General features: G+C 44.5%; 6 protein-coding genes across 10 annotated transcripts in view; 3 read left to right on the top strand and 3 right to left on the bottom strand.

Moving 5' to 3' along the window:
• tm7sf3 (transmembrane 7 superfamily member 3) overlaps positions 1-12871 on the top strand; it is a 21846-nt gene extending 8975 nt beyond the window's left edge. Inside the window, exons 3-12 of one of the 2 annotated variants that reach the window (XM_069156533.1) lie at positions 861-1011; positions 1428-1548; positions 3040-3211; positions 3312-3489; positions 3792-3878; positions 5814-5894; positions 6019-6171; positions 6311-6411; positions 10826-10940; positions 12536-12871. In XM_069156533.1, coding sequence (XP_069012634.1) covers positions 861-1011; positions 1428-1548; positions 3040-3211; positions 3312-3489; positions 3792-3878; positions 5814-5894; positions 6019-6171; positions 6311-6411; positions 10826-10930 — 1149 coding nt within the window. In that variant the 3' untranslated portion in view covers positions 10931-10940; positions 12536-12871. Of the gene's footprint in view, positions 1-860; positions 1012-1427; positions 1549-3039; positions 3212-3311; positions 3490-3791; positions 3879-5813; positions 5895-6018; positions 6172-6310; positions 6412-6823; positions 6987-7069; positions 8262-10825; positions 10941-12535 lie in introns of those variants that run through there. The other variant, XM_069156531.1, reaches the window with a different exon arrangement.
• Positions 3486-5431, bottom strand: LOC138202499 (uncharacterized). The gene is made up of 2 exons (XM_069156534.1): positions 4902-5431; positions 3486-4558 (listed from the first exon to the last, which is right to left on the bottom strand). The coding sequence occupies exons 1-2, from the start codon at positions 5341-5343 to the stop codon at positions 4098-4100; spliced, it is 903 nt and encodes a 300-aa protein (XP_069012635.1). The 5' UTR covers positions 5344-5431; the 3' UTR covers positions 3486-4097.
• A 3269-nt stretch (positions 12872-16140) lies between the features above and the next one.
• On the bottom strand, positions 16141-42448 carry gas2l3 (growth arrest-specific 2 like 3). 2 transcript variants are annotated; one of them, XM_069156530.1, is made up of 9 exons: positions 42342-42448; positions 30041-30096; positions 23487-23673; positions 22352-22470; positions 21396-21537; positions 20068-20131; positions 19846-19987; positions 18461-18565; positions 16141-18175 (listed from the first exon to the last, which is right to left on the bottom strand). In XM_069156530.1, the coding sequence occupies exons 2-9, from the start codon at positions 30062-30064 to the stop codon at positions 16799-16801; spliced, it is 2160 nt and encodes a 719-aa protein (XP_069012631.1). In that variant the 5' UTR covers positions 30065-30096; positions 42342-42448; the 3' UTR covers positions 16141-16798. The 2 variants fall into 2 exon arrangements, with proteins under 2 accessions (XP_069012631.1, XP_069012630.1); XM_069156529.1 differs by lacking the exon at positions 42342-42448 and adding an exon at positions 32654-32782.
• Positions 42449-50440: 7992 nt separating this feature from the next.
• arid2 (AT-rich interactive domain 2) lies at positions 50441-87353 on the top strand. Of its 2 annotated transcripts, XM_069156528.1 has the most exons (22): positions 50441-50612; positions 52469-52654; positions 52778-52871; positions 53905-54002; positions 63913-64046; positions 69804-70022; positions 70512-70579; positions 72100-72169; positions 72655-72905; positions 74747-74843; positions 74955-75164; positions 75428-75592; positions 76840-76918; positions 77047-77181; positions 77486-77691; positions 79111-81509; positions 83606-83748; positions 83832-83970; positions 84534-84619; positions 84788-84911; positions 85391-85482; positions 85669-87353. In XM_069156528.1, exons 2-22 carry the CDS (start codon positions 52563-52565, stop codon positions 85778-85780), a joined length of 5013 nt encoding a protein of 1670 aa, XP_069012629.1. In that variant the 5' UTR covers positions 50441-50612; positions 52469-52562; the 3' UTR covers positions 85781-87353. The 2 variants fall into 2 exon arrangements, with proteins under 2 accessions (XP_069012629.1, XP_069012628.1); XM_069156527.1 differs by lacking the exon at positions 50441-50612 and having other exon boundaries at positions 51920-52654.
• A 3662-nt stretch (positions 87354-91015) lies between these two features.
• scaf11 (SR-related CTD-associated factor 11) lies at positions 91016-106938 on the top strand. Of its 2 annotated transcripts, none has more exons than XM_069156526.1 (15): positions 91016-91190; positions 94076-94122; positions 94299-94444; positions 95150-95227; positions 95561-95640; positions 95769-95848; positions 95930-95967; positions 96065-96135; positions 97594-97719; positions 98274-98374; positions 99823-102174; positions 102718-103043; positions 103185-103358; positions 103461-103580; positions 104307-106938. In XM_069156526.1, exons 2-15 carry the CDS (start codon positions 94104-94106, stop codon positions 104400-104402), a joined length of 3807 nt encoding a protein of 1268 aa, XP_069012627.1. In that variant the 5' UTR covers positions 91016-91190; positions 94076-94103; the 3' UTR covers positions 104403-106938. The 2 variants fall into 2 exon arrangements, with proteins under 2 accessions (XP_069012627.1, XP_069012626.1); XM_069156525.1 differs by having other exon boundaries at positions 95144-95227.
• A 707-nt stretch (positions 106939-107645) lies between these two features.
• Positions 107646-119136, bottom strand: slc38a2 (solute carrier family 38 member 2). Its single transcript, XM_069156524.1, has 16 exons — positions 118790-119136; positions 117440-117578; positions 117242-117323; positions 117022-117137; positions 115257-115330; positions 115073-115165; positions 114644-114719; positions 112946-113028; positions 112627-112685; positions 112051-112215; positions 111862-111941; positions 111665-111765; positions 110557-110681; positions 110325-110469; positions 110132-110229; positions 107646-109754 (listed from the first exon to the last, which is right to left on the bottom strand). The coding sequence occupies exons 2-16, from the start codon at positions 117568-117570 to the stop codon at positions 109638-109640; spliced, it is 1545 nt and encodes a 514-aa protein (XP_069012625.1). The 5' UTR covers positions 117571-117578; positions 118790-119136; the 3' UTR covers positions 107646-109637.
• Between the last annotated feature and the right edge of the window lie 23618 nt (positions 119137-142754).

Genomic DNA, 142754 nt, shown 5'->3' with positions numbered 1-142754 from the left:
ACGCTCTCAACATGCTCAACACGCTCTCAACACGCTCTCAACATGCTCTCAACACGCTCTCAACACGCTCTCAGCACGCTCTCAACACGCTCTCAACACGCTCTCAGCACGCTCTCAACACGCTCTCAACATGCTCAACACGCTCTCAACATGCTCAGCACGCTCTCAACACGCTCTCAACACGCTCTCAACGCTCTCAACACGCTCTCGACACGCTCAGCACAGGCCTTCGTGCACAAACACGCTATTATTGACATCGTAGCTGTTTTCAAAACAAATCACACATATAAACCTTTATTTAATTTTTTTTTATTTTAAATGGTCAGGAATTTTCTAGAACAGCCGGGCACATCGGTTTTTAACAAACGTTCCACAAAAAGAAGTAAATAGTGGATTTGTTTGGGACTCGTTTATCTAGAGCCGCCTGAGGACTTGTGTTTCCTGACGGTAATCGCTGGTCATCAAAATAACACATTTAGAAGTTGTTGTTTTTCCGAAAAAATCCCAACTGTGTGACACATTTGCTTTAATTCAGTGTGTGTGGATCTATGAATATCCAAATAATCCCCACCTCCGTCTCTACTGCTGGCCTGCAGCTCCAGTTAGCAGCTTCATAATATGGAAAGCTCCGCCCCCACGTTGACGGGATTGGTTCTCTAAGTGACGGATGAAACCCCGGCTGTCTGAATCCGTGCTTTTAGACCGTCATGGCAGCTCCAGAACAGAAATGCTCAGCCTCGGCAATGACTGCTCGGTTCCCTCTCGATATGTTTCGCAGCATGCAGTTTATCACACTGTAAATGTGCTTTTTTTGTTTCTTATTTCTGTGCGTAACGAATATCTGTTTGTGTTGGGTTTAGTTCCCGGGCGTGGGTACGTTCCTGACGGCGGTGGACTCGGGGCTCCTGTCGGCTCTCGAGCCGGACCAGACGTCCCTCACCTTGTTCCTGTCTTCTCCTGACGGCGGCGCAGTGGCAGCCACCGGCGTCATCCTCGCTTTCTCCAGCACCGGTAACTCTTGACGCTTCTCTCCTCCTCCGGAGGTTCACGTGAAGCCGTGACGAAACACGTCCGTGTGATTCTCTTTCGTCTTGTTGCACTTAACTTGCATGAAAAGTGTGAAACAAGGAAATTGCAGTCTATCGTTCTTGAGAACTGCTTCTGCAAAACCAAAGCGCGGTCACTTTCATCACAGACGGGAAAAAAAAGGTGTCAGTTGTCAGACTTGAGGACCGTCACGCAGACCGTGAGGAAGGACGTGCACTGATTGTCTGGAGGCTCGTGTGTCTTTCTAGTGTCTTTTAACGAGTCATCCCGACATGGCAGAAAGACACTAAACCTCAAAGCTGTTGTTTTTTTTATTGTCTTCTGTTGGCTTAATATGTGTGATAGAGCTTCTGGAGATGGTGAATGTTGTTCTGTTTCAGACCCGGTCCCCGGAGCCTGCAACACAGAGTTCAACCTGGACATCGACCCGAACATCTACATCCACTACAACCTCTACGAGACCACGATCCGCTTTGCACCGGCAAACTTAGGATACGAGAGGTAACACACACACACACACACACACACACACACACACACACACACACACAGGGCATCTGTGTGTACCGTGTTATGTCTGTGATACAAAGCTGTCCTGGATCAACTCAACCTCGTTCGCTTGCGCAGTCATTTCCTGCCAACTCTGCAGGAAACATTTTATCTGAAGAAGCAAAGGTCTCATCCTGTTTGCTCGTCGCCCTCCGTTGTTAATCTCGGCTGCACTTGCGGTCAGGCTGCAAGAAATATCTGCAGCGGGATTGTTTGATTGCGGTCACGTGCGCATAAAACCCACTGCCCACGAATTACACCAATTTTCAAGCCACCAGTTGTCGGGCGGTGTCACGTTTTGTTTTGGGTTTATTGTTGGTGGGTGCGTGTAACGTGGAAAAATGAGTTTTCAGCTCGTTACCAACGGTCGTTTGAAGTGGAAATACTGCTGGCGTTGTTTTAACCGTCTGCGGCTGCTGCTCGCTTCGCTTCAGGTGACGCGTTAGAAACTTTCGTTTAACACGTCTGACTGGAGTTTTTTCTTAAACTGTCCATCTGATGAAGATTTCCTGGAACCTTTCAAAGATCCGAGTCTTACCTGCGTCACACCTGCAGCACTTCCTCCGTACAGGTTCTCACCAGGTTTTGAACCGTTATCAGTCTGAAAACGTCACAAAATGAATAGTGTTGATTCAATACTACATACAATACAGTATTGTGCTGTAAATTTATAGTCACAAAATAGACTTTGTAGTGAATAAGCATTCAGGAAATCGAGATGGTTTTGTGGACCAGCGGTCCCAAAAACGTGTTTGACTGGTGCAGATGTTGTTTAAGCAACTTCACTCATTAAGGTTTAAGGTCCACTTCACTGTGTCCTTAATTTTGTTCATGTTTAGGTGTTCAGAAGTGCATTAAATACTCAAAACCTGCTTCGAGGGAGGTTCTTGTGTGCAGATGCAACGCAGTTTATGTCCCACAATGCAATGCAGAAAGGAATAGGGCAATTAAAACAAATTGTGGACGTCGGTGTTGCAGGAAGATTTTAAATTCACTATCTTGGGTGAAATTTGCTTTCTCACTTTACACTTTTTTTTTTTGTCTTTGGTCTTCTAAATGGACTCTGAGTCTCGTGTGAATCACATTTAAAACCAGACAACGAGAAGGATTTTCCCCTTTTCTAAATTATTTAACCTAAAACTTTATTGAAATCCTGTTAATGTAAAACCCAGAGGTCTTCCATGCAGAGGAAAGACCCGCTGTTCATCGTTATTTACTTCAGTGTTTGTGTGGAGGCACGAAGTAAACTAAGGCCGTGTTTTCCCAAATATGCACGTGTGAGTTTCACCAGTAAACTATTACGTTTCCAGAGATTGTTTATTGTCAACCGAGTTCAAAAAACAAAAAAAACAAAGCCGAGTTGCAAAATGAGTGTTTCATTCATGAGAGACGATCATCCAAAGCTGAAGTGAAGAAAAGGCCGTTTGTTTTGTTGTCCATCAGAGGCAGACCTCCTCCCGCCTGCGACCAGTCGACGGGAACCAACACGCGCTGGCGGCTGCAGTACGACGTCTACCAGTACTTCCTGCCCGAGAACGACCTGTCGGAGAGAAGCCTGTTCAGCGGCGTGCGGGCCGTGGCCGACACCCGGGGCACGACGGAGAACGGCAGGCTGGTAGGCAGCGCCGACACGACGCAGTTCAAACGCTCACGTTGATCCGTTTCGCGTCTCGGCTCGCCGCGAACGTCCGACTTGTCCCGCTGTCTCCGAGCAGGTCATGACGCTGCTGTCGTCGGACGTGAGCGCGGCGGCGTTCAACTCCATCCCCGGTCAGGGCGTCATCTACTCGGTCGTCGTCAGAGACCCGCTGTTGAACACCTCGGCCTCCTACGTGCCCGTCCACACCTACGCCTGCAGCTTCACCTCCACGCTGGACAGCTGTCAAACACTCGGTGAGACCGCCCGAAGCCCAGACGGCCCCGAACGCGTCTCGCTGCTCGTCGGGATGTCGAATCTGTAACGAGTATTCACGTTGTCGTCGTTCGTGCCGAAGCTCGGCGAATCGCTGCCGTCAAAGACCACGGGAAGCCATGAAGCACCGGATCTTTGAAACGTGACGGATTCAGTGAAAACAAACTTTAACTTCTTAATGTGTCGACTTTAATCCAACTAAGAAAATTAGGAAAGTTAAAAAAACAAAAAAAACAAAAACACTTTTAACTTGGTTTTGACTGCAGTTAATCATTTATTTCAGGAAAGATATCGACAAAAGTCTTTTTCACCATCACCGGTTTGGCCGGCCTGTTCGTCTGCTTCTTCGGACATCGATTCTTCAAATGTGGTGAGTACTTTCACCTCCAATTTTACGGGTCATTGCTCCTTTATTCGAGTACTTTTATTTCATTGACGTAGTGTAAATCAAGACATCTCAGGGCACTTTGTGGTAAAGTCTGTGTGACATTTATAAAGAGGCACCGCACAACCCAACGAGTCCCAGACGAGCGACAGGGACGGGAAGGAAATCCTCCGCTCGCCCCGACGGCTGCGAGGTCCGCGGCCGTCAGGACGAGCGGAGGACGGAGAGGGTGAAGAACATCATGGAGAGGAAAACGAAAAACATCTGCGCAGAGGGAACCGACTGCGGCGCCGGCGTCGGGTTGTAGCACGGGCAGGGGGGCGCCGGAGGGCGCGGCGCGGGGGACATGGACGATGCCAGGGAGGTCACGGACTGCATCATCAGTCCAAAAAGTCTTTCCTCGTGAGCGTGCTGCGCCCGCTGCATCTCCAGCTGCAGCTGGTGGTCCCGGTCGGTGCCGACGGCTCGGCTGAAGGCCTCCAGGGTCGTCTCCAGCCTCGACTTCTTGCGTCTGCTCTGAACACAAGATGTCTGCTTCCTCTTGGCGGATGATGGGTTGTGGGGAGGAGGAGGAGGAGGAGGAGGAGAGGAGGAGGAGGATGTTGAAGGCGATGGCAACGGTGCCAAGGAGGGGGACGGAGCTACCGAGTCATACCCGGTGGTCTCTACAAACACAGCAGTAACAACACGTCACAGACAGATCTCATTGTTAGACGTGTCTCAGTCCTCCTGTTCAGAGGACACCTGGACATCAACCACCGGACGAGACACCTCCCGCGTGGTCGCCTGACGCAGAGCCGTTACGTAGACATGCACCGCGTGTTCACGCACATTAAAACGCGCACATTTCTCCACGCGACAACAAAACGACAACAACAACAACAACAACAACAGACCTGTTACATGTCGGCAGCCACGGATGCTAAAGCTAAAGCTAACTTGTAAACAAGCACGTTCATGTGCGTTTTTAGAAAGAAACCGGCCCGTTACTTCCGGCTCGGTACGTACCGTCCTTCTCTCCGCCGTTGCCCCGCGTCTCCGCCGGCCTGGGGCTCAGGGCGGAGTCGGAAAGACCGTCAATTGTGGAGCTCAACATGGGCTCTCCGTAGCAGTCCAACTCGTAGTCCACTCCGTCGTCTTCTCCGGGACAGAAAGAGGGACGGTCCTTCAGCACGCTGTCCATTTCCTTGTAAAAGGGGAAGCTCGCCCGGTCCTGTCCCGGCTTGTTGTCGGAGCCCTTCGCCTTCCTGAACTCCGTCTTCAGGTGTTTGATTTTCCGCTGGCACTGCAGCCACGACCGGCTGTAGCCGTGAGCGTCCATCTGCCGGGAGATCTGCTCGTAGATGGTCCGGTTCCTGTAGGTGTCCTCCAGCTTCCGCTGGATGGACTCATCGGCCCAGATTGCTATCAGGCAGCGGGTTTCCTGAACGCCCCATCCGCGACGGTCCATTTCTTGTCCCGCTCGACGCAGCGTCCTCTTCACCTGGTGTTGTTGTTTTGATCCTGAAGCTAACGGCGCCAACGTGAACTTCCGCTCGGGCCGACGACGTCAGCTGATCAGGCGGGTCCTCCCGCGCGTGCCCAGAGGCGCGTTACGCCTCCACTTCTGAAGCAACGTGACCGCAAGTGTGGTTTTTACTGACAAACTTTAGATCCGATCTGGCCAGCACCGATAAGTCCGGATTGATAATGCGTCAGCATGTCACATCACAACATGCCATGTGGAAAATGTTCTTGTTCCAACTGATCAAATCTGACAGGGTGACGGAGTCAGAGGGTGAAACGAGGTGTCTGCCTCCCAGAAGTCTTTCCTCCAGCCAGCAGCTGGACGGTCACACATCAGAGCTGTGAGGAGTGAACCGTCGTCCTCAGCTGACCTTCTCCCCCCTTCTGTTGTCTCCGTGTCCTCCTGTCCTGCAGAGCTCTTCTGTATGGGGTTTAGCTTCGCAGCCTTTTTCTTCTTCGTCCTCATCGCGCGGACCACAAATCTGGAATATAACAGTGAGTCCGTTCAGTCTTTTCCAACAATCGAAGGCCTTTAATGAAAGACTTTTGTAAAATGTCTGTCTTCGGTGCCTCCACAGTGAAAGTCCTGCTGTCTGTGCGTCTGTGCGTCTCCCTGCAGTCTGTCTGGCCGTGTCGGTGGTGGTGGGCGTGGTGGGCGGCGTCGTCCTGGTGATGAGCTGGTGGCGCTTCGGTTCAGTCATGGCGTGCGTCATCGTGGTCGGCCTGATGCTCGGCTTCCTCCTGGCCTCCACCGTCCTCTTCACCCCACTAGGTCCGGAAACGTCCCACTGAGTTCCTCAGTAATGTCCAAGATATTCGGTTCTGGTCCAAAAAAAAAAAAAAAAAAGAAGATGCCTGAAAGGAAAGCCGACAGTCTCGTATGTTTTAATGCGTTGGTGGTCTTCCTCCAGGCGACCTCGACATGTTCCGGCATTCAGACGTGGTTTTCTGGGTGACGTTCTGCTGCATCATGATCATCGTTCCTCTCTTCTTCCTGCGTTGGCCCAGAGAGGTAACGGATTTACAGTCGCATCGTTAATCACACGCTGATCGACGGCAGGCCGAAAAATGTTTGAACTTGTAAAAAAAAAAAAACACAAAAAAAACAACAACATGCCTGTATTCGTAGAAAAATGCATCAATGCTTCAGAAGCTTTAAGATTCATGAATGATATGAATGCTGCTGATCTCTGTTCACCCTCCTTCTCTCTCTGAGCAGCCGGTTCCCAACAAGCAGAGGCTGTTCAACTTCTCCGGAGGAGAGAGAGGAATATGTTGCACTTAACGAACCTTTTATCACCTATTAATCTTTACACATAAAGTACCGCGTCGTTCATGACGGTCTAATGTGGATAAATAAATAAATAAATAAAGAAGTCCTGATGGGAGGAGCCTCGGTCGTCTGCTGACGTCTTGTGTTTCAGGGCAACATCATCACGTGCGGCGTCGTGGGCGCGTACGCCGTCGTCCTGGCGGTCAACGCCTACCTCTACACCAGCCTCTCCTACATCACGCTCAACATCCTCAAACGCTTCCTCAACGACAACTTCAACGCCATGTTCACCGACGTGCCGTTCCAGACCGCCGGTGAGTAGTCGTCTGCGCGGCAGCGCCGACGGACCGACGCGATCGGCCCCGTCCCAACGACCCGCTGTGCTTCCGTCCCGCAGACTACGCGATGATCTCGGTGTGGGCGGTGCTCGGCGTGGGCGGCATCGTGCTGCAGCTGCACCGCGAGCGCTCGCGGCCCTTCTTCCCGCCCAGCCCGTACCTCATGTGGCTGCAGGAGCGCGAGCGCCGCACGACCAACGTCCTGCACCCGAGCCACCACTTCCCCTCGCTGCCCAGCCGCCTCGCGGCCCGCCTGCAGCAGCTCGCCGCCCGGAGGCGGCCGGCCGGCGAGCACACGCCGCTGCTCCTGTGAAGACCGCGGCCGTCGGCCGGTCCGACGGCGGGACGCGCCAGCGGGTTGGCGTCTGAGGGAAACGAGCCCGGCGGCGCGAGGAAGTCGGAGCGACGTGGATGATGCGACTCCTCGTGACTCCGGTCGACGACTAAACAGACCTCCGAGGTGGAAGGTTCGAGGACGAACGCTGACTTCTCCTGACAACTGACGCCACTTTCAGGAAACACCGAAACGACATTTTAACACCCGCCGTCGTCTCTTTTAATGACGAAGATGAAGCCGTGCGTCGCCTCGGCTCATTTTACCGTTTGCACTAAAATGACAAACCACTGACAATTTACCAAGTGAGGCATCTCGTCCCCGGAGATCTTTTCTGTACTTCATCTCCAGTGTGCCGCTCCTGGTTTTAAACTACACACCGAGGCCAGACGATGAAACTTAAAGGACACCGAATCCTCTCGAATTCAGACGTCAGTTTGGTGTTCTTGTGTTTTCCACCGAGTCGTAACGTCGGACGTCCCGAGGACGTCGTTTAGGCCACAGATCTCTAATATTCGTCCTTCTCGGTGCAACTCGGCGCTTACTTGTGTTTTGTTTGATTGTGCTGAACTCGAGCAGTCCTGTCAGTCTTTTTGTACTTTGCACACTGGATGTTTTATATATAAAGTTCTCCTGCTGTACAGGTGCTGATTGATCATCTATTAATCTGTACAGGTGCTGATTGATCATCTATTAATCTGTTGAAACTTGAGTCGGCGTGTGCGTATTTTTATGTGCCAAGACTTTCCTCAGGGTTTCTCCTGCAGCCTTTAAGTCTTCAAAGTGTTATTTCTTTCTGATCTCATGACTTAAAAAAAACAAACAAAATCCTTAACAATATGAAGATGTGTTTGAAAAATGAGGTCACTTTGTAATCTTGTGTATTTTGATATTCAATAAACTCGTACAGTTAAAAACGACTCCTTTTTTTTTTTTTTTTTACTGCTGCTGTTTGTTGTTGAAAAACTTCAAAGGTTTTCCTTTTGTGTTTGAGTTGGAGAACTTCGTTGGTCCGATCGTATTTTCTTCATCCGATTTAAAGTCTCTTGTTTGAATGTCGCTGTGTTTGGTGTCTTTATGTTGGGGAGTTACTTCCTGCAAAGCGACCGCGGCTCATCTTCCTTCCTTCCGGCCAAGGGTGGATCAAAAAGCAGATTTTTGATGGAGCGATGAAACTTTCCTCGGAGAGGTTAAAGCCTCTTTAAATAAATTAAATACATTTATTTTTTATTTATTTATTTATTTAAATAAATTTAAATTAATAAAGTCTCGGCGGACGTTGCAGTGATCACGTTACTTGAGGTTGAAGTTTGGGGCCCATGTTTCAATATATTCTGAGCTGGTTTGTTTTCAATTGTTTTAATTACACTTTAAAATCAAAACTTAATACGAGCTGGTTGAGTGTAAAATGTTAATGTCGCTGCTTGTTGTACACAAACGCAAAACAGTGCTCGTTAGTTTGCAGTACTTCGATGTTGTGATTTGTTCACATCAGCGAGGAGCTCCCAGCCAACACTTTAAGTTCCACAAACGTTTATTCGAGGCTCATGTTGAGTTTACGTTGGGTTTCGCGCCATTACAAAACACCAGCAATCAGTTATGAAGACATCTGAACAGAGATAGTAATAATAATAGTAATAATAATAATAATAATAATAATCTGACCAATTAATGGCAGAGACTGTATGAGTCAGAGGCTGCTTCAAAGTTTGTCCAATCATAAGTCGCTGTGTTGAAACCGCTTTGGTGGGGCGTGGGGGTAATATAGGGGTGTGATCATATAATATAGGGGCGTGGTCATATAATATGGGGTGTGGTCATATAATATAGGGGTGTGATCATATAATATAGGGGCGTGGTCATATAATATGGGGTGTGGTCATATAATATAGGGGCGTGGTGGGAAATCGCGGGACTGAGGGGGAGATTGTCGCCGAAGCGTCGCATTAAAGCCGCAGACTGGCCGACAGCTGTTGGACTGAAATGTTTCCCTCCAGCTCATGTCTGCAGTTGACTGGATTTCCGGTTCTTCCGGTTCTTCCGGTTCTTCTCCTGCTGTTTGAGGTTCGAGCTCGAGGAGGATGTGAGTAACGTCACTGGAGCTAGTTCGGTGGTGGAATTTCACTTTTACATTTTATTTTTATAATTTCTGCCTCCTTGATACTGAAGTGACAGTTAAACTTGCTTTAGCTGGATAATAATAATAACATGCCGACTTTTTATAAGCCCAGTTTATACATCTCAAACCACAAAACTTCATGTCCTCGATTCAATTACGTTTGACCTTAAGCATCAACTTCCCGTGTCACGGCGAAACATCAAACTTTGCCGCATCGCCCCGGCGACGCCCTTTCACAAAATAGCGCAGGCTTCTCAATATATCATCATCAATGTCTAAAAACTATTCTGACCCGATTTGACGTCGATGTGATCGACCAGCTCGACGAAGCACGCGAAAGTATGAAATACGTCATTTTCTATTGCCAGCAGGGGGCGCTATGACCATGGCCAAATGTTACCATACAGGTGTCTTCAGGGCGGGACTTTTATCAAAGATGTAATGTTTGAGGAAGACAAACATTTCAAGTCGGTCCGACAAAATCTGTACGAGGAGTTCGTTAAAGTACAACGTGCGAATCGCCAAGAATGGCAACTAAATTCAAAATGGCAATTTGAGGGGCGCTAACGAGCCATTTGGCCACGACCGTAACGAGTTCATAATTTGGCAACCGGCAAAAAAACTACGAGTTAATGAAAAACAATAGTTTTATGGCTCAGCTGGCGGACGAACGTCTCCTCAGTCAGCGTTTCCGCACAATCTGTCAACCGTTTTCATCCAGGCGAAAATATTTCCAAAATAATTGTGTGGAAGTTTTCCACCAATATTCACTGAAAAAAAATGCCGAATGATGTTGGAAATCAGACGCTTTTCTTCCGGAGTCACCGCGAAGTTAATGTTTGTCGTTTTGTGTAAAACGACACGACGGCTATTCAAAAGATGGCCATGAAATCTGTTACAGATATTTCTGTTCCCCACCTTCAGGTCCAAATTTGAATTTACCAGTACTTTTGTTTTATGAACAAATACCGGATATGTCCGTGATGGGTCAAATCTTTCTCTCCTTGTTTGTGACTTATTCTGATGACGACTCCACCGTTTTCTTTTCTCTTTTTGACCTTAACTTCCTTGATTCAGACTTTTCATGTCAGGGTATCGGTCTTGAAGTCTACTTCTGCTTAACCAAAGCGGTCAAACCACAGACTAAAAATAAAAAGGTATCAGTTCTTGTGATGAAAACTTGAGGACGTGCACTGATTGTCTGGAGGCTCGTGTGTCTTTCTAGTGTCTTTTAACGAGTCATCCCGACATGGCAGAGAGACACTAAACCTCAAGGCTGGTTTCTTTTCTTTTTTTTTGTCTTCTGTTGGCTTAATATGTGTGATAGAGCTTCTGGAGATGATGAATGTTGTTCTGTTTCAGACCCGGTCCCCGGAGCCTGCAACACAGAGTTCAACCTGCACATCGACCCGAACATCCACTACAACCTCTACGAGACCACGATCCGCTTTGCACCGGCAAATTTAGGATACGAGAGGTAACACACACACACACACACACACACACACACACACACACACACACACACACACACACACACACATACACACACACACACACACACACACACACACACACACACACAGTAACCAATGTGGGAATTTAGCAAAAGCCAAAAGCTGCAGCCGCTCAGCCTCCAGTTATGTTTCATCCGAAGGTTATTGTGTTTGCTTGTAACATTCATTTTTTTAATCTAAAAAAAAAAAAAAAAAAAAAAAAAAAAAAATCCTCTTAAGAAAATAAAACATGCAGATTAATCATTTATTTCAGGAAAGATATCTACAAAAGTCTTTTTCACCATCACTGGCTCGGCCGGCCTGTTCGTCTGCTTCTTCAAATGTGCTGAGTACTTTGACCTCCAATTATGTGGCTTTGTTGGTGCATTTGCTCAATACACGATCATTCTTCTATTTTATATCATTACTATTAGTTTATGGTGGTAATAGTGTGAACATTGGCAATCTGTTTTATAAAATAAAATGTTGAACTGTTGTGGATGACTGTTGATAATGTGAGTGGGAAGAATTTACCAGCATGCAGGCAGAGATTTTTTATTTTTATTTATTTAGATCAGCCAAAAAAACTCAAAAACAAAGCACACAAAAGGACTCACTCCTCCATTTTCCTACAGAACCAAGAAAAAAAATTAAAAAAAATAAAAATCGAGACCTTTTTTTACTCTGTCACTTCCTGTCTGCAACCAATCAGGGAGCTTCTCTGGAATTAGAGCCACTTCCACATCAACCACCGCTGCTTCGTAGGTGATCAAATGTGCAAAATGCAAGAAAAACTGCCAAGTCAACATTCCCCTCTCTGGAGATGACTAATAACAACAAAACAATATCAGCAAACAAAGAAATCTTAAAGGGGAAAATTCACCTGATCACAATTATTTGAGCTGACCGCAGTCTTTCTGCATCATCGTTAGAAGCGTTTCGTCTTTTATAAAAAAAAAAAAAGAAAACGCAGGATGAATCAGGGAGTCAGACATGGTTTTCTGGGCGATCTTTGGCAGCATCGTCTTCATGTTTACGCTCTTCTCCACGACGTGGCCCAGAGGGGTGACAGGTCGGACACGTCAACTCGCTACAGCAACTTTAAAGCTCTTTACTTCGACGCCATCCGATTGGTTGGATCATGAACGACAGCGTGATCGGCAGACCGAATGGTCTGAAAGATGCTTTTATCACATAACGTAGTCACACAGCAGACGCATCAGCTGGAAGTCACTCGGTCGAAAAGAAGCACATAAACGGGCTCGAAGGATCAGTTGAACATTTTGGGGGGGAAAACCCTCAGTGATCCAAAGACGACTAGAATACAGACGCAGTGATTCAAGTCTCACATCTGCATGCCGAGGATCAAACTTTAGACCAGAGGCGCCTGAATTCTTTCCTGTGAAAGGCCAAAACTTTAAGAGAAGGTCTAACAGAAGTCTTGCTCTTCTTATTAGAAGTTTCTGTCCCATAAAAATTATTTTAAAGCTGAAAGTTACATTTTAGGGCTTTAACTCAAAAGCAAGTTCAAAAAAACGTTGAAGATTGTTTGTCACCGTGACGTCTTGTGTTTCAGGGTAACATCACCTGATGCGGCGTCGTGGGTGCTTACGCTGTTGTCCTGGCGGTCAACGCCTACATTTACACCGTCCTCTCCTCCATCACGCTCAACGTCCTCAAACGCCTCATCAACGACAACTTCAGCGACGTGTTCGTCGGCGTGCCGCTCCAAACGATCACTGTGGAAAAAGGTTCAGAACCAAACTTAAACTTTTAGTCTTTCCTCAACACATTGGACTACGTGATGATGACGATGTGGGCGAGGCTCTCCGTGGGCGTGGCTCTCAGTGGGCGTGGTTACCCGTGGGCGAGGCTCTTCGTGGGCGGGGCTCTCCGTGGGCGAGGCTCTCCGTGGGCGGGACTCTCCGTGGGCGTGGCTCTCCGTGAGCGAGGCTCTCCGTGGGCGGGACTCTCCGTGGGCGTGGCTCTCCGTGAGCGAGGCTCTCCGTGAGCGAGGCTCTCCGTGGGCGTGGCTCTCCGTGAGCGAGGCTCTCCGTGAGCGAGGCTCTCCGTGGGCGGGACTCTCCGTGGGCGGGACTCTCCGTGGGCGTGGCTCTCCGTGAGCGAGGCTCTCCGTGGGCGAGGCTCTCCATGGGCGAGGCTCTCCGTGGGCGAGCCTCTCCGTGGGCGTGGCTCTCCATGGGCGAGGCTCTCCATGGGCGTGGCTCTCCATGGGCGTGGTTCTCCATGGGCGTGGTTCTCTGTGGGCGGGGCTCTCCATGGGGTTGGCTCTCCGTGGGCGGCGGCGTCCTGCAGCTGCAGCACGAGCGCTCGCGGCCGTCCTTCCCGCCCGGCCCGTACCTCGCGAGCACCGCAAAAACAACGTCCTGCACCCGAGCCACCATCTGCCCCCGCTGCCCAAACGCATCCTGGACTGAGTGAAGCAGCTCACCATCCGGAGGGGGCCGGCCGGCGAGGACACACCTCTGATCCCGTGAACACACAAAAGAACGCAGTCGGTGTCGTGAGAAACCCTGGAGATCATTTCTTTACTTCATCTCCACCGTCCAGCTCCTTGTTCTTGTTTTACACCGCAGGAGATAAAACTTCAAATACACTGAATCCTCTCAAGTTCGGGGGCCGAAGTCACAAAGAGCTCCGAACTTTGCCTAAATTTGGAGTGATTTTAGGAAACTTGTCAGAGCAACTCTGAGCAAGGAAAGGACAGAAACCTTTATCTTAGTGAGGTGTGGTCGACCCCGTTGCTCGGGGTGACACACCGTTATAAAACATTTTCTCTCAGGGTCCCCACGGCCTCAATTTGTGATTTTATGTATTTTTGGATATTCCCAATTTTTTTTTACAATTAAACAAATCCATCCATTACTGCTGTTTGTTGCCCCACATTACACTTTAAAATACTCCCAATCAACGAAATGATTTGCAGCCGTAACCGTACTCGAAGGGGGCGGGGCTTAATCCGGAAGCAGGTGGGAACTGAAATTGATATGGGTTGAGCAGATATTGCTCAATTTATTTATTAGAAAACTAAATACAGAACAGCTTCATGGCAGTGTTTTGGATCACAATTGTAAGAGAACTATTTACAGAACTAGTTTTTTTTTTTTTTTTTTCATAAAAGTCGCTATATTTATTGTTATTCTTGAAGCCACAGTGACAAGAAATGTCAGGCTCGTCAATATCAAATAAAATAAAATATACTTTGTCTTTTGTTCAGTAAATAATGTATGTTTGTCTGTGTTTGTGTGCGTGTGTGGGGGGGGGGGGGGTGGGGGGGGCTCTGTAGTGCGAAGGGGCGGGGTTCTGCAGTACGAGGGGGCGGGGCTCTGCAGTACGAGGGGGCGGGGCTCTGTGTGTAGCTGGCCTGGATGTGTGCACACAACTAGTGTCTGTTAGAAGCCTTCATCAACACGGATACTTGTACTCCAAGTACCATTAAATATAAAAACATAAATGACTTGATTTAATAATCTCAATATTCTTTTCAATCAATTCAACAAAAACGCAGACAAAATCAAACTCTTTCTGTCATAAGAAACACTGAACTACTGAACAGGAAGTCGTGAATGAGCGAAGTGATTTTGGACGCAGCCTTTGAAAAACGCTGCTCTGTTAATTAAAGCTGTTGATTTTAAGATCCGCCGAGTGTCGTTAACGTTGTGATCTTACATACAACATAGTGTTGAACCGTCACAGCCGACCAGGACCAGCAGGGGGCAGCACAGCACAGCAGCTCATCTCTAAGGGATTTATTTAGGAGCTTGATGCATATTTTTCACGAGACCTCAGATGTTTTTTCTAAATTTGACCTCAGGTTGAAGATGTTATTCATGCAAATTCTATATAAAAGTCGTTTAATTAGTTAAGAGAATAAAGTTGAGAGACTGTTTATCTCTGTTACACCCAGGAAAATGGGCTCTTGTTATGATCATCTTGTTATGATCATGTATCCCAAAGATGTGATGATGTCATTCAGGGGAAAAAACTGATCCATCTCTGACTCACTGGTTGTTTTTTTTGTTGTTGTCTCAATGAAACTACAGCAGGAAATGTGTTTTGTTTTCTTTCCACTAAAGTTTATGAACCAGCAGGAGAAAAAGTTTGCATGAGTTTGGGGTTTTATGATGTCCGCAAGCTTTTGTTTCATCTTGGAAAACCTTTATATCGACAAAAGTAAATTGTTGAATTTTTCAAACGCTAAAGTCTTGTGAATTGTTGAACACCGGTATGTCTGAGACCAGGACCTGGATGGCCGAGACTCTTCCAAGTGTGATCTGAACTGAACTCGCTGGAGGTTCTTGAAGGCGTTTCACCTCCGATAAGCTCCAGTTCTGAAAAAGCCTTTCTTCAGAGGAAGAAGCCTTTTTGGGTTTGACGCGAGACGTCTTTAAGAAGTTGAAGAAAGTCCGTCAGATCCCAGTTTGATATTTATTCTGGCACATTTCTCGTATTATTCCTCAGCTGATAGAAGAATGACATCACCTCCCGAGAGGAGATCTGAAATAAACACAATCACCTGTGGGAACTTTCAATATTTAGCGTCCTCCACTCAGTTTGTTTGGTAGCAAGTAAACAGTATTTACACTAATTATTATTTCCCCTGTGGTTATGAGTGACGATGTTGAGCATTAGAATATTTGTTTTCACATTATCGTGTCCCTGTTTTGGGTTTAGTTTGGTATACAGACAAGAGTTTTAGGGACTTTGGAGCAACAACAAAAACAACACGACTGAGATGAGTTTAAAACCACTTGTCCATTTATTAATCAAAATGACAAAAGGTCACTGGAACGAGAGACACAATCGACAGAATCAACATTCAAATCGTGACAAACACAGAGGTTTCTGTAAAGTGCCAAACAAGAAAAATAATATACTGTATACACACACACACACATCACATTAGAAAACTAGATCTTTAATACACACGAAACAACCATTAGAAACCATATAAAACTCATCTATATATCGATTAACATGATGATGAGTGTTTCTGTTAGAGAAGACGAAGAGGCGTTTGATCAGTAGTTCATCTGAGACTCGGGTTTTTCTCTGAGAAACCAAAGTCATGAGTGCTTGTACACACTGTGCAATGTTGTTTTTGTTGTTTTAAAATCAGTAAAAATCCATTTAAACCCCCCCTCACCCCCAGCCCACCACCCCCGATCATCTAATACATTCTACTGCCGCTCAGAAAGAAGAAGTTTCTGAAGAAGGCACACGAGGACTCCTCCTCCCTCCGAGATATCATTTGTAAAAAAAAACCTAAAAAAAAAACTACACGTGTTACATCAGAACCGTCAACCAGCAGAAAGTTTGTTCTCACTGGGTGAAAAAAATAAAAAAAATCAGACGCCATGATCCGTTTTCTCCGTCACAACTTTGGTTACATGTCAGAGGAAGCTGCTTTTCCTCCAGGAAGAAAAAAAACCTACACGGGTTTCACTACGTCACGGCGGTTATTCGAACACGATTTGTTTTTTTTTTCCCCACAAAATTAAATCCTTTGTCGTTTAAAGACTCAGTTTGGACGAATCGTTGAGAAACAGGCTGTACACGTAACAGAAATATGTAAACGTTGTGCAAATCGTAGTGTTAATCCGACGCGTGGCCTCACCAGAGACCACAAAGACAAAAGCAAACAAAGCACGACTTCTTTGACCCTTTTGGATAAAAAAATAAAAAATTTAAAAAAAAAAATTTAAAAAATAAAAAAGTAAAAGATTATTAAATAACATACAAAAATCAAACAAAATAAAACTTGAATAAACGTGGTGAAACGGAGCTCCACCAAGTGCTGGTCTGTGAGGAGAAGCCGTTACGTCTTCTGCCTCCTCCGGCTGTTCATTTCAAAATAAGGGTCGTCACTCTTGGCTTTGCATTGTGGGATCTTCTTGGTGGCCCCGAGCTCCGGTTTCACCGCTCTGACGTCGGGGCCGGTTTTCTGCGGTGCCGCGGCCGGAGTCCCTTCAGGTTTCAGAGTGGACTTGGCGTTGCTCGGGTTCGCCGTGGCGGCTTGTTTCCGCCCCGCCCTCTGTCCTGCGGCTGGTGTTTTCTGATTGGCTCTGCTGGCGGCAGACGGGCCCGTGTTGCCCCCGGGGACCCGCCCGGGGACGACGGCGGTGCTTCGCGAAGGAGCGGCGGCGGCGGCGGCGGCCTTGCTCGGGGCCGACCCCTTGGGTTTGGCCGAGGTGTCTTTGCCCTTCGGCATCGAGCAGGCGGGCTTCGTCGGTGCCGGGGAGGCAGTCTGTGAGATGGCGGCGGGGCTCCGGGTCTGGAGCGCCGCCGTCGCAGCCGCTCTGGGAGTCGTCGTCCCCGCAGCTCTCGTGGCCGTCCTCGCTCGCCTGGCAGCCTCCAGACGAAGGCGCGAGGCGGGGGAGCCGGGGCGGCGCTGGGTGAGGCGGGAGCGCTGGCTGGCGCCCGACGGGGGCCGGGCCTCTTTGGGGCCCGGCGCCCGTACCGACGCGTCGACGGGGCGAGGCACGGCGGCGGTGGGGGAGGTGCACGGGCTGGAGGGTTTGGGGCATTTGGAGGACGGCTCGGGGCACACGGGGCTCCTCGGCTGAGCGGTGGCGCCGCGTGGTGACGGTCTGAGCTTCAGCTTGGGGGCGGGGCTTGGGTCTACGGGAGCAGTGGGCGGAGCTGCGGCTGGAGTCAGAGCTCTGCGTTGGCCACCCTGACACCCGGGGCTGGGAGACTGTCTGCAGGAGCCTCCCACCGGCGTGGAGGGCAGCGAGGACGAACCTTTGGTGGTGACGGGCAGGGGCAGCTGGGTGGGCTTCCTGGGGGAGGAGGGCGTCATCTGCGGGGTCTTCTTGGGTGCCGAGGCGGAGCCTTTCCTGGGCAGCGTGGGCGTGCAGGCGGGGGAGGCGGCGTACGACCGGCACGTCTGACCCGCGGCCGCCGGCTTGCCGGCCGGGCCCGACGAAGACGACGAGGTGGAGGAGGAGGAGGAAGAGGCTGAGGAGGAGATGAGGTCGTTGACGGCGGCGAGGGGGTCCATGTCAGGTGGAGGAGGTGGAGCTGCGTTGCCGTGGTGACCGCCCAGGCCCGGGGGCCCTTTCTGGAAGGCCAGGATCTTCTGCTCCAGCGTGGTGAACTGCAGCACTCGCAGCGGGTCGTACTTCATCAGGAACCCACGCAGAGTGTCCCAGCCGCCGCCCACACGCACCATCACGTGTTTACCATGCAGCATCTGAACAGAGTAAACAAACAATCACCATCACGTGTTTACCATGCAGCATCTGAACAGAGTAAACAAACAATCACCATCACGTGTTTACCATCTTTTAACGTCTGGTGTGAAACATCAACAGTAAAATATTTCCTTCAATTCCCCAAATAATCGCACATCCAGATGAGCGCGTGTGTCGTCACCCTCGGCAACGCAATTATGATGTAATCACCGGATGCGATCCACCACTATTGTATAAAGAGCTTACGTGCGTGTGTGTGTGTGTGTGTTTCTTTGTGCGCTCACCCTAATGAAGATGGTCTTGTCTCCGAGGCGGTAGCGTCCCTCAGACAGGTACTCGATAGAGAGTCTGTTGGAGCAGTTGCAGGGCGGCTCCTCCATGCCGTGTTCCTGCAGAACAACAGTGGACGTTTAACCAGCAGGAACATGAGATTCTACATGAAAACACATTATTCTATAAATTACATGCAGATAGAAAACACATGAAACACATTTGTAGCCTGGAAGTGTAATAACTTTGCTGAATAAAGAAGTACCGTCCTGCTGGTGCCCGACTTTTCCTAAAAGTGTCTTTACTGTGATTTAAAATGATTTTCATAGAAATGACACGATAAGAAAAAATAAAGTACATTTCGACCCATTGTGAACCGAGCACACAGAACTTCCTGCTTCTTTAAATCTCTGTAACTCTTCCTGTGGGTGATGTTGCATCTTGCTGCTCCAGTGCTGTTTGTAGCAGGTAGGCTAATGTGCTGATGGGTTTCCAAATACACATTATTAGATCAAATTAGGAACTCGGTAAATTTCAGATACATCAGGAGCTTCATTAAATGTCAAATCAAACTTGTTCTAATGTATATTTTGATGTTTAAAAGACCTCCAAACACAATAAATACGTTTATATCTGAAGTGGGTATTAAATCACGACTCGTCCAGTGGTTCGATGTCTGTTCCTGATCAGTGAGCGATCACGACGCGGAACTGAAGTCAGACTTGTTCTCGTTTCTCTCCGAAGAAGAGATGAACATGAGATGACGAAGGCGTGCTCGGCATGAACTAACCGATACCGACAGCGTTTCCTGCGAGCAGCTAAACATACGAGGGCAGAGAGTTAAATATGCTGCTTGTTTTTATCCAAACCGCCTTCCGCTTCAAAGAGCGCCGTTCATTTTTAGAGCAGCGTTTGTCCTCTGGGAGTGAAACAATCATCAGCAATGATTTACAAAGTGCTCAAACCGCAGTGCGGACGTGTGCGTGGATCTGCAGCCTGCAGGTCACGCATGAGAGCGAGTCACGGGGCGCCCGGCACGCCGGCACGCGGTCAGCTGCGATGTGTCACTTGCCCTGCGGGGGCGTCGGTGGAGCGGCAGGAGTCGCCGCCTGCCGCCATCTTGGCTCCGCTTCAACTGGGTCGCACATGCGCCGCCAACGTGATCAGCTGCGCTCCACCTCTGCCGCGGAGGCGGGCCGACGGGCGCACGCGAACTTATCTTGTGAACTCTCTGAAGTTCTCCGTTCGTTTTTTTTTTGGAGGATGCTGTTGGCATCATCATGGCGACTGAGGCCGGAAACTTGACTGGCTAAAAAAAAAAAAAAAAAAAAAGGGAGATTCTCCTGCCGCCCGTCTCTCTGGATGAAAACGGCGAGGTGCGAGCGTGCTGCTCACTCACCCCGGGCTGGTACAGGCCGCCGTGCTGGCAGCACACGCTGAAGGTTTTGACAGCCGGACGCGGCTCCTCCGTCATGAGCAGCGTCTCCTCCAGCTCGATCTCCTTCTCCAGCTTCACCAGCACCGGAGGCTCCACGCCGTACCTGAGAAACCCAGTGGAAAGTTAAACCGGTCTCCAGCGCTCTCCAAATGAATCACGCGCCCTCCGTGTTCCCAGACTCACTTGGAGACGATGCGTCCGATCTCCAGCAGACACAGACAGACCTGCCGGGGCTCCTTGTGCAGCACTGAGGCAGAAAAACACAACAATTAACAGCCCGAGTTTCACTTTGAATAATGTCAAGCGGCAGCTGCCACCTCGGCTCAGAGAGAAGAGGAGGGACGAAGAGCCACAAAGTCCAGCTGGTAAACCACAAAACGTGACATTGTGAGCGCAGAAGATGAAGTTAATGGGTCCCTGAGGGGACGCTGGATGATTCATGCAGAAGAGAACACGGGTTTCTGGGTTGGAGGGCCCAATTTTAAAACATGCATCCGGGAACAGGACGATCTACGTGCTCCGTCCTCGTACCTGCAGCAGCTGCTGTTCGGCCTTCTTTCTTAAAAAAATAAATAAATAATCGTCTAAATCCGCATTTTGGGGAGCCAGCATTAGTAATGAAGAGATCCCTCGTAGTACTCGGAGTGATTGCACTCCTCTGCAGATCCTATTATACCATTAAGACGCAGGGCTTAAAAACAGACTCCGCTCCTCAGATCTTCCTTCATTAGGAGCTTACAGCCGAGGTCGCGTCCGTTTCATCCCATTAACATCATCTACATGAAGCCCCACGTTAATCAACTACCAGTTAAGCTCAATACATGTGTTGAAGTGCTGCGTACAAAACTACACACACGTCTACATGTGTGTAAATATGAAGGATGCGCTTGGTGTTGCAGAGATCCGCCTCCTTCAGGACTCGACGGAGAAATAAGAGCTTTAAAGGAAAAAAGAAGAAAAAAAAAAAAAAAAGGAATTTTTGCTCATCGTGGGACGTTTCCCAAAGTTTTTAAATTTAAAAAACACACAGCTGCACTTTGACCTGCTGGATTAAAAGATTCACCAGCTAACATGAACGTCTTGGTTCAACTTTCTGCTCGCGTGGAGAAACCAGACCTCGACCTTTGCAGCAGTTACTGCCTCCATTAAACTGTGAATGTTTCCCCGGTTATTTGAGCGGCAAGATGTCAGGGACAACTTTGGCACCAGCTGTGGCGTTTTAATGATTTACTGTGTGCTCTTCTAGTAAATGAACAGCCCACATTCAGAGCTGCATCACCAGGAAACGGAGGCCAAAAAGAAAAAAAGAAAACTCAAAAGGTCACATCGAATCCAGCGAGACTGTCTCCGTTTTCGTAGAGCAGCCTGAGAATCAAAGATGGAGGGCAGGAAGAGAAGTCAATTTGAAAAAGTCTGTTTGAAAAATAAAATAGAGATAGAAAAAGGATGCGTTTTCTCCACAGCAGTAATAAAGCGGTCTCTAGTTTGACCGGTGTGTTGCGGCTCCTTACCGAGCCCCTCCGACTCGAACAGGTAGGTCTCCTCCACCCCGATGTGTCGACACCAGGCCAGGAAGTTGGCGGTGTTGTCGCGAGCGAAGAAGGAACCCGGAGAGGCGTCCCGCTTGCATGCGACCTTCCTCGTGGGGAACAGCTGTCAGGAAACCAAATAAGTGAGTTTAAAACCACTTACTAGATAATAAAACGGGTTTAAATGTAGCAGAGCATTAATTGAGGCGAGACTGTGGAGGTTTCCCAGCAGTGTTTGGTTCTGCAGTTTGACAATACTTCACGTCGGTGTTCCCTCACTTTCTGCTACGGAGCCATAGTGGTGGCCGTGGACTGTGTGAGGACACCATTTAGGTACTTGTAATTGTCAGTCTAAATACATTTATGCACTAAAAACAGTGGGTGTCACTACGCGAGTATTGAGGGTGTAATCGGCATTCAGAACACTGGATTTTAATAAAGATCATTTTGCACAAAAATAATAATAAAAGCTTGTATTGTCACAACAATACAAGCGTGTATTTTAAAAAGCAAGTTTCAGAAAACCGAGGAGGAGCGCTGCTCACACATTTACAATTTAAGTCACTTCACAGGTTTCCGGCCGATTGTTTCCTTTCTAAGAATTGAACATGTAAATCGGGCGACAAAAGGCAAATACAATAAGTAGTGTATTAAAACGTCGCCTTCATGAACTCGGTGAGACAGAAACCTGGAAAAGTTGTCAGACAAATGAACTTCAATACCCTGAAACCCTGTAGGCCATGTCAATGACATGTCCGTCACATTTTAGACCAACATGCAACAGTCTCGCCCAGGAAATCATGCAGTCGGCGGTCTGTCCATCCCGTGACCTGCACTTCTCTCTCCAAACCCCCCCACCCCTCCTACCCCCACACGTGTCGGCCTGAACGCTGCCCTGCGGACGACGGAGTTATTTCCATCGCTGCCGTCTGACTCACCTTGCCGAGGGCGGAGGGGCAGCTCTGGGCGATCTTGGTCTGCAGCACGCCGATCAGCTGGCAGAGCTTCACGCCGTTATTCAGCTCCTCCATGAAAAACTCCGCTCTCACCTCGTCTCCTGGAAAGACACGAAAGACGAAAATGGAACCGAACTCGATGCAAATTACTGAAGTTTGTGTTTTGCAGGAGTCCACTGTTGGGAGAAGATTTCTTTCAAGGTCTAAACCACGGGACCACGTTGTTTTATTCTTCAGCGGTTCTTTTCTCGTACGACGTTATAAAAACACTGAGGACGACAGAGGCCTCCTCCAGGATCTACAGCGCTCCCGCGACCTCTCGTTGTAAATCACCGCGCTGGGGAACTCCACAAAGGCCACGGAGACTAACTTGATTCACACTGGGACCAGAATCCACAACCCCATCACACTAAAGTGACAAAGATTGCTCCACAAAAGTTTATGTTTTCCGCCTGACAACGCCCCCCCCCCGCCCCCCCCTCACTCCCACCGGGGGCTTGAAACTTTACCCGCTGCACGCCACCTGTTTGAGCAGCGCAGAGCTCTTCATGACTGACAGCCTGAGCGGTCCAACAGCTTAAAAACACTCTGAAAACATGGGACACGGGTCACCGCGGTCACGGTACCAATAACTCCTGTTGAGTGTTCGGTACCTGCCCACATTCCTCAAGAGAGAAACTGAATGTGCGCTGCGAAAAATAGAAACGAATTCAGCCTTCAACAATCGAGCCAGTTTCCAGTCAGCTTCAGTTTCCTCACTGCTCCATTGTGTCACCGTTGGACAATAGATGTCCGTATAATGGCAGGGACGGATGAAATGAGGGATTTTGTTCCACTACCGGTTCTGTGGTTTGCCGAGGGCTGTTTGCAAATCGCAGCATCCAAATCCAATTAGACGGGAGACCCGTGTCAATTGTGCTCCAGTATTTTCCGAGCCCGGAGAGGGAAACCGGTAGCATGCAAACCGTCGAGTGTCGATTCACACTCGCAAAGGGTTGGACACATGGACAGTGTTGTCGAATACACTAATGGAATCGAAATAATCCCCCCCCAAAAAAAGATAGACGCAACACCGATCCCCCAACCAGCAAGACAAACCCACCACCGCAACGCTTACCCAGCATGCCGCTCAGCCAGATGGCCAGATCCTCCTGCATGGGCACCAGCGTGGCCTCGTGGCGCACGGCCAGCCACTGGTCGTACTGGAAGACGTCGGCGAGGCCGGGGCCGTGCCGCTGCACTAACGGGCTGCGAGGGGCCCGGGGGCTCAGCAGGGGGGCGTCGAACCTCTCGCCGAACCATACCTGGAGACGGGAGGAGGGACAGATGAGGGGGGGGGGTTAGACGCCACATTTAAATCAAACACAGTCAGAGGATCTTTGTGTCCGATTGCTTTCCAGGAGTTCTGGAGAATGAGAAGAAAAAAAAAGGAGCAAACGCAGAGAAGTCAGAGGATAACGACATTTGTACGGTCTGTATCTCATCCCTGAGGTTTAGAAACATAAACAGGATGGTAGAACAGATTAGTGTGCCTGACCGCCTTCTGAGACGTCGGCCTAACCTGATCCGAGTGCTGCCGTCTCTGATGGTTTAAAGCGGTGACTGTATGTAAAAGTGGACGAAGCTGCCGGGTCTGAAAGATGAAGCGGACCATGAAGGCCACGAAGTAGACGGACCCGTCGGACCACGTAAACCAGAACTCCTCGTTTAGTTGGTTTTTTTGCCATCTCTCTTTTTCTACAGATTACAAGATAAATACATCACGTTGATTCGTGAGCTTTAGAGCTATTTGTAGGTGGAGTTGGTTATTTTTGGACAAAGCTAGACGAGCCGTTTCTCATCGTTTGCAGTCTTGCCAAGTTTACCGGGTCCTGGCAGAGAGAAGAGCGTGGCATCACCTCACCGTTGGCGAGGAAACAAATAACCACCTTTCTCAAAGCATCTTCATACAGTATTGTCTAATTTTGGAGCTCCTTCAGTCACTGTTGTAGAGCGTTAAATCTGACGTTTTAAATACCGTGGTCTTCTTTCCGAAGCCTCCTTTCATGGTTTTAGTAAAAAAAAAACAACAACACTTGCATCTCATCTCTGCAGTGAGGCTGTGTGTGATCAGCACGTCGCAATCACCAGCCTGCGTCTGAAAACTGCGGACCGCACGAGTCCACGACCTCCAGTTTTTCTTCTGATGAATGAATATAGGTCAGAGGAGATATTCCACAGCATCATCGTTCCCTCTCGGCCCCGCGCTGTGGGAACATGAGGGGAACGTGTGTGACCATGCGGAGAGGACGTCACGGCGACACTTCACTTCCCAGCTCGGCTGGAAATCAACGCTTGGACACCGAAACTCAACCTGGTACCGGCGTGGCGTTTCAAATCCACGCGGCCTCGCCTTCACCTCGACTCATTTGTTTACTCCAATTTCATTTGAACATTTTTCCCGGTCAACTAAAAAGCCCCGCTGCATTTTCTTTTGCCTAAAAGCCGAAGCTGAAACCACGCTGACTGAACGCTGTTGCACTTGACTGCTTTAATGGGCGCTGGTTGAGTCTTTGGCTCGGCGCCCGCAGCGAGCCGCTCGGCCCGGCTCTTCACGCTGATGTCCCATCGTATCCGTCTCTCCTGTCACACGCTCCCTCCTCGTCTCCTCGTTCTGTCCTCAGCCCACGAGACGCACTGAATCTCTGAAGCAAAGGAGGGACGGAAAAAAACGATCCCCTGAATTCTCAGCGTGTTCGTGGTTTCACATCCACCGTGAACATTGATGAAACTATTAGAAAATGACGTGAAGGAATAAATAGGTACGAAGCTACGAGATTAACCTGAATTTAAAATAAGACGAGCTTTGATTGTCAGCGTTTTAAAGACCGTTAACAGCTTCTACTTCCCAAAAATTCAGGATTCATGTTTACAAAATGACTTTGTTGTTTTCTATTGAAGTTTATAATTGCAGCAGGAGGGGTCGTCGTAGAAACCAGCAGCAGATGTGCATCCATGATGACTCGTCCAGACATTACACAACTCCCTTCTGAATGACCCCACCCACCCTCCGCCCTCCCCCCTACTCCACCTTCCTCCCGTCCAGTTTGTTGACATCTGGTTAAGATACAGACTTTAATCTTCGTGTCCGTCACATGTCACCGAGTGACGGTGCAGCTTCGCGTCCGCTGGGCTGAAAAGGGTCATTGTGTTTTAAAATACAAGGCCGGGTCTTGTCGAGGGCTTTTAATTCTACACGTCGGCTCAGCCTGCAGACAGGAAACCTTCTGGCCAGTGGAACAAGAGAGGCGGTTATACACGACCGGACTGTGTGTGTGGATTTTGGCGAGTCGGTGTGATGACGCTTTAATGAAGCTCCGGGTCAGGAAGATACTGAGTGTTTATGGGATAATGCCCAACTGTATGGCTCTCTTTAAGGGACATTTAAAAGGGAAGTGGAGGTGTCGTGGTAGATAAACACGGTTATAAACAATTAGGAGAGTGAAAATTTGTCTAAATTCATTCGGACTGTGGAAAGCTGACCTTCAACCTTCGACCCCTTGTCTGTCAGCCTAATGAGGAGTCCAAAGAGAAAACTGGACTTTTTTTTTTTTTCCTAAAAGACGGGAAAACTGCTTTACAACTCTGTCGCATTGAAACTTCAAGGTTCTGCTGCAGTGATTTACATTAAAATTGGGAGATTCTCAAGAGACCAACTCAAAGCAGCAGAGGCCCAGATATCCCAACTTTTAACCCACAGTGTGAGGCACAACCCAGAAACACTAGATCCTGCATTTCCCACGATGCAGCTCTACATTGTCTTTAACTAGAGCGCCGATGCTTCTTTCAAACCCCATTCCTCTAGTTTGGGTCGCTTTTTTTTTTTTTTTCAACCTTTTTTTATAGCCTCGAGTTTGGACTTCGAACTCTGGAAAGCTTCTTCATTTCATTTCGCCGACTTCCCATAAAGCGTAAACAAAACCTCGTATGTGAAATTGGTGGAATGTCCCTTTAAGGTTGAGCTTCATGCAGTTTTGACCCGTTTTACTAAAGTTCTCTGTATAATCTGTTGGTCAGGAGAAACCGTCACCCTCCGAGGCCCTGCGGTTAGTTCAAGGTCAGGATTAGAGACGGGCAAACAAATGGTTTGAATACGCGTCAAAATGGACGTCTCTGCTTTGAGAATGTTTTTGTTTTTTTAGCACCGTGCTCGTCCCCGTCAAAGTGACCTTTGAAGCTAAAAGGGTGTTCAGGAGTGGGAACATGAGATCTGACTGGTGAACACGCATGAAAAAGTACAAGAACTTGACAAAAACACCTTTCAGAAGGTTATCACACATCGAAAGACACACACACACACACACACATTACGTAACACGGTTCAGAGAGGCCGGCTGCTCTGCGGGCTCAAAACAACAACAACAACATCATATGTTCGTTTCTCGACATCCAGCTCATTGGAAAATCGGGCGACATCGCGGAACGTTTAAAAGATGCCTGAACGGTGGAGATTATCCGAGCTCGCCACCTGACCGACTCGTGTTATAGACTGCTAACATGAGTATAGAGGTCATCTTTGTTCCTTACACCAACTCTGTCCTCATAAACTGCAGGAACGTAGTTTGGTAATCCAGCGAAGAAATGCAAAGCGCTGAGATTGTGACGAATCCTGCTGCTCTTAAATTGAGCCACTTACACTGAGGGCGAATTAACTCCAGGAAACAATAGTCAATAGCAGGAAGGTCAAAGAGGAGAGCTACACGCAGCAATATATATTTATCCGTTCATATTATGAAACCTATTTTCAACATCACACAGTAATGAGTCACGTTAATGAAGCCTGAAAACAACAAACCGGAACCAAAGAACTGACTGACGAACCAGATAAAACAGTGGAGACCTAAAAGTACTCTTCATGGAAAATGGCCCAATTTACGGTGTTTTATTGATCATATATAAATTATCATATGTAAATTACATGTACATGCGAGACACACTTTGCTGTCGTGGTAGAGCTGATACTGATAACATGACACTGTTAAATCGTCTAATCTAACGCATACGTAGCTGCTGATGGTATATTTCAAGTATAAATTATTGATCTGAAGAGTCACATAAATGGAGTAGAAAGTACAGTATTTCCCTCTGAAATGTACTGCAGTGGTATCAAATGGAAATACTGAAGTCAAGTACAAGTACCTCTAGTATTGTACTTAAGTACTTTACTTACTTTCCTACACAGGCTAAAAGTTACACTTTGCTCAAGTTAAAATGACAGCAGGATACTTTTCCTGCCCCACTTTTATTCAACTTCCCAAAGCCTGGTTGTTGACCTTTCACCTTTTCAGGATCCTAAGTACCGCGCAGCTGTGTGGTTTGACGGCTAGGCTGAACTAACAAGGGCATGCTGCTCTTTTGAAATGCCAAGATCTACTCGGGCTTTTTTTATTTGGTCATTTTCATCCTACGTTTGTAACACCGGGTGGAAACAGATGAGGTAACCGCGGTTTTAATGAGGAATGTCATGAAAGCTAACACGTGATCACAGATGTGCGAGCGCTGCAGAGATCATTTAGAAATCCAAATCTGGCTGAGGAGTATTGTCGTCCTCCGATTTCTCCGTTTTGCTCGTTCGTGTCGGTTCTTCTGTTGACTACAAACAAACTGTATTAAAGCCACCACACACCGTTTAGGGTGAATGTTTGGCGCAACAAATATGAAAGTCTGTACCAGCAACAGATCACCAAAACAAAAATATACAATAAATCACAAGCTTATCGTGAAATTAAATCGGTACTTTTAGTAGGTCAGTGTTTTGGTTCAGTCTCACGGCTCTCATCAGTGTTTCCAGCAACAATAAGCAGTTGTTTACAGCTTTTTAACAAATACAAATAAACTGCCTATCCAGCATTAAATAACAGATAACGTTAACAACTAGCTGGTGAACATATTGGACCTTTTAGCAGCTGAAGAAGCAGCTTTTCTTCCTGGTGGAGACCAAAACAGAGCTGAAAGGAGAGTAAATATTGCACTTATATGTGTGCATGTTGCCCTGTGAAGCACTTTGGGCTGCAGGCTTGTATGAAGGGTGCAAGACAAATAAAGTTGGAGTTGAGTTGACTGCGAGTTGCCCGAATTAAAATCAATAAAATACAGTTTTTACCAATCAAGCTGCTGCAGCTTTCATAGAGGTGGTGTGACTTTGTTTTACTATTTAATTAAGAGGAGGAGACGACACCGCCTCCACGACCCTGATCATTGATGCACATTCGTACGGACCGATATTTACACTCAGGGTTTTATATGTTGGGAAATCATTAAAAAAAATATATCTCTCACAAAGGAAACCTGCAGACGTGATATTTTACCGTGTTCCACTGCAGCGTTTATAGATGAGCGCTTATGGTGCTTCTACTCCCACGAGTGCATTCATCTTCAGCATGGCTGCACAGAGCAGTCGGACGGTGACCACTCATCCAATCTGACTGCTCTACATGCACTGGAGCTCCGGAAGTAGCTGCAGCATCACCGCAGTCTGATACGGATCAATATCCTCACAGGGTGCCTTTGATAACACGCAATACATCAGCCACTGTGCACCAGATTCCTCCTTCTGCTCTCTATGTTCCAACACAGGAAATATGTCCAAACCAGGACAGACCACGGGAGTATTTTATTACATTTGAATGGTATCTCTATTAAAGATGTAGATGTGCAAATCAGAGCTGTTGTTTTGTCTTTGGCAGTGATTTAAAAAAAAAAAAAAAAAAAAGGGCTAAAAAGAAGGATTAAGAAGAAATAATTTTACTTTATATGTAAACTACCCATGTTTTGAGGGAAATATGAGGCAGCCCACAGATCATGCACTTTGTGAAGCGATCTAAATACTGCCTGGGACAGACAAACTAAAGTAACGTGATCTGTGCGGTTAATCTGATGCGTCTGAAGCTGCAGGATCCAACCGCAGCTTGTCAACAACTCCGAGGAGTCTCTTCACAGCCTCGTCAACACATCAGCATCAGTCCGACAGGCTTCCTGCCACACGTTGTGCGCATAACACTGCGATGCATATTTTACCCGGTCCAAGACGGGTGGGGAAAGACGGGACTTTTCCAAAGCAGATGACGGAGAAAAACCCCTTCCTGAGGAGGTGCTGCCATGTGACACGTGTAACACGATCCGTTTGTTGTTTTGGGTTTTGGGACGGCTGACACTTCGTTGCTGGGAGGAGAAGGAGGGAAAAAAAAACAACTTCTGGTTCCACCCACTCCCCCGAAAAAATGTGGTGAAAATCCTCGGGGTCCAAACGGAGGAACGTCAGATATGCATAACGACAACAAGACGGCATGCCGCGACACAGGTGGGCTCGCCGCAGTTGTTGGGCGGGAGACGGATGTCTGCCGCTCCTAATGTAATCGGGATAACTCGGTCCGGCACACAGCGTTGGTGACTCACGGCTTGGACACTCAGACTGCTGCCGAGAGGCCGAAAGAGGGCGATATGGACTCAATGTCAAGTTCAGCCCTTCAGCGACGTAGAGAAACTTTGTGCAGATGTGTAGCTGCACTTTCTGAAGTCCAACATGTCAACAGAAAAAAAAAAAAAAAAAAAAGATATCGCTGCCCGTTTCGTACAATTCAACTTCAACCAATCACAGCACACCCCATCCTCTCTAGACGCTGACGAGCTTACCTGGATGCCAGCCTGGACAGCCATGACTGTGATCACAGATGATTCACTTCTTCATTCTGTGAAAAGATTAAAGAAAAACAGGTTAAAAACTGATGATCAAAATGTCAGCTGTAATTTCATGTTACATATCAAAGAGAGGGAACCACAAATCCCAGACAGTTGCACCTCTGTTCCTGAAAATTAAGGAATGTAAAAGGACTAGTTCACCATTTTGGCAAATTAATACAGAGTTACATGAAAAAAAAATACGTGCCACTCATGAGTTAAAGCTGTAAACATGCAGCTGGAGGTGATTAGAGTATCTTAGCGTTGTATAAAAGATTGAATGTAGAAGGAAACAGAACCGTCGTGTGCAGTAACTATTCTCTTGGGAAACAACAGAGACGGTGACGACCTGCAGTCAAATTATCAGACAAGCAGCAAGAAATGCTGCAAACAGGCGCTGCCTGGATGGATGAACTGTTGTTTGTCACGAAACGGTTCCAGCATTCAACTCCTTGAGACCACATATTCTTCTTTTTACATTTCTGTTTGTGCAAAAACTAAACTAATGGTAAAGAAGTTTATTAGCGAGCATTACAGATCCTGTTCGGCTGATTTCTGAACATTTGCAGTGGATTGCCACATTTCTCCCTGCTTACAGTATTTAAACTATTCCCACCAGTTTTATACACAACACACAGAAATGAGGGTGAGAGAGCAGCTCCCAAAACACACAGTAAAAAGATTCAAAGTAAATTAAGGTGAAACTCGTTATTTTATAACAAACACGGAGACTGCAATGGGCCCATTTTCTCAGCATGGCTTCATCTGTCAAGGAGCTTTTCAATCAATCCATTAGTTGTTTGGTTTATAAACTACAAACACCCATCAGTTTTTCAGACCCAGAGGTGACGCTGTCAAATGTTTTTTGCTTAATCAGCAGTCCAAAGCTCAAAACATTCACCTCGTGATTATATATCAAAAATTAAAAAAAAAATTAAAAAAAAACACAACAGATGGAACAAGCACATTTTTGCTTTGAACGTGACTCAATCAAATAATCAATTACCAAAAAAAGCTGCCCTTTCTTTTGATCAACCACTCGGCTTATCATTTCTGCTCCAGCAGACACCAGCTAGATTACATTAAGATATTAAGCATCGAAATGAAACCATTGATCCATTCATACTTAAATGAAATAAACCTTAATTTAGTGGATTCACAATGTTAGAAATTACCTTAGAAACCAAATGAAAATAGAGTTCAACTTATGAAATAAAACATTCTCATTTTCTTAGTCTTATTTCTCAGACATGTAAGCTACTTTTATCTAATATTAAAGAAATCATTATAAAACTTGAGGCCGATTCCCAAAATGCAGCGTCACTTTATCCAGACAGAACAAAGACATTATCAACCTTCGGCGGCTTTTTGATCGTCGGTCTGACAGAACGAGCTGTTTGATAGAAGATAACCGGGACTCTGAGCATTTTCTGACATTTAATTGATTAAATCAATACAATAACAGGCCGATTAAATAACAATGAAAATAACAAAGATGCAGCCTTTAATGCAATAAATTCTGTTTATTACTGGAGCATCCTGACCGGACAAGAGAAACACCGGTGAATGACCTGCAGGCTTAACTGGTTCCACACAGCGACTTCCACTGATTATTCACTCTTTTAGACTAATTTCAGACGAGTCGGCTTTTCTTTCTATTTTCACATCCTGCCTTCACAGAGTCGCTCACAAACAGCCTCCGCCATCAGCACAGAAATTTACAGCCTCCAGTCACAGTGTAATGAGTGCGTAATGAAACTCAAGCTCAAAAAACATTCATTTTTAAGGGTGTATTTTTTTCTCCCAATACAGCAGGGACAGTTAGTGTGAAGCTCAGACTTGTGATTTAATAGAAATGCAGGAGCATAACCGAGGCGAAAGAGGCACTCAGGATGCTGAGAACGGCCCTCTGGGTAAAACGCAGCGAGGAGGACTTTGTTGTTTTTACTGGGAACACAGTGAGTTTCAGTGAACCAAACTTTCTCACGAGGAAGTGATGGGGTTAGACGGAGCGCTGCTCTCTCCCCCTTCCCCACACAGGATGTGAAGGATTACCCCGAAACTCAACTGTCCCCGAGGGTGTGTGTTTGACAAAGACAGACAGTGGGTGGGGGGAGAAAGCAATCACGGCAACGTAGATCCTAATAACACTGATAATTTGGTCAACACAGCTGAGGCAATAGTCCTCCTCTAACCCCCTCCCCCTCATTCTCCTTGGAGACCAATATGAGCTCATGTCAATGTAGAAATCTGCAGCTAAAAGGATTTGTGAAACTTCTACGCTGCAGTATTTCTATGTTCTGGTGTTTTCCATTGAAGCAGTCGTGCCCAGAATATAGAAAAAGTGAAAAACTCCTGCAGCTTTCAAAAATGCCTCTATATCCACACACACACACGCACACGCACACGCACACATCTAAAATGATTACATCAGTTGTTCGCCAGAGGCCCGGCCAGGACTGCTGTGTCCAGTCATCCTACACCAGAACTGCAGATGCAAGTCAGCACCCAAGGACAGGAGGGGACGGGACGGTATGGGACCGAGAGGGTGACAACAAGGCGACTTACCTCAGGAGAAAATCACTACGGTAACGAGGGAGGACACTGCAGATCAGCCTCAAAAGCACATCCTCGTCAACACTGAGGCGAAACCCCGGCGCTAAACGCTCAGCGCTGTCCGGCCAGAGCGGCTCCTGCCTCTGTGGCTCCACGAGTGAGTGGGGAGGGAGAGGCAGCGAGAGGATGGCAGGGAGGGAGGGAGGGAGGGAGGGGAGAGATGGGGGGCTGCAAAAGGAGAGCCCTGACTAATGAAGTGCCTACGCTTCGCTAAGTCCTGATCTCCCCCCCCAACAATCCTGTCACAGCGGGACCCTCTCACAAAGCCCCCATTGTTTTGTTAGCTTGCCACCCTACAGACACACACACACACAACAATACACAATAATACACAATAGTACACTCCCCTTCATCTCCAAACCAGGATCTCTCCAACCAGGTTGCAAAGAAATGGAATAAAATAGGATGGAGAAGTTGCGGTGTGTATGGTTGTTTTTTTGGGGGGTGTTAACTCCACTTCCTTTTCAACCCTCACCCCCACCCCCAGGCTCGTCCCCACCCGCCTCCCGGACCAATGCTCAGTAGAGATTTAGAGGAGGGAGGCAGCAGAGTCGAAGCTTGTCGCTCTGCTGTCTTTGGGACGGTTTGCTGTCGTGCTGCAGGTGTCAACAAACATGACACTTGCATCCATGTGGAAAGTGTTGGAAAACAAATTGCCTCAAAGAGAGAAACTTCAAGACAGCAAAAGAGCAGAACACCAGATGTTGTGTGACTGAATCAGAGGCCCAGATGTTGGTTTCCTGCAGCTGTTTCGACCACCTTTGTTCTAATGACTCGACATTGTTGTTTGACTGAGATAAACCAGTCAAACAAGGAACGCTGACCTCCAGGACTGTCCATCCACCCATTGATTCTCTAATCGTGGAAAACAAATTCCAGTTTTTAGGATTTACTGGAAATGATATTCAAGGGAATACACTGTTGATTTGTAAAGGGAAGGACTACGAATCTTGATTTGTGGCCATGTATCCCAGTGAAGTCTTTTGAAGCGTTGTTTGGAAAAATGTCCTGAAGGGCTACAAAGCAGAACAACCAGAAACAGAAGACGGATGACATTTCGATTTGTAAAGAGGGGGTCAATCCAGAAAGACTCGCCGTCTTTTCGACAAGCAGCCGTTCAGGGAGGGTCACGCTCAACAAGGCGGGACAAAGGGCAAATCTCTGGACTCCAGTTGTGTGCATCTGGAGCCCCGGCAGAGCCCGAGAGCGTGACTTCCCACGGGGACCAAAGGCACCCACACACAGTGAAATGTCAAGCGCAGAGGAGGGCGAGAGAATCGCAGCCAAAAAAAAGGGGGGAGGCGAAGACAAAACCCGTTTTATTGTGGCAGTGAACTTGGGAGTGGCGCTGGAAAGGGCTCGACTTGGCGGACTACCACGCACATTCCCCAACGGTCATCAGGAGGAAACACGTCCAACAATGACAGTCTTATGCTGAAGTCCGTTCTCCTTACGAACTGTTTCCCACTGATTCAAAATATGTTTCCTGCAGCTCCTCCGTGGTTGGGCTTAATGCTCAGGTTGGATTATGGCGAGGCATAGCAGAGGTAACTGGTTGGGGTCGGCTTCATCGATCTCTGAAGATGACTGGTTTGGTTCAGGTTTAGATAAGTGGGACCGGCACCAGCTCCCTGCCATCCGTCTGTAATACGTCTGTCCATCCGTCTCCTTTCAGCTTGGCAGGTTTTAAGACTATGTTCTTACATTTCTTTGGGGCCAAATATGCAGCTGGGCCTCTTTGTGGATCAACTTCCTTTTTCAATGGTTGAGCTCATTAATATAAAGCATATGAGCAACCTAATATTGGCTTTTGTTTTGTGGGGGGCGATTGAAGACTTTCCAAGAATCCCAATTTTCCCATAACGTTGCTCATTCATTCGGTGTCGTTCAGGGTCATACGAGACAGATTCCCACAGCAGCATGAGGATTAAGTGGATAAATAAGAGCACCGAAACCTGGTACACAAAAGACCCTGGCCGGGTTTGGGTTGTCTAACCTGCATTTCTTGCTGCGAGTGAAATAAAAACTCTGTTGCAGGTTTTATTCCCTCAGGAAAACTGCTATTTCCAGACTGAATGGACTCTCCCACTTTAAGCATTAAATTCAGATGGCGTTTCCAGATGTCACATGACTTTTAATTTGAAGGGGGAGGGGAGGATCAATAAAAACAAAATGCCCCAACAAATTGGGCAACTTTCTCCATAAAGAGGTCTGTTTTTGTCCATGTAGTGCTCAACACCAAATCCTACCGAGAAAAAGGTGCTGAATAAATCAAAGGAGTCGTCATTGTCTGGGTACAAATGAGCAGTGTAATAGACTTGGGAGTTGATTAAAGGAAAGGGATCGAGCCCGAGCTTCCCCCGCTGCACGAACTAAACATAGAACACACCTCAGTCAGGACATTTCTCTGCATTTCTGTTTTTGTCGTGTGTGTGTGTGTGTGTGTGTGTGTGTGTGTGTGTGTGTGTGTGTGTGTGTGTGTGTGTGTGTGTGTGTTTGTTGCGGGTGGGGGTGAGACATCTGTCCCCATGTTCGCCCCGCAGGTTGCCTCGCTCTCGAGTCGCAGCCAGTAATCATTTAAGAGGATCAGCGCTATTCCAGACAGGAGAGCGCATCCACCTCCACGACGCTCCGTCACCACAACATAAACAGCACGTGGCGCAAGCGTGCAGCCTGCAGCGATCTGGCGGTGCATGCGAGCACCCGTGCATAAGTGCAAAAAAAAATAAAAGAAGAAGAAATGAGAACACATTATGTAATGAGTTAAAAGGAGAGCATTCAGGCGGCGACGGCCTTTTCATTTTCCGCTATATGGCATCGTGCGTCAGGGGGGATAAAAACGGAGTAAACAGGAGGAAATTACATGAAATCAAAGTCAGCCATGTGAAGCTTCAAAGTCCTCCAGGGGACGTCAAGGTGTTTTATGGATGTTCCCACAAAAACAAACGTTTTAACTTCATCTCGACGTGAGCACAATGAAACCGGGTGTTAGAGATCTCGTGTGCTCTGTACACCGAGTTTGAGCCTCGGGTTTCCAAAGACATTTTCAAATGGGAAAATATCACTAAATTACAATGTACTCCAGCTACTTTTACCTTTTAGCTTCCTATAATAACTAAAAAAAAGTGTCTTTGGCTACATTGTTCACCATTCATTAAAGCAGCTGTCACCAATGTGCTTCATCTGACAACAAACTGTCCGAACCCCCCTCTCCCTCCCCCAACACCATCCTAGGTCAGGTCAGAGGTGGGGATAATGATTTTATTCCTTTCTGAAGCAGATGATTTATCAAACATGCCCACTTAGCACAGCAACCTGCCAAAAAAAAAACATCGCAGCAAAAAGCTAATCGGGATCTTAATTTCCTCCTCAATTGTTCACACAATTACTCGGATACCTTTTTGTGTAACCGAGTCTTCAGGAAGACCCCGTCTGAACGCCGTCTCCGACTGTGGCCACATGTACAACCAGAAGTGGTGGCGTGTCATGTCATACTAGTTAGTTTGTTTCTAGCACAGCGTGGCCTTTAGGCACAACTTCATCCGCATCATACACGACTCCAGAAAGCTTCTCGTGCACACAATCTTATTTGGGGTTCCTGAAGTGAAAGCGATGGCCTATTTTTAGGCATTTCATTTGATAACTTGAGCAGACTGAATGGATGATTGATATCTTTGTGTTACCCAGTGAGAAGTGGCTGCGGGCCAGTGAACCTCCTGCGTCCTTCCCCTTCCCCGCAGTCCAGAGAGGTTCTGCTGGACTCAACTATCCCCCGGAGAATACTAACGCCTCCTCTATTAAACTCCTTCCTGCTGAGCCCTTTGTGTCTGGACTTAATTACCCTGTCGGAGGAGCATTTCATTTAGAGACCGGCTTCAGCCTTTTCATTACAGATGGGGCCCAGGAGGTGACAAGGAAGGAAATTCATTCAGTTGAAGAGAATGAAAAAAGTAAATATACGTCCACGGCCTTTATCCGAACGGAGCCTCACATCTTTAATAAACTTTACTTTCTAAAGCCATTTTGTCCCCACTGGGCCTGTACAAGCTTGTTCCTCGTGGTTTTCCATGGTAAACGACTATTCCCCTTTCGAGCAGGATTAAATCCATTCTTGGCATCGACCCTCCTGTCCTTATTGGAGTGGTCTTTCCTCGAAGGTGAGACAATGCGAGTAAAGCCATCTTAAAGGCTTGAAAGAGTGGAAGCCACCTGCCAATTCCATTTTGATTTTGTTGACACTAATCCACGGCTCACCACCAGGATTTCAAAAACCCCTCAGTGCTGACTCAGGATCAGGCTTCCTACCCGGCCGTCCACAAACTTGACCGGCGGAGGGAACGATGGAGGCTGATTCCAGATCAGTAAAAACAGGGAGCACTGGTTTACAGTAAACTGCATCATGCACACACGAGATTACCCCTGGAGTCAAACTGTCCAACAATCACAGGACACAATCAGCCATTTGTTTTTCAAGAGGACACCTTGCATACATGTCAAACATCTCTCGCCATCACATCAGCTTGGGATAATATATTAAATCCAGTAATTGATGATGTAAACGATGATGTGGGTTCATCAGTAGAAGGTTTTATTCTGGTAAAACAAATGGCACCGAAAACTTCTGGGTTTCTCACCGAGCTCCAAATTACATGAAGCAAACTGAACATCTCCGCCGACTTCATGAAGACGTTCCTCGCCACATTTCCAATCTTCAAACAGCCTCCAACTGAAAGGAAATACTCGGTCAAGAGAATATCTAAAACACTGACACCAATGTTTAACAGGAGCTATAATGGTCGACACCCCAATCCTTCTCTACAGTGAGGACCTAAAGGGAAAAATATGAATGAATGGACCGTGTGATTTAGTCAGATGACATCATCATATGAACGGTTTTGTTTGGCACATGCAGGCGCCTTCAGTTTGGAGCTCCCCACGTTGAGAACGTTACTTAACGGAGCCACTTTCTGACGGCGTCCCAGGATGCACCTGCTGCAAAGCTTGAACCGTCACTTCAAACAAACGTTTCCCTTTTTCTACCGTCGTCTCGCTCCTTTTTGAATTCTGTCCCTGCGTGATGTCAGCAGCCAGCTGGCCGAGTCAACCAGCAGCGCGGCGTCCTGCGAGCTGCAGCGGGCCTGGAGAGATGCCCACTCTGAGCCGTTTTTGCTGATCACACACACAAAAAGACCAACTAACTGCAGTGACATCATCGCTTTAGTCACAGCACAGGCTGCCCACTGGAAATACCTGATCACACTGCCAAGCAAACCTGACCGATGATCTTTCCTCAGCTGTCATTTTAACTGATGTTTTCATAATGAACATGCGTGTTTATTAAATGAATGAACTGGGACGTGACACTGTGAGCTAAATAGTACAACAGGAAGTAAACAACGGCTGCAGAAATCGGATTTCAAACACATCTGTCTGCCTGCCAGAAATACTGGGGTTATTTTAGTCATAATGAAAGTGTAGTCACTGGTGTAAAGACAGTTTGTGAAGTTCAGCTCCTCCTCGACTGTCAACATGTTACTTCATCGTATAAACCCTGTTTTCTTCACAGATGACACATCATGTGTAATCTTTTCGCAAATCAATCACACGAGGTAATTATGTTGAGCCGTGTCAGACCTCTGCCTTTAAATCAGACGTGCACACAAACAGCCCCATGTGACAGGTTTTTATCAGGGTCATTTCAGATAAACCCAAACAGCCAGTCCCTTTTAAACTCTCCACAGAGCGTTGGGGACGTGAAAGGTCGAGGGGCCATCGAGTTTAGCCTAATTAGCACCGTTTGTGAGTTGTATAATAATCCTGGTTAGGGTTTAAAAACTGGAGCACCTTTCACCTTAATCAGCCTCGGCAGCGCCGAGACATGAGGGGAGAAATCTGGGCTCCTTTTGATCCCCAGTGATCAGAAAAAAATAAGAGGAAACAAAGGGAACAGAAGAGTTGAAACAAAACTTAAACCTCAATTATTAAAGAGGTTATACAAACTGTCACACTGTTAATGCATCAGAATGGGCTGAATTTTACCAACCTCTAATGGACGGCATTAACTTACACGATAAAAGAAAGCACATTATTCAGTTATCTCTTCCATCAGATTATGTTCTTATAGTTTATTTTGGTATAAAAAAAAAAATCCTGATAGCATCAATTAAAAGCAATTCTAGTTAGGGATGTAGAAGTACAAAAGTGACACATTTTATTTACGAAGGCTTGCAGCTGAACCCTTTACATGACCTTTATTCATTAAAGCTGTGACCTGAACTCATCAATAGAAACTGATCGTCCACATGACAGATAAATTGAGTTGAGCTGGTTCAGTGACTGTTATGTGTTCAACCGCCAGTTTTAACAGGCAACCAAAGAAAAAAAATCAAATGAAAAATAAAGATACAACTTTTTTGAAATGCAAACCTCAGCTGACTGAACACACCTAACATTTTAGCGGTTTAAGAGAACTGTTGACAAAATCTGTAATATTTTTGATGCAGACAGTCTATTCTGTATTATCAGACATAAACCAAGTGATGCCGATTTACACCCCTCCCCCACACACACACACACAAATACTGCATAACAAATTTGAAAAACAAAACACCACATATGAATAACATATGACGTCAGCTCTAATGTGCAACTATTTACAGGATACACACACACACACGATGAGACAAAGGACGCTTAATGAGTTAGAAATGCACGTGGGCACATATGGGCTGCGCTGCTGCTTGTGGACACAATGGAGTTGATAATGAAATCTTGGATTACCCCTCATTTATTTAGGATTCAGCTCAGAGGAAAAGAATGGGAGGGGGTTCAGGGTAAGTGTGTGTGTGTGTGTGTGTGTGTGTGTGTGTGTGTGTGTGTGTGTGTGTGTGTGTCTTAACTTCTTTCGGGAGCCTTGGCGAGCCCGAAACGTTGAGGCCTGATGCCAAAGATCAAGCAGATGGTCATTATGAAGACAGTTGAAAATGAGGTTGCTGCTCGTGTGTGCACTCATTTATTAAGAGCTGCCCAATGACAGCTTTGTCTGATACACAGTGGTGCACTGTATTATTACTGATCTGGAAACAGACCGCTGGCCAGAGTGAAGGGCGATAACAATACAATGTCACCTTTGGTTTGACACATCAAGCTCGGGCTCAAAAACAAAACAAAAACACTCAAGTAGCTAATTTCGAAATGGATCATTTTAGTAAATTCTCTACCTGCCCAAAGTCAAGCAAAAAGCAGTTTAACCTAAATAAATGAATGTAACTACAAGATCTACAAAGAACTGTATTACATTCCTGCTTTGTTGTCCTACAACAAATATTCAGGTACTAAAAAAATATCCGGTTTTAATGGACTGACTTGTAACTTCAACTAGCATTCATAATTTTATGGCCACTGGGGGGCAGTGCACCAAGCTACTATAACACTACACACCGTTATCACCTTGTTTAGCACAATGTTGCATATTTAAAGGTCCAAAGCAACATCCAGATATTAGGAGTCATGTTTCATGCCAGCTGGTCAAAAAGCACAACGTCCAGTCTCCTTTTAGCTTTGTTTTGGTCTCCACTAGCATCTGGTGATGTCATGATCATGAAATTTTAGTTGGCGATTAATTTTCATGCAACTGATTGTGATTAACAATTTCACTGTCTTTTTCTGTTCGTTTTACTCTGACCGCCAGCTTTTTGCTGCAAATTTGAAAAATGACCAACAAGTTATCGGTCCTCAAACCAGACTTGGCTTTGCAACAAAATCATCAATGTTCATGTCAATAAAAACCCATCGAAACACAAATGAGAGGCTCAGCGCCTCAAGATAAACACAGTTGGTGGCGCCAATTCTTCACTCGTGCAATTAAAACGTTGCAAAAAAAAGGAGGCGCAACAAAATGACATTATCAAAAGAGCGCCAGTCAAACCTTAAACGGTAAAAAAAAAATGACATGTAAGTATGATATTTCTGTTCTGTTTCATTCAGCTGTTTTTTTTAATACCGCTGAATGAAAACAACTCTGACAATGACAAGAAATGATTGCTAACAGACTGTTATGTAATAATTGTGACAGGTCTAACTGAAGCAAGCACTAAAACCAATATTTACCTATTTATTTTTGCAGAGATGTGTTTTCTGGAAGTAACCAAATGGACAAGAAGGGGATAAAAACAACGCTTGTGACTCCAACCGTCTCTGGACAGTGATCACGTAATGCTTTTTAGAAAACAGTCCGAGTTCATCTGTAAGCCTTGACTTAATAATGCCAGAGAAAAGCCAGACTAACAACAGAAATCCATCTGGGCATATAGACTTTAACATGGTGCAAGAAGCACATTAACCTGATCACTGATTCTAATCCTGGTGCAATTTGTGCAGGTCAAGGGAGCAAGGTCTGACTACCCATCAGTATCAGCATATCATGCTATAAATCAGTGGATGTGGGGTTCATTAGATTTGGGGAGAATTGAACTTTGTAACTTAACATCATTAATTTCTAATGAAAACGTGACGATGAATAATGACCAATAACATGGCCGCTCTCATTTACTTCCCTCCTTTATAGTCATGAGTTACAGTTACATCACAGTTGAAGGTATAATCTGTTGACTTGCACAATAAATCACAGCAGAAAAATTAATCCACGGCCATAATCACAAGGTCAAGAGAGAAAATCTTGTTGTTTTGAGGACAAAAATAAACACTGCCAAAAAGTCATCAGCAGCATCTGAAGTGCAGCGAGAGGCCGGCCTCGGCCTTTCCCTGGTGGCGCCCTCTCTGCAGGAAGCACCTGTCGACCCCTTACTTCATACTTTTTCCTCAAACAGGAAAGCAGGACCGTCACATGTACAAGACTTCACAGTAAAAGTACCCCCCTCTTTATTGTCCTGCCAACAATAGATGCACCAGCGGGGTAAAAACATGCCAGTCAGTGCCTGCTTTGATCCAAAAACAGCAGCAGCATGAGAGAGCATCACCCCCCCCCCCCCCCCCCCCCCAAATCTAACCTGCTCTCCCAGGTGAACTCACCTTTCACCTGATCCTGTCGCCCACGGCAGCAAACGTACCATGCAGACGATGCCTCCCCGTTTAGATGTGCACTAATAAACTCCTGAGCCTCTCCTGCCCGTTTATTCCCACCTGCCAATCGGGGATTAAAGAGTGCAAGTTCTCGACTGGGAGCTGTTGTTTCACACTCAACGGGAGCACGCAGAGACCTGTCAAAGTCAATTACCACGACCTGCCTTTATACAACAGAGACCTGCACGGTACAGAGACGGGAAGGGCCGTGAACTCGTCATTTTAATTTGAATTATTGTGGTTCAGGTGAAGGGGAAGTTGAGTTTGAACATTCGCTAAAACCTAAAAAATAAATTCATACATAACTTCACTTTTGCTGCAAATATTACGTTTCTGAACACTTGTTGAGGTAGACCGGTCTCTACATTTTACAAGTCTTCCTGTTAAAACACACTCGGTCACACAATAGTAACGGAGTGTCCAGTGTTTTGCTCGGAACAGATTTCGCTGCTTCCACGAGGCTCCCTCATGGATTTTGAGGAGAAATAAGCAGGAAACTTACGGAGAAACTTTCCCCCTTTCAGGATGCAGTGAAATAAATGAACAGGTTTAAACTTACCGGTGACACAACAGGAGACGGTCTCTCTTCACGCTGAACGTCTGGTCCGTTTGTGCTGTTTTTTTTTTTTTTTTTCCTTGTGGAAATCTTGAGCTGTTCCTCCAGTTGTGGAGTTTCTCATGCTGCTGCTGCTGCTGCTGTTTGTGGGCAGCGCTGTTCGAACCAGCCAATCAGAGCGCTGGGTCCGCTGGGGGCGGGGTCTCAGCTCACCTGAGTGTCATTTTACCGGATGATGAAAGCCCCATTCACAATAATGAAATTCAAAGAGCCTTAAATACAGCTGGGAAATAATCGTGGTAGGACCGTTGAAGGAAACGATGACTTCTTTTTTCACGTTGCATTTGTACAGTTTTTTATTAGATTTGTGCAGTAGTTGAAGAAGCACAGCAGTAATTATAATAAATATTGAGGTGACGTAACCCGCTCCAATATTCAAATACGCTCAATACGCTCACAAGACCCCCCCCCCACACACCCTCCATTATTCATAAAATGTAAATACTTTTTGTAATTATAATCATAACTAAACTTAATAAAATGTCATAATTATTACCACTGGTTCTAATATTAGAGCGTACTACAGCTCTGCGTGTGGTTTATCCCGTAGTGTTGCTCTACCCCAGCAGAAACCACAGTTTGAAGCAGCCATGTCTAAGTAGGATTTTAGTTAAAGCCAATTTGAACTATTTTACATCCTGTTGGGTAGTTTATTATATAGACTATCTTCAGATTCTCTCTCTTCAAAAAAGTGAAATATCTCCTTTTGGCATAAAGACAGGAGTGATATCATACAGAAACCCTTAAGTAATTATTATGGTCAAATTTGTAGTTATGCACAGTACTTGATTGTATACACTTATCCATAATCCATTGCTGGACTCATGTACCATATTTCATGCTCTTCTTGGGGTTTTGGAAAGCTTGGGCCGCCTTAAACTACTCAAAAAACAGCTTCTCGACTCTTTATAACCGTTTTTGTCAGAATTACATACAAAGCAGATTCTGAACCGACATGTTTCAGAAAATCACTACAGAAAATAACACATAACCTCAGTTACAGCACAGGCTCTAACAAGGAGTCAGACCTCTCTGGGGTCTGATTGAGCCAAAACATACAAAGGTATGTTCATATCATGTCACTTTCTTTGTCTATTCCATTGCCTGTGTATGACTTGAAAATGAAAATAAACATATATTTATGGTATTTACCCATGCATGGCCCATATAACATGCATTTTGTCAGTTTTGAGACCATCATCAAATGCGTAAGGAATCTGTGGAAAACTCGGGGAGACACTAATCCAATTATTTATATATTTTAGTTTTAAAGTTCTTAAAATGTCAAAAAGGAACCCCCCCCCCACACTCTCCACCCCCCCCCCCCCCCCAAAAAATAATAATAATTGAACAGATTTTGTTTTGTTTTGTTTTTTTGACAAATTTTTCAATTATTGTAATCATTTTTGAACAGGTATCAACAGGATCTATGGGAACCAAAACATGGAGGAAGTGAAGTTAACAAAACACATCATGTAGATTTGTTCAACGAAGTGTCATCCAACTGAGAAAAAAAGACCAAAGCAAGTAAGAATCAACAAAGTTCTTTGAAAAAAAAAAAAAAAAGGTGAGTCATAAGTTACTGTGGACATCAGTGAAAGATAAAATGAAAATCTTCTCATTTGAATCTGTATTAGCTCAGCTATCAAAAGGGCTCATTGTTGTCAAGAGTCGCTAATAATGGAGGATTAAACCCCTGCCTGATAGAAATATAATCATGTTAACTGCTACAATGTCCGGATGTAAACACTCCCGACCCATCAGGTAAACAGGCTTAATATCTAACAATGAAGAGGATGAGTCCCTTTACATCCAACTATCTCTTCATGGGCTATTCAGGGCCGCCTGGTCTCGTGAGGGGGGAGGAGGACGGGTTTGTGTTGAGTTTCAGCCGCACCCTTGTCATTGGGGAGTGAAACCATGGCAGCCTCTTTACTACAAGCTTTTTTTTTGTTGTTATAAATACTTCAGGAAACAGCCATCTTCCAGCTGCCTCCCCAGTCAGACAGCTGACTCCTTTAAGCTCCCTGAAACTGGAGATTGTTCTGTTGTTCACTACAAAACACGCAGAGCAGCTTTTCAAATGATTCTGCTGCGTTTAGAAACAGAGGCATTGAGGATGATGGTGCGCCCGAGTTAAGTGAGCAGCTTTTGTTCTGAAAGCGCTGCATTCCACCTCTGTAACCTTGGTAACCAGAAAAAAAAAACACCTGCTTATCAGTATGTTAGATAAATGGTACTTTTTATGTTGGTCAAACATTTTGGTCCATACTGAAGTATTAAAAACGAATGGATGCATCGTTATGGATTTTTGTAAACATTCATAGTCCCATAAAATGAATTCTGACTTAATCAGCAAATTATCTGCATCCTCATCAGACTTTTCAGTCCGAGAAGGATGAATCTTAATGACCTTGAAGATCCCCTGACTTTTCCTCCAGCACCACCATTAGTAGGGCATTTGTGCTTCTTAATAAACTGTTCCCAAACAGCTGTTGGATGGATGAAATTATTAATGGTAAATAATCTTCATTTATATAGCACTTTACCACCTCCTTACTCACACCAGAGTTGCCATGCAAGGTGCTCACCTGCTATCACGAGCAACTTGGGGTTCAGTGTCTTGCCCAGGGACACTTTTGTATGTGGACAGAAGGACGTGGGGATCGAACCACCAACCCTATGATTAATAGGCAGCCCACTCAAACATGTGAGCCACAGCTGCCCCGTTAGCAGGTCAATAGTTTTAATTTAAATGACATTTTATCAGCCTCAGCTGTTGGCTACCATGTGGTTAGTGCTGATTAACAAATATTGGCGACTATGGTAAACATCACTCCATCAAGCGCTGCTGCTCCTACAGTCTCACGACCTGCTAGCATGGCCATTGATTATTTTTAAACTACCAAATGTGAACAGATTCTTGTTCAAAAACAAAATCAGAGAGGCAGATGACCAAAAGTTAACAATGCAAAGTGTTAATTTACACAGCTTCTCCGTCATTGTGGAGCAATGCACCTCTACAGATGTGTTTGTCAGCCTTTGAACAGGCCAATTCACTTCTGTTCCTAAACAATAAGACAGCAGCTGTCTACTGTCCATCAGGTTTCATATCAAAAACACATTGCCAAAGCATTACCAAGGAATTTATTTCATCTCAAATTAGACACTCATATCTATTGATTAATTTGGTATGTCAAAAAGAATGTGGTGATTGAGGTATGTGGTTGTTTTTCTCATAAGACGTCACTGTATTGGAATAGCTTTTTTGTGTTTTAATGTGGATTTTTTTTGTATATTATGTATGTTGCATTTTAATGTTGAGGGTTTGTGCAGCTGCTACTTTTGGTCACGTCAAAATTTACTATTTGAGTAAGAAAATACACTGAACAAATCACAGCATTGTTTCACTTATTTTCACGTTTATTTAAAGAAAACTCACTACATTTTGAGAGCAGTCATTTTCCTGTTATTGCAAATATTATATCACATTTCGTACATACAGTATAGATATTAAATATGCTTGAGTTTTGAGTGTGTTTTTGACACGATCAACCCACAGTGTAATACAGTACACTGGTGAGTTTAATTAGCCTATAAAATAGATAGTCTTGAAACAGATGCAGAAATATCCCAGAAACAGGTGGACACCTTGCTACATCTTTGTGATTGACAGGAACTTTCCAAACTAACAGTTTAATGTGCATTTTTGGTGCAGACCATGTATCATCTCCTGTACAAACCTTAAAATAGGTAAGTTTGTTCATCAACTGCTATAAAAGTACTGTGAGGATACTTTACTGTGGTGGACAACAGGGACACTAGTTTAGATAACTGGTCTGTTGGCAGTGTCACCTCCTGAGTCAGCAGGACAAACAGCTGTTTTCACTCATGATGGATCCACTCTGGTCAGGTGTCACGGTAACTATGACTACTGATTATAACTAAAGTAGATAGAAGAGCAAATAGGAGAGCTTTTATAATGACAAATACAAATATAACACCTCAGTGTATTTGGTAGTGAATATTTTTATAGGATTGAAACGTCTCCTGAGCAGAGAATACATCTTTAATACAACTTCACTCTGAACTAACCATGAAACACAGGCGCCACCTGGTGATGACAATGGACAAACACACAGTTTGTGTTCTTTATGAGCCAAACCTATCGAGGAAATCTCAGACATGATTAAAATGTGCCTTTGAGTGATTCAAGACATTTATTTTTAGAAACAAAGATATTTACAGGCTTTATGAATCACAAAATGAGGGCATTTCAATTTGGAATAGAAAATGAATGGTGGATCTGTCTGTGTCCAAATTAATGCAATGTGGAGTTTGGGCAGACTTAGTGACAACTTCCACAAAATTCAACACAATAGGAAGCCTCATCTTTTATTCTTCACTGCAACAGGAGATGATACTGCTGATGATATAGATTTTTCTCTGAGGAGGACTAGTTGTCCTCCGACCTTCTTTAGATTTAATAGAAAGACACTGCTGTAACTGTCCACCAGAGAGGAGGGCATATAGAAATGTGAAGATCACCACAACACAGTCAGGACAGGCTGTCAGCTTCTACTGTAATCATATTGGTTCCAGGTCCAACAGGATTTGTTGCAAAACTGTGACATTTAATCAGCATTGAACACGGATGCCATGATTTCAAATATATGTCACAGTGTGTTTGTCTGGTCAGGCCTATATATCATTCAACAAACATGTAGTAGTGCCGTTCTCTTTTTTTTTTACAATTTTATAAAGTAATCAAAGAACAATATTTCGGTGCATAAATGCATTTAGGTGCATAGACATAATCAGTTAACTGACCAACTGTGGCGCTCAAGCAGAAGCAAACAGCGTATCTGTGCAAATATAAAGCGCCTTATTAACTGATATAAAACTCTGAATTTGAGGTTGAAACACTAAATCAAACGCCAACAAAGATGTGAACACTGAATTAGTTTAAAATGCTTCCACTTGACACATAAAATATCCATACTGTGTACCTACAATCATTCACAATCAATCAGTTTCTGCAGGCTAAATGTCAGTGCATCAGACACACACACACACACACACACACACACCACACACACACACACACACACACACACACACACACACACACACATAGCTGAAATGTATGTGATGTGTTATTGAACTGATGACATGGGGACAGTACAACATGGTGTGAAATGTGGTCATGTATTTTCCACCGCATACCAAAGGGTCGGAAAATTTTTACTTTTTCAGTTTGGGATCAATGAAAGGGCACCAAATAATGATTACCATGACTATAGATTAATTTGTTAATTGTTTTCTTGATTAATCATTTACCTGTTGACTTTTTAAAATAACAGAAAATGGTGAGAAATGTTGACTAGTATTTTCCAAAGCCAAAGATGCAGTGTAAAATGTCTTGTTTTGTACCGAAACAACCAAAAAATATTCCGTTTATTATCACGGAGGACAAAAGGAACAAGAAAATATTAATATTTAAACATCTGGAATCAGATAACTTCAAAATGTTTTCATTATAAAAATGTCAAAACAATCTTGATTATCAAAGTAGTCTGTGATTTATTTTCTGTCCATCAACCAATCAATTTATTGACTAATTGATGCAGCTCTAATCAAGAAACATAAATGCATTGTCATTAATCAGGTTATGCAGTGTTGGCTTATTCAACATGACTGGTAGTCCTATTAGATGCTTCATAGGTCTCCTGTAGAAGTAGTGAAATCTTTATGAAGACGTGACCTCATGTTTCTTTCTTTACTACAACTTATATTCATGTATGTAGACATGAAGGGTTTGATGTGTGTCATTGAGTTTTGTGGTATTATGACTGATTCATTGTTTGCGTTTTATGCTGTTTTGCATGTATTTTCTTACTGAGTTGTGTGTATCTGTAAAAGGCCAATCTTGGGACAGACAATACAAACCGGTGGTGATGGCACCGACTGTCTATAGATGTTCCTAAAAATAAACATTACATAAACGGATTCAATGTGCAGCATGCATTTTTTTTATTTAATATTTACAACAATCTCGTGAAAAAGTGTCCAACAGACATTCAACGTTTTCAACGACAGGACTAAGTGTATACTGCAAATCTTCCATCTGTATTAGGATCACTCACTGCCACCCACTGCTCCCTCCCTTAATCTCCCAGCATGCATCTCGCTCCAACTGTGACAAAATCCAGTTTAAAATCTCTCAACTGATCCCTTCAAGTACAATATGTTCCTAAGCAAATGAGGTGGATCCATACCGTCATTTGGCCGTGATGCCTGGCTGCCAGAAGATGGAGCCCTTTTCCACAAGATAAGCCAAACCAAACCGCCCACGGTTATCTCAGAGCAGTGAACCTCAGGCGTGGTGGAGGCCGCAGGGAGCAAGCAGGGAGGTGTATAAGGACGTTACATGCGGTTTCTGCATCCCACTGGGACCTTTTGTCTGGGTGCTTGGAGGCAGCTTGGGCTTACTGGCCCCATTTGCACCATATGCCATTAAAGGCCTGACTGTCACATCGCATGAGGACCTCTGTAGTGATGGCATGATTGTGGAGCTTTCAAGTGCACATTCACAGTCACCGCTCACCATTCATCACTTCTTCAATGCAGTGTAAACGGATGAAGGACAGGAGTTGAATTTACCTTTTCTTAACAGACTGTCACCATATATTTCCCTCAAGTGTACCAGTGTGACATTCATTCATAATATGAATTAATAAAGGCCAAGTTGATTTCATACATGAGTGTTTTGTGATAAATGCATGAATTGATGCCTCTGAAAATGACACTTAAATTATATTTAGTGTCCGTTATGATAATCTGATGGAGGTTTTTGGCACACCTTTCCAATCTACACTAAAATTATTGATTTTAGGGGCTTCTTTTGAACTATTTATGGCTTTTAAAGCTCTTTATGAATGGCCAGACTGCCGTGAGCTGAGGCTTTCATTACCAATGAGTCTCATATAGTTGTGTTGATGTTGTTGTTTTTAAAAAGCACAATACTTTTGTTTTTTTCAGCAGTTTGGCTGTCACTGAAAATTTAAAAAATAACTCAAACAGATAATTTAATCCTCAGACTATGTCAGGGTTTAAAACAAATACATATAATGTTTTATTGTGCAATAAGTATCAATAGACAAAAGGTAACGAGCATAAGATAAGACAATATAAATGTAATGAATCTGCAAAGTGTATCACAGCAGACTTCAAATGTGCTCCACTTCAACAATTGTTTATTATATGTGTATCACTGCTGCATTAAATACTTGAAATGTGCATAAATCTTTATCCCCAATTTCATTTTTATGCAAAACTGAGCTTGACTTACTTAGAGATAATTTAATACCACCCAGATGCACTCTTCTGCCCCGTGTGCATCACGAAGACCATTTTCTGGTCGAGCCAACATGAATTTCAATAAGTTCACTTTATAACATGAAATGCAATTGAAGTCGTACTAATAACCCATTTTTAGTCAGTGGTGAATTATCCACAACGGAGTGATCACATCGATATGAAGATCTGACTTGCACTAACAATCACACACACGGTCCTGATTCTTGGTCCTTCACAACTTTTATTGTGTTATTGTTGTATTTAAGAACATTTTCGTGAACCGACTGCTCGTCAAACAGGTCGAGTTCACCGACAGCACGTTCACACAGCTGCTGCGATGGATTCAGCGAGCAGATAGTAGATATTATAGTAATAATAATAATAATAGTAATAATAATAATAATGGACACTTTATGATAACACTGACGGTTCATAGCGACCAACACACCGCGGCTAGCCTTGTTAGCTCCACCCGGCGTGTCCTAAACGACTCGAGCAGCTTTCTGAATTAGTTTAGAAAAGTCTCGACGCTGTTCGCCGGCTTTTGTTGCATAAAAATAAAACACGAGGTCTGTTAATATATATATATATATATAAATATATTATTATTTTTTTTCGTGGTCTCCATGAGAGCCGAGGCTAACGACGGTTAGCATTGTTAGCACGGTTAGCGGTAACAATGAGGGACAACGACGCGCCGAAGAGCCGCAAAACGTGCGAACAGCTGGCGGAGAGAGACGGAGGTTCTCCCGGTGCACACCGGCGGACATCCCCCCGGGACACGGAGCAGTAAAAAAAACAAAACACATCTTCCGTCAGCGGGACACACGAGCAAGTAATTGGATTAACAACAAGGTTCGTGGTCTTTTTTTTTTTTTTTTTTTTTTTTTTTTTTTGTGCTAAGCTAACAAGCTACCGCGCGACCGAGCCGTCCGCCCAGAACCGGGTCGGAGGGTCCGGCCGGGCGGGCAGGTGGACTCCGGTGCGCCGCGGTTTGTTTGCAAAAGAGAGCGCTAATTTAGATATAAAAAAAAAATAAAAAAAAACAAAAAAAAACCAACCCCCCACACGTAGAGGACGCGCACTTTTCCCGCTGTCTAATGTCAATTCCTCAAAATGGGGTCTGCTAACGTACGTCTCCGCCATTTTGTGACAGATTCCTCTCCGAGCAGAGGGGTACGTGTAATGGTTGAATGTAACCCCATCAGAGACGTCCGCCCGGCGGGCCACGGGGAGAGCACAGGGACCGGGAGTAACGCTCACACATCCCGGGAGGTGAAGTCGTTTTGAAGTGGTCAAGCAAGGGATAGTAGCGAGCTTACCACCGCGTTTTGCAAGTTTCCAGCAACAGATTGCGCCACGAAAAATAAATAAAATAAAAATAAAATCACCAAGCACTGCGATGGCCAAACAATTTAGTTTGGAGACACTATAAATTAAAAAAAAAAAAAAAAAGAGTCATCACAAGCGTGTTATGAAATTATGCACCAGGATTTTAAATCATAAAATGATTCAGTAGCGTATTTACGGACTGTGATATCTAATAATGTATGAACATTTAAAATGAATCAGTTTCAGTCACATTTTCTATTAAGATTTCCCATCTGAGCTGTATTAACTGTTCCGTATGACTTTAAATCAAAGATGTCAAAATAATGTAGGTAATATCACAAATGGAGGTTTTTTTTTTAAAATAAATATATTACTATCTTAAGGCACAATGCACGAAAGATTATGTAACAATAACAGTAAACTTTATAATGCATTATGTCAAAATGTGTAAATTAGCCTTCGGTAATTGAATGTGCAAAAGCACATAAAACGTATTTACAAATATATTGATAGAAGTGCTGATTTGTTTTTTGTTTTAGTGAAAGTTTTTTTCAATAGGAAGTGAACATTTTGTCCCTTCCCTTTATTTAATTGTGGATTTAAAATAAAATAAAATAAAAACACATCAAAAGACTATTAGATTTAATGCACTGTTAGTTTTAAGCTGCTGCATTACTTATAGTCACAAGTAGTAAACTCACTATGGAAATATTTGACCGCTGCTTGCTTGAGGAAAGAGACTCCTTTTGAAGCCAGTCGTAGTAAATATACTATATAGGCTTCACATCAGCTTGAAATTTTTTTATTTTTTTTACCATTAAATGTCCTTGCCCTCCATTACACGCCTGGTTGGGATAATAAGGCAGCTATGTTAATTAGTGTTATCCCCTCCCCCCACGGGACATTTCCAAGTACCTCCTGACCCGTTTTCCAAACACAGAGAGAAGAATTGTCAGACGGTCCCTAAAAAAGAAAACAGTCTATTGTTCCAGCAGTCGCTCTGCTCTGGCCGCTGCAGTGTCGCCGGTGGCCGCAGGGGGCGCTGCGCGCATGGCAAGCCGGGCTCCGCGGCCTTCACATCTTTTTGTCTGAGAGCTCGATCCCTCTGCCGCTCTACAGTGTGCGCGATAGCCTCCGAGCTGCGTCCGTAACACACTGTCAAACCACTCCAAACGAATCCAACCGCGACCAAAACCATTCATTCTACACCTTCTGCCACGGCGTTTCTATTCTGCCGGTAAATCGGTCGTATTTGTGACTGTTCGTGGGAACTTAGTCCGGGCTCGAATCGGGCTCGCTTTCTGTGTGCATCAGTCTTTATTAGCGAGCTGCCGCTCTTCTTTGCTATCAGCTATTTCTTTAACTTTTTAAACACTCAGCTCGGCGAATGACTGAGCGCCGGCGGAGTATGGGATCCTTGGTGTCTTAAGAAGCGACTGAAGTGGGCTTTAACCGTTTTTGCATGCAAAAACAATGGCAAATTCGACGGGGAAAAATCTACTAGATCAGCGAAGGAAAGGGCAGGCTTTCCTGGACGAGCTGCGGCAATTTCACCAGAGCAGAGGGTGAGATCGGGGCGTCTTTATTCCCAAGAAATACAACTTTAAATCTTCATTGCATGTGCCTGCGAGTTAACCAGAAGTGTTTTTTAAACGTGTGTGTGTTTATTTCCTGCGTTATCCCGACAGATCGCCGTTCAAGAAGATTCCTATCGTGGGTGGGAAAGAGCTGGATCTCAGTGCTCTGTACATCAGAGTTGTCTCTTTAGGTGGATTTGCGAAGGTGAGTGGCGACTAAAAGTGGTTTTATCTCCCCGCCCGCCGCCGCCGTGTGTGCGGACTCCTCGGCGGACCGCTCCACAAACTCCGTGCGGGGAACCGGGGAGGAGGGGGGGGGGAAACAAGTGTTAAAAAAATTAAAAAAAAAAAAAAAAAAAAAAAAAAAAAAAAAAAAGCAGCCCCTCCGGAGCGGCTCGGTTGTTTGGCCTTGTGCTAGTAATGTGGAGGCTGGTGTTGTTGTGCGGTTTGAATTCAGAGTCCAGAGTGCAGCTGGAGCGACTCGAAATTAGCGGGCACGTTTACCATCGATTATCGGCACGGAGCCCGGCCTCGGGGAAACAACCGCTTCGGACGCAGCGCGTCGCCCTCTCTCTCTCCCCGGCTTCTCCTCCCCCCCTCCACACTCACACCCCTCCACCCCTCGGTAGTGTTTTTTCCACCCAAAGGGGGGGAAGCTTGAATTTTCTTTCTCGCCATAGCCATCTTTCTTCGGCTTCATGGCTGAACACAAAAAAAAAAACCGTAGGCCTCACAGGCCCGCGTAGCGAAGGCGGCGAACGCGACCCGAAAAGCGGCTCCGACACCCGACGGGTCGCCCCCTCCGTGTGCCGATGGAGGCGGTCGGTCGGAGTTTGGCTTCGTTGCATTTGAACCACAAAATAAGGAAAAGCCCAGTTAGCTCGTTAGCTGTCGTGCTAACTAGCCTCGACAGTAACGATAGTGTCCCAGAGGCGGTCGGACTCACTGTTGTGTCCAATGTAAATACATGCTGTTAATAAACAAAACCGAGCTTCATGAAACACGTTTCTACTCGAAGATGAATCCGACAAATCAGCATTTCCAGATCTTTTTATTTTTTTTATTTTTTTTTTTTAGTTAGTGAGTTAGGGGAAAGTTATTGATTAATGATAGTGGTGTTGCCTCATTGGGGAAACCTGTGGCAGACCAGATGGTTGTAGTGAAACCGCTCTTTTTATATGTGTGTGTGTGTGTGTGTGTGTTTTCTCTCCTAATGATCTCATCTCCCCCTCTTTCAGGTCTCCGACAAAAACCAGTGGATTGAACTTGGGGAAGAGTTTAACTTTCCGAGGAGTTGTTCCAACGCTGCATTCGCTTTAAAACAGTACTACCTTCGGTGAGTAGCCGGCCATGCAGCTCTCAGGTGGCATGTGGGAAGTGTTTACAAATGAAAGATGCAGTCAGCAGGATCCGGCCTCCCCGCTAGGAAGCTGCACTCCTACAAAAACTGTGACAGGCAAATCAGGGTTTATATTTATATTTGTGTATGGCGGGGTCTGTATGCACACGCTCACTTCTTCAGTATTACACGCCTCTGATCTGTGTTTTCCAAAAAAAAGAAAAAGTTTGGCTGAAATGTGTGCTCAAGTCTGGATGGTAGTTTTTTTTGTTGTTGTTGTTTTTTTTTTTTTTTTTGAGATGATGATTTTGTGTGTGTTGCCCTGAAACCACACATTACCAACGGTTACTACTTCCTGAAAGCGGTGCAGCTGGAGGGTACTTGGTTGTGATGCAGCTCTGAGCAGATCTGGGCTCCCGAGTCTGAACACAGTCAGCTGCCGGTGATGGGAGGCTGGTGTAGATGCTGCTCTCCCAAACAGCTGGTATTTGTGGTTTTGGTGTTGCTACTTTTTTTATTCCCCCCCCACCACCACCACCAACTCGTGCAACGATTGTTCCCATCACTAGCACCTGCCTACGAAGGGCTTGCACCTGGGTGGCAGAGAAGCGCTTGTCGTCTCCGGTGGATGTTTTACATGCGCCATGCTACTCGGAGGCGAGTTATGTGTGCATTGTCAACAAGTGGGATTTTGGCGCAAGCTGCAGCACGTTGTGACTAAGGCTTAATTTGATGACTTACTGTGCAAAGCTGAGGAGACTTGCGCCTCCTCAAACGATCGCAGATAAGCATCCGTGTTGGCTGCACGCTAGCAACAACCTCAGGTACACGAAGCCTCGCAGAAGTCAGCCGGGGTCTTTTTTCGAGCGCCACTGTGGCCACCGAATAGTATTAACCTGCTACATATCTCGTGTAAATGACAGAATACTTTCATAAAGCACGTTTTCTAAAGCCCTGAGCTTATAATTCGGTCTGCTTGGAGGCTCAGGTGGCTGACAAGACAGCAGTTGAGGTCTACCGGTTCCTCCAGTGGAAGCAGCTCCAGTGCGAAGGTGTTGGGTTTCTGTGATGTGATTTATGCGGGTACTTATCCTCACAGGCTCGCTCAAACACGAGCAATAAGAAATCTGGGTTTGTCTTTTGTCTGGTCGGCTTAGTTTTGAGTGTGGCTGAAACACTTGTCCGGTAGTGTTCAAGAGGACAACAAACGTATGAAAAGTTGCTGTAATTATTTCCTGTAAAATATTTTAGGTAGAAAGCCAAGTTGTGCAACCAAAAAGAGCGACGCGCTGAATAATACTCTTGTGTCACGTCGTCTTTGGAGCTGCTTTATAAAGTTTATCTAACGCGGTTTGGTGGATGTCAGAGGCAGCGAGCAGCTCGACTGATAACGGAGAAACGATCCTCGCCTGCTCTGGTTGCCGACGGAGAAATGAGTTGTTTCTCTGGTTGTGACCGGCAGCGGGGGGAGGGGGGGGGGGGGTCACCTGTGGGGGGGGTCGGAGGTCATAGCCGGGGAGCACTCGGAGGTGGGTGGACGGTAATCCCGATCGCCCGGTTGATTATCTGTAACCTCTCAACGGTCTTGGTGTTCTTAAAGCTGCGTTTGCATGTGTAAGGCTTTCTTGTGATGGTACAGGCAACGAAAATAATCAAGAAATGTTTATTAATATTGTAAGTCGGTTCAGTGTTTAGCATCCGTGACGTCCAACAAGTCCAATTTTAAGTTAAAATGCATCTTCCTTATGCTTATTTTTTTTTTTTTTCCCCTGAGTGATTTCACATGATAGCAGGTAGGAGTAAACGGTCACACTCGTGTCTGTCTGTTGACCAAGTTCACCATCGTAATGCGCCTCTCCCTGGTCAGCACTTCCCACTCAGAGCGGAGTAATAAGCAGCGCCGGAGTTCAGTGCCAGCTCCCGCTGCCGTCTATTTGATATCTGAATGCCGCTCCGTAATAAGTGCACGTCGCTCGCCAGAAACATTTTTCCAGCTCGTTTTCAACTTGTTGAAGCCGCTGCTTTGACATCAGTGCTGCCAATGGGCGCTGATTTCATTTCAACTTCGGGGGCAGAAGGATTCACACTGTGGATCAAAGCGGCAGCATCAAATCACACTGACACACTAAAGGCACAGCTGAAACGCGGCTCTGTTTTCAGTTGGCTTCATTAGCAAGACTGAAGCAAACAGATGGACATTTAAATGAGAGGCGGTTCAGGTGTGAGGTTTAAAACATTATTGATCAGACAGACAGACAGACGTGCAGCGAGCTGATGTCCGACCAAACTGCTGATATAAAAGGTTAGTTGTTAGCCGAGGCTTCAACAGACCGAGAAAGACATTTTAAAGAGTTTTCCTCCATTGCAACAGACGTAATACTTAAGAGCACCCGAAGTCTGTGAAGCTATGTGCATAACGTGCACCTGTTTCCTGAGTCGTCTCCTCTTTGCACTGCCATAATTTGACATATTTATGCTCTACAAGTGTAAACGCTGCGCTCACTTTCAGTGGATTGGGTTAAAGTTACTTGGAGGCTGCCTCCAGGTTTCCTGTGGCCACGCTGATTTGGATGATTCTCGGTCAATACAATTTCACTTCTCCACGGTTTCCTCTGGCCTCAGTACTTTCACATGGTTTGGAAGAGTTCAACTGTCATGGGGCAACAGACCTGGATTTTATTTTTCTTCTCCAGCAAAGCGGCGTCCAGTCGGTCCAGGTGCACGCTGTGATCTGAGAGTGAGTGAATGAAAGGTGTTTTGAAATGAGGCTGCCGGTGTTGCTTCTTAATCGTCGCCTGCTTTTCCAAACTGCACCGTGTTGCACCCAGAAGCCGGGTCAGGTGACGGATACCCCGGTTCAACCTTTGTTCGCCCTCGCTGCTGCGTCCCCATCGGGAGGAAATCGGGAGTCACCGACATCGAGGAACGCGCACTTCAGCTCCCGTGCTCGCTCCCGTGTTCAGCTCATCGGCCAATCACATGGCTGGAAAGGTGTACAAGAATACGTTTATCCTGATTCGTCCTCGTTCCAAAGTTGTTTTTTTGGTGCGTTTGGAAACCTTCGTCACGTCAGGCAGCATTTGTTGGGAGGAATACAAGGATCCAGGTGGCACTTTTGAAGCTGGGTTTGATGAGTAGGCGAGGCAGTGATCTATTGAAGGTCTTCTCATTCATCAGTGTTCACTTATAATAGTATAGTACAGATGGGATTTCACCTTTTGACCCTCGCTACACTATGAACAAGTTGGGCTTTTAACTCTGCTTCCAAGGACAGTTTTACAGTGATTCTACAACAACAAACAAGCCTTTGACTTCACCGCTTTCTGCTGAATCAACCACCATCGAGTAATCTGTCGTCAGGGTTCAGCCCGACGCTTCTTGTGCAGGGAAATGATTATACCGCACTTTGTTTGCAGCGCAGCGAAAGCAGGTGCAATCGGATTCACGGGTTTACTCCTTTCAGTCGCAATTTGTAATTTAAACCCCGTCTGAACACCTGGCCGTTCAGCCGTGTTTCTCAAACGCTCTGGGCGTGTGACCCCATGTTTTCGGGTCCCAACATTTCTCACGGCCCAAGCAATTAGCCAGTGTTGCAGCCATGTGAGCATGACATCATTTTTGTTTCAAGCCATGAAAGGAGTTGCAAGTGGATTATGATTAATGGACTTATTGAGCGCTCTTCTTTGGAGAAAAATGAACATGTGTATGTCTGTCTTTGGAGATCTCGAAGTCCGCGTGTGAAACGACGCCTCGTGTTTTTAGCTGAAAACGCTGAGAAACTCCAGAGTGAATGTCCTGTGTGGACGCCTCACGGGGAACCCACTGAATCTGCCGTCTATTTATGTTCTTGAACTTCTAACGGGTGTGTGGTTAATGTCGATTACAACGTCAGGTCTTGGTTTCTACTTGGAGGTGTGACATCTCAGTTTCTGGAGGGAAAAAAGAACCACAGAAAACACCATTGAGCTCCTGCCTAGCCCTCCACCACCACACACACATTTCACTCGCTTGTTGTTTTTGTTTTTTTTGCTACTCCTAAGGTGTTAATTTTCACACCTTTTTATGAGATTATTCCTTGTGCCGTGGTGGCTGCTGGTGCTGCTCTGCTTCCTGTCTATGCCAATAGATTCTCCTGCTCGGCTGAAACATCTGGATGTAGCGGCCTTTGATCTGGCTCGCATTCGTTGTGTTTTTATTCCCCTGCCTTCATCCGAGCTGCTGCTCAGATGACGACCAGTCAGAGAGAGAAAATGCAGATTACTGCCTGCTTCTGCCCTCTTGTATGGAAGAATAAGAGACGGTTAACAAAATAAGAGCAGTGGAGCAAACTTGCTATCACAGATAACATCTGAAGGCTCTTGAGACTTTGTGTTTTTGGTCTGTCTGTAATTTGACCTGCCCTCCAGCAGTGTTGGCCACCACTGATAGCCTAATCTCCTTCTTTCAGTTTCCTCGCTAACAAGCAGATGGGCAGATCTGCCTTGTGTTTGACAGCAGAGTGAGAATCTGGTTTCAGCACTTTATGAAATACATGATATAGTTCAAATGTTTGCTCTGGGTGTTATGTAGGCTGCAGCTCTTCAGTAGATGTAGAACTGCTAAGTGCGTTTTACACATAGCTGGAGTTTGTTCTCTGTTTAATCTGTAATGTGAAGCAGTGTTTCAGTCAGAAGCAGTCTAGCAGTAAACTCTGCAAAGAGTATGTCTGTAACATTTTGATGTAGGAAGAAACCCGTGAGGAGATTGTATACACACCAGGCAGGAAATTATAGTGAGCTCTCGCACCAGCACACAGTTTATAAGCCTACACGTCGTTTTCTTCACACCGTCCTTTATGTCATTTAACAATAGTTTGAAAAACTCAGTGGATTGCGGTGACCTGGTTAAAAAAAAAAAAAAGATATATATATTTTTTTTCTTTTTTTTTTTTTAAAGGCTTTGTCAGAATTAACTATTTTCTTTCATTCACAAATGCGGGAAAATGATATAATCATTAAAACACATTTTTAGCACAATAATAAGTAAAAGACTGGAACCAAGGCTGTCATGGTTACAGGTTATAACACAGAGTCAGATGTTTGTACGAATGTTTACTGGTCAGTTTTATTATAGGTGTCAGACTACCGGCTGGCTGGAGTTGGTCAAGTAAATGTATTGATATAGCACATTTAAACACAGCGCAAGTGGTGCACAACTTCAGATAGAATTCAAATTAAAGAAAAAGAGAACTAATATTAATACATATGAGGAGGTATGTATGATCAAGAAAAGAAAAGAAAAAGGCCCTAATCTGGAAATGCCAGCGAGAATAAATCTGTTTTCAATCGCCCTTTCAACGCGGGGAGTGAAGATGACTTGATCTGGAGGGAGAGACCGGTCTTAAGTCGTGGAGCTGCGACTCAGAAAGTCCGTCCAGCTTTGAGAGCTCGTCTGGATCTTTGGACCATTAAGAGCTGCTGGTCCATTTACGCACGCAAGAGCCGTAGCGGAGCAAACGGTCCGACGGATAACTAGCAGCTGCTTCTTTTAGGCACTTACACAATAACCATTTTAAAATTCGGTGAAACGTGCTCACGCTTTTTGTCGCCAGTCAGGAGCTTTGGTGTTGCTTTCTGTTCCAGCTACAGATGAGATATTTACAAGCTACATCACAGACAAAATGGTGTAGAGTTTGAAAACGCTCCCGTTGACTTCTTTTGATGGATCGATTGGGAAAAAAAAGTAACATCCTGAGGACGAGGGATAAGCATTTTAGGCAAAAATACTATTCCATATTTACTGGGAACCAGTTGACTATTATCCAACTGTCTGATGGGTGCTCTGCTCTTAAATGACAGTAAATAGCTGGTCGATTGATGATCTGCCAGCTTTACTAGGCATTTATTTCTTGAAGATGTTCCACACTGAACTTTTGGACGTCTGCAGTCGTCTTTATGTTTCTGCTGCTCGTACTGCAGCATCTTATCTCACCGCGTTTCTCACGTTTTACCGGAGCTCGGTACCCACGTATTCCTCTTCTCCCTTCGTTGCTTAATGGCAGCTGACAAACCGTTTTTTAGGTGCGTTAGCGCCACCTCCTGGTGGTAGCGTATCACAGCAAGGTAGAAGTACAGTAAAGAAATTGGCATGATTGCTTTATTATTGAATAGAATTGGTTTTATGAGCAATAAAGTAAAGGAAATGATCCAATCCATAAAAGCATAGAGAGCAGCTGCAGGTGAGAGGGCTCAACTTTTATTGTCTTCTCACCAAACAGCCATACAGGTGGCGAAGAGATAGACAGACAGACAGACGGTCGGTTGAAATGTGGTACAGGGTTCATATTTTGAAGTCCAGGTCTTCACAAAATGTGAGAATAGCGGATTGATACCAGACTGTACGAGTGGTTACGGCGTTCAATGCGAATGTTCTCCCGCTGCAAAAAAAAACGCCCAGTTTGTACTCAGGAAGAGTTTTAATGCTGCTGTGATTGATAACTACAAATCTGTCAAAGGAAACACTGCAGTTCCTTTTGAATGATCAGGAGAAGTCAGAGGCGTAGCATCAGTGTCGGTACGTTTACTGGCATTATGAGTCTTAACATATTGTTCCAAATAGTCGACGGTCAGTGATCCAACTCCTCCAGTCGGTTTGGTGGCGTCAATAAACGGTCCTGTGATTATTGACATAGTGAACCACCCTCAGTCTGTGTTGGGCAGCCAGCTCCATGAGATCCCAGCAAACATCTCTGTGCACAAATTGGCAGTGGGTGTGTTTGCATGTCTGCGTGACCGGCCAGCAGGGGGCGTTCGACCCCCACACAGCGCCGCTCAGAGGGGCATCTGGGCAGCCGGAACAAATAACGCAACACTAATGACAGCGGCTGCTCGCACCGGCCTGTCTGCTGCTCACGTCTCCCGCCTCGCCAGCTTCACACACTTTGGTCCTGTTATTTTGGAGGGAAAACACACTCCGTATTAGCAGCGATAAGAGAGAGAGAGAGAGAGAGAGGTGCACATACACACTTCTCTTAACAGATGCAAAGCCCCGGTGGGTTCTGCTGTTTGGTAGTCTCTGTTAATCATGCAGGAGGGGGCTGATGTTCCTCATAGTGCACGCATGAAAGAAAAAAAGAAAAAAAAGGGGGGAAGTGCAGCATCTGCAGCAGCCTCCCCCCACCCCCCTCCCCCCTTTACCCACAGCCTTTTTCTTCTGCTTGTGCCCAGACAGCGGGTGATGACGCTGCAGTCAGGAGTGGGCCCTATCTCTATCTCCCTCCCCTCCCCTCACTCCTCCTCACTCTCACTCTCTTTGCTCTCTACAAATGAAGGCTGAGTGTATTTATAGTCCAGCGTGTCACCCGGCAGCCAGCAAACGGGGGATTACCTCGGCCACGATGAACAAGCAGGGGCCTAATTCAGAAACAGGCACTGGCTCGGTGACTCGCCACACAGGCCGGGTTCACCACACTGTCGCTGCCGAGGTATTTCGCCGCGTGTCTGTGGAAGTGTGTGTTTGTTTGTCTGGCAGATTTCACCACATTATTATGAGGCGTGTATCTTGGTCTGGAGCTGCGTGCTCATGGAGAATGTTTCTCTCTTTTTTCTTTTGAGTTGAGTTTTAACTTCTACAGACTGGGAGGAGGATTACAGTTAAAGATGAATGTTTGGTGTTGCAGCCAGTTCACGTTTCTACATCGGATTTTCTATTTTAAAACTGAAAATGCACAAAGAGCTACGGTTTGTGGGACTTTTTGATGATTACTTTTTGCTCTGATAACATTCAGCCTCCTGCAAAGACATGCTTCTCTCATGTGGTACAGTGCTCAGTTTTAGCCCTAGCTCCTAAGTGGCTCGTGCTTTCGTTGCCACTTCACAGCCTGTGAAAGGATCACAGCCTCCTTTAAAAGTGTCAAGTCAGACAACATCTTCCAAACAAACAGATCAGGGTGAAAGCTCATCCTGTCAGCTGTCAAGTTTAATTTCAGACTGGAAGTTGACGCCTGTAATTCACACCGAATGTGCCGAGTAATAAAAAGATGGTCTCTTCATTGACTTTTACACCTGCGTGCACTAAATTAGGAACTAGGTGTTTTAAAAAACAAAACATGATTGATCTAAATCTGTTTTCTGTGAGATAATCTCATGATTTAATTTTTTTTTTTTTTTTTTTTTATTTCCTCACTTTGTGCTTGTTTCTGCTCTTCTCAGGCCAGTCAGGCTGTGTGGGAGCTAACATGAGCTCTTTTCCCTCCATTTCTCTTGAAGGTGTTTGGCTGCTGCAGGTGACGCCCCCCGTGTGGTCAGTCATGGTCACTGCACATGTCGCCTACCTGCTGTGTGCAGTTTCTAGTTTGGCTGAGTTTAGGTTGAATTCTTCTAAATGTCAGTCTTTTAGCTGATTGGCCCTTTTGGAGAAGTGGTGGCCTGTTGTGCTTGAAGTGCATCATAAGAGCTGAGGTCATATTGAGGGCTGTATTTTAACAATCTAAGTGCACGGTCTAAAGCACCTGGCAAATGTGCAGTTAGGGTAGTTCAAATCCACTTGAGCAGGTTTAACAGCAGGTAATCTGAGCGCAAAGTAGAGCGCACGGTTCAAAGTGGTTGTACTCGCTTTGTATTTGATTAATCGTAGGTGTGGTTTGTGTGTAATATAAAATAATCCAATCAGGGTGTCATCTCTCTTTCCCTTTAAGAGCCAGGTTTGCTCGCACCTCGGTTTGGGTTGCTAATGTAACGTCACATTTGCCAGATAGTAGGAAACAGAGCTGCTCGTGTGCAGATTGATGTTCACAATGTTAGTCTTTCACACTGTAATCTTTGTGTTTGTAATCATTTGCATGTTTGTGCGCTGCTGCATGTCCCTGTGTGTAACCATCAGAGTCCAAATGATGCTTAAAATAACAGCAAAATACTGCACAGCTGACTTGAGACCAGGTTTTTGTTGGTCAATCGCACAATCATTTTCCGCGGCATGTAGATAGGACTGTGCCAGCAGTGCCCCCCGGCCGCACCTCATTTTAACACACCCATGGGTGCTCAGATGGGCGCAAGCACAGTTGTTGTTGAAGCGTCAGGGCTGCAGGACGGAAAAATGACAACCGCTGCAACATGAAACTATTAGAGCCGTCTCAGTGCAACACAAGTGTCTTTGAGTCTCTGCTACAGTCTGCTGCTCCATGAAGGCAGATGAGTTATCTTCCATAGACTTGTTGTAAGAGCAGAGTGTGTTTCAGTGAATGGTCTCTTTCACAGTGTATCAGGAGTCTTCAACTCTTGTTTATAACATGGAAACATGTGAGGTTGGTTTTCATGTTGCCGTTATGACCCCGTGTTCACACTCCTTTTGTTATTTCTACACAGTAGAAGTGGGTCACGTAGAGTTGGCTCCAGTAAAGCTGGTGTTATCTTAATGTGACACGCAGCCCGCTCGTCACAGATGTATAATATTTCTGCATTATCTTAAACATTTCCCTGTTGTGCTTTTTCTGTGCTTATAACTGCTTTTTGTGTGCTGTAACGATGAAGGCATATTGATGATGGGTTTTTTAAGAGGGAATTATTTCCCTCACTTCTTGTAATTGTGACGGTTGTTTTCTTACAGCTCAGGATTCACATAGAAATTCAAGTGAATTTTTTTTTAATCTTTATTCAATATATTAAATTATGCCAGAAAATATGACAGCAGATACCTGCCTTGCAGCTCAGGAGATAGAAAAGCAAAACCTCAAATACAAAATGTCAAACCTCTCCTCATTGTCTCTGGTTTATTAATATTTAGGATTCGCTGTAATCCCTTTAGCCATGAGTGACATTTGTTTGTCTTGAAATGAAAGTGGAGCACATCAGAATGCAAACCAAGCAAGTCTCGGCTCATCGTCTGCTTATTTTTTTTTATTTTTTTCCCCTTCTTTCCCTCCCCCACACAGATACTTGGAGAAGTATGAGAAAGTCCACCACTTCGGCGAGGATGATGAAGAATCGCAGCCGGGGAATCCCAAAGCCTCTCTTCCAATCGGTGCAATTCCCAACTCTTATAACTACCAGCAACACATTGTATCAGGTAGGCAGAGACTAACCAAACTTCAGGAGCATTCAGGACTTGGACTGTGTTCACTCCCTGTTTCCGTCCCGGTCACATCTGTATCTGGGACACGGATTCAGTTTCTATTTGCACACTTTCTTTCCTCTCCGTCTCGCTCAGTTTCTAATTTTCCTCTCTGAACTTCATCTCGTCTTTTTCTCTGTCTGCCCCTCGGCCAACTCGCATTTAATCCTCACGCAGATGTGATTACGGCAGCGCATCACTTCATCAGAGCTGGGCGTGTGATGCCGGGGAAGCCGTTCGGTCCACGGGCCAAGCATATGCATAGAAATTGGGCTCGAGTGTAGCGGTTTGTTTCAAGGATTTTCCAGTTGGTGGAGTTTATTTTGAAGGGTCAGAGACCTTTCCTGTTTCTAATTGTGTGAGATAGTGGACCTGAAATACTTCTGACTGTTTGGAAGTCCAGCTCAGTGCATCATAAAGACGCCTGTTTTTTTTTTTTTTTTTTTTTTATGTTGTCATGAAGCAGGTTGCACTTTGTTGTTCTCCTGTGAATTAGTTCTCAAGCTAGTGTGTTAAAAATCTCTTTTAAAGGAACAGTAAAACATTTTGTAATATACACTTGTTCACTTTCTGGCTTTGAGTTTGACCACAGACTGTATATAAAAATAGTTGAAATCTCCAGGTCTGAAAAGTGAAGGCCATGTGGAAGTGTCTTAAAGTGCAGTACCACTGATGGCCACTAGGGGCTGGCTCCAAAAAGCCTCGCACCATAAACGCCCATTCAACTTTTCTTATGAAATACAGGGTCGATACATTTTTAAACAAGTCATTATGGTGTATTGCTTAAGTCACTCCTTCTGATCTAGACTGGTGGTCCATCTGAAAATAACTCAGTCATTAATTAGATATTAGGCTTGGGGGCGTGTCTGGTTTGATTGACATCCCAGAGGGGAATTCAGGTTTCGTCTTTGGGTCGTCTTTTTTTTTTAAACCCCATTGAATCATCTTTTCAAATGAACCTGAGATATAATGTCTTAATGAGTGAGCTTTAGATGAGTTCGCAGGTGGACTTTGTTAGTGTTAAACAGAGTAAAGCTAACAGCTGCTGTCTCCAGCAGCACATTTAGGCTACGGATCAAACGGTGACGTCACCGAATGGTTTGTGAACTGCCCTGTTGAAGCCTCAAGGTTTTGCCTTTTGGCTGTCGCCGCCTTGGTTTTTTAGAGCCAGAAGTGATCATATTTGGTTGAGCTGGAGAGGAACTCGGGGTGGATCTAGCTCGACCTGACTGGGAACCCCAGGACACTACGTCCGCCTACCCCGGACCTGTCAATCAAACCATACACACCCCCAAACAGACCTCTCTTAGAGGCCTGATATCTAATAAATTATGGAATTAGTTTCAGACGCAGCACTGATCAGGAGATCATTTAGCACATGACACCATAAATGAGTTATCGCCATGGTGACTGTCATTCATAATCTTACAATGCGGGCGCTCATGAACTGTGACACTGACTACAGGTAAGGCTGTTTGATTAACCTGCCTCAGCAATACTCGCTTCTAACTGGAAGAATATTTTATTGGACAGTTTAGAAGACGGACTGATGAGGTGTCTGTATTTTATTGCACTTTAACAACCGTTCCTCCGTTTTAGAAGAACTGAAGTGTGAGCTCACCATCGCAGCTAATTGGTATGCACTTCTCCTACACAGTATTTATATGGGTATCTGTTGTATGGATTGTTTTCTCTCTTTATGTCAAAGAATCTAAACTGAAGGCCTCGTGACATCGCAGAGCTTTTGACTGTTTGTCCAGTTCATGAGTCTGCATGCTGAACTTCACATACATCACTTTTATTACACACTGACTCATTTAATTCAGCTTCACCTTGCTAAGCGCCGCTTTGTTTGAACCAAGGCTATGAAGCATGCAGTAATTGTCTGCCTTCTTTTTTCTTTTTATTTAGGAAGTTGCGCACACACACACACACACACACACACACACACACACTCTCTCTCTCTCTCTTATGCGTTGACTAATAATTTTCTAAAGCCGAGCACGCAGCTGCTTTCATGATGAAAAAGAAGCCTCTGAGTAACCACATCATATTTCAAACTAAATGTTTTTGTGCAGCCGGCCAAGGCCAACCTCTTGTCTTCGTCGGACCCCGCTCACACACAGTGAGCGCGCGCTGCCCGACAGCCTCACAGCGTTGTAGTGTTGACCGCCGGGCTGCTCTCCGAGGTAATTGACTTGTCCTGACAGCAGTTATTGATGAAGGGAAGAAGGAAGCACTCGTTGGTTTTCCACCCTCCCACCTCAGTTTAGATTAGAGTCTCCAGCCTTTTAGTCGCAGGCTCTCTAACAATCAGCCCGCTGCCCGCTGAGCTAATTGACTCCAAAACATGACCGGGGTGAGAAAAGACACATGGCAAACAGTGGTGAACTTTGTCCGCAGCTTGTAGGTTTTTCTTGTGCGCTACTCTGAGCCGTGTGCCTTTAAAGAGCACAGAGACTTCCTCCCAACACTTGTAACAGCTTGTGATAGTAACTGTAAGTTTTATTGAGTGGTGCTGCTTCTATGCTCGTAATGCTGGCATGGACACACGTGCCCAGGGCTGAAACCATTCAATTTAAAGCAGCTACAATCAATATTTTTAGTATTTTTTTTTTACAATGGGTTACATGAAGTCATTGTGACAAAGTGGTGATGTAGTTTTGCGGAGCTTCATAGCGGCTCGTTGTTTTGGTTTCAAGACCCACAGCTTTACAGTTTTGGCTTAGTCTTATCATGCCATTGTTTTCAGCGACTGTACACCATTTACACATCACCAAACCTCAGGCAGGTTGGCAACTAACTGGTGAACATGGAGCTGCAACTAATCATTCAGGTCATTATTACTTTATCTGCCCATTATTTTCCCAATATATCATTATGTGTATATATCATCAAAAAATAAAAACAAATGTCCAAATCCCAAAACTCACTCAATTTCAGAAAACAATCAAATGAACACGTTATTATAATATTTGCTGGTTAAATATTTGTCGATCAACTAAGAACTCGACTCAGAAGATGGTGGAGACTAAAAACATAAATAAACTTGCATTACACACTAAAAGACATATCTTTAGTTTTCATGCACTTAGGAGTGGGAGAGTGTAAACCAGGTTGTTCTCTGTAGCTACAATTAACATGTTCCCTAAAAGCTTTAGTAGATCCTAGATAGCTGGTTGTGCAATTTGAAGCATCCATTTGCTGCAGGGCACCAGACTTAGACTAGTGTGCGGCCAATAATTCGTTTAAAAGGAGTGAAATCAGGCGTTCTAATGTAAGATTGACTTTGACTGAGTAATCGTATCCATGTGTTTGATAAAATAGAGGCTACGTATGGTAAATGCTGGCGCTCATGGGCACTAATGAGATTTACTTCTGAGTAAACGCAGCAAAAGTTGTAATTTGTCAGTAGTGGAGTCCCAGTGGCTCGGTGCCATTAAAGCATCACATTTCTCTACTCGACCCTAAAGAAGAGAGAATATTGTTTCAACATTAAACACCAGATGATCAGACACCACTTAAATATTTCTGCTGTAAATTGATAAGTGGTGACAAGTCAGCCATAACATCAACTAAAAGAGGAGGATCATGTCAATGTTGTGTTCACAGCTCATGTTCACTGCCCCCTACTGGCCAAAAAAAGCTATTGTTGGTTCAAATTGTAATTACTGTGTTTACATTGGTTCTTGGACTGAATAAATGATGGATAAGAATTTTGATTACATAAATTACTTTAAGGTTCATGAATTAAACTCAAATAATAGATAACTTAGCTGCACCAATATCAGTATTTTTTTTTTTTAATTGTTTTTTTTTTTTTGTAGATGCCTTAGACTTTTGATAGTGACACTTTTTCTGAATGACCTTATAACTAGTGGGTTATTTTTGCACTGCAGTGACTAGTGGATGAGATGTGCAGATATCGTTCAGTTCTACTGGTTTAGCTCTATTATTGATCTCTCAGAACGAGCAGTGTCTGATTGTACTTCGGGCTCTGAATCCAGATGTCACATTAATGTAGTGGGCCAGTTGGGTAAAAATGTTTCTATTACGGCTTGGCAAACTGAGTCCCGCTTCATTATTTGACAGTTGCCCTGGAAATGTCTCACCGAGCTCTGGTTTGTCCTGTTGTCTCTGAGGCCTGTGACTACTGTTCATCCATTGTGCTCATAAAGCCATGTCTGTCAGACAGGATGTTGGACATCAGTCCTCTGCACCTCCGTACAGTGCCGGCTCACTGCAGGTGCTGGAGGACGAGCGCAGGCAGGCAGCTTTTGAATGGAGCTGTCGCGGCTATAATAGCAAGTCAGCTGAATTACATTTGCCTGCACAAACCTTTTCAGCATGGAAATCAAATTCACTCAGCAGGACTCCTCTCTGTGTTATGATTGGTTTCCAGAGGCAGCAGTCTACAAAGGTCCTGCACCAAATTGAAATACCCACTGTATGGAAAAATGACACCACTGCACACAGACTGATTGATAGCAGAAAATCAAGCAATAGAATAGGGAGGAATCTCAGGTCTTTGTTGACAAAATGATTGCACTTTCACGCACTGGATCATCTATCATTGAGAACCTCTCACTAATAACGTTCATGGCGGTTTTCCCACACAGCTAGAATTTCGGATTAGAAATCTTTTAATTATAAAAAGCCCATCATGGTGGTTGACTGAGTCAAACACAAACACAATTAAAAGTTGGGAGAACATTCATGTTCCTCCGTCAGACAAGACACGGCTCATCAAGCTAATTTGAACTAAAGACAGCTTCCCCTGAACAGCTTTATGCCCCATTTGGTTCGCTTAAAACTCAGCTGAAGGCGAAATATATCTGAGCCAAACTGTGTGAAGGTGTGCAGAGGCAACAGGAGTACGTTGAGGGAACGCACGAACGCAGAAGAAGGCGCTCCTCTTTTCTCCGCTAATATTTATACGTTGCAACGATTTCTTCTAACACTCTTGCCCAATGTCTGCGTGTTTGTCCTGTCCTGCTTTATTTTCCTCTGTTTCTCCTCCACTCATAATTTGAAGGTCAAATGACAGAAGTTAATATTTCACATCAAAAGCATCATTGAAGCTGTTTGTGTTTACTTCTGCTTTGTCAGGTTGAAAGCATTGTAGTCCTTCTTGTTTTGTTGGCTTTTCCCCTATTTGAAACGTATACGAGCTGCATGTTAGGAATTTGGTCAGTAAATATTTCTTTATATTAGAGCCCGACTGATCTATCGGCAAGCCCATATTTAGCGCCGATACCGGCCTATCACATATATATTGTACGTGTCGGGCCGATATGCACAGATATTGCATTTTCTTACAGAAGTTGAGGCAGAAAAAGATGCTATGGGTGAATTTGAAATGGTTCTGTTATTTTATAATTATTAAATTTACAGTGACGTTTACTGTGTCAGTGTGGATGATAAACTGTCAAAGGTCCTGCCTTCATTACATGTGTGTGTGTATATATATATATATATATATGAAGAATATTCATCAATATAATAATATTGGGATTTGTTTTACTCCCTGATATTGCTATTGTCCCCAAAAATCCAGTATCGCTCTGGCTCTCCCGTATATGTGGAATTTGCCTGGAAAAGCAGGAGCATGACATTTAGCTCGCCTCACCGATATGTAAACGCCTGCTGTTTATTGGAGAACACCCACAGTAACCCTGAGATGTTTTTTTTTTTTTTTGTCTCTCCGCTCAGACTATCTCCGCCAAAGCTATGGACTGTCTACGGATTTCGTTCCACCATGCGACTACCACAAACTGGTGCTGTCTCTCCTTTCGGGCCTCCCCAACGAAGTGGACTTCGCTGTTAACGTTTGCACTCTGCTGTCCAACGAGAGCAAGCACCCCATGCAGCTGGACAAGGACCCCAAACTGGTCACGTTGCTGCTGGCGCACGCCGGCGTCTTCGATGATTGTACGTTCTACTGTTTTTGCTTTCGTTAGAACAAACCAGACAACGGGGTCTGTAAACACGCGTCATTACAATTTTAAAAACTTTTTTGTTATTTAGATTATAAAACAATATACCTGTAAACTTCCACTCAGTTCTCATCATAGAAGCCTGTATGAGAGACTTTCTTCTTTTTTTTTTCACTTAATATTGTCGAAGATTAAAACGCAAGGACTCAATTTAAAATGTCAAATGATTTATTTTTGTAACCATAACTTTATTTAGTAAAACCTCCTTTTCATTTGAACTGTGCAGCCCTCAAGAAGACCAGTTATTCTGGGGGCACGACTCCCTCTCTAAGTAACTCTCTTGTTGTAGGATCAAAGGTTCTTTCTTCTTAGCGCCTCTTAAATATAATCTATCGAGGGGGAATTGAAGAACAAGGGAGAAGCAAAGAATACCATGCAGCTGAACCGTGGTGCTCCCGCTAACCCTCCTTCTGTATCTTTGCAGCGCTAGGCAGCTTCTCCGGGGTGTTTGGAACCGACTGGAAGGAGAAAACCTGCCGGGACTTTGTCAAGGTAAAGTATTTTTAAAAAGTCTTGAGTTTGCGTGACCCGTTGTGTCTTTTCTGCTGAATACGTCTTTTGCAGTGGACGTTATATATACATACTGCTTTTACTGAGAAGCCACTGAGCATCTGTTTCACTCTTTATAGCAGCGTTATTCAACTTCGATAGCAAGCGGGCCAAATGGGATAATACAATACTTTGTCAATTAGTGGCTGCAAATGACTCTTGCGGTATAATATTAAGAGATATATTACGACGTGAGCTTGCCACAACTTCACGTCTCTTTAGCTTCAAGAGAGGCGTTTTGAAGCTTGTTGTTAGCTTAAGTAATGTGAGTTTCTCAATGCGGGCCTTGACTGAGCGAGTAGCAGATGCAGAGCAGATATAATCCTGCCGCAGCCAACCACAGCACATTCTGTCACTGACACGCACACGGGGTTTCCCTGATCCTCGCCGTGCCATCCTGTCAGCAAGGTTGGCAACATGGATCCTCTATGACTCAAGATTGAAGCTCCTACTAACTCTCATCCTTGTATATCTATAGTTCAGCCTGATTTGCGGTCATTCTGTTGCGGACGGCCATAGAACATTTCAAAGTGTCCGTATCCGGGCTGCAGGCCGGCGGTTCAGTAGGTCAGCTTTACAGTGTGAGTTCTGGCAGACATCCTGCAGTAAATCCTCACAGCAGAACCTCGCAGAGCAGTTTCCTCCGAGGCATCTTTAACTCTGAATGGAGGTCAAATCACTTTGATCTCAGTTGATTTAATATGCATGCATAAAAGTCTCATCATGACTCAAAAATAATGCAGTGTAGTATTCCATTTATCCTCCGTCATAAGGGCACTGTTGTGGCTGCGAGTCCTCAGGAGGTCCGGGGTCACAATTGGCTATAAAAATTAAGTTTCATGATCAAAGACACTTCTGATCAAAAGGCTTTGATGTACGTTGTCCAGGGAGAGGCTGAGCTACAATTCAGATTGCTGTACTAACACAATGTACGTTGTATTTAATTTCCCAAAGGATTAGTATGCTGATGCCAAATTTAAAGGCTATTTCACCAATTTTCCACGTCAGAGTCAGTTTACTGGTCTGCGTGAGTGCTGCTTGATAAATGGACTCGGGTGATGTCAGCTGTGGTCTGAATACAGTAAAGTTGAAAATGCTTCCCAGACATCCACAGCCTCCCCCTCATCTCTGTTTGAGGCTAGCAGCTCGAGGCTACGAGCGTAACACCCGTGACTTTCTGACTGTTGCCAATTTCATTGTGGGAAATGGTGGCTGCAGGTTTTGACGAGGAAGAAGAACGCGTTGAATAACTTCATCTGCATTGAGGTTAAAGTGTTTGCTGGGCAGTGAGTCAGATTGACTTCTGCACATCTTAACCTCACTGTAACTTTTTGTTTATAGTCATGCTGTGGTGACTGATATTAGTCAGAGCTGCTGCTACTACTACTGCTCAATCTGGCCACGGTTGGATTATCACTATCTGTTCAAACGCACAGGTAACAGATTTGTGTCCTTTTTCACAGTTCTGGAAAGAGGTGGTGGAGGACGCTGAAGTCAGGGAGCTGATCTGGGACAAGAACAGCCCAGCACAAGGTAAACACATTCGCCACAGAAAGCAATAAAAGGATGCACACCTGTACGCTCCCACAGCGCATTTATTGACACCTAAAATGCTGCGACATGCTCAAGAGTGCGGGCCGTGTTTACTCGTACTTCCTTTTCCGTTTTTCTTGCGTAATGCCTGCTTCTCCTCGGTGGTTAATGTCCCAACCTTGCATACATGCAGCACTTCACATCGTAGGCTTATTGCAATAAAAATAAAGATGCCTGGCAAGAAAAAAAAGGCAACACAAGAGGAGATATGCACCATTTGGAGAAATGCTACACCAGCTATTTGTAATAAACACGACAACACAAAGCGAAATGCTTTATTTTACAAAAACAGAATTATGTCTGTGTGGTTTGTTTTTTTCTTACAGCGTGATCTCCTGAATTCTAATCACAGAATAACAATATGTGCTGAAATGCTCATCTGGCACGGGGCTCTGAAACGCTGCCCCTCTGTTCTCTCTCCGCAGACGGCAGGTCGTGCGAGGAGCGCTGGCAGAGCCTCTTCCACCCGCCGCGGAACTCGGGTATCAGTGACATGGAGGCCCAGCGGGTGCTGCAGATCGCCACTATCCTCCGAAACCTCTCCTTCGAGGAGGCCAACGTCAAGCTGCTGGCGGCCAACCGAACGTGCCTGCGCTTCCTTTTGCTCTGTGCCCACTGTAACCTCATCTCACTCCGACAGCTCGGACTTGACACGTTGGGCAACGTGGCTGCCGAGGTGGGTCTGGTTCTGGATTTGGACCGAGTGAAAGCTGTTACTGAGTGGCAGTACACTAAAAAAATAATAAATATGTCTTCAGAAAGAGGTGCCCTTTTATATACTGCTGTTGGGGATTTGGGCCAGTTCAGTAAAGTAGTTAAAGTGAAGAGTCTAATTGAGGGAACAATTGCTCCCAAATGTAGGTGACACACTAAACTGTCATTTCTACTCCCAAACAGTCTGAAGTGGAGCATGAGAAAGTCAGTTCAGTTAATATTAATGTGATATCAGTGGCATTTGAAAAAAAGGATATTACATTATTCATTGCAGTCTGACCGTTTGCTAAACCCCTCCCCTCTGCAGAGATTATCCAATCACACACACACAGCATCTGTTAAGCTTTAGATAATAATGCTGTGTTTCAGGAGGTGGGTGGGTGGTGTCTTTCTCAGCTTCTCCAAAACCATAAAACACAAGAGAAAAAGCAGAAGGAATCTTTAGCATGTCCAGCTAAGAAAGCGTTCTGCCTACAGAAGCGTTATTTCCGAGGAGCAGATCAGTAATGGTACACTAGTTTGTGGGCTTATAGTTCATATATTTAAAACAAGTAGAAAAACCCATTCACTGTATAACTCTTTATTATTATGAAGTTCATGTTTGCTTAATTAACTAGCAAGCTGTCGCAGATATAATTGTTATTCCAAAAGGTAGTATCGGCTTATAGTCTGATTGATGCTGGATGTTGGTGGCCGATATGTTGATAGATCGACCGATATTGTTTACATATATCCTGTATATACAGGTTATTGTTTTGCGGTGATCCCTCCACTGCAGTAATCAAACACACTTGTCACAAACATCGAATGGAGGCAGAATATGTTAGTTTATTATTCACACTGGCATCAGTGTAAACTTCATTAATGAATCATTATAAAAAGCTATAAAAACACTCACAAATAGAACATTTTCTAATGTACCTCAGCATCTTTTTCTTTATAATGTTCTGTGAAAACAGTTTCATATTCACCAACATCTTCGCCGGCACTGATATATCTGTAATAATAACACAGGCTGGCCAATATATCAGTGTGACTGTAATGAACAGTTGTTTAATGGAAAGCACGACATCGGTATGACTTGTTGTTACAAAATTGAAGTGAAATCCATGTTATCACTGTAAACTGCCAAATGTGGCATGTAAGAAATGAGAAGATGCCGAGGTGTTACGCTATCAGCTGACCAGCCAGCAGAACATTTCAACAAATCACTGATGTTAATGAGATCATGCGAAGCACTGCCAACTGCTGCCCTTCACAAGGAGTAAACGGCGTTGGCAGCAATGGTGTCATGATTTGCTAAACAGGCACCATAATGAACATGTTTACATTGTTCCAAAATCAGATGCATTCAACACGCCTGCTGGGTTCATTTGGGAAGCAGCAGCAGTATCTGTACGAACACGGTCAGCTGTAGCTATAGGTACGGTCTGATAAGAACTGAGGACAGATGGCGTTCTCGTCCAAACAGTCTGCGTTTTAGAATAACATTTCCACATCCATGTGACCAAGGTGGATTATCATATTTTATAGCAGCTATAGACACACTGAACTCGAGACTTAGATTTAGAAATGAATGTTGAGAATGAAAAGGTGTCCGACAGTGAATTCTTTGCAGAAGCTCACGTGAACTTTAATATATTTATTGGTATGACGTGAAAATTCTATTTCAATATCAGCCCTAAAAATCCAGTACTGTTAGGGCTGTTCACTGTGTACTATATTTTTGATGAATGTGGCAGGTGTTGCCAGCTGACTTGCTGGATGGTAGTGTTGTTGTATAAATCATGTCTGACTCTGCAGCTCCAGCTGGACCCCGTTGACTTTCGGACGACGCACCTGATTTTTCACACCATCACCAAATGCTTGATGTCCAGGGACAGGTTCCTCAAAATGAGAGGTGAGCTGTCTGCCTCTGGCTTTTCTCTGAATATATGGGGACTTAAAGCGCTGTCATTAAAGTATTTGTAAGGAACGGAATTAAATGTGTTTTTGTGTGCGTGTCCTTCAGCCATGGAGATCCTGGGCAACCTCAGCAAAGCGGATGACAACGGGGTGCTAATCTGTGAGTACGTGGACCAGGACTCGTACAGGGAGGTGATGATGCTCCTCACCCTGCCTGACCTCATGGTCCTCATGGCCTCCTTAGAGGTGCTATACCTGCTGGCTCAGCTCGGAGAGATCCCCTGCAGCAAGATCGCCTCCGTCGACCATAGTATAGGTACGAATCCATGACCGTCTCACGTCCTTTAAAACACAACTTGGAAGTCTACAGAGCGAGACTTTTTAATTGTGGTTCATTCTGAGGGTTCAGCAGAGTTTGGAAAGTTTTGCCTCCCAAGTTTGATCACACGAGTCTTTCCATTTATGAGCAAGTCGTTCAAATGACTTCTGCGTTCTTACTGGAGGAATGAGACCTTCCATCGATCTGCTGAATAGCTGAATTGTGATGATGATCTTTTTTCTGCTCTCCTTCCCCGTCAGACCTGTTAGTGCGGTTAGTATCTGTTGACCTTCACACGTTTGGCCCTGACGCCCTAACGGCGGTGCGGTTGATCGAGCATCAGGCCAGCGCTGACCAGGCGGCCGAGGTCCGACCACAGCTGGTAGAGCAGGTACCTGCAGCCGTGCAGGGAACACCAGCACCAGGTGGGTGTCTCTACATCAATGCAATTAAGAGGGTGATTGCTGAGACAGCTGAAAGGGTTCAACTTCCTTCCTTCTGCTAGACAAACACAGATGACAGCGACATTAAAATGATTCGCTTCATCTTGAGTAGAATGCAAAGAGCAGACCAAGTGAAATGATGGAGGTGCTGAGTGATGGTCCAGTTGACCATCGACAGGGGACCATTTAGAGGGCCGTCCAGACAATGCAGAGGATCACGTGGCACCGAAGTATAAAATAATACAGAGAAGCTTCACCACGATTCGTCCAACAGGAGATGAAACAGAAGGCTGTTTGTGGGCAATTCAAATCAATACATAGTCAAACAAGGCCTGCACTTCACTCAAAGAGAGAGAGAGAGAGAGAGAGAGAGAGTGTGTGTGTCAGCATCAGCTGTAGTCATGAACAGACACCAACTACAGTGTCACAATAATCCACTGATGAGCTCACCTGTTGCTGAGTCACGTAATATTCCCGTCTTGGAGCTCAGTGTTGTGTCTTCGACTGAAATGCCTGATAAATATTTACAACCTTTTATTTTATGCGAGACTTTATGGTTGCATGAAAATAGTTTCCTCCTGCAGCAGTTGCGTTGCTCAACGATACTCAAAATCTTCTGATTTCTAACTTTCTAATTATTGATCAAACAATCGCACATCAAAGAGGACGGTTGATGTTGAACTACATGACATTTATTTTTTTCTTTCTGGGATGAAACAAGTTCCAACGGTTTTACATTCAAGTGTTTGGAAGCTAAAAAATAAAGATATAGCCTCAGCAGAAAGCACTGAACCATCATTTCTAAAAGCTACAAATAAAAACAATTGAGTGTTCTTGACCTTTTTTAAGATTGTCCTTTACCTTCCGCTTCTGTCTTTGAGAGAAAGAAACAAACAACTGAAAGTCAAAGCCGATGTAACGCAGCTTTGCTCTCAGCTCACGGCAGCATGAGTGTGGGAACCAGCAGGTGTGACCCCCTCAGTGAAAGGAAACCCTACTAACCTTGGAAAGTGTCATTCCTGAGCTGTCAGAGCTGCACATGGCTACTAATGCAAAGTTATTAGTTTGCTGACATCTAGTGGGTAACATGAGCAGCACTACCAGCTTCAAGTTAATGGAATCAGTGAGCAAATTCATCATGTTTTTCTTTTGCTTCCCAGTGCACTCTTTAGTATTAAATCAGGTTTACAACTGCCTTTTTTATTAACAAATACATTTCGTCTCCGCAGTAACAAGAGTCGCAGTTCAATCCACCCAACCACCACCTGGTATTGTTGAACTGGATGGGGAGAAATTCATACTGCAGTGGTAAGATTATACACATGGATTATGATTATTTAAACTAAGAGAATGATGTTTGTGAGGAAAGAAATGCAGTGTTTCTGATCACCATCTCGTCTGCTCCGTCCTGACCTCTCTGTCCACACTTCCAACAGGCTAAACGCACACTTTGAGACGAACGCCGAGGGCTCCGTGTCTCGATCAGAAATGTACTCCGAGTACTTGGCCACGTGCAGCAAAATGGGACGCAGCAACATCTTGAACTCAACCGGCTTCCTCAAATGTCTGCGGTCAGTCCTGACGCCTCCCCACTCTGACTCTTTTAATGTTCCACCAGCACAAAGCGTTGATTGTGCCCTCACTGGAGAACAGATAGCATAACAATTCTGTGTTTATTAATGATATTAGCAGGGGAGCTGGTAGAACGGAAAATATGAAAGACCTGAATTTTTCTTGGATCGAAAAGCTGAGTTTAATAAAAAAAAATGTGCACTGAAATAATGACCTGTATCAATTAATACGCATCTAAGTTATCGCACCTTTTGCAGTTTGCACTTGAAATCAGCAATCTCCTAACGGTCCCTTCCCCCACAGGACTGTGTTCCCTAACCACACGATGCGGCGGCAAGAGGAGCCCAAGGCCAACGGGCAGGCTCAGATCCTCCTGGTAGGGCTGAGGCGAAGGGCCATCCCCCTGCCCATCCAGTTGTACTACCAGCAGCAGCAGAGTCCGGCAGCAGCTCCTCCGCCTCCAGCAGCTCGACATGAAGCACCCGGAGACCCTCCGGCCCCGTCTCCAGGTAGGACCACAACAATTGATCAATCTTCTTCCGTTTTGTTTTTGGAGGTGATAATGGGACAGTTTCTCTTCTGAGAACTCAAACTACCAGGAGGTCAAAAAAAAAAAAAAGCTACACGTAAAACTATACAGTGTAAAAAGACAGGTTTCATTCAAAACAGACATGTTTTAAATGTCAGATGCTCACGAGCTGTGAAGGGAAAAAAAGAAAAGGCTCACCAAGGTAGTGAAAGTGTGGAGATGGATGCTGGCAGCCTTGCAGAGAGAGCAGAGCTGGTACCACTGGGACCAGCATGGCTGAACTAATTACAAAGGCAAACATATTGAGGAAATGATCAAAGGAAGAGACGTTACTTGGAGCAGCTCACTAGTGAAATTGAAAGCCTGGCAGCTAAGCTGCATCACATGTCATGGGATGAACACAGAAGACATTTGGCAGGCTTGTGTTATTTATGTCTCCACAACAGACAGAACTCTGGATCTGTGGTCGGATGATATTTTCTTGCTGCTTGCATCTCAAACATATTAAAGCACTTACAAGACACAGAGGAAGTACTCCATCCTCCTACTAAATGTTTTTACATCTTTAAGTTCAAAGGACTGAGAATCATTTGAACATCCAGCTCATTATAAACTAGCTCACAAAATATGACCCACTTAAGTCACTGATGATGTGAAATACACCAAAATGGCATCTTTACTATTGACTAGAAATCCTAGGTGTTGTACTAAATCTACTGCGGGTTCATATCCTGGACGAGCCCCCACTTGTTATGCCCAGCTTGTTCAGGACATGACAAAGCAGGTAGATCTACACAGTAACAACTTCATCAAGCCAAGAATATATTAAATTTAACTCAAAATAGACCAAACAGATCAAATAAGGCTAACTTAGAACTGACTTCAAGCAAATGATAAATCGAACACAGTCCAACCAAACCGAGACAGTCGGGTGCTTGAAAGGCACCGGCCTTCCAGGTGGGAGAGAGGGGGCCGTTTTGGGAGGAATCCAGCTTTGATAGACTCCTCCACTGGTGCAAACTAGGAGCCACAAATTCAAACCTGGAGAAGGAAGCAAAAGGCAGGCCAAAGAACCAATCCCATCACATGGCCCAGGGACGTCACATCTGCTGTAAGAGTGTATCCCATTGTAGTCCTGGTTATCGACCTCTACTGTTACTGTTAAAATCCCATTGATAAATACAGTCCATGCCTTCATGCCAGGCAGCAGCTTTTATTGTTTGATGCATGTGATCACCAGTGTTGCTCCAGTCTGCTGCTGGAAAAAAACCCTCTAATGATGTGCATAGAGACAACGTGTCAAAGGATTTAAAAACGTCTTTGTACTCAAGTAACAGTGGAACTGAAGTCGCATCTTGTTCCTAAACTCTTCTTTCTTTGTATGTTAATGTGTTTCCAGGCTTACCTTCCGGGCATCCGAGTCTCGGACCCCAGTTCGTCCGGGCCCTGGGTCCCAGCCTCACCACCGGTGTGGTCGCCCCATCCATGGCTTCTTTGGCAAGCCACTCAACCGTTTCCCGTCACCCGGTGCTCCCGCAGGTGCCTCCACAGTTACCACCAAATCCTCTGGCAGCAGCGCAGCAGCAGGTCCGACCTGGTCTGGTGGTCCAGATTCCGACGTCGTTGCCGGCCACCCAAAACCACAGCCCTCTGAACCCCGCCACTCCACCGGCGGCTCAGCATCAGCAGCAGCTCTCCCCCATGCTCCCCACGGGGGCGCCTGTCACGCTATTTCAACAGGTACCGCAGGGCCACATCCTCACCGCCCGGGTGCAAGGTGTGTGCCCTCCAATCACCCAGCACCCTCAGACGCCTCCTCTGTCTGGGCCTCAGGGCGGAGCTCCCCAGGCAGAGCCTCAGTGTGTCGCCGCGGCATCTGCAACCTCCTCTTCTGTACAGGTGGGGGGTGGTCAGGCGCTGAGTATCGCGGGGGTGCCCAACTCCCAGGGCTCACGGGTCACGTTTCAGAATATCGCCCCTAAGCCAGCACCAAACCAGTCAGGTGGACCAGCAGCCACGATAGCTTCTCCCAACCAGCAGCAGGCGCAGAGCGTAGTAATAGTCAGTCCCAACCCGCAGCAGAACCCAGCCTACGCCCCCGCCATACACCAGATAGTTCTTGCCAACCCCTCCACCATTTCCGGTGCCCAGACTATCCAGATAGCAGGGCAGCCCGGAGCTGCTTCCAGTCCCTGCCCACCTCCTGCCTCTCACTCCAACACCCAGGTCCAGCCCAATCAAACTGTCAGCCACGCACTGTCCATGAAACGGCATCCACAGCAGCACCAACAACAACAGCCACCTCTCCAAATGATCTCCCAACCTCCTCCCTCTCAGCCTACCTCCACTGAGTCCAGCTTGATCAAACAGCTACTGCTTCCAAAGCGAGGGCCGTCGACGCCAGGAGGAAAGCTCATCCTACCTGCTCCACAGGTGCCGCCTCCCAACAACACGATAGCCCCCAGTCCGCAGGTCATCTATCAGGCCGGCTACAGCACCCAGAATCCTTCTTCTCAGCCTCAGCAGCTCAATGTCCAGCTGGTTCCCAGCCAGCTCCCCGCTGCAGGAGCTCCAGCCCTCCAGACGGTCCAGCTCCTGCAAGGCCAGCTCATTTCCACGAGTAGTCCGGGTGGAGCGACCATCATTCAGGGCCCCACAGCAGCTGGACAGGTCACGTTCACCGTGGTCCCCAACACTGGCTTCACCACCTCCCCCTCTGCCGTCGCTGCTGTCAGCCAGGGCGCTGTGGCTCCGGGCGTCCCCCCTCCTCCTTTCTCTACTGGAACAGTGCCCCACCATGCCCCAGCAGCTCCACCACCACCACCACCACTGCCAGCTCCCCTCAGAGGAGACAAAATCATTTGTCAAAAGGAGGAGGAGGCCAAGGACGCCACAGGGCTGCATATCCATGAGAGGAAGATCGAGGTGATGGAGAACTCCTCCTTGGCAGACGGAGACTCCTCCAACGGCAAAACCAGGAATGGCGACGTTGCGGAAGGTGCCAAGCTGCTAAATGGTCGGAAGTGCATGGAGTCTAATCTACCTCCATACCACTCAGGGAACAGCCAGGGAGCACTCAACGGCCCGGCTACGGAGAGTCACCCTGCCAATGGGAAGCAGGCCCTCTCCCCGGGCCCGAACACGCCTGTTGAGGGCAACCCCGACCCGAAAAAGACTCTAGTCAACGGGGTGTGTGACTTTGACCGGGGTGACAGTGGTGGCAACTTTAACAAAAACATTCCAAATCACATTGCTTCCAAACAGTACTTGGGGAACGGGGAGGTCGGCCCCTCTGACAGGAGTCACGGCTCTGAACCTCCTCTCCCGAGTCCTCCTCCACCCCAGCAGGATACTGCCAAAGCCCAGCAGGCCGAGCGCCTGGCCAACGGACCCCAGCCAGTAGGCAACAGGCCTCCCTCGGAATTAACCAATGGACCTTTGGGGCCGGGCCTCTCTTCGCCTGTGCTAAGACAGCAACTGCTCCCCAACTCCCCTCTCCCCTCCACCATCACTGTTACCTCCCAGAGTCCCGCCGCCTTTCCTGCGAACGGAGTGGCCCCCGAGGCTCGAGGCCTCAAGAGGCCGGCCGAGAACGAGGACCGCAGTTCGCCGTCCTCGGGGATCCCCAACAAAGTGGGAGTGCGGATCATCACCATCAGCGACCCCAACAACGCGGGCAGCAGTGCCACGATGGTGGCGGTGCCAGCAGGAACAGACCCAAGCACAGTAGCCAAAGTAGCAATAGAGAACGCCACTCAGCAGAGGAACTGCTCGCCCACACAGGCAGCTGGCACAACGGTGAGTCACTGGAGGGTTCGTCTCGCTGCACGCCACATTTACCCACACTGTCTTCTTGTAGCGTGGCTCGGTGTCAGGTCTGTCTCACACACACACACACACACACACACACACACATACGCACTCTCTCTCTCTCTCTCTCTCTCTCTCTCTCTCTCTCTCTCTCTCACTCTCTCTAGGTAAATACTGGAGTATTTGCATCACCAAGTCATGTGACAACAAGGTTTCTTTAATTGACCTCTTAGTCTTTCGGTTAGATAATTTGGCAGCTTCATTTTGCATATTAAAAAGCGTTTATTTACATCTACTAATTTGAGGTTCATTATCAGAACACATTATATTTCATTACATTCTATCAGACATGTTTGCACATCTTTTCCTCCAAAAACTTGACTGCGATGACTGCATCGTGAGTTAAACTGCACACTGTGCCACCATCGGGACACCATATCCAGACCGCTGTTCTAAACCAGACATTTGCAAGTGAATTCATTCATGTAGAAGCTGTATTTTGTGGTCTTGGTCTGTGGTTGAGATTCTGGATTTGACTCCGGATTTGTTCATTAAGGGAGCAGAAGCAGCTCTTTGCGGTCTCCATTCAAGGCGTCCAACTGTCCCCAGCAGCCACCTGGGTGTCTGATGTCTTCAGCTGTAGGACAGAATGAAATCATGTCTGCAGCCGACAGACTACAGCTGTTATAGCTGCATAGACTGTTGCTGTTTAATGACAGAAGTTGCATGAAGAAATGTAATTTTATTTTTGAAACACCACGAGAGACCTTTTAATGAGCGTTACAGTCAGAGCTTCACACCGAAGCTTCTGTCCGACGTGCGGCCCGTGTTCGTGTCCTCGTGTCCCTGCTGGGAGGACTCGATCCAAACATTGCTCCACACTGCCACCGGTGGGCCGAAAACTTCACAGGGAATTTTTTTTTTTTTTTTTTTTTTTTTACAGTGTTTTATTGTGAGTTATGTAACTGAATTGACGTTGTTGACGGGCCGCAGACTGATGTCTGACTAACGAGGATTACAGATGCGCTGCAGTCGCTTCAAATTTCTGCACGTGCAGGAGATGGACGGAAAAAGAGGTTGATGTTTATCGTTAGTTTTAATGTATTGAAGCAACGAGTGTTCGGCTGTCGTGTCGGGTTATGTGAGGTTAAGTGAAGAATGACTGACTCGTGCTCTGTGGAAAGAATCAATCTGCTGACATCCGGGTGACATGAATAAAGCACCAGGGTGTGAAGTTCTGTTCTCGGCGTTCTTCATCCAGTATGTCTGTTAGAAGAGACTCAATGTAAAGCTTCTCATCTCCTATCTGCAAGCTTTTGTGATTTTTTTTAAAAAAAATTTTTTTTACCTGTTTCATAAGTTTCCAATTCAGTCTTCTACATCTACAAAAAAGATATGATTCTGACAGTAAAAGCTTCTTTTTTTTTTTTTTTAGTAAAAACTAGTTTCTAGATCTCGACAGATACTGGAATTTTGGAGCCGACACTGATATTGGGAGTAAAGAATTCCCAAATCTATATATTGCAGATATTTATATACATATATATATATATATATATATATATATATTTTACACACTGGCATCAGTGCACTGAAACTGTAAACATGGCAGGGAATTTATTATGAATCACTATTTAAAACACTAATTTAACCCGTGTATCTTTTTCTGTATTATGTGCTGTACAAAAAAAGTTCTCATATCTACCAACATATATGCCGAGATCGATATATCCTTAATAGGACAATATTATAATCTAGTGCTTTCTAAAGTGAGTGTTTGGAGGTTAAGAAGGTGAGGCCAGTTAAGACCATGTGGCCCTCACTGATACCCACCTCCTATATCAAAACAGCTGAGAGAACAACTTCTGCCAACAGACAGGCCGCGGTTACATCTCAGCCAACAAGCCCCGCTCCAACGAAGGCTCCCTCCCTCGTTATACAAATATATCGTAGAAGTAGTGATGTAATATGTGTAAGTAAGACCTGACTCTTTGTATTGAATTGAAGGGTCATCGCTTAGTGTCTCCATCTGTTTAATGTTCACATGAAGTCCTAACTTTTGTAAAATGCGGTTTCCTCCACAGCCCACTGTTACCCCGTCCCCGCCCCCCGCCCCACAGGGGAACCGCAGCCCCCACCTCCCAGCACAGCAGACCTCCGCAGCACCGCCAGAGCAGAGCAGGAAAGCAGGGCAGAACTTCAAGTGTCTGTGGCAGTCCTGCAAACGGTACGGTCTCCTACGGCCTTCACCTCACGATGCGCTGCTGTTTGTAAAGCTTCTGCTGATTTATCCCCGTTTCCCTCCTGCAGGTGGTTCGAAACACCATCTCAGGTGTTTTACCACGCAGCAACGCAACACGGTGGAAAAGATGTGTACGGAGGTCACTGTCAATGGGAGGGATGTGAACCTTTTCCCCGGCAAAGACTGTCCTGCATCACGCATCTACAGGTAGAAAAACGCCCCTTTGTTTACAACCCAAAGTACAAGATCTCTTTTTTTAGGCTCTTTGTTTTTGTTGTTTACTTTTTGACTGTACAAATTCTAATGTCGCAACTACAACCTGACGGATGCTGGACTTTTGGGGCCGATATCGATATTGGGGAACAAAAACTCCTATTTCCGATATCAATATCGGGCATTATTCTCTTTATACAATATATATTAATGTGGTGATCAAACACTTTTGAACCATATGACAAAAATATGTAAAGGAAGGCAGGATATTTTACAGTTTATTGTCCACACTGATCATCAGGACACTAAAAAAAGTAAAGTTCACTGTGAATTATGAATAACAAAAGAACACGTCGAACAATTCCTATCGCAAGCATCTTTTTCTGCATTATGTTAAAAAAAAAAAAAAAGTTTCATATCCACATATTCGGTGATACAGATATCTCCGAAAGGCCAATATTGGCTGATTAAATCATCCAGACAATATATCGTTCAGGCTCGAGTATCAACAACCAAATACTGTGTAGTTTGAAGTGTTTCTGTTCTGTGTTTTTCAGGATAAGCACTGTTCTCGAGAGGCTCTGCTGGCTGGACTCAAACTAGAGGAGCAGCAGGCACAAAGTCCCACTCAGTCTTCTTCCCAGTACGTTCACACTTCTCTCTTCATCTGGATATGATTCACGTGTTGAACTAAAACTTCAAATATTAAGTATTGATATATGATGTAGATTGTTTTAAAAACCACGTCTCCAGCAAACATTTCACCGCCGACGGCGTTTGACATGATATTAATGCGTGATGTGTTGTAAAGGACTCCGCCGGCGGCAGGCGGCACTCCGGCACCGAGAGCACCGAAAGCAATCGTCAATCATCCGAGCGCGGCTCTCATGGCCCTTCGCAGAGGCTCTCGAAACCTGGTCTTCAGGGACTTCACTGTGAGTAGCAACAAGGCTGACCATTACCACACACACACACACACACACACACACACACACACACACACACACACACACACTTTTGTATGACTTATTAAGCTCCTGGTCAGCTGAGGTGAACATAAACTGCTTTAAAGCATTTAAATCCCAGTTTCCGTCACCTCGTGGTTCACACACAGGTCAGGAAACACTGGAGAGAAGAATTAGGTCTTTTCCGGGTCGATGTTAGGTTAGAAAAAAAAAAAGAAAAAAAGATGCTTCTATAATTGACAATTAGGCTGAACATCCTAGGATGTTAGTGATTCTGCTTATTATAGCCTTCGCTGCTGCACCCTGCTACGTTTAACTACGAGCGTAAGAAGTCTCCTAGAAACATTTCAAGATGGAAAAATAACAATTAGATAGTGCCGCTCTTTATCTGCAACACCTGCCCAACTATTTGTGAAACCATGACTATATCTAAATGTTTCCTTTCCTAGGATGAGAAAGAGGGACCAGTGACCAAACACATACGACTAACTGCTGCCTTAACGTTAAAGAACATCGCCAAGCACTCGGACTGCGGTCGCATGTAAGTATCCTGCCGGATTGAAGGAATTTTAAGAAGCTTCAATGATCCGAAATTTGTTTCCAAAATGAGATAAGTTTGTGTCTCACTTGTTTTGATCCCCGCCGGGTGTTTGAATAGAGATTTAATTGTTTGAGGGACTTTGAACTTAAGGTTTGTGTGTTTTTTTTTTCTTGCCTTTTCTCTCAGGTTGGTAAAGAGGCATGAGACGCACCTCTCTGTGCTCGCGTTAAGTAACATGGAGGTTTCCACCACGCTCGCCAAATGCCTTTACGAACTGACACGCGCTCTCCAGGCTTAACGCCAAAAGGACAACCTCTAAAAACCCCCACCCACCCACCTACATCACCCCCGTCCCTCTCCGGAGACGAGAGGAGCAGTAGCGGGTCCGCAGGGAGGGGGGTGGGGGGGTCCAGCAGAGGGCGAGAACCGGAAACAAAGATCCTCCATCTGCCGCGCCTGCCACCCCCCCCTCCCCAGCCTCCCTCTCATCCCTCGCCTACTTCCTTGCCAACCTGTGTTCAAAACCCCCGCCCTCCTCCATCAACACACACAGGAAAAATAAAAAAAAATAAACTGCCATGGGGTCTTCCACCAGCTGCCCACCAGGGGGAGCTCTTTAAGACTGCTTCCCCGAGGGACTCCACGACGAAACCCCGAACACGAGCACATTTTTCTTTTCTGTTTCTTTGGGTTATTTTTCCTTTTCTCTCGGTCCCATGAACTGACGTGTGCGTTGCCGTGAGTGGCGGTGGGCGGGGAGGGGGCGGGGTTTCCTGAAGGCGTCCCACAGGATTGGGTGGAGGAGGACTCAGCTGGCAACTGGCGCAGAGAATTTTTTTTTTGTTTGTTTGTTTTCTTTAGAAACTTGGTAGCTTGGTTTTCTTACTTGAGTCAATATATTTTCACTTATTTATTATTGAAATGAATACCATTACAATTAATGAAAAAGAATCTTGTAAATATGTTGTGAATATATATAAAGAAGATCCTCTTTCATGCCGATGCAGCCACTGGAGAACTTGCTCTGTGGAGTAATAGAAGCATTACTTTGGCAGGATTGAATAAAGTAGTATGTTTCTCTTTTCGTTCGTTTTGTTTTTTTTTGTTTTTTTTGTGCTTTTTTTATGATCCCTGGTCACTTGTATCTAATGTGATTCTATACTCAGCAGTGGATGAATGTACTTAAAAACCTGTAAATAATTCTGCAAAGGTACTGATGCTGTAAAGCTTAGGGAGGGGGAAAAACAGTTTTTTGTGGAACTGTGACATTTTTTGTATTATAATACCTTGTAGAACTCATTTTGCTGGCTGAAAGAGTATGGAATAATATATCTCATGTCATTTTGTAGAAGAAAAAAAAATATTGAAGGTATTCTCTTCCCTTCCTCTTCCCTCGCACACCCTCCCCTCAACACGCACACACACAAGTAACATATATCCACTGTAAGCGTTTTGTCATTGTACGGGCACAGTGCGCGTACCAAAATTTTTTTGTATTTGTAAATTAGTTTAAATACATGGAGTTTTTATACAGGTTTTCTCCTGTGTTCTTTGCTTTACGTGCAGGTATGATATTTTCTTCACTACTTTTTTCTATCTTAATATAGTGTGGAGTTTTATTGTACTATTTTTTCATTCTTAATACCATGCCACATTCCGGCTCACGTCCTCAGACTGTCCTCTACCGTGTGTTGTGTAACATTTTAAGACTGCCTGTCGTATTAGCATCTGACCGGGGAGACCCAACCATCCTCATTTCTGCGGTGTCAGTAGGATGTGTGACTATACATAGACCTAACAGTCTGTTAGAGATTGGCTTTATTTACTTTGGTGACTGTTTATAGTTTTTAAATAAAACACTGAACATTTTGCTTTGGGTTTACTCTCGTTTCTTGCTTCTTCTCCCCCAAATGTTTTCCTACTTTGCCGTCTTTTGTTTTTATGTTTTTTTCTAACTGTCATTGAAATACATGGAAAGTTGTGCATTGGGCCAAACTAATGTGACAAAATAGAAATGATCATTTCACTGAAAAATGTGGTGATGTGATTGAGAGTGCACGAAACCTAGTTGTCAAGCAAACAACTCTCCACTTGGCTAAAAGTAAATGATACAGTGAAAACTGAAAATAAGGAGTTCGTTAGCTAAAAGTTATGGATATCGCCGAGTGGATTAATCAATACATTTGTTTAGTTTTTAAAAATAAGTATTGTTGAAGCTTAAAGTCGTGGATAGTTGGTAAAAAATAATGAAGTAGATTGTTAAAAGTAGTGAAGTAGATGTTCAAATAGAAGATACTGATTACGGTTAGTTTAGAGTAATTGATAAACGGTTTGAATAGATTTCTTAAAGAGGTTTAGTGGATAAGAAGGTAATGTATAGGCAGCTGCAAGTTATTGATTAGTTGAGAGTTTTAGCTTTAAGTCAGATAAACGGTTAATTACTCAGTGGACAGATGCTGTCCTTAAAGTTATTGAGGAAGAAAAAGCTAAACGCTGATGATAAATAGTTGAAAGTAATTCATAAATGATTAAAAGAGATTTAGAAAGGGCTTAATGGATACAAAGTTTATATAAATAGCTAAAAGTTGCTGATATGCAGTTAAAATAATTAAACATTAGTGGACAAATGCTGAAGGTTATTGATAAAAGGTGAAAATATGGCCGAGAGTTGATGAGGAATAGTTGAAATAATTCAAGTTCAGGATAAATGGTTGAATTGTTAATGAAAAGTAGTGGATAACTCAATGGTAAGCTAACAAATACTGATGTTTGAAATATGTTTGAACGAAAAGATAATGTTCAAAAGTTATTAATGGTGAACAATTCTTAGTGGAAACTGAACGTAGCCGGTAAATGATTAAAGCTCAAAGTATAAATGCTTGAAAATAAACGAGAAGATATTTATTGCTAAACCAGCTCAGCTTGATCTGTATAACAACATACAGGTTTCACAATTCAACAGGTAATTGAGAAGCTGGTAAGACAATGCAAATACAAACAATAAAATAAAAAATTAAAAAATTGGGGGCATAAACGAGAAGGGTAAAATTGTGATGAGAAAATCATCTTTGAGAAAATGAGTAATAGTCACGTGAAATATAAAAGATAAATAGGACTTGAACGGGTGAAACATCCTCCAAACTGAGCTCCACATCATATCAATATCCACTTTTATAAGATTTATATAGATTTACACAGCATCTCTAATACGTTGAACGATGTTTTACACACGAGGTGTGACTGCAAATCATCCGACGGCTCAACGCAGCTCCACCTGTTCATACCAGACGTCTGACCAGATGCCAAAGTTTCTAATGTTCACCAGAGTTTTCGTGCTCGGTCGTCGGGACTTCAAACAGCCCTCGTGTCTGATTAAACCCCGCGAGCTCGTCCTTTTGTTCTGTTTAACCACTGGACACTTTCCTTTGGCTCCTTGCTTTCCACATAATTAAATTGTTAATGACTTCGCTGAGCGCTTCACTTCCCACAGCTCCCAAAACATCTTTTGTCCATAATCTCACACGACAGGAAACTTTCTCTATTCATCAAACCTCCGTGTTGCATCGTGCCGCCGCTCAGATCCCTAATCTGAGCCCTAATATTAGTTTTCCTAATCTGAGCCCTAATATTAGTTTTCCTAATCTGAGCCCTAATATTAGTTTTCCTAATCTGAGCCCTAATATTAGTTTTCCTAATCTGAGCCCTAACATTAGTTTTCCTAATCTGAGCCCTAACATTAGTTTTCCTAATCTGAGCCCTAACATTAGTTTTCCTAATCTGAGCCCTAATATTAGTTTTCCTAATCTGAGCCCTAATATTAGTTTTCCTAATCTGAGCATTAACTACTTCTGTCTTCACAGGCATCTTATTTCAAATACAGCACATGGCTGGTGCCTGATTCAACACCCCTCGTCTTAGAAAATAACACTAAATAATCGATAACATTCAGATATCTTTGAGTCCTTTTTCAGATTTAGACTAATAATAGTAGCGCAGGTGTCATTTACACGGAAGTGAGCAAAATGGGATTCAGCCACTTTTAATCTTATTATTTACACCGCTGCTTTGTCAATATGTCTTTTGGGAAAAAGACAATATGACAAACTTTTAAAATATTTCTAATAACATTTGGTTATTTTTACAAAGTGCGTGTCGTCAAGAAGTTTCTGTTTTCTGTCTGTTTGCCAGCTGAATGGAAAAAATGACCGGCCGAAGTGAAATTTGGTGGAAAGTTGAAGCATCACATCTGGGAGTGGATACAAGTCATGAGGCAGATCCAATGCATTTTTTTTTTTTACTTCCATTAAGGCATTTGACAACATCATCACAATTGTAAATATAACCAGACATATCAAATGTACATGTTGCTATTTTAAAATAATAATCAACTACAGCAGTAGGAAGTGCTCGAGGCTACCAGATGGTTGGTGCTGGATTGGATCAGCCGGAGGGACACACGCGCTAAAGTGCTTTGATTGGATGTTTAATTGTGGACGCTAGAAGTTGTAATCATCCACTTATTAACAAACTTGATCTTACTTTTGCCTCTGTTGGCACAGAGCTTATCATCACGAGCATTCATTTCTTTTATTATTTCCTGTCCTTTTGCTCCGTTTTGGTTCCCACCAGCTCCTCAATGAAGCATCTGTCTGGCTGCTTTGTTCAAAACTTTGTTCACTGTTATTTCTTTGTTCACAAGCGAGCTACTAACTGACTGAACTGCTGATTCTCTGTCAGGACGGTGTGAGTTGTGAGACTAATAGTAGAGCTGGTGATAACTCTCTGTGGGTACATCTCTATGAGACAATTTTCACATTATAATATAAAATATACTGCCTTTGTTTTACTGACAGAATAATAAATATATTTATAGCACATTTATACTGAAGCGATAGCTTTTTGCTTTGTTATTGGACCATTGTAATCACACTAATACTGAAAATGAGACATAGGTCTAACATTCATTCGCTAATGGTCAAAATAAAATAAAAAAACAAATTTTGTTTTAAATATATTATCATGTTCAAGTTGATGTTTATTTATATTGGAAAAAAAAAATCCGAATTAATAGTTGTTACTGCAACGAGTAAAAATACGTTTACACTAACATTTACGTTGTTAGCCATTTATGATGTTGCAGTTCGTCCCTGTGACCACTGGAGGGCAGTGAACATCTGATGAGCCTCACTGTCGTCTGTACTATCAGTAGGCTCACACTGGCTAATTTATTAATGGACACAAAGATGGTCCACATCAGGTAAAACTAATAAAATGAGCACACCGACTGATGGTTCGTGCAGACTACTGTGTCCTTTAATTAAATGCATAATGTCTGAAATAAATATATGTATTCCTATATTATCTCTGTCTGAAGTGTCTTTGATAGTCACGTCCACACGATTTAAATAAGCAAATAGTTTGCTGGAAGCAGTTTGGTGTTGTTTCGCACCTGTTGCTGTTATTCCCCGTGCTGGTTAAAAACCCCTCTGCGCTGTAACGCCCGGCGGCGCCGACAGGGGGCGCCGACGGCCTCAAACTCGCAGGCAAGACCGCGAGACATGTGGCTTGAGACTTTCTGAAAGCTGCGCTCCGTTTATTTGTCAATAACAATTTCCGAGCGGTGCGACTTGTCAGCATTTCGCAGCGGGAGTTTGGACGCCGAAAGCCGTTTCCGAGGTGCAGAAACCAGCGGCAAGCTGCGGTGAAAGGTGAGTGACGCCGCTGCTGGGTAACCGGAGCTAGCTGCTAGCAGGCTAAAAAGCGACGTTAGCAGGTGCTGTTGTTCAAAGCCGCCTGTTAGCTTCGAGCTACAAAAATAAAAAAACAAAAACAAAACACAACAACCCTCTCGCTGCTACCGAGCTAGCTCACTCGTGACCTTCAGCGTGGTCGTCGTGGCCGCCGCGTCGCGGCTTCGTGTTTTTAAGGGTGTTTTTGTTTTTAGCGGCCGTGTTGTCACCGTCGTGTCGGCGCTGCTCGAGCTCATGTTTGTGTCTCCGGGACAGGCCGTGAGGACACCGAGCCTCCGCCGGGGTCGGGCTCCCGGCTCCCGGCTCCGGGCTCCCGGCTCCGGGCTCCGCCGCTGTTTCACCACGTCGACGCTGTTTAATACAAAGTGGAAGGAGGTGGGTTTTTTTTAATCCGGAGCCGCGACCGAGGCTCCCCGTTAACCGGATGAAACGCGTCCGGTGGTGTCGGAGCTGACAGCCGGAGCACCGGGATCAAACCCCGGGTTGATCAAACCCCGGGTTGATCCCGGTGTTTATAAATGTGTGAAACTCGGACCGAGACTTGATCACAGGTCGTTTCACTTTGACAGATCTCCAGATGTTCTTGCTTTAAAGTGGTGATCAAACATCTGGAGGCTTCGACTCGTCCTGAGGTGTGATGGCCTGCTGCCTGATGTTTAACGCACACATCTGGATTCAGGGATGAAACGTGAAAACCACAAAGATGATTCAGACTTCACCTGATCAGAAAACCTGTCCAGAGCTGCCTGTGTTGATTTCAGGCCTCTGTTGTCAAATTAAATGAGTCACGGCAACGAGGAAAGACATATTTCACTTTCACCTCCTCAGTTTATTACAAGAAGTTCAAAATCAGCGTTGCAACAAACGAGGATTTACAAGACTGATGCTGTTTCATACGTGTTCATTCATTCAAAACTTTATGACAGACTCGGGGTCCAGAAGAAAGACATCACGTAGAATAATATTTAAATATGTATGAGGTGTACCAGCCTCTCCAAGCTGCATTTTCCGTAGTAGCAAATAATAATATGTAATGAAAATGTCCCATCATCAGCCCAACCAATAAATCAGATTTATTTGATGATGTTCATCATCAATAAATACTAAGAAGATGCACAACCGTCCCTGTCGGTCTCCAACAATAACATTTGACCAGCTCACCCTGCAGGTTCAGAAACGCGGTCACGGTTACTCAGTTTGGCCGCTGACGCCGCAAAGGTTTCAAGATTCAAGACTCGAGGAAGTCAATTGACTCGGTGAACAACTACCTGCGTGTCGTTGCTCGTATGAGGCCGGTATTTTAGAAGTTGAAGTGGAAACCTGCAAAAATAACTGGAAACAAGTCCGAGACCGTCACATCAGTGCGTGCTATTTATATTCCCGTTTGTCTGGTGTGTCCTCTGGAAGGATCCCGTAGTAACACAAAGCACAAGTATGTGAACGATCACGCTCGCAGAGCAGCCGGCCGTCTGCGCAACAACAGCAAAAAAATACGTTTAAAAAGCAGATCTACCTGCAGCCCAAACAATATTTAATAAACTGTAAATTGTCCCACTCGGTGCAAATATTTGTCACACCTCCATAACGTTCACATTTCCTTATTTAACTTGAGTTTACCTTTCTGATGTGACGTTATTGTGTTTGTAAAACTCAAAGTCGGCGTCGTCACCTGGCACCATTCGGGATGTTCGGTTCAGACAGCGACCCGAGCACTTCGTTTCAGACTTTATGTTGATCAACGAGCATCTGTTGAATGTTTATATCTATCAAAACAAGTGACTGAACTGTTATTTGAACAAAAGGTAGAGAACCTCAGTGTACCTCTCACACACACACACACACACACACACACACACACACACACACCACATAACTAAAACAAGTAAACCTGTGAACACATGCGGATCAAAATGAGACGTCTTTGCTTCATTTGAGCTTCATTTGATTTTAAAGCAAAGTCAGTCAGAAATGTGTTTCGTGCTTTTTAAACGCTTGAAGAGTCGAGCGACTGAAGTTTGTAATTCTCAACACGAACCGTCGGTCTCGACCCGATCACGTCGAGTTCAAGTTCAGATGACGTCGTTCTTCCAGCTGCTTCGAGAGGGTCGGTCTCTGCTCCGCGGTGGATAAATGAACTGTACGTCACAACTGTGGATCTGATGCGTGTCGGAAGTTCCAGATGAAGTAAACAAACCAAAAAGAACGTCCAACTAAACCCAGAGGAGGCTTTGGTGAAAGAAGTGTCGGGTAGATGATCTGTTTTTATTCAGTAAGTCTCTCGTCCGTTCAGTTCTTGTGCAGCATCGCGACAGGACTGTTGAAGATGAGCCGTTGTTTGGAAGCAGCTTGTCTAACTTCAGCTCCGCTGCTGGTCTGAGCTCCTCGTCCGTCTCTTCGGGGCGACGCTGTGAAACGAACTGGTTTCAGCCTCTCACCTGTCGTCTCGTTCTGTTGAGCATCACTCGGAGGAAGTTGTTGTTTCTCTGGTTTTAGAGTTACTTCAGACACATTTCTGAACTTCTTTTTTTTGTTTGTTTGTCTGAATTGAACCTCGCGTGTACAAAACTAAAGGCCGCCTCTCTCCGTGTGAAGCTGTGTGCAAACCGAGAGCACCGACACGCACCGTCTCAGGGCTTTGAAACGCACATCCGTCGTTCCTCGCCAGACTTGTTGTCTGCACTTGATTTGTTTGTTTCTTACGTTCGGTCGTAGCCGTGGAAGTTTAGAAGAGTGGACTTGCAAATTGTTTGGGTTGGAGTCACTGGTAGGAAGTGATCGACCGATCTGAGCAGAGATAATGACGCAAACGGCGTTTCATTTGTGTCGCCTTCTCTGTGTTGTAGCGGTGATCAGGACAGCCGGGGGCCGGACATGACTGGAGCTGGAAGTGGTGAGATCGTCACACGCATTCAGAGACAACTTGCATGACCACAACGCACTTTTTGTAACACTGAAAATCCTTCTGCTCACACTGATTAGAAACTATCAAGGTGAGTGATAAATACTCCTAACGTGTGTGTGTGTGTGTGTGTGTGTGTGTGTGTGTGTGTGTGTGTGTTTGTTCAGGCGGCCAGGGCCCGCCTGATGGGACAGATGCCGAGGAGGCGGAGAGATGTCCTATCTGCCTGGGCGTCCTGGCTGGAGGCGAGCTCGCCATGCCCGACAGCTGCTGCCACGTCTTCTGCCTCAGATGCCTCGTCACGTGGGCAGAGGTGACGCGCCGCGCCGCTTCGTTATTAGCGAATGTTTATCTGAACGGGTGTGATAGGTTTTTGCAACTTTTGTTATGTGCGGGTTGAATTTCTAGCGACGGATTCGCTCGCGTGTTGCATCTTTCAACCAATTTCAGGATTCGGTGGATGGAGTTGACTTTTTACGGCCGTTACTGCTCTGCGTATCGTGCCTCGACTCACCTTCGAGGGGAAGAGCCTGCGAACCATAAAGACGTCCTTCGTATTAGGCTGCACATACACTAAAACAAATGCTGCACAAGGCAGTCTTCAAAGACGCAGAATTTAACAATTCACAATATCTGCCGGCGTGGACAACAAGGTCAGCGATGCCTGTAATTTAATATACATGTTAAATTACCCACTGATTAAGATCATGATGGCGATCAGGGGAGGACACGTCATCACTGACCCAACGAGGCGTCCAACCTGAGTGTCTGCGTCATTCGTTTCCATCCATCCAGACTGAACTGCAGTCCTGGACTTTTCAAAGTAAAACGGGGTCAGCATAGTTTTCAAAAGTTGCCGTTTTAGGCGTTAAAAAAAAAAAATGCTGCGTCGGCGCTCTGTGTAAACGCAGCAGAAGTTCTGTTGTTTGTTTTTTTTTCAATGAAAGTGTATTAATGTGGATAGAGTGTTCGTGTATTAATTATGCTTTTATTTGTTTGCTTTACTTTGAAGTTGCAGATCGCTCCTTCCTGCCCGGTGGACAGGAGACCTTTCAGTAATGTTTACAGATGGGACGGGAATCTGAGCTGCGTGCAGGTCGGTCTGGTTCCTGACGCTGGTTTCTCTGTCAAAGTTGAGCCCATTTGCTGCTGTTACCCCCCCCCCCCCCCTCCCCCCAATATATTCCTGTCTGCATTGTGTTTGTCATCGGTTTTTATGGATAGAAACTCTTTGCATGAAGTCAATCACATTTCATTTGAAACTATATTTGCTAGTTAGAGCTCCAGCTTCCAGTCAGAGTTTGTTAAGCTGACAGTTGACAGCTGTCACACAGCGAGCACACACAACCTCCACGGACCTTTGTGTCCCGCAAAATATTGTAAATGTTTTCACTAAAACTAAATGAGCTTCTGTCCTTGTTGTTTTAAGGTTCCTGTGAGGAGGCGCCCGACTCCAGCCGAAGCTGAGAGTTGCTGCTGTAGAAACCCTGAACAAAAAATCTGTTGCAAGTGAGTGGCAGCCATTTTGTTCCCTCCATGAGATCGTGGTGTACAGAAACAGAAGAAAATCAATGAACAGTGTTCATAAAATCAACCTGAGAGCAAATGAGGTGTTGATTTTTTTTTTGTCTCTTTAGAAACAAGCCTGCAAGAAGAACGAGGCGGCAAAAGGTGGAGAGGGCGGCGGACACCAAAACAAAAGCACTCGCGAGGAAATGTGAGTAAAAGCCTCTCGTCTTCCAGAAATGTGCCCGACCTCCTCGTGTCAGCACGACCTGACTGTGAACGTCTCTTCCAGGTAACGACGAGGACCCTTTCTCGCTGAGCAGGAAAAAGGTCGGATCTCTCTTTTTTTGGTCCTTTTTCACCGTTTCAGTTTTGGCCTTTTATGTTAATCTGACATCTCTTTGGTGTTTGATGTTTTTTATTGCAGGTGCGAGGAACAGAGTGCTGCAACTGGTCAGCGCCTCCCTGCGTCTCACTAACGACAACAACACAGGAAGTGTAAGTCCCACGGTCCTCAAACGGCAGTTTACACGGCATCAAAATAGAAATGCAGTAAAACAAATATTGGCGTGATGATTATGTGACCATCACCTCTCGCTAGTTGTGTGGCTATTTTACATCACCACCTGTGTTACGTGTGATTTTGTGACCGCCTGTACGTGCGCCATGATTTCACCACGGACCTGAAACTTGAGCCGAGAGCGCGCGTCAAAAGTTTGCGTCAAATCTTTGGGGAGCTGGAAGAAGTCAGAGGGAGTCAAATCCGGTGAGTAGGTGTTCGTTAGGAGGGGCGACTGTGTCGTTGCCGGTGAGAAACTCGGCGCGTGTGCGTCGGCGTGTTGGAGAACCAAAGTGCCATCGCGCCACAGCTCAGGTCATTCACTCGGACTGTTTTCCCTCAGAACATCCCGGCAGAGCTCGGTGTCGACACCGAGGGAGGAATCTACGGTTCACCGCCCCATGAATGGCAAAGGAAACCCACCTGGTGGCGCTCCTGACTCGAGGCGCTCGGTTTAGTCCTGGTCGGCCCCTCTGAAACGGGAATGGCGTTCAAAACACCTCAGATCTTCTGAAGCATTTGAATGTCCTCTGTTACCGATTCCTGAGTTTGACTCCAAATGTGCTGTCGGTTGCTCTGTGCTCAAGTCCGCGGTGAAAACGCAACACTGCTCACAAAAACACGTGGAACAAAGGTGCTGATGTTAATCAAATGACGGAACTGGAAATACTCGATCACGAAGGTTGTTACTTCCCTCTGCTCCGGTCGCACACAACAGGAAAGAGTCTCTGAACTTTTTCATTGCTACTCATTTATGTTTTTCACTGTTTGGGTTTGGACTATAAAAAAAAGCCGAAATACATCAACTGGATGACTTCGGCTGTGTGAAAATACAAACTCACACATAGTTCTGTTTACGTGTCTGCAGCTGCCTGTTCTGTCGCTGCTTTTAGTCTAAATATCATTATAATGTCTCGATGAACTTGGTTCATAAATGTGCTTATTCCAAGAAGCAGTTACGTCACATAACTGACAGACATGATGTTACTGAATCTGAGGAGTTTCTGAGTAACGGCTGTGAAAGAGGTCAAGTGGCAAAATCCGCTTGTGAGCTGCAGCGTGTGATTCAACACGCTGCAGCTCACTGAATAAGACTTTGCACTAAAACAGCAGTTAGTTCACTCATCTGTTTCTGCATCTGGAACATTTTAATGTACTTTTTATTTGGTGACAAATCCTGCAAATATCTCATATTTCTCTTTTTGAAGTGTTCATTTTTGTTTTGGTTGCGTTTTCATTTTGAACTATAATCTCATTTTACATTGAAATTAACAGCAAAGATGAACATAGTTTAGCATAAGCAGAGTCAGAAGAAGCAGCGATGTATCATTTGTACAGACTACAAGTTCACAGCTGAGAGTTTTTCCTAATGAACTCACGTTACCATCGTCCTGCAGTGCAGATCCTGTTTGGCTGGCAGAGGACATCCTGTATGACTCTGGATTCAAGCAGTGCAAACCGCAGGTGCAACATTGTCCTTGGCTCTCTCCTGCTGCTCCCATCCCCGCGGACGGCACCTCCAGGTAATGAATTTCCAGCCGACCACCGCCGTGACTTTGTTCGGCCAACTTGATATCATCTTCAGGTCGATGCTCCCCTGCCAGTCTGACACGCACTTCCTATTAAAACCCAGGTGACATCATCTGGATCATCAGTTGGGAAGAAGAGCCTGATGACTATTTATTTATGTATTTTTTTTCATATCAGTTCTTGTTTCGCGTTCTTAAGTGATTTCATAGAGGAGCACAAACAAGTCTGTTTGCTGAGCTTAAAACACAGGAGCTTTAATTCTTTGGTTTAGATCCCCGACACCGACTGAGGGAGAGCCTCCTTTGTGAGTGGCAGTTTCCACATCACTGTGATTTTAAGTTCTTCTACACATGTTCAATATATTTAGCCGACGGTAATCAGCATCCGTCCACACAGGCCTCGGCTGCACAGTATGATGCCACTTAAGTTGCAACTAATGTAATTATAATTATAAAGTAATATTAATAACACTAATGGAAAACGAGTGGATGAATGAGTGGCGTCACTGATTCGGTCTCTGAGCTGACGGCTGTTGTTGGTTTTACAGGCCGAGTTTTCATGGAACCAGTTTGAACCACAGCCCGTTTCCTTTTGGACTCATCTCATCTCCCTTCACCTCCAGCTCAACGTTTGGATCGAGCCATTTTGGTGAGTCACATCTGACACAGTTGACTTTCTACTACAATGATAATGGGAGAGCTTAAGATTGGCACAATTCTTAATTTTGTAATGTAGTATGTACATAACTAGTTTCATTTTTGCATTTGCCTACCATTTAAAATGTTTTGTAGTTGATCAAAAAAAAAAAAAGAAAAGACTACAATGATTTCTTTTCCACTTTTTAAATTCTTAAAGGTTCCTCATACACACTGCTGAAGCGTGCAGAGATCGTGTTTTTTATATTTGTTTATTGTAAAATTAGATTGTCATTACACTGTGATGGAATATGTAAATGTTTTATTAACCAATCAACATCCAAGTTGTTTAAAATAGGAAATGGGTATTTTTTACACAGCAGCAGAAGACAAGCAACATTCACTGTATCTGTAACTTTTAAATAACAAGTGTGGCCACAGGTTATTTTTTACAAACTATTTGATCCAAATACTCCAAATTCAGGATCAAAGCTTTTAAGTTGGTCTTCTTAAATTGTTGATACAGTATGAATGACAGTGGGAGGTTACAACTACTCGGACTGTTGTGAATGCTTCAACCAAAGACATGAGATCCAAAGTGCCAAATAGTGGAACTCGATTCCATTATTTTATTTCACAGTAGACGACAGAGAGCATTTTTCTCACAAACATCTCTACAGAAATGAAAAAAGCCCTCGATACATTATCCTGAGAGTAGATTTGGATAATGTGGGCGAAACGTTTGTGCTTGCGGGCTAAAAGTTGGAGCAGCTGATTTTAAAGCAACACACAACTACTGCCTTTCAAAACCTATCTAAACCATTTCCAGTTTGTTTCTTCCCACAAAAACGACTTTAACGCAACGTTATCATCATCTTTTAATACAAGACAGATGGGGAGTAAAAAAAAACCTTCAACCGTTACTTTACATACCGATCGGGCATTTTTCCTTCGAATAAACCAGCCACATACTTTCATAGTGTTGTATCAGCTGATTAAATGGATACCAGCTGTTTGAAAGTGTTGTAGTTATGTCAGCCTTTAAAAAAAACACACTATCAGTCGACCTCTGGCTGAAATTCCTTCATCTGCATGCACGATGCACCCCAACTCTCCCCCTTCACATTTCCTGTCCATCCCTTTGAAGAGAGACTCTAATGAGGGCAAACAAAATTCATGTTTAAAAAAAATGCCATTTGTCGCTATTCATAAACGATAATGTCGGCGACAAAACACAGATTACATTATGAAAGGCTTTAATTTAGTGGACTGGATCCTTTAAACAAGGACCAGATTCACACACGTACCCATCAGCAGGATTGGCTCTAATGTTACAAACAATGTTACATTTCTGACTTGGCGATGGCCTTTTGCGTCCACCGTGTGTGGGAGCTTCGCAACATGTGTTGAGATTTCCAAGAAACCACAGATGGTATTCACAGCCGTCTGTTTATTTCCTAGTGTTTCAGGGTGTCGTCTGCGCCATCACGTGTCCCAAAGGAGGCGAGAAGAGAGGCGGCCGAGCTTCAACCTCCAAAGCTCCCACCAAAGAGGAGTCTCGACCGTCCAGACGATCTGGACGCAACAGTAAAACCCAGGAAGAGACTCCTGCATCCGACCCTTCATCACCACCGCAGTCCAGCTTGTCAGACTCCGACTCGTCTGCCAGCCAGTCCACCAAGCTGGGCAAGACTTCTCAGGTGCCGGCCAAGAGGAAGGGGAAACAGGTAACAAACCGTAAGGCCAGCGGGAAACGGAAAGCCACGGCAAGAAAAAAACCTGCTCCTGAAGTGGTGAACAGCCCCGCAGCGAGCGAGGAGGAGGAAGACGGGGATGGAAGTGACGACAAGGAGAAGGAGGAGGAAGAGGAAGAGGATAAAACTAAAGAGGAGCCGGATGTGAACAACTCGGAGCCGCAGCAGTCCGATGCTGAAGGTAGCCTCAATGAAGACCAGGAAGGTTTCAACTCGGCCGACGAGCAAGGAGGTGCAGGATCTTTGATGAATGACGAAGGGCAGAAGAGCGACGAGACTCAGGAACAATCCAATGAACAAGAAGTGAAAGCTGAGGAAAGCGACAACGACCTCTCCTGTCCCTCGGAGTCGGCTCCGAACAGTCCCGTCTCCTGCTCCGAGAGCGTCCACAGCAAAAGAGAGGAAGAGGAACCAGCCAGCCCAGTTTCCTCTGACGAAAAGGATTCTGAGAAAGGGACTTCGCCGTCCCAGTCGGACTCTCAGAACACGGCGCCGGAAGACCAGATGTCTCCGCGGTGTGCCGAGCAGGCTGAGGAGGACGATAACATGGAGATTTGTGCAGAGTCAGAAGAAGCCAACCATGAAGAATCTTCGAAGGACGTGGCGGTGGAATCGTGCGAGGACTCGGCACCGCCGGGTTCCCCCTGCGATACAGTGTCAGAGGAACACGTCGCCGACCCTGAAGCTAAAGCTTCCGAGGACACCGATGCAACAATAATCCAATCAGAAGAGCCGGCAGGGACGGACAGCTCCGGGGAAGCAGCCAATGACGTCAGCCAATACCAGGATGACACAAATGTTGTCTCCATGGATTGCGGTTCACCGATGAGCGACCTCGGGAACAATCCCATTTTAGAACTTCCCAGTGAGAGTTCGTCCCCAGCTGCCGCAGAACCTCCCGCTCCGGCCTCTGACAGCCAAGTCTCCAAAGGTGAGAGCGCCAAGGACCCGCCGGAGAGAGAACGGAGCCAAGAGAGGAAGAATGGCAAGCAGCGGCGCTCTCGCTTCCACTCCCCGACCTCCACCTGGTCCCCAAAGAGGGAATCCAAGCGAGAATCATCCCGACGATCTCGATCAAGGTCCAGAGAACGTGACGGGAGTCCACCCTCAAACCGCTCCTCAAGAGCTCGCAGCAGAGACAGGGACAGGGACAGGGACCGGGATGGGGACAGGGACAGGGACAGGGACCGGGATGGAGACAGGGACAGGGACCGGGATGGAGACAGGGACAGGGACCGGGACCGGGATGGAGACAGAGACAGAGACAGGGACCGGGATGGAGACAGAGAGTATTCCAGGAGGGACCGTAGTCGTGAGAGGAGGAGGAGGAGATCCAGGAGTCGCTCTAGATCCCGGTCCAGGTCTCGGTCTAGATCTCGATCCAGAACAAGGTCCTACAGGCGAGGGGCCAGTCCTGAACGGCCAGCGTCCAGAGAGCAGTCTCCCCAGAGGAAGGAGCGTAGGGGCGGCTGGAGATCCGGGACCAGTGGCGGGTCTGGTGGCGGGTCAGGGGGCGGTTCTGGCGGTGAGGGGCGGAGGTATCACGGAGGCACCGGCCGCTCTGAAAACGGTTTGCCGACAGAAAGTTCCCCGGAGCGCCAGGGCTGGTCGGAAAATCCAGACTGGGTTACGGAAAAGACTCGGGGAGATGCCGAGAGCAGGAACCGGGACGTCAGCTTCGGCGGCGGCTCTCGCTGGGGGGGAGAGTCACGGGGACGCGGCCGGGGAAACGGGCGGGGCGGCGGCGGCAACCGGAGCTTCTACAACCAACAGGAAGAAACGTCCGACAGCCGCTGGCAGCCCAGAAACAACTTCTCAGGTACAGGCAACAATTCAGGGAACGACGCGTACAGCCGCTTCAACGAGAACCGAGGCGGCGGTCGGAGGAAAGACTCGGAGCAGGGCGACTCCATGCTCGACCGGTCAGGCTGGTCCTCTGCCTCCAGCTGGGCTGTCAGGAGGACGCTACCCGCAGACGTTCAGGACTATTACTCCAAGAGGGAGAGAGGAGGACCCGGCAGCTGGAACCGACAAGAGGAGGAGCAGCAGTCAGCAGCAGGTCAAACTCCTTTACTTTCTCCTTACAGCTGGAAAACACTGTTATCAGCGCTGCAATAACACTTCTGTTACTGCCACAAGAAATGTAAAAGATATAATCATACATGCTTCAGTTTCATTTCCCTCTGGGAGGCGAGCAGCAGTCGTGCTGTTTGGGATTAATGTTCTCTTTGAGGCGAGGAGAGGAAGATAGTTTCAGTTTCACTGTGAACAGAAAGCGAAGCAGAAATTACCCCGAGGCCTCCGAGCTGTTTTACATTAAGAGGAAATGATTTCTTTTGAAGTAAATTTATTCCCACAAAAACCTCACGATTGTTTTGCTCCTTCAGCATCTACTTGTGAAAGGCTCCTTATTTATTTCTACCATTTGTTGTTTACCATTAACGCCTCCCGTGAGGTATCTTCTGCTCACGTTCATCATTTCCGAACGTATTTTAACGTCGTCGTACCAGTTTCAATAGACGCTGTAAATCAACTCTAGAATTGGTTTCGGTTCTCGCCGAGCGAAGCTGACTCCGCGTCCTTCGTTCCTTTTGTTCTCCAGATCCCCCTAAAAGCGACGCCCCCCCCCAGGCGGCGGTGCCGGGCAACGCTCCGGGGCCGGTGATGAACGTGGTTCCTCCTCAGCTGAATGTTCTCCACCACCACTACCCGATGCCGGGCCCGCGAGGAGCCCTGCCGGTCAGCCTGCAGCCCGCGGCGCCGTACGCCATGCCCCCTCAGGTCCCCATGCACCTCCACCCTGCCGTGCCGCTGCTTCAGGTGCCCGCCGTCGGCGCTCAGGGCCTCCCGCCCCCTCCCCCGCCACCTCCGCCCATGCAGCAAGGCAGCCAGACAGCAGCGGCTCAGCCCGACGGCCACGCGACACAGGTAACGGTAACGGGGACGTAGACGGGACTACGGCTGAGAAACCGGCTCCACATCCTGAATGTGCAGGAATCCCGATTCCAAGTAGGGACACTAAAATACAGAATCCTGTAATCCTCACTGTCCTTCCCTGCTTTGCTCCAGATGGTAAACACCATGATGGGTTACGGGAAACCCGCCCTGCTTCCCACCCCAACCAAAGCTGGCATCGCAGCACTGACCCAGGGCCAGCTGACCTTCAGCCAGGTTCTACCATCTTCTACAACTCAGCCCGGCTACCACAAGAAGGCTCAAGCTGACAGCTCCAAAAAAGAAAAGGTAACATGCGGCCGCTCGTCTCGTCATCGCCGCGTCTTTTCAGGTGTCGAGTTTCTCCGTCCGGTTTTCCTGAAGCAATCTGATGTCCCGTTTCTGCTCTAGAAACAACAGATCCAAGAGAAAGCTGTAAATGAAGTGAAGACAGCCATCAAACCGTATTACCAAAAGAAGGAAATCACAAAGGAGGAATACAAGGAGATCGTCCGCAAGGCGGTCGAGAAGGTAAACGTTCACTTTGAGAGTTTCAGACACGTGTTGACTGCTTGATTATTGACCTGTGGATGCAGCATCAGTGCTTTGCTCTCAAATCTGATGATCTGCTATCTTTACCTGCACAGGTTGCATTGCACCTCTTTTTTTTTTTTTTTTTAAAGGAGCTGCTGAACTTTCTGACAGCTGAAGTAGTGATTGAATATTTGCTGTTTGCTCGGTGGTATTTAATTTCACAGAGCCACGTTTTACCAGACGGATCTCCACAGCCTGGTAGCAACATGTTCTTCTTCTCCTTACGTTGCTTAATTGTTGTTGACAGACAGCGTTTAGGTACCTTACTGCCACCTTCTGGGGAAGGCAACACATTACTACCAACTACAGTTAAAAACAAGAAGATAACCAGAGACGCTATTCAATTATTTGAATGACTTTTCCAAAATCTTCACTCATCCCTAGTAGGCAGCAGCTCTGATGCTGTGTGTCTGCTCCGGTTGTGTTCAGCCCAAATACACAATCACCGTACTGACAGACACACTCAAAACATTAAGATCAACGTTTGGTTATGTCCGTCTACGCCGGCAGATTGATTGAAATAGTTTTGTCTCACTTTATCAATAGACCGTCTGAAACCACATTTTCTTCAAATGTACCACGTTGATCCTCAAACTGTGTTCCTTATTGGCAGCGAAGATGATCTGTGAGTCTGACGGCGTGTGTTTGACCTTTCCTCCTCAGATATGTCACAGCAAGAGTGGCGAGGTGAACTCCAGTAAGGTGGCCAACCTGGTGAAGGCCTACGTGGACAAATACAAACACGCCCGCAAGAAATGAACCGGCGACGCCCTCACAGACCCGTTCTGCTGCTCAAGTGCAATTTCCTCTCGCTGGAATTTGGCCTCCAAGCTGAAAGATGTCGGAGAGCCAGCGTTTTCTTTTTTGATATTTCTGCCTTTTATTGAATGAAGATTTTTTTCTATAGATTTTCATATTTTGTTAGAAAAAGAATGACCCAATCAGAAAATTGTAATGCAAGAGCCCTTTATTTTGCATAGATCACGTGACTTGGGAACTACTGTAAAGACCGCTTGGGAGCGTGGGGAGGGGGGAGGGGGGGGGAGGGGGACGGGACACGGGCCAGACGGGCCAGACGGGCCAGTCGGTACTGAATACGTCAGCCCGTGTTGAGAGACTCTCCCAGGGTGCCGGCTGGTACAATGAATTTCTCTTCTGTGGCATCCAGATCGCATTGCTTATTAATTGAATATGGTCAATGTTCTTTTTCTAAATATGATATAATATTTCAGATGAAAGCCTCGTTTAAAGACAAAACAGTGCATTGCCTTTATCGATCTCTGTGGCCCGGTGACGGGCTGAAATCTGCTGGGTGTGATTGTAATCAGGGCCCTGATTGGATGACCAGGAAGTGGGATGACCAATCAGCAGTGAGTGTATAATGTAAGGCGCAGGTCCCGGGGAGGGGTAGTTCAGGTGAAATCGACCCCCCCCCCTCCCCCGCCCCCTCCCCTGCCTGAATGTGTAATAAATGTCAATGCGTGAACATGAACTGTGCAAAGTATCCAGAGAGTAGTGAAATAAATTAGCTGCTTCCTCATGTGCTCCGTGTGTTTGTTAGAGGCGTCGTATGCGGGAAGGAAACACTTTTTTATTTGTCCCCACCTCAGACAACACGCCGGACGTGTCCACGCCGGCGACGTGTCCACGCCGCGCTCGTTCAGATTCTACAACGCGTATCCTGAGCACAGTTACCGGGCCGTCACGGCTGAGCATTTCTGTTTTTGAGCTGCGGCGAAAGTCCTCGTCCAGATTTACCTTGTCCTCGCGTGTCTCCAATGAGCGCTTGTGATTGGACCTCGCAACACAAAGGCGAAGACGGGGGAGTCGAAGCAGCCGACATTTAACACAAGGAGGCCCGGTTTCTAACTCCGGCCTCATTTTCATGCGCAGTTTATTAGAAATTCACGAGATGTTCGACGTTTGCAAATGTCTGCGGGATTTGAGTGTGTAGTTCACAACCTTATGGCAGCAGGTTTGAGCGGGTCGGGTGCTGCGCTGCGGTGGATAGATGAACTGTACAAGCTGTGGGTTTGATTGTGCGTCACAAATGACAGCTGAAGTAAAAAAAAAAAAAAAAAAAAAAAAAAATGCTATAGGAGGCTTTGATGAAACAAGCATCAGGTCCACAACCTGCGTTTTTATTCACCAAACAGCTGCTTTAGAGTTCAGTTCTTTCTCTTCGGTTCAGCTGAGCTCGGCAAAATGACGCAGGATATTTTTTTCTGCTTCTCTCTGGATCACCCTGAACGCATGCTGACGGCAGGTCTGACTCGGACAGACAGTCTATACGTCACACAAGTTTTCAATATCGTCTGGCTGCTGGAGCTGAGGTGGAAATAGAGGCGAGGATTGTTTGCACATTCGTAGATCTGCTCGTCCCGAGGAAGACGAAGACGAAGACATCTGAACTACTTTAAGGCGTTTATGGATTTCTTTTTTTTTTTCTTCTTTTTTTGGAAAAACTTCTAAACATGTAATTTTGAGATGAGGTTTCATCATAGCCGGAAGATGGACTTGCACAAAGGGTGCATTTACAGTTCTGGGCCACAAGGCGGCTTTAACATCCACCTGTTTTTATAGCTTTGGCAAATTACCACGAAAAATGGGAGTGAAAACATCCGAGAACACATTTTATTTGACTGCTTCTGTCATCACTTGGTAAAAAGTGCTGCATGTTTGAGTGGATGAGTGCTGGGCCCGCTGATGGAGAGGGGAGCTCCGGGACTTTTTCACTGCAGACGTTTTGACAAGGAAAACACTGGTTTCAATAACAGAATGAATGATTTCCATTGAGCTGCTCCAGTTTCACGGTCCTGGTTTTATTCTTGCTGGCTTACTGGGACACTTTTCTAGAACAGCACCATTTGTTAATGTCATTATTTACAATACAATACAGTTAAGGTGTAATTTATCCCGCCCACTGAAACTATGTACAGTGTGTCCACACCTGGACCGACCTGTATGAGGGTTCGTCCACAGGTGAGTCTGCAGGTTTCACACGAGTGTTCATGTCCTTTTAAAGCAACAATGAACAAAATCAATTTGTTGTAGGAACTTTAAAGCCAACATGTCGGAAGTCGTTTAAAATGCTCTGGGAAATAAAATGAACTTTAACCACCGACAAAGGAATTTGTTGTGACTGTGTGAGCAAAAATAAATCTGAGGAAAGATGATTCAGTCTGATCAACAGACTCGTGATGAGGCGGCTGTTGTGCTGAAAACCTGCTCACAGTAGCTATTACTGGCCTGCACGTGTATTTGTATTTAGTGTTGAAACTAATTAAAATTATTTTACCATACATTGATGGTACTGGTAATCCATGTTACGAAACCTGCAGGAGTAGTCAACCACGCGGTGGAGTTTCATCGGTTGACCACAAGGGGGCAGCGCTGTCGAGAGGAAAGAACTCAATACAGCATTCACGCCAAATAAACCTCTTCCTCTTCCTCTTCCGGAACAATTTTAAAGACAAAGTTGATCAGTAATCTGCTTTGCAGGACGCACACAACATGTTCATGAAGATTTGTGATCAGCTTTAACTTTGTGTCCTCATAAACCACAAAGACAAACACCAAGGACATGTTAAAGTTAGGTTTTAATTGAACATTAATCACTGCATTGCTGATCCAGGTTTGTGTTTGCACACAAGTAAAAAGAAAAAAAGTTGAGAGTACACTGAAGCTGTACTAGCACAGTTTATCTTTAGTATAACACTCATTTTTATGTTTAATTCAGGGTGTAACTCTGCCCTAAAGGTTTATTGCTGTCTATCTTCAGAACTGCAGATGTATTTTTCTCATTTTTCTTTAAATACATAGTTATTACTTATTTAAAAGTCAAATTACTGCTGTTTTTGTAATGATTAAGGCGTCTCATGGCATCGGTTGACTCATTCCTAAAACCATCGAGCATCCAGACCGGAGCAGTTTTAACTTCCGGTCCTTGTAAATTTAAAAAAGAAGCAAGACACGGGACACAAAGAGCACCAACAGTTCCAATTCATAGGTTATCTTTGATTTTAATTGGACATTAATTACAGGATGTACATAGTGTTTCATTGAAACAAGAGTGTAACACTGGCGGGCAAAGCCCTCTCTGCTCCTGAGGTCAAGAGATGGATGACGTACTCTCCAACCGAGATGTGCGAAAAGAACCGTTTTGTTAAACCGGGTTTGTGTTCAGGGGTCAAAAAGGGAAAAAAAACCAAAAAACAACAACAAAAAAAAGGGCGCCTGCTGCTGCTGCTGCTGCTGCTACAGCTGTTCCAGCTGTTCCAGTGGTTTCCACACGTAACACTTTTCTATACATAATCAACACAGCAGGACTGTTCAGCCAGTCGAAATGAAGATGAATCGGCTCAGGCTCCGACGTATCGGAGCAAATTCAGTATCACAAATTCACCACTTTGGGCTCTTTTTGTTTTACAGCTGCAATGCATTATTGTAAAAAAAAGAAAAGAAAGAAAAAAAAATCTAACAAAACAAAGCGTATATACAGTTGAACTCAATAGATATATATTTACATATATATATACACATACAATATTATATAAATATAGTAAAATAGATTAAATTACATTGATTTCACGTTCTTCCATAAATAGATGTTGGACAATAACGGTTTGGTGACGTGTTAGTGTTGGAAGCACAGTGCGCCGTCTGACGACAGGCTGGCGACTCGGCGGGAGAGACGAGTCCCCGCCGAGCTGTCCTGTTGGTGGTTCGCACAAAACTGCGCAACCGTACGTGAAAACACTGAAAAACATGGTAACACCTTCCTCCGCGGTCTCTCGTCATGGTTTGGTTGTCAGTGTTTTAACAGCGCACCTGACTTTCTAGGTTTGTTTGTTTGTTTGTTTGTTTGTTTTTTTTGTTTTTTTTTGCAAGTTTAACAGGTATATTACAACCACTGCATGTGGTCAAATTCAAAGTATTCTCCCATAAAGAAAAAAATGTAACGTCCCCCCCCTCCCCCCCCGCCCGAGTAGGGAAGGCGGAACCAGGAGGCTCGTCGGGCTTCTCCCAAGCAGTAGTGTCGTCGCTGCACACGCAGGGTCCAACGAGATCTTCAGCAGGTTATAAAGAGTAAATACAGTTTCAGCAGAGTCCTCGTGTGAGATGCTCTGCAGCTCCCAGCGTCGGGCTGGAAAAGGCAGGTTCTGTTGACTGATACAAGGTTTTTCAAGGAAAGCTGACACTATTAAACAAAGTCACAGAGCCCTGGTACGAACACTGAACAGGCGGTGCTGGAGGCCTCGGCTGTGAAAACTGACAAGTGTGCTAACTGTAAGTGCTTTTCAATATACAAAGATGCTTTACAAATACATTTTTTTTTGGCAAAGTAAAAAAAACCAAAAACAACAAAAAAACAACAACAACAAAATAAAAATAATAATAAAAACAAAACTGTTGGAAGGAACTGAACCGTCCTTGAGGAGGAGAAATGTTCAAGTGTGTTGCCTCTTGTCAGTCTTCGGGAGATTCACATACTTTTTTTTTTTTTTTCCAGCAGCTGTTGTCGCCGAGCTCAGAGGTCGCAGCCGCACTCGCACAAACACACAACACCGTACCTGAGCGCAAGCTGCATTTTGAACTCTACCAGGCACGTTCAAATATTTGTTTTCAGCTGTACCGTGACCACAAAAATAAAAACGTCAGGAGTGAAAACAAGCAACAACAACAAACAAACAAAAAAAAAAAACCGACAATGAAAAAAAACAAAAGTTACGATGAAGAGAGAAAAAAAAAGAACAAGTGAAACACCATCTTTGTGGTCTATGACAGCGTACTGTACAAAGTTCGGGTACATTCTCTGGGAATGGCGTGGTCTGTCGCTCAGGAAGTTAAAGCCGAGCATCGAGTGAGTTCTTGTGTTTTTTCTTTGTTTACAACAGGTTTTGATCTCGAGGGGTTTTTTTTTTTTGCGCTGTTGCAGCAGTCCGGCGCCGACGGCCTCGTCTCCTCTGGCAGGACGCGGCGGCGGCGGCGGCTTTAGTGTCCGTCCGGTTGACTCGCCGGACTGGAGGAGGTGTTGTGGATCCAGTCCAGGACGATGAGGGTCATGCTGGTAGTCATGACGATGATGCCGAGCACCAGGAAGGCGGTGGCCTGGAGAGGAAAACAGGTTCATGATTAGCTGATCAAATCCACCGCAAAAACTTTTGGCAATTTGGAAAATCCACTTGTTTCCTTCCTGAAGGTGACTTCCTCTCTAACGTCGCTCCGGAGGCCGACAAAGCTGGAGGCTCATTAGCTTAGCTTAGCATAAGAAATGTCTTGGCTATTGCATGTCTTTAGCTTTCCTATGAATTAAACAAATGAGAGTTAAATCATGAAAGAGCTGTTCAGCTGTTCAGTTTCCTCGATGTCAGAGGTCTCCAGCAGCTTTAATTGGAGTCTATTACTAAACAGCTAACCAGCTCATGGCTGCAGCTCCATGCTGATCATACAGACGTGGGAAGACCTGCACCAAAGCTTCATCTTACCCCGATCTTCTGCATGGACTTCATGGACTCCTTCTTGACCAGTTTGATGTAGAAAGCCGAGGGCAGGATGAAGATGAGCATGGCAGCAGCAGAGGCACCTTAGAGACGGAGGACATTTACATTTTAGTCCCAGGAGTTTCTTTTTGAAATCCTCGTTACGACGTCTGCACATCAGTACGTGCGAGGTCGTTACCGATGAAGCCGAAGATGTCCCTGATGGTGGGGACGAAGATGACCAGGGCGTTGGTGCCGGCCAGCAGGACCACGGTGATGAGGGTGTGGCGGATCCAGCTGAACTCCTTCGAGGCGCACAGGAGGTGGTTGAACGAGGTGCGAATCTGCAGACAGGACGAGAGGTTATCCCCCGTGACCCCGGCGCTTCCACACCGGAAGATCTCCCCAACTTTAATTCTTTTGACACTTACGGGGAAGAGCACCACGGGGACGGTGAGGGTGACGGCGGTCAGCACGGCCAGGCGGACGACCAGCAGGAGCACATCGAAACTGTAGATCCTGGAGTAGGTGTGCAGCAGCTCGGGCTCCACGTGCACTACGGAGAGACACGGAGACCCTCCAACGTCAGTCGAGAAACCACCGGGCGATACGGCGTGAACTACAAACTGTCTGGAGAGCTGCCGACGTCAACACGCTTCGCGTTACGTGCTAATTATCGAACGCCAACACGAGTAGGCTAAGATGGCGACGACGTGGGTGCAGCGCCCTGAGCGCCGACTTCCAGGTTTGACTCCTGGCTGGCCAGATGGCACTACTCCGATCTTTTCCCACCCCATGTTTATTGTCTCTGTCCAAAGACAACTATGTCTCTGTGACTGTCAAATAAAGTCATAAAAGGCCCCGAAAATCATTAAAAAAAAAAAGAAAGAAAGAAAACATTTTTTTAAGCATAAAAACATCATTTGAAATTTGATTGAAAGATATTTTTTGTGTCCCTGAAAATGTGTGAAAAACAAACAGAACATGCTCGATTTGGTTTGTGGTTTAAATTGCTTGTATTTGGGCATTTGTGTTACACTCGTTGCCTCGGTTTAATTTTGCCTTCATACACTTTGATTTCAGTTGAACTTCCCTGACGGGGATCGCCCAAACTTTCCGGGGCCTCTCGGTAAGATTTCATTATCTCAACTTGCCCCGACTCAAACCGAGAACGGAGCATTTCCGTATGCTCCCAGATGTTCCTGCCATAACAAACAAGAACGCAAACATGCCGGCACGCCGCTCAGCTGCATCGGGTGAGGCTGTTTCTCAGTCTTACGCAACAGGCCTCTAAAATTCACAGTTTAATTTAGATCTCAGGGGCAATGACTGCTTGTAAACCCGGACGAGCAGGCGGTGGTAGACGTTACCAAGAAATACAAATCAATCAGGTTTTCTGGAAATAAAATAATAATAAAAAAAACAAAATTCCTGTCAGATTCCAGCCAGATTAAAGAATCAGCTACACGCCGACGCTGCTAACCGTCGGCAGCATCCATTCAGAGTCCGTCAAGTATTCTTCAGATGTCAAAGACTCACGGTTGAAGGTCAGGTATCCGAAGAGGGCAGCCAGCAGGTACATGATGAACATGGCCAGGAAGGACACGTTGGCGACGCCCTGCATCTTTCTGCGGGAACGGCTGTTCGGGACGGAGGGTGCGTTTCATTTAGACACCACACCAAAATGGATTTTTTTTTTTTTTTTTTTTAAATAAGAGAATGGGGACAGGACTCACTCTTTGAGCTCCTCGTACATCGGCAGGATGGCGGGGTGGCAAACGAAGGCGAAGGTCAGGATGGGAAAGGCGTAGACGGTCTGGGAAAAAAAAAAAGGAAATCCAAATTTACACCCGAACATTACAAACTAGTTTTATCTCCAGATGTTTTGCGTCTGAAAGGGCTTTTTTTTTTTTTTTTTTTTTTACCTGTGAGTTGAAGACGAAGTATTTTGGCCTGCACATGTCCTCGTAGTCCTCAGCCGTGCTGTTGATGCTGGGTAAGCTGCTGTTCACTTTGTTCAGCAGGGTTTCATTCTGACCGCCAACTTCAGGAGGAAGAGGACACGGGATCTGGAATTTCTTGATGATCACCTGGAAGACCAGAGAGACATTTTCAGTCTTTGGGATTCACGTTGGAGTTTGAAAATCGTCTGAACACTGAGGTTATTTAAGGTCCTACACTGACATTTTACAGCTCGACTAGCGGGTATTTTGGGATGATATCCAGTTGATAATTGAATTTGTAACGCTGCAAAGACTGTTGAAACCATATTTAGATCAACAGGTGAAACAAAAGCGCCTTTAAAAACTTAAACATTTTTTTTTAGTTGTGTTGAAATCTTGTTCCAAATAAAAGAGTCCTGTGTGCGTGGGAGGGGAAGGGAGGGGAGGCATCTCGTGGGAAACTCCACTGATACAGCGAGTTGATTCATGTGCTGAAGGACGTGAGCAGGAAAGACGTTGGAATGTGAGGAACGAGGAAGCGAGGTGGGTCGGACTCACCACAATCAGGAAGAAGACCATACAGAGCAGGGACAGGCCACTGGTGTAACCAAGGTAACCTGAGGGGGCGAGCAAAACACAAACGTGAGCTTACGAGTTGTCGCCATCTTAAAGCTGAAGAACGCTCCTTCAGCCCTCCTCATTTTATCACCTCGCTTTGAGGAATTTGAAGGCGTTTTGAGGTCTTTCACGTGCGTCACAGCATCTGATTTTACAACGTACACACACCCACGCGCACACACGCGCACACACACACACACACACACACACACACACACACACACACACACACACACACACACACACACACTTTCCTTACCCAGGTTCCTGAGCAGTGAGAGGGGCAGGATAACGATGACCGTCACCAGCAGCACCAGGTAGTCTCCGTTGGTGTACCATTCTCTGGAACAAAACACACATCGTGTCAGTGATGCTGCGTCATGCAGGACATTAACTTTTCATGACGAGATTGAAGATTATGTAACGTTGAAGCGGCACGCCACCAACACAGATAAAACACTCGGTCTTTTTAAAATCGGTCTCGTAGGTCCACCAAGTATTTGTAATTGTAGTATTAAATCCCTCCGATGGCCCATTAATCACAAGTGTCGGCTAATTAAGGTTATTTTGCAGTGTTTTGCCGTAAAATGTTACATTTTTCTATTTTATCCTCATGTAATTTTAAATATACAACTTCAGAGCCTCAGCATGCGCAAATGTATTATAATCAGCGAATTATCTGTGACGCTGTGTACTCGGCGCAGAAAAAACCCGTCACACTGAATGTCCGTGTACATCCTGTGATCGTCTGCAGCTTCGGGCCTGATCAAACCTCTCCGCTGCTTCTCTGACACATCTCGACAAGCCGGAGCTCCGGCAACATCCGCACGTCAGCTGACACAAGCCGGGGCCTGCACAGGATGACTGCATCGCTGGCAGAAATAGATGTAACAAAGCGGCACTGAGGAGCTGAACCACATCAATTTTTTAGACTTGAAGTGGGGTTGCTGTGAGCTCACCCCGCGCTCTGTCTCCATGCGGCACCGGCAGCATCCTCTAAAAGGGCTCTTTGAAGGGCCAAGGGCCGCTCGGAGAGACTCAGCACTGCCCGTCTCTTTAAACCAGCCAGACACCCCTCCTACACACACACACACACACGTCCCTCCTCTACTCCAACAGAAGGACAAAGACGCTGCTTCGCCTTCTTTGACACTCAGCACTTGAAAAACAACCGGCAGCCATTTTGCTTGACGTGCCACTTCACCTCGAGTGTGTCTGCCAGGCGTTGCTGCTTTTTTTACACCTCATTTTAAAGACTGCGCTTTCTTTGGGAAATCTTTTTTTTTTTTTGTACAAGAACATGCGGCTCCCCCACATAAGTCTTTCGAGACTGCCGATTATTTGGAGTCCAAGCAAACCCTGCAAACACTCGCTGTGTGGTGTGTCAACTAGCCTGCGTTGACATTTGCCTCTTCGTCAGGGCTGCTTGTCAAGCGGTCCGATATGAATCACTTCCTGAATCTTATCACTTGTTCCTTGACCAACTTAGAAGTCAGCTATATGTAGAAAGATGTTAACAACATTTACCAGTTCTCATCAGTTATTTAAATTTGGTTTTGGACTTACAACAAGAAAAATTGACTTTCGATTGAATTTCATGTTAATATGCTCGTTCTTTAGTTCTGCCATCAAAAATGAAGCCTGTGAAAAACCAAAGAAACCACTAATGCTGAAAAGCCGTGCAGAACTCATCCAGTTCAGATAGTGAAAATTAAAGCTACCCTATTCACTGTTTGACCACTAGTTGTGCTGTGGAGCAATGTTCATACGAGTGGGACGCCATCCAGTAAACATAACTTTAGTTTGTTGACTAGAAAACTCCACATGGCACCTTTAAAATCAGTCAAACCACCTTTAAGGCAACGTGACTGATGGAAACGTGAACAGAGGCTCGTTTGTTTCCAACCTTTCCAGACCTGCAGGTGTTTGGCATCAGCTAAAGTACTCAGAAACTCACCCGTTGGTGGTTCCCATGAAAGCTTTGATGACGATGGGCAGCTCGTATTTGACGATGTAGAGGTAGCTTGACATGGCTGTGAAAGACGGAAAACGACTGCGGTTAGTAGATTTCACTGTGAAATTAGCCGAGTTACGTCCGTGCAGGAAACTCCACTTCAAAAATAGCGAGGCCTAATATTTGGTGAGGGGTCGAGAAAAAAGTTTCACACATTCTTGTAGAATGACTGAAGTTTTTACTGGAAGCTGCTCAACTTTCCACAAACACATGCGGGTTTCCATCAGGTTTTCCCAGTTCTCTCGGTTTATACACAAAGGGACTGTGTTTTAGCTCGTCGAGCACACGGTGGATAAATATAGAAAAGCAGTTCAATTATAGTTACTTAAGCCTTATAAAAAGCAGTTTGTTTGTGCTGCCGCCGTCTCTCACCTCCAATGTTTTGCATGGTGATGGAGCAGGAAGCCGCCAGTTTCCCCGGCATCCCGAAGGCTTTGTAACCCAGCTGCTCGTAAACCAGTGCACCTTTGAACAGAAAAATACCCAAAGATTTACAACTCTGACTTCTAAAAAACGACATCGTAAAGCAACCGGGAAGTTGTTCTGCCAGACTCACCTCCTTCACTGGCCGTCTTCAGCAGCAAGTGGACAGAATACAAGGAGAAGATGGCGACGGACACGAGGAGAATCCTGTAAATAGACCGGAGGGATGTTTAGTGGCGTGTTGACTCGATGTGACGTCATTGCAAGGAAAACACAAACAGCAAAATCAATGATGAACAGGTCCCGATCATCGGTAAAGTGCTGAACGTGGGACTTTAAAGGTCAGTTGAATGACTTATGTATCATCCTGACAGACGTAAACAAACATGTTGACATTTAGCCAACGTGAAGGTCAGATTGTCTTCGTTTGCTGCTGCTGAAAGTTTCATTCGCTTTCGTAACGACTCAAATCTGATGCTAGCGGGACGAGATGATTTCTGCTTGTTCCGTGAATGACTGACTTGACTCGGCTACTCGTTTGAAAGCGTCAGCAGTTTTGTAGTTTTCCCTTTGAGACCTCAAGAGTCTGCAGATTTTCAGACCTAATGAGAAAATTATCATCTGAGAAAACCTGCGTTTTCTGACATTTTGTCGGCCTGATCAACAAAGACCTTGAAGGCAGCGTCGTCTGCAGGCTCTTTGAGTTGCGAGCAGCATCAGCCGGGTCGCAGAGGATGAAAGGTTTCCCTGTGCGGGATCCTCTTAATGCCCCTGGGATGCTGCAGAGGCAGCGCTGGTATTAACAGTCCAGGTGAAAATTAATCTCCGTGGTTGTTTGAGACTCGTCCAGCTGCTTTGGTGGCCGCTCACCTGCCAGCCTTTTATACCACTAATCTTCCATATCACTTTACAGTAAATATATGCTTTGATGGGGGGGGTGTTTTATATACAAGAGATCATATCCACTTCCACTAATCAGAGATAAAGAGCAGCTAGAAATACTTCCAACTACGTCAGCTAGGTAGCAGCTATTAGGTTTTTAAAAACCCGGACTTCCTGCAGCTGCAGGGCTTGGATTGGTCAGCTGCTGCCTGACAAAGAACCACGCTTTGCTCCATTCATGATCTCCTGCCAGCGTATGCTATCTCTCCGTTTATGTAACTTCAGCCTAAATGCGATGGGATTAGCTCTGCTAAGCTGCTTCTCCTGCCGCTCTCTGTCCTCCTGTGTAAACTGCCATTTGGTGGCAAAGTAGCTTATGAGTGCACATGTCCATATTCTGCTATATTAATTTAATTAACAGTTATTTTTCATTGTTACAAAAACACTTTTTTCGTGGTCTCTCAACTAGTTTCCACTTCCAGAAATCTTCAGGTAGTGTCTTAAAAGACGTAAAATGATTGGTATTATAAACCTTCGGCCTCCTACCTCGGGTACATGAGGACAAAAAAAAACAACTGTGAAATTATCAGATAAAAACAAACAATAGGGGGCGCTCTCACCAAACCTTCCAACCTGACTTGAAATGAACTTTCTTTTTTTTTTAAATTCTTCTCACAAAAAACAGCAACTTTCCTTCTTTTATCTACAGCAAACATGATAGTGAGTACTTGAACTGTAAACTTTCCACCCCGGTGTAATCTGTAGCTCTCTCAGGGTCGAGCGGCTGCTGGATGAACACACACACACACACACACACACACACACACACACACATACACACACTGCTGGCGGGAAAAAGCTCGACCTGGAGAGCTACAGTACATCACAATCTGCGACCTTGATGCCGCAGACAAAACCATACCTGCCTGCGCTCGCCTCAACTCAATCTGGATTATGAAACAAAAGCATGCAAATGAGGCTTTCCCTTCACTTTGCACTTATATATAAAGGCTTACACAAACAGGGCGATGCCCGTGTTGGCCATGGCGTAGGACAGGCCCAGGATGCCGCTGCCCATGATGGCGTTGCCCAGATTGAAGACGGACATGCCGAAGGAGGCGTTGCCCTGATGCTGCGGAGGAAACATAAGGAAGTCAGTTAGGAGATGATGAAAAATCCCGTAACTGGATAAGAAAACAAAACATAGATGTGTTGGATGATAAGAGAAGCTCTTACATATTCAGCCTCATAGTATTTCTTCTTTGGGTTGGTTTCAGGGAGGAAGTTCTGACTTTCCGCGTCTAAATCAGCATATTGGCTTTAAAAGGAAATACAAATCCACGAGGTTGAGTTTACACCATGTACAGAGAAGGCTTCATTTAAAAAAAATAAAAATAAAAGATTATATTCTGTGTGTTCAGAAATGAGCCTCACCCGTCCAACGGGACCTTCTTTAGACAGTCCGGGTAAGGGTACTCATTGCTGTTGGAGCTGCTGTCATCTTCTTGACCAGCGTTTAATTGTTTCATCTCAGTTTTAGCAGTGGGCTGATTCTGGCTCGGCATCTTTAGAGCTGGAAAAAAAAAAGAGTACATGAATTTTTAAGGGTCTGTATTTGTGTATTTCTGCCTCCTGCGTCACGAGCATACCGCCCAGCCTCTTTATTTCTAACTGTGCGCGTTCACGCTCCATTTAAAATGATCAATATTGTAGTGAGCAGGCGCGCGCCGCAGCCCCCCACATGAATCTCTGATCATGTGACTTCTCTTCAGCGAGAGGAGGAGGAGGAGGAGGAGGTAAAGAAGGAAGAGAGGAGAGGAGGAGAGGAGAGGAGGGGGGAGGGGTGGCGCACCGGCAGTGGAAAAATACCAGACCGGCATCCGAGTCCACCCGACATCACCTCAGCTTCACTGTTGATGCTGAATGACAAAAAAAAAACAAAAAAAAAACCGCAGTACGCGCCGCTGACTTTGCGCTCTTTTCTCTCAGAAATCATTAGAAAAATGAAATGAAAACAATGTTGTGTCAGCTTCTTTTTTTTTTGTGTGGACACAACACATTCTTTAAAGTTGTTGTGAATGGACTGAGTGAATTTAAAACAAAGCGTCACGCTTCTATTTTAAATTTGTCATCCTGATATATTAAAATAGTTTTTCTTGGATGAATATTTACGCACGTGACGATCCCCGGAGAGCCCAAACAAGCGCACCGCACTGCCAGATCCATTTAATGGCATTATTTCCACGGCCGGCTCCAGTGGAAACAATGGCACGTGTTGTCCCTTTATGGGCATGGCTCTCCATTTTGCGCAGAGGCTCGCGCTACGATTCATAGCCGGCTTATGCTCATATCCTTTTTTTCTAATTACACAATGACACGTTTACCTGTTTCATGATCTGTGTGGCTGTGTCAACCTTGTGCTACCTCCAGACACGAGTCCAGCACTGCAGCTGCAGCATCAGTCACATTGCTTCATTATTTATATATTTGGACCAGGGCTGACCTGGTGAGAAATAACGCCTCGAGCTTTTCAGAAAGAACATTTCTGGGTCTTCCGACAGACATCCACACATCTAACGTTACAGGAAATCCGTTATATTCAGGCTAATTAACCCACAATTGGTTCAAAATAGAAAAGACAGAGAATGAGGTGATGATGTACGAACAGAAATGAGAAATCTTGATATTTAAAAGTTTAGATTTCTATTTCAAAATCTGTGCCGCCTACATCCGGTAATTTTCCCGACAGACTTTCGGTAAATGAGAAGATGCCGGCATTCTTACCTTTTGAAGATGTGGCAAGATGCCTGTAAAATCCTTTCAGTAAAAAAAGGAAAAAGAAAAAAGTAACAGCAACTGTCCGGACGATTTCTTCACACACACAAAAAAAATAGCTGATCCTTGAGAATATTTGGGTTATATATGAAGAAATGTGAAATCAATGGACAGGCCTGTGAGCAGAGAAGATCTGATCCAAAACAGACACTGAGACAGTTCAAATTACAAAAAAAAACCCCGAGTCTTAGAATAAACCAGCAGACACACACCAAAACAATTTGGATTTATTTACTAATTGAACCAAAATCCCAGAGATGCGGTGCGCTCGGAGAAAAGACCCTGTTCTGCTGGAGGAGGGGTGGGGACTCACCCTTTATAAGAGATGAGCATATTGCATCAGCCTGCGCCCAGAGGAAGGAGGGAGGGAGGGGGGAGAGAGCGAGAGAAAGGGGTGGAGTCCTGACTCGAGGAGGTGAGGAAGTGGGAACATCATTTTACGCACAGCAGTGACGTGGTTTTGTATACAAACACAGCCTGACCGAGAGGCTCCCGTTGAAAACCACGGGCGGCCACTAATACAATTACAGTTGCTGCTATCAAGGAAAACCAAATACACACTAACCTAGAACTGAAACATATGACACAAAACCAGTAACATCATCTAAATCTATCTCATTAAATCTCTGCAGAGATATTATAAGACATGTTGTTAAAAAAAAAGAGAAAAGAAGTCACTTTAGAGCACCACACATTACTATTAACCACGTCCTCACATTTATATGTTACACTTAACAACAAGTAGCCAAGCTTTTTCAGCACTGACTGAACTCAAATGTCCTTCAGGAAGTTGCAGTTTCAACCATGTAACAATTAGCTACATTCACGAAGCCATTTCAATCATGTATCTGTTATTTGTAGCTATTTCCACCACGTATATATTTATTTTCACTATCCGCTTCACCAGTGTATAGCTGTTCCTTTTGGCATATTGTAGCTAAAAAAAATTAATCTAAAAAATAAAGCTACAATTCTTTTCCAAACAAGTATCTTGTCCTTCGTTTTTTAGCATTTCAATAGCTTTTAGATAACTTTTTCAACTGTTTAACCATTACTTGTTGAAATTTCATCAAGTTGTTATATAACTCAACTAATGTCAACTAATCTTTTCTAACCATCTATGTTTTTGTGAACTATTATATACTGTATATATATATATATAGCTGTGTAGCTTCACTGGGACTCATTACTCTTGTAAGTAGCATTTTTCTGTGATATGTTTGTTCCCTTTACTGGAGGACAGCTCTATATTTAAGATAAAGTACAGTTACCACTTCCTCATTGAACTTGTTGCAACAGACACACTGCGAAGCCTCTGGAGAGTTTTTGAAGGTGAAGTAGACTCCGAGCGGCCCGGACGGGTGTCAGTCCAGATCAGTGTGTGAGAGGAGCTTCAAAGCCGACCTCCCTGTCTGAAGGAGATTATGCACAAACACCGTCATGTGACAGCGGCCATCCTGATCCTCTTTCTCTCTGCTGGCGCTTCTCGCTGGGTCAGGTGTAAGTGTAGGTGTGTGTGTGTGTGTGTGTGTGTGTGTGAGCGTGTGTGTGTGTGAGCGTGAGAGTGAAATCTTCCACAGCTCTATTAGCTATCGGATTTATGAAATGTTGACCCAACAGATGAAACACTGCTTTCTGACGCAACCGCTGCTAAAGTCTGCCTTTATTATAGCTGCATTACAAACACCTCAGATAATGACTGACGCAACTGTTACTAGACAACTACTACAGTTACATGTACTAGTACTGCTTATCACCATAAATAGCCTAATACTCCTCCTCCTACTACTACCACTACTGCTGCTGCTACTACAGCACCACGAGTACTAATACTCTTATTTCTACTAGTACTACTACTACTTGTACTGCTAATGCCATGTATAAAACCACTACTAATTGGACCACTGTTACTGCTAGTCCTACTTGTACTGCTAGTACTTGGAGCTACTGCTACTATCAGAAGTTATATTAGTCCAAGCCCAAGCCCAAGTAATACAACTAATACAAATAATTGTATTAGTAGAAGTCGTTTGTTCCGACGGCTGTCAGACTGTTCAACACCACCCTATAATATCGTTGCACTGTTCATCTCACTTCATAGCACCGGACACTTTTTTCCATTCATCCGAAACTGTATTTATTTATTTATTTTATTTTATTTTTAAATTTTTTTTTTTGTGTGTATATAGTCTGTGTGTGGGTATTTATTCAAAAATAATAAAAAAAATTTTATCAATCTTATTTCTTATATACGTATTTGTAAATGTTTTCATATTGTGTGCACGTTTTGTTTTTTTCTTGCTGCTGTGACGACCGAATTTCCCCACTGTGGGATTAATAAAGTCAAATCTAATCTAATCTAATCTAATCTAATCTAATCTAATCTAATCTAATCTCATCTCGTACTAGTTGCACCACTACTACCTCTACTAATTCTATCCGTAAAACTACGTAATACTACTACCACCTGTTAGACTACTTTTAGTACTATTACCACAACCACGTCCTGTACTTTACTTACAATGTACTTACTATTACTACAATGACTTAGTGGAGCACTTTTACTGCTAATACTACTTGTAAAACTACTGCTACCACTGAGTACATTGTTTTTACCACAACTTCCACTTCTTACCATTACAACTAACACCTAGTAGATTACACGTACTGCTAATACTGCTCCTTAAACCACTGTTACTTGTACTGATACTTGAACTACTACTGCAAGTAATACAAGTCGAAGTAGTTAGTTGTACAACTAGCTCAAGTTTCGCAACCTGCAGCAAGTTGTACAACTTGGATATGCAAGCTATGCAAACAACAACTATTCCTACAATCATTAGTGAAGCAATGAAAATATGAATGATCACGGTGCACAGATGCCCACAGGGAGCTCTCCATGTTCACTTGCCCTCCCTTTAAGATCAGCTGCAGAGTTCCAGCAAGGTGACATGACTGTTCATCAGAATGCATGATCAAATTTACTCATTTCATCAAAGAATAACAAAAACAGAGAAGTTGCGTATTATTCATAAAAAAAAAAAAAAGCATGAAAGTCCAGCGTTAAGTCGGTGTTATGAATCTGCCTCACTTAGAGGTGAAATGTCAGCAGCTCCAAATAAGGGCATCTTTCTTCCTGGACGCATTATGCAATGTCATTATGTTTTTACATCCTGAACTGTTCTGCAAAGCCTCACATTTGTTTTGGCTTTGTGATCTTGTGATAGGAGCTCAAATGGCACACGTTCCTCTGCTGATGCGGGTGACCATCATGATGAGGCGGATTTTGAAACATGAAGAGCTTCACAAAGCTGCATTTTTACCACCTTGTTTTACGGAAAATATATTTCCATATCCAAGCTAACCACTTCTTTAGTCTCACTAAAGAAGACGCAAAACAAAGCAGCTGCTCTCTTTTCAGCTTTATGTAAAAATAAGCAACAGAATAAACGATATTCTTTCTAATGTCATTAAGGTGTAAATTAAATTTAAGATTTAGTTTAGTTTATTCTGCATTAAATTTGCAAACACATACACATGCTTCTTTTAAAAGGAGAATGAAGATATTATTTATTTAAGAAGTGTCTTCTTCTGCCTCAGGATAAATCTGACATTTAAGCCAGTAAAGGAAAGACAAACAGTGAACAAACATTCACACACTCGGTGTAAAGGCGACATATACAAGAGTGAAAGGAATCTTCTGTTGATGCTCTCACTCCACTATTCTTCATAATCTTTCTCCATTTCACTCTCACACACATTTACATTCCTCCGCCCTCAGTCACACATGAGTAGGTTTGTGCGTGTCTGTGTGTGAGCCTTTGTTTGGGGCTTTAGCTTCGACCCAGCAGATCTAAGACGGATCAGGAAACTGGAGCAGGGGCAAGGGGTGCAGCGGGAGGGGTGACGTGGTCGGACCACCGGTGCCCCGCTTGTCCCATCCACACCCACGCAGACCAAAACCCCCAAAAACCAAAACACAAAGAACATTTGGGTGAAGCCGGTCGAGCATGTTGTTCGAGTCCTGCTGCGGTGAGAGCGGGCATGTCCAGACGTGGAATAAAAGTGAAAGGAAGCTGAAACAAGCTCATTAACACCAAAACTGCTCCTCCCGCTAGAGCTACTGTAATTATAGTCCTTTATAGTACTTCCGTTATCACCACCCTCCTGCTTTATTAGACTAACTAACACTGCTACAACTCCAACTGCTGCCTTTAATAGCGCTGACTTTGTCATGTGGCGCTTCACAAGTACATTGAGAGCCAATGCTGAGAAGTTTGAGGAACAAGGCTTCCACTGTAACTCAGTCTGGATCTGACGGCTGCACTGCAGCATAAATGAGCTGCCTCTGTCTGCAACACTGCAAGTGTGTGTGTGTGTGTGTGTGTGTGTGTGTGTGTGTGTGTGTGTGTGTGTGTGTGTGTGTGTGTGTGTGTGTGTGTGTGTGTGTGTGTGTGCAGACAAGGACATGGAGAATAGATATCGAGTCAGTTCTATAGACATTTTTGTTTTGGGGGATTTTGTCGCCAGTGGGAGGAAGAAAGTTGGACTTTCTGTCACATTATCAATGGAAACTGCATAAGGTTCTCAAAACACAAATTGAAATAGAAAAAGACCTTTCAGAAGAAGATACACATGATTATGCAAAACCAAGTTCCTCATGCCAGACAGAGAACTAGCAAAAAATGCTCATAGACAGAAAACGGTTGACAGGTTCTCTGACTGTGCTCACGCAATGAGTTCTTTGTAAGACTCTGGCTTTAAAAAGCATTTAGCATGTCAGGAAATATTTGCATCCTTGGTGAGAATGAGAAGATGAGAAGATTCACATCTTTTGTTTTTATGATTGATACATTAGATCAGTTAGATTCGATTAGATTAGTGTAAACCCTGGAACAAAATAGCAAGCTTACTTCCTACAAAACCACTGCTTGTTGTTGTTATTGTCTTTTTAAAATTATTATTAATTAAACTATTGATATATAACGCTAATTATTTGGCCTTAGAGGTGCTGGGAGGTAGCTTGTTTATACTTTTGGGCAACGCCAGGCGAGCTGTTTTCCCTTTATTCTAGTCTTTGTTCTGAGCTAATCAGCTGCAGGCTCGTTTCATATGTAACCAGCAAACAGACGTGAGCATATCTATCAATAATCTAATCTACCTGTTGGCAAGAAGGCCAATCAGCAAATTTTCCAAACTACTCTTTTAACAATAGAAGATTTTGATGCAGTGCATCACCTAAGTCTGGCCAAAATTAAGTAAATGAAAAACACACTCTTGCTGTATATTGTGGACCAGTTATTACCATCCCTTACTATTAATGTTTGTTTGATAGTGGTTCTTAGATTTACCACCAGAAGACTAAAACAGAGAAAATGTTCTTCTGCCAGAACAGGTCCAACAACATCAATATTTACGCAACATCCAAGCTGGTTGAACTGGTTTTGTTGTGGTTCCTGGTTGTGGCTGGATGAGTTGTCTTTACCTTGGCACCACTGCACAATCATATCCCTGTGCACCTTTTCAATACTCTCGTAATCAAACAATTTACTCTCTAAAATTCAACGTCAGTGCCCGATTGTACCGTAGCAGCTGTTCTCGAGTTGGGTGCTGCACTATTGCTTTTCTGACGTCGTGCATTACTTGTGAAAAAAAATTTCCCCTCGGGGATTAATAAAGTATATACCTACCTACCTACCTACCTACCTGAAAGTGGTGCACATTTCATCAGCTGCAACAAGGATTCAGTCCAAAGACTCGCAAGTTGGGTTCATTGATGAGTCTAAATTGCCAATAAATGGTTGCCTTTTTCTATTAGTTGGTGTTTTCATTGGTTGGCGACCGGTCCAGGACGGACCCTACTTTTTGACCTTTAGCAGGTTCAGTAGATCTTTACATAAAAATCGACCCTTTGTCACCTGTCTCATTAGATGTGACCTTCACCTACAGCGACTGCACCCGATCACCCCAGAACTAATCACCTCCCCGGGAGCCGTCCGTTTTCTTAAGCAAGTCCAGAGCCGACCAAATGAGAAGCTCTCAGCACATCATAGCTGCCCTTGCCGGTACCCCCCCCCCCCCCCAAGCCCCCTTCCTGCGTCCAGCCTGGATCACTAACACCGTTGCCCTCCACCTGCCCCCCGACCTCCAACAATACTTATTAACTTTTCATTTTCCCTCACTTTAGACTGGGGATTTTCTTCCTCCTCAACCTTACTCACCCCGTCCCCACTGTGATTGTTCTTGGAACAGTTAACCTCTGAGGAGGATCTTTATTACTATATAGACGGACAACTTTTTTTTTTCCCAAGGAGGAGATCTCATGATCGGCCATGCTTTATTAAGAAAATAAAGGTCATTGGGTTTTTTTTTCTCGTTGGTTCTCGGTGCGAACAAAAAAATTATGCGGAGATCTGCAGGGGTCAAAAGCTTGAGGGCACAACCAGGTTTCCACTATGAGAAGTGGACGGGATAAGCTGAGATGGACTCACCGCAGGACTCAACCTGGAAAGAAATTATTTACCTTTGGATCCCAAACAATTTGGGGCATTTCAGTCCTTTTCAGTAGGAACTTTACTAAAATAAACTTCTCCTTTGATCCTACATTTCTTGTTTTGTAAGTGCTTTTGCACGTCTAAGTGTGTGTGTGTTTGTCCTTTTTTTAGCAGGCATCGGGTGCTCGAATTCAACTGCCATTTGACTCTTGCAATACAAAGGAGGCTGGTGGCCATCAGACTGAAAACCAAACAAGCCGCTGAAGAGGAAGTGAGTTATCTTTTGGAAAACTTGCCATGTCGCTCACACATACAGACCGACACACACACACACACACACACACACACACACACACACACACACACACACACACACGGAGGCATAGTTGATCCTGATCGGACGTGAGGTCTGTGACAGGATCAGGGTCTCTACATAAACACTCCTTAGCTAAACACGACCTGCTAACACAGTGGGAAAACCACAGAGTCCAACAACCATCGCTGGGGTCTCTTCACAGTTTGGACTGAGCTCTAGTAAATTTGTTTTAAATGCCACAATGACAGTTTAATTTTCCAGACAGGTTCCCATGCCAATCCCATCCCTTCCCAATGCCAGCTTAGATGTTAGCGCGCATAAAACAAATTAGGAAGAAAAAAAAAAATCAGTCAGTCGCATAATAAGGAAAGCCAAAACCATTCATCGTCTCTGGTAAGAAGCTTATTAATATTCTATTCAATGTTGAACTTGTACACCAGAAACTAAAACTTTTATGCCTCAATATTTCTATATTTACAATATGTGAAGAATCGTGTCTGTGCAGTCTTTAGGAAATCGTACAGCTCCTATATCTGCTGTTGCAAACTCCAACCTGACAGTTTGAAGGTTGCGGTAGAGGACTACCTGGGGGCGGGAATCAGAACGAGGCTCTCAAATAGAGTATCTGAGTACTTGGATGGAAACGGCAACAGAGGGCTGATAGTTGCTGAATGAATATTGAACACACCTGGCGGTGATCGTGGGTGGGAGGTCAGAGAAGGATCATGTGCTCATTGCTGGTTGGTCACCCGTTGGTCAGCTCTTTAAATGTTAGACCTTCACTTGTGACCTGTTGAGTATCATGGCTGTCTGCAACCTTTCCAGGACGACAGTGAATTTAAGGGGGACACGAACTATGATCATGCCGCATTGGTTGAGGAAAGAAAGTCGACTTTCAAGGCCGAAATCGGTCTAAATCTCGTGTAAGACGCTTCCCACCGAGATGCCTCACGTCGGGAACAAAATTTCTCAGCAAGGCGCCAGTTTGATCCACAGGGCAAAATCTCAATCCAGCTTTCTACATGAGTTATTAAATTCAGCTTCCCAATGTCTAGATGTGCCGGAGCATCTCTTCATTTGGGAGCATAGCCTCAGTAATCCTCTTAGTGGTGGGAAAGTGGTTTAGCGGGCGCATTCTTTATGACAGGAGCACAAATGGGGGGATCACGTTAGCCTTAGGGGCCCCGGAGGGGCGGGGAGACTGCTCGTCTCGCTCTCCAAAAACTTTCCACCCAGTAAGGACCTCGGTCGGCCCTGTGAACCCACTGACTCCCTGCTCGCCTCCACCGGGCTGCCGTGGGATGTTTTTTTTTTTACATTTACATTTAGAATAAAAGAGACAGATAGATGGGAGAGAAAATGTGTCGGAGTTCACACCACAAAAATCTTGACCAACTTATTTCTTTACTTGCCAATTCCGTGCAATTTGGATAATCTTCACGACACTGCAGACTTAAAAATGTGTTTCAGATGGTTGAGTGGGTTGCCCACTAACTGTACGCTTGGCGGTTCAATCCCTGATTCTTCCTCTCCACATGCCAAAGTGTCCTGAGGCAAGACATTCAACCCCGAGTTGCTCCCGATGGCAGTTGAACACCTCTGCATGAATGGTAAAGTACTCTGTAGACTGCTAATGTAAAAAAAAAGCGCCACATAAGCGCTTATCCGCTAATCATTAGTTGTTATTCTTGATATTTTCCTGCGAAGCCACACAACAGTGACTACATTGTTTAAGCCTTGCCACCGGGTTTCAATGTCACTCCATTAGAAACAAACAATGCTGCCCATATGTTTGGTTACTTAAAAAAAATGTACCTTCCATTTTTGAAGTTAACTCAATACATTTGGTGGGCGGAGCCAGCAGGAGAACCAATCATAAGCGTGTGCAGTGGGAGCAGCTGAGAAATAACTTTTCAGACTCAACCTTGTACGTATGTTTTTGGGTGTTAGACCTTCTTTACTGGTAGTGTTTGTGTCCCACGAAGTCGTGGTGGTAACCAGCCCGTCATATAAAACCACAATTGACTGCGAGCTGGTAGCAAGATTAGAGGTGGAGGTCTAATTTCTTTCTTTCTTTCTGTCGTCAACCATGACTTTGAGACATTAACACAAAAAAGCTCTCAATGTTTTCATCATAGTTATTAATGTTAAAAAAAAAAAAACATCCAACAAATTGTCCTTTTCAGTTAAATGGATTTTCGGAGGTTTGCTCCACTTTACACGTTGGAATTTTTTTAGGTAACATAATACAATACGTTTCTGTGTTTAGATTATAACTGGACCCTGGCTGTTCACGACAACATGTGCGGACTGCTTTGTACCTGACGAGAGGTAAAACTGCAAAGCCAGTTATCTCAATTTCACTACTCACAGGCCTCCAGCTGCTCGGCTTCGTGGGGCAGTACATGTGTGTTTTTGTAGTGTAGCTCTTAAAACATGAATCGAGTCCTAATGTCACACACTACCAGCACAGAGGAAAAAAAAAAAAAGGGCACGTAGAGGTAAATCGGTTCACGGTGCAGGGTAAAGTTAGGGCACCGCTCTGGCACGGGAATTAGTGGAGCTGCAGCGACTGGAAGGATTAGGAGGCTATAACACAGTATCCAACCTCTCAAGTGTGAGGGTCATTACTGAAAAAACACTTTTTGCTGAGTAGAATCAGCAACACTGTTCAGGAGCAGTCACACACACACACACACACACACACACACACACACACACACGTTATATCCTGGCATGAATATGAGCAGTCAGATAAAACAGAAGATATAAGAAGGCTAAATGAAGGCAAATGACAGTCACGAGTCTGTCTGTCATTAGTGTGACACTGTGTGTGTGTGTGTGTGTGTGTCACATCTCCGCCTGTAACACTTGCAGAGTAGCAACGACAGTCACAGTATGAATTCCTGAATTTGAGAATCAAGTTTTTTTAGTTTTTTTTTTTTACTATATAAGAGTACAAAAACATGGACAGAAGAAAAGGAGGTCAGAAAGGATGAGGGAATTGCAAATTATGACCTTTTTTGAGCCACAAGCCTTTTATACAGGCTATATTTATGCACTTTACTTAATGGTTATAATTTTAGGAGGAGTTTGTTGCTTGTTCAAACAGGAATTTTCTTTCCTGTCATTTACTCGTGAGATACATTCTTCAAATATCTGCAGTGTGAAAAACAAAACCTGGAAAGTATGTAAAGCTTCAGATTTCCGATGTGGTTTCTTGTATGGTTTGTTTGCGTCATCTTGACTCGGTATGGCAATTTCCTCTCAACACAGGAAGTACAACGAAATACCTTCTCAGTGACAGTTTCCTCTCTGCCGTTGGAGGTTACACAGACACAATAAGGGTCCTGATGCCAGGAAGAGCCGTTGTGAAAAGTTTGTTTGCTGCCCGTAATTGATCAGAAGTGATTAAGAGGGCAACCTCTTAGTCACAATCATTTGGAGGTCTGTATGTTATGTTTTTAGGACGCATTGTTCTTTTTAAAGGGGAAGAGGCTGCATTAGCAGACTGTTTCCTCCACAAAGTAAGAACAGAAAGGTATTTGAAGAGGGGTTCTTATCACATGACCATACAGTAAATAGGATTTAACAGAGCTGCTCCTTCAACGCAGTCATAAAATAAATACCACAACCTCTGAAAGAAAAATTGCTGTAATGATGAAAAGTTATTTAAGTCAGGTCTGGGGAGTTCATGATGAAGACACAAAGCAGTGGTGACGTCGAGGTAAACGGGCAAGCAGAAGGTTGTTGGACGGTTACAAGTGATGAAATCAATTTTTGAATCAGTTGAGTCAGAGGTGAAAAGTGTTGTTTTGGTCATGGTTTTAAAGAATTAGCAAAGAAGCAAACATTTTTACAACATGCTTGACAATGAAAACAAAACATTTTACAATCCTGTTTCCAAAAAAGTTGAGACGCTGTGTAAACTGGATATAAAAACAAGAATTTGATGATTTGCAAATCATGTAAACCAATATTTAATTGAAAATAGACTGTGCCGTGCATCTTGCCGTCACCGTGGGTTCTTCCAGCACGAACGAACAGCGACCAGCCAAAGTATATTGTCCTACGTGTTTTATTCGCACACAACAATACCAGTGCCCTTGTGCTCTCCTGCCGGGCATTCGAGCATGTGCTACCCGTCCTGTCCGCAGCCAGCCTGCTGCTCCGTGTCCCCAGGAGTCAGCGCCGTCCGTCCGGTCACCTGCCAGGTGCTTCTACGTGAGGAGAGAGACCAAAATGTGATTCACTGCAGCTGTGCTAATTAAGCCTCTCCCAGGAACCTTCCCTGAACCAGTCCCCCAATCAGTCCCTCCTGCAGCTGAGCCAAACCACACCCCGCTACCACATAGACCAAAGACAAAATAACAAATGTTGAAACTGAGAAGTTTTTTTTGTTTCATAAAAAATATAATCTAATTTTCAATTTGATGCCAGTAACACATTTCAAGAAAGTTGAGACACGGTCAACAAAAGACTGGAAAACACTAAAAAAAAAGTACCAGCTCGTGGAACATCTCAACTAATTAGGTTAATCAGCAGCAGGTCAGTAACATGATGGAGAATAAAAAGAGCATCACACAGTCTGGCAGAAACTGGTCTCCTCAATGTTTACAGTGTTGACAAAAGAAGAGGTGATGCAGCACAGCGGTAAACATGCCCATCTCCCAACTTTTTTTTTTTTTTAATGTTTTGCAGGCATCAGAAGTATTTTTCATAAAACAATAGCATTTTTCAGTTTTAACATTTGATGTCATCTTTGGTCTATTTTTTAATTTAATATGGGTTTATGTGATTTGCAAATCTTTTTATTCTATTTTTATTTATATTTTACACAGTGTCCCAACTTTTTTGTATTGACAACGTAAAATCACAAAAGTTTCAGCGAACATCAAATGCATTTTAATTTTACAAGCTCACTGATGTCTCCAGCTGGAGCCGTGCATGTCCACATTTAAAAGCCCAGGTGACCGAATAGGTGTTATGGTTCTGCTGCAGCGCAGCTATTCTTGGAAATGACTTTCTAGCTGCGGTGAGTCCACACAGTTTGACGTGCATGTGTGCTACTAGTGCCGGTATTTGTCAGAGCAGTGTGACACAGTACGTATGACGGATTGATCTCTAGGGTGGACGCTAAGCAGCGCTCTTTCATCTCCAGGCCTTGTTGTATTGACTGACTAGAGACACACTAGTCTAACCAGACACTGGAATCATGTTATGTTATGTAACGAGGCCACATTCGGTACCACTGACCCACAGCTGGCACCCGTGTGACTGATCAGAGCCTCCTCAAAATGACCTGAGACTCCCTCGCTAATTAGCCACCCCCCCCCCCCCCCACACACACACATGCACAATTACCTGCCTAGACAGTAGAGACCAAGAAAATAACCCTCTTAACTGTAGATGTGCGGGAATGTTGAAATACGTGATGTGGTCCTCTGCAGAAAGCGATATCAAATATTCATACCCACTCATAAAGTGAATAGAGGTCGTATAACTTTGCATTGTAAACCATGGGGTTGGTTTTGCCGTTGACCCTGGCTGGATTAAGTTCGTCACTTTTCGATTTTTGAACAGTTTGTAATGAGTGGAAGAGCAGCAGACATATAAATTATGGAACCGTTTAACTGTGAAATGAAAAATAAAATATCCTTGTTCTTATTGTACACCACATGATGTCAGCACTATAAAAGCCTGACCAGAACGATGAAGGACATTGGGACCAAAAATGGTCAGCGGCCACGGCATCCTTTAGCGCATCATAGTGGACGACAACCTGCATCTTTTGACGTCTCATGACATCCAACAAAATCCAAATTTATCAATGTGTTTATATGTAAAAGATTTGTTTAAATTGAGATTTATATTCATGAAGACAAAAGTGAACGAAGCTATTTCTCAGTTAGGATAATCTAAGAGCACACAAAATCATGGTCATCTATAAGTTTCTGACCTGTATTTTTGATGTGTGTGCAGTATTTTAAACATGAAAGGTCTTAAAAGCTACAAGTCTACTTTACATGCTGTTGTCATATTGTTCATCAATTAAAATAATGATTTAGTTTCCATTAGTAGCGAATTGGAAAAAGTAAAATAAAAAAATTGTGACAGTTGCTGAAACATGGGGCTCATTTAATGTTTGGGAGAATTGTGCCTAATGGTTGGGAGATTTACCTGTGTTGCCATAGTTACCATCCCATTTTACCGAATCACGTCTGACTGAAAAAGCAATCAATGACAGCAGTTACGCTAAATAGCAAAATGCTGCCATGTGCTGGATCACACTCTGTTCTGCTCGCCGCTGCAGGACCGACATGCTGAAAAACACAAGTCATGTTTGGATGATCTTGCAATGGAAAGAAAAAAGAGTAAGAAAAAACATAAACTGATGCAACACCTGCTGCAGGTCTCACAGGGCCTGAGTGCTGAGTTGACCTGTAAACATGTTCCCTTGACATTACACACTGTCATCGTACAGAAGGATACAAAGACTTCCTTATGGCGGGATTTTGCTGTGACTATAATTTAAATTTCTAAGAGGTTTGTAAGTGAAATAGTGGACACAGTAATGTCTCTGGAGGAGTGAGAAAGTAGAGCTGGGTTAGCAGGTGCAGAGGAGCTCTGCAGTCTGTTGGCATGGTTATGTAATGAACAGCACGGGAGGACCAGTTTATCAGGGTCTGAAATGCCTGTTCCACCTCCTTCATCCAGACAGCTCTCCTTTTTAATTTAACGATCTAAGTGCACGGTCAGGCCTGTCCAAATCCACATTTGGGTTTATTGGTGGACAGAGTCAGAGTAAAAGTGCGTTTGTGGCAACTGTGGCCTGGAGGTTGAGAAGCAGGGATCGAATGTTTGCTGGTTCAATTCTTTTAGACGGTAAGAAAAAAAACATCCAAGGTACCCAAACTGCAGCTGCTTTCTGGGCGATTCAGCTGCTTACTTCCTCACTTGTATTGTGGCGTTCAAATGGGGTCATATTTACCGTGTACACGAAAAGAGGCCTCATGAGGTTTTCAGTTTGAACTCTGAATTTTCTATAAGCCGTGCGTTCACGAGACGTGTTTTCTGACGTTTACGGAAATGTCAGAGGTCACGAAAGTTAATTTTTTCATTGGATGTTAAGCGAATATATTGTAATTTTAATTTACTTCATAACTTAGATAACAGCCTACGTCTGAGGAACATGTTGATCTTCCCCAACGGCCTCATCTGTTCTCTCAGTGCCTTTGTATTCCTGAAGTATGTTACCCGCCTGTTAGCTCGCTAAATTTTTAGCCTCTGTGGCTTCTTGACGTCGTCCAATTTGCCGCTGCCTAGCTACTACTAGAAACCACTTGAAAGGCAAACATGCGTTGCACACGACTTTCTATGTTGCAGCCACGAGCTCATGAGTTCCATTTGAACGCAGCAGGTGTGTTTGTGTGTGTGTGTGTGTTCACTTTTCCCTGATGGATTAGATACAGAAGTCAAAGTAACAAACTGGCAAATAAAATGAGTGTTGTACTTAATCTTTTAATTAATCATAGGTGTATTTTGGGTGTAAAAGGAAATAAGAGTCAGGTATGCCTGCATCTTGGCGGATTGTGAGTGTGAGTAACAAGAAGACTGTTTCCACATCTTGTACCTGCCTACGTAGGCGCATATTAATCATTTAAATAATGCACCCGAATAACAACAGTAACATACATTGACTTAAGACCTGGTTGTTGTTGTTAATCAATCGTGCACTCACTTCTGTTTTAACATGGTAGCGATGCACCAACAATGTGCCTGACCACACCTCATTATAACAACTCCCACATGGGCGCAAGTACAACTGCTGTTTAAGTAGGTAGGTAGGTAGGTAGGTATATACTTTATTAATCCCTGAGGGGAAATTTTTTACAACATGTTTAAACAACATGGGAGCTGGATGGAGAAATGACAAGTCAGTTTGAAACTGGCAAAGACACTCGTGTTGTACTTGGCGTCACTTTGAGCTAGGTGTGAAATAGAGTCCTGAGTTTCCTCTTAACTAGTATGTTTTTACCTGCGTGAGTCAATTTAACAAAACTGACACTTTATGAGAAGACTGAGCCAAATTAGCTGAAGTTTGATGCAGTTTGTTGTCTGTAAAAGTGACGTTAACCTTAATTTTCATTTTTTTTTTCAATTAAAGATTGAAGGTTTTTGAAGTTGCAGAAGGTGAATTTGACAATCTGCTAAACATGTCTGTTCATGACTTACTATAAACAAAATGAGAAAGATCTGAAATAATTTGTGAGCAAAACAAACCTCTGTTAGAAGAAATTATGATTTGAAGCAAAAATCCCTGCAATACATTTTTGTGGAACTGAAAATTGGTGATCTGCTATATACTGAAAAGATATATTATATATAAACTTAACATATTATATGTCAAGTTTTCTTTATGCATATTCTTTTTAAATGTTAGATATCCCACCTAAAGAATGTGTTTCTTTTAGCCTACTTTTTAAAGTTTTCCTTCAGATTGCAAATGCTTCTCAGTGCCTTCAGCTGGACATCATGGCACCTATCAGTGAATTCAGCTGTGGGGGAGGAGCTTAAGTGATATATTCTCCAATCATTTTCATTTTAACAGAGCTCAGATCCCGATTAAAGGCTGTATGGCCTTCAATGTTTTATGTGCTGCAATGCATTTTGTAAATGAGCTGCATCTGCAAATCAACTTCCTTCCAAATGTGCATCGTTCAGCCGCTTCAGAACTGGATTTGTTGCTGCGCTGTCTTTTCTTCAGAGATCTCACCGCATTAACAGTCACATGACTGCAACACTTCAGTCCTTATCTTTTTATGTAATCCTCAGTCATGTGCTGAGAAGAAATACAAAGACTCATTTCCTCCCCGCTGATTGACAATGCTCCTTATTCTCATGGAGGTTATTTATTTACATCAGAAGGTGAGAGTGAATTCTGAACATGTCGTCTATTATCTTCGTCTGTGCTTTGTTGACACTGCCAGGTTGTTGCATAAGAGGACTGGCCCTGCCGCTCACGGTTATAAAGGTTAGAAAAATAACAGAAAGATGCATTTAGTATACTGGGAAGTCATTTTACTGGACTTAATCCTTAACTGTAGGTAAAAGAGCAGCATACAAAAAGCGTTTTTTAATTTTTTTTATTTGATGTAAAGGACCAAGTGATAGTTCCTTATTTCGTATGCATTTAAGTTGTTGGATGTGTCTCCATGCTTTATTTGTGCATCCAGACAGGCCTCCATGCAAAAAATGCTGCAAATTCTCAGAGGCTCAGAGGTTTAAGCATTCCTTTGCGTACATAACTGTATTTACAGAACAAGTCAGATTCAAGAGAGCGGTATTTTAATGAAAGATTAACTTCTGGCCAAACATTTTTACCCCTCTGACCACGGGATGTCATTATTAAAGTGTATACAGAATAGCATTACTTTACTATTAATAAGTGCTGGTGCTGGTGGAATAAAGAGGGCACCCCATACTTCTAATAAACTGGCAAAATGAATTAGATTTCAGGCCTTAAAAGCGGTACTTCTGTAGGCGTGTCTGTTTGATTGACTGGCCTATGGTTCAGTCAGGTTTCCACGATCAGTTGGCGTGGTGAAGTGTACACGGGTTCCCAATCAGATCGACTCAGATCCACCACTCACTCGTCCCCAGCTCGTCTGAATATGGTCAACTCTGACTCCAAAATAGGAAGAAGGCGACAGACAAAATTTGAACTAGAGGCAGTTTACAAATCAATGGGAGATGTTGGTGTTGGTGTTGGTGCTGGTTGCCGCTTGGTTCAGAGGTACTATACTACTTGGAATAAATGAAGCACCATATTTACTGTATGTACTACAGCAGGGTTGCAGGAGGAGGTCAAGGTGCATGGCTGGCGATCGAAGCACTAGACTTTGAGTCTGGGGGGGTCGCATCTAGATTGTGTTTTGGTTGAATAGGATAATAATCATATTAATCTCAAGCAAGCGGCAAGCAGCAGTGACGTCACCCATTGATTTATGAACGACCTCTATGAAGCCATTTTGGCCGGCGCCATCTTGCTAGTTCAGAGTGATTTGGAGCATGTAGTGACCATATTTGGGCGAGCTGGGGGGGAGCAAGCGGTGGATCTGACTCGATCTGATTGGAAACCCGGTGATACTGTGTCCCGCCCAACGAGAGCCGTAACTGCACGACAAACCTGTCAATCAAACGGACACGTCCCCAAAAACACAGTTTTTTAAGGTTTATTTTATAATTAATGACTGGATTATTATGTTAGAAAAATTACTCAGAGGCTGGATTCAAAATCAAACATATCGGACATTTATTCTTGCAAAGAAGGAGCAAATACATGTACACTCAAAGAAAGATGTCCAGCAGTGCTCGAAGTCTCTCCTCCGTAGTTCATCTTATGTACAGTGTGACAAACAGTTGACAGTCATCCCCCATTCCCTTTGTATCTGCTTTCGTATGGTAATACTGAGTTGGTCGTAGGTCTCAAGATAAGGACACAAAGGGAGTCGTCAATTAGATGTGGAAAATAAAACAAAAAGCGCTTTCCAGGAGTCACTTGCAAATAAGAGTGAAATAAAAGAAACTATTCGGAGCCGCTTGACAAGAAACTTTCCGGAGTCACTTGCAAATAAGATGACCACTAGAAACTTTCCGGAGCCACATGCAGACAAGAAGAAACAATCTTTTTTCTTTCCATCATATTTTCAGATGGACCGCCACAACACTAATCTGGAAGAGTGAAATTACTGATTGACATACAGAAAACTTGTGGAAAATTTGTATTGATTGAGAATTTCATAAGAGAAGTTGAATGTAAGTCTATGGAGCCAGAGGCTTTTCGGAGCCAACCTCCTTGTGGTATTGCAGTTTAAGGCACTTCAACATTGGCCTCAAACGTGTACTTTTAGATATAGTCTGTGGTCTCAACTAGGACACTTTTTCTTAACCAAGTGCTGCCAAGTTCCTCAACAGGACCATAAAATACTTGGATAATGCTGTTGTTACTACAAATGGATATTGTTCTGCAGCATCAGATATTTTTTTTGGTATGCAATTGAAATGTGTTTTAATATGCTTCGTATTAACAAATCTACAATTTACCAGATAAATTGATTCACAACATTTCCTCATTATGTAACCAGAAAACCTGATCTGCCTGCATTACTGTGTGTTTTTACTATAAAGCATTTGCTGTTGTAAAGTTACTGCTTATTAATGTAATCTCCAGCAGACGGTTGTGTGAGTCAACATGAGTCAATTTGCAATTAATCACCTTTTGAGAAACTCTGAGATCATCTTTTTCAGAATCTGCAAAATGCCCATGTCAGAATATGTGTGTTTTTAATTTTTTTTATTATAGTTAGAATAACTCAGATAAAAAAAACTTTAACCTTTGCTGTGACTTAAAATGAAATAGCATTTTATTTTAGCATTTGTTCCTTTTTCAAATGTTGGGTAAATGAAAGACACCAGAACTGTGGTAGATAACCAATATTTCTACCCTGTAGACTAATAGACTAATAGAACTAATAGAATAACAACTTCATTTTCTAAAACAAAATCATTTTATATTTTATTCCTGATAGAGGTTTTATTTGATACTTCAGAGTTGTTTAATAGCATATGGTGGTATATTGAGTGATGCTGCTACGGGAAGTTGTGGCCTCGGGAGGTCAAAGTGCTGACAAAGTTGAAGCACCAGAGGGCAACTAGGACAAGATTTGTCTCACAATAGTAAGCTGAGACATTTAAATAACACGTGATGGACAACTGGCACATAAAACATCAAGTTGATTCAAAATAGTTGATGGCTGGCTGGTGTGTTGAATTAGTCAAATATTGACCTGCTACTGATGACAAACAGAGATAATACCATGGAAATAAAATGTGGCCACGTGGCACTTCCTGTTCTTTCAGGTTTACAAGAGTTACCTGAATGCCCCATTACCAAATGTACCAGGGTACAATGCATTGCGACATAATCATGTGTGTTAAAGGTGCTTGAGTTTCCTTGTTTTGATGCTCTCTTCTTTACAACGGGTTAATTGGCAGGTGTTGGTAAGGTCATTTGAAACAGGCTTTTATTGTTAAATTGATGTAGAAATAAAACAGTCAGGATCTGATCTTAACAATCAGCCACAAATTGTTAAATAGCGTTTACTTTAGACAGACTGGCCCTTTCATCCATTGTTTGTGCACACTACAAACAGGTATTAAAAGCAAATAAGAAGATTAAACAAAAGAACTGTTGGCAATATAGTTCAAATGGACACTTGAAGCTGCTCATGTTCAAGGATGTATGCAGACATTAACATTACACACCAGCGTCTGCAGTATAAACGCCTACAGGTGCTGATTCATTGCAGTGTTGCACCATAGACAAGAATGATGAGTGACTTGATTTGATGTCTTTGGCACTGTCACTTAAGTCACCACAAAAGATGTAAGATAAACATCTTCTGTTCCTGGTTGTCTTACATTTTACATCATGAAAAGTTCAAACTGATGAAATGATGGAAAAACAAAAATGTGACGATAAAAAAAAGAAAAGTTCTTGAAACAGATTAAAGAATGCCACAGGTCGGCCACGCCACGGCAAAGCACCCTAAGACACCAAATGTTTAATTTGGACAAAGACCAAAACATCAATACAATAGTGTCCATTGTTCTCCAAACTCTACCGTCAGTTTACCAGTCAGCACTGTGTTGAGTCATGCCAGGATATGTGCAAATTAAATCACCTGAAGGAAATACAGCACCTGAACAGGAACGTACAGAAACACATGGAGGGTGAGAACAAAACAAACAGCAACCCCAGCTGAACAAACAGCACTTCTGAACACTGTATTATCGATGAACTTGTACTTTTTTTCTGGTGCCAGATGTCGTTTTTTTGTTGTGGTTGTTTTGTTTTAATAAAGTCCTGTCAGAGGGTCAGTCGCTCTGTGGATTTACATTATGAATTCCATACTGACCCTGTCTGAGTCTCCTGAACCTGCTTGTACAATAAGATACATATTTCCTTCTGGCTGTGACAGTCTCCTTCATAAAACATAATATGACTAAGCCTTTTCAAATGACAACTTCAAAGATATTGTTTTTACATCAGAAAGGTTTAATAATGTCTCTGTTCTCTTGCCGTGACACTTTTACATTATACAGCGATGTCTGGAGGAGCTTCATAAGACCATGAACATGTAATTCTTGAGAATGGAACATATATAGTACAACTACAACTAGGGATGTTTGTATGGCATCATATTAAAGTACTGTGTGCATATAGCACACTGTAAATTGTCATCTTAGCTCTGGATTATACAGTTATTTGATATTAAGGACTAATTTGTGATCTTGGTTCAGAAACTTTCTTCCTCATATAATTGCTTTTTGTGACTTTGTCAGAGAGGTTTGAGTTCCCACATCAGACATGAAGTGAGACCAGACTTTGTTTTGAAATACAGAATCATTTAAAAAAGTGCACTTGATGCTATCTGAACCGGTATATCTGTGTGAGGCAAAATGTACAGAGCCCATCAAAAATCAACAAATGATTATTGCTGAATTAAAAAATAAATAAAAAGGATATTTTATCCTACCCCTGTAGTGTTAGCAACATCTTTTTTTTTTCCTACATGCTAATGCTAAGAATAACGTTATTTCCTTATATTGTTTGTAGCAGCAGAACTGAAGAAACAAACTCTGCAGCACTGATCTTTGAACTGAACTATGTGTTCAAGCAGCGATAATTTCCAACACAAGATGCCTAATCATTGTTTGGCTGCCCGTGTGACATGTAAACATCCTGTCAAACACATTGAGTCACAAATTGTTTGACGCTCTGGGATCTCTATTGTGTCCACAGGGAGTAATTACAGGGCTGATATCACCAGCAGTAAACACACTGACAACGGTCAGTGCTGTAAAATGCTCGAGGTGAGCGCGTAATTTTATTATCAGGTCATTAGAACAAACCAACAGATAGGATGGTGCTCAGATGTTTTTTGTGAGATTTTAACTTCGGATCATCAAGGGGATTTATGTTGCAATCAGCGCACTACTTGTTTGACAATAACTTTATCACATTGTCCAAGCACTGTTCAAATACCCAGTAATATAACAAAAACTTTATTTGTATAGCATTTTTCTCAAGATAAGTGCAAAGTAATTAAAGATAAGCCCTGTTGCAATTATTCAGGAAAATAAAAAAATAGTAACAAGTATAAAATTTGATAAATAAACTGGTACAATCAATACAATTCAGTTTAAATAAAGTGCTGATGTTGAAATGAACTGAACTGTTGTTAATTCCACAGTTTGTGTACCATAAAAGCAAATTACACAATACTTTGGCACTTTAGCGAATAACACCATAATGAGTTTTGGAAAAAATGTAATGACTTTGTATTTCATGAGAGAAGTTGAATGGTAGTCTATGGAGCCAGAGCCGTCTTGGAGCTAATCCCTAGTGGCCATCAGTGGTATTACAGTTTATGGCACCGACACATGGGCCACTTTTATACACAGTTTATGATCAGAACAAAGGATTTTCAGTTAGCGGGCCTTCAATAGATAGAAGCTGGAATGACTTGTTTCAGACGGAGGATGAACTGAGGGGTCCTGTACAGGGCGGGCACTGCAGACAAGGATTTTTTTTTTTAAACTGTAAATTATGCAATGCTACTCCAGTGGAGTGCCAGAATATATTAAACAAAAACAAATGTGAGAATTTGCATAAAAGATCCTTTTCCTTTTCTGTCTCTGGTCAGACCGTATACTCAGATAGAAGGGTTATCTTTGAGGCTGTTTAATCTGCTGCACCGGACCTAAATTGTCCTAAAGGATGCTGAAAGGTCAGAATCAAGACCGCCCTCTCCGGGCTGCATGTCATCGGCTGGTGTGGTTACCCTCTCACACCTGAATGGGATTTCTGTCACGGTGTCGCCATCTGTGGGTGTGTCATGCTGCACCTTCCAGTAAGATGCATCATATCAGTCAGCCAAGTCTGATCTCTGACATTCAGAGAGCCGCAGGAGCTGCCATGTCCCTGAGAGGAGGTGACTGCTCTCCACCCATACAGTGAACTGTCCAACACAACAGAAACAAGTCAGTAAAAATCAGCAGCAGCCCCACCAATACACATGCATATATTACTTTCTTTCTGGAGCTTTCAATTTTATCACCTGGTTTTCATCAGAAGAAGGAAAAATCACATCAATACAAAAACTATAATAGAAGGGAAAAAAAAACATACATTACAAAATAATGATATCTATCAATGACTTACATTTTCAGGTTAATTTATGAACCTATATTTATTTTGTTATACAAAATAACTATTGATTATGACACATAAATAGTATATTAAATATAATATTCATTATATTACGTATCTAATATCAAAGAAAAAATGCCTTTGTAAGTAAAGTCTGGCATAAAAACTGGAAATTGTACAAAAGCCAGCATCAGGGACCACAAAGATAAAAGAAATGTGGATAATCTGAAATCATAATCAAAATAAATAAATATGTGACTGATAGTTGTCGCTGTCACCTTGAACGACTTTGTTTTTCCCATTGTTTACATTCTCCTTCCTGTGTGCCTGCTGAGTGACATCACAGCGGGGGGAGGGAGGGGTCTGTGTGTGTGTGTGTGTGTGTGGTGTGTGTGTGTGTGCTGAAAGCTGATAGCTTACGATCACAACATGACACACGCTGTGCTTATTGGAAGATGGAAACCAATTATTATTTTAACAACAGTGTATGTTTTAAGTGTCTGTGTTGACTGTGTGTGTGTGTGTGTGTGTGATGTCTGCTACTTGTGACCGTTTTATTGTGTTGATGGATGCGGGATGCTGCTCCCAGAGGAGCCTGCAGTATCCAACCAGCAGGCTGATCTTATGTAATGTTGAACCAGACACAACATCAGCCCACGTGCTTGCACATGCACACACACACACACACACACACACACTGAAAACCATCGAATCCCTTCTGTGTTATTTAGTAAAGTCGTTCAGTGGTGGTGGTATTTATTGACTAAATGTTCCCACCAGTTGATGCTCTCACACACAGAGAGCGGGTCTCTTTTTGAGCTCGTATGGAGATTGAATCTATATTACATAACAGTCTCATAACCACACCTACCCTGATCACAGTGGGTGCTGGCATCCAGCAAGGACGTCCTCTGTCATGCAGAACGTACTGTCACCTACTGTCGTCATCCCCACGGGGACAGTTTCAGGATTATATTCTCTGAAATGACCTCTGGATTACATCTGTGCTTTTTTGATTTGGTATGCAGCCTTTTTCATCCATGGTTACAGTTTAGAAAAAAAATCTGTTCAGATCAAAGGATCTGTTAATTAAGATGGCATTAATTAATGATTTTTTTTTTTGTTGAAGGAATAGTTTAGCATTTTAGGAAATATGCTTGTTCGCTTTATTGCCAAGAATTTGATGCTAGTGTGGTAAATATGAAGCTACAGCCACTAACTATTTAATTTAGCTCAGGAAAGAAAACAACACTGTAAACAGAAGGGAACAACTATCCGGCTGTGTCAAGAGGTAACAAAATCTGATCACAAAGAATTAACACAATATATATTTTTTGTTAAATGTTAAAAAAAGATTTAAATTGGTAAAAATCATGTCAGATTATTTGTTGGCTGGGCACAGGTACTTCCTGGAGTCTTTGCTGGTTGTACCCTCATGGAGACGCCACTGCTTCAGGTTGTTGGTGGAGCATTTTTGAACAGAATGGGCTCGCCTCTAGCTTCAACCATCTCGTGGCTGTAACTTAAAGGTCGCTATAACGCTATTCTGGTGTTTTATTTTCAGTCTTGATATCCATCAGAACATATTGTTTGTTTTGAAGCACCAAAATCCATCTGACTGTAGCTTCACATCTCCTCTCTTCAGCTCCTGTGTGGAGCACAACAGGCTGTTTGTCTCTGTGACGGGTTGATATCTCTCTCCTCTGATTGGCTGACTCTTTTCTGAGTGACGCATGCACGCCTGGGCCAAACCGCAGGTTTTCTTCAGCTCCACAGCAGAATGACTGCTAATTGTTTTCTTACCCAGTTCTGCCCAACAAGGGCTCA

The sequence above is a fragment of the Embiotoca jacksoni genome, unplaced genomic scaffold (genome assembly GCF_022577435.1).
Source record: "Embiotoca jacksoni isolate LCO1_2020_lvr unplaced genomic scaffold, fEmbJac1.0.p SCAF_21, whole genome shotgun sequence".
NCBI lineage: Eukaryota > Metazoa > Chordata > Actinopteri > Embiotocidae > Embiotoca > Embiotoca jacksoni.
This window is presented reverse-complemented; position numbering and strand designations above follow the sequence as displayed.

Coding starts and splice junctions, on each gene's coding strand:
- gas2l3 (XM_069156530.1), bottom strand. CDS start 30,064: ATGGCTGTCCAGGCTGGCATCCAG. Junction 21,538..22,351: donor GCCCCTCCGCCCTCGGCAAG/GTGAGTCAGACG, acceptor GTTTCCTGACAG/CTGTTCCCCACGAGGAAGGT. Junction 18,566..19,845: donor GCGGCCTGTACCAGCCCGGG/GTGAGTGAGCAG, acceptor GTTGTTCTGCAG/GAACACGGCATGGAGGAGCC.
- LOC138202499 (XM_069156534.1), bottom strand. CDS start 5,343: ATGGACCGTCGCGGATGGGGCGTTCAGGAAACCCGCTGCCTGATAGCA. Junction 4,559..4,901: donor CAACGGCGGAGAGAAGGACG/GTACGTACCGAG, acceptor CTGTGTTTGTAG/AGACCACCGGGTATGACTCG.
- scaf11 (XM_069156525.1), top strand. Junction 95,641..95,768: donor GAACAAAAAATCTGTTGCAA/GTGAGTGGCAGC, acceptor TTGTCTCTTTAG/AAACAAGCCTGCAAGAAGAA. Junction 95,849..95,929: donor AAAAGCACTCGCGAGGAAAT/GTGAGTAAAAGC, acceptor CGTCTCTTCCAG/GTAACGACGAGGACCCTTTC.
- arid2 (XM_069156528.1), top strand. CDS start 52,563: ATGGCAAATTCGACGGGGAAAAATCTACTAGATCAGCGAAGGAAAGGG. Junction 64,047..69,803: donor CCAGCAACACATTGTATCAG/GTAGGCAGAGAC, acceptor CTCTCCGCTCAG/ACTATCTCCGCCAAAGCTAT. Junction 77,182..77,485: donor GGCTTCCTCAAATGTCTGCG/GTCAGTCCTGAC, acceptor CTTCCCCCACAG/GACTGTGTTCCCTAACCACA.
- slc38a2 (XM_069156524.1), bottom strand. CDS start 117,570: ATGCCGAGCCAGAATCAGCCCACTGCTAAAACTGAGATGAAACAATTA. Junction 117,138..117,241: donor AATACTATGAGGCTGAATAT/GTAAGAGCTTCT, acceptor TTTCCTCCGCAG/CATCAGGGCAACGCCTCCTT. Junction 110,470..110,556: donor TCCCCGTGGTGCTCTTCCCC/GTAAGTGTCAAA, acceptor TCCTGTCTGCAG/ATTCGCACCTCGTTCAACCA.